The 144,179-nt window shown below is 44.5% G+C and overlaps 3 protein-coding genes and 1 long non-coding RNA gene across 4 annotated transcripts in view; 2 read left to right on the top strand and 2 right to left on the bottom strand.

Moving 5' to 3' along the window:
- Positions 1-14,599, bottom strand: part of LOC117061100 (excitatory amino acid transporter 3-like) — a 32,788-nt gene extending 18,189 nt beyond the window's left edge. Inside the window, exons 1-2 of the mRNA XM_033173787.1 lie at positions 14,487-14,599; positions 162-302 (exon numbers count right to left, since the gene is read on the bottom strand). Coding sequence (XP_033029678.1) covers positions 162-302; positions 14,487-14,583 — 238 coding nt within the window. The 5' untranslated portion in view covers positions 14,584-14,599. The remainder of the gene's footprint in view (positions 1-161; positions 303-14,486) is intronic.
- A 411-nt stretch (positions 14,600-15,010) lies between these two features.
- Positions 15,011-18,365, top strand: LOC117061244. Its single transcript, XR_004428055.1, has 3 exons — positions 15,011-15,032; positions 17,559-17,748; positions 18,329-18,365. It is a non-coding gene; the product is annotated as an uncharacterized LOC117061244 (long non-coding RNA).
- A 41,301-nt stretch (positions 18,366-59,666) lies between these two features.
- ACO1 (aconitase 1) lies at positions 59,667-108,213 on the top strand. Its single transcript, XM_033172937.1, has 21 exons — positions 59,667-59,695; positions 71,662-71,780; positions 73,461-73,629; positions 78,421-78,558; positions 79,299-79,368; positions 80,286-80,469; positions 81,572-81,711; positions 82,878-83,049; positions 85,391-85,491; positions 89,664-89,780; positions 92,688-92,847; positions 94,344-94,479; positions 96,078-96,162; positions 96,880-97,036; positions 98,413-98,537; positions 100,961-101,065; positions 102,194-102,336; positions 103,005-103,152; positions 104,893-105,015; positions 106,220-106,405; positions 107,576-108,213. Exons 2-21 carry the CDS (start codon positions 71,684-71,686, stop codon positions 107,687-107,689), a joined length of 2,670 nt encoding a protein of 889 aa, XP_033028828.1. The 5' UTR covers positions 59,667-59,695; positions 71,662-71,683; the 3' UTR covers positions 107,690-108,213.
- A 2,022-nt stretch (positions 108,214-110,235) lies between these two features.
- On the bottom strand, positions 110,236-141,824 carry DDX58 (DExD/H-box helicase 58). The gene is made up of 18 exons (XM_033173489.1): positions 141,719-141,824; positions 139,614-139,742; positions 136,483-136,661; positions 135,549-135,699; positions 135,200-135,331; positions 134,108-134,215; positions 131,872-132,022; positions 129,658-129,916; positions 128,621-128,783; positions 126,389-126,490; positions 125,463-125,620; positions 124,687-124,822; positions 122,503-122,651; positions 121,471-121,561; positions 121,132-121,302; positions 117,447-117,598; positions 114,107-114,253; positions 110,236-110,712 (listed from the first exon to the last, which is right to left on the bottom strand). The coding sequence occupies exons 1-18, from the start codon at positions 141,822-141,824 to the stop codon at positions 110,413-110,415; spliced, it is 2,784 nt and encodes a 927-aa protein (XP_033029380.1). The 3' UTR covers positions 110,236-110,412.
- Between the last annotated feature and the right edge of the window lie 2,355 nt (positions 141,825-144,179).

Raw genomic sequence — 144,179 nt, 5'->3', positions numbered from 1 at the left:
TAAATTATTATTACATTATATTCTTAAAATATCATCAGTGTAAGACTTTAGAAATGTTACGTTTGAAAGTCATGGGAGTAAGTTTTAAATGCTTAATGCTATTTTTTTAACCAAACAAGATTTTATTTACAGAAATAAGAACATATATATATTGGTCTTACCTGTTATCATACTTGATATAATTAATGGCAATATGATTAGCTTGAGCATCCTCATCAGAATTTCTCCCGGAAAGGCGAAGTAATATTTATCCAGATTGGAGAGATTTCCATATTCCCTAACAGTAACACCCAATCCAATACCTAAGGAGGTAAGAGTGAAATACAAAACTAGATTTAGTATTCGGGGGGAGGGGAAGGAATGAAATCATGTTTTGAATATAATTTTAGTCAGCATAAAGCAAATTATTACAATGCTGGAAAGGTATGTTCTTCACATGTATGTTATTCAAAGATGGCAGAAGGTTCCTTCAGGTGTACGGACAAGTGAGGCAACTCAACTATGGACCCATGCCTAATCTTGGAGCATGCTCACCTAGCCACCAATCCCATGGTTTGAAACCACCAGCATCTCCTCATGCTGCCCCATTGTTCCAACCCTCAAATGTGTTTTCTGCGTGTGTCTATGCAATATAAAAGGGACGCGGGTGGAGCTGTGGTCTAAACCACAGAGCCTAGGGCTTGCCGATCGGAAGGTCAGCAGTTCGAATCCTTGCAATGGGGTGAGCTCCTGTTGTTTGGTCCCAGCTCCTGCACACCTAACAGTTCAGAAGCACGTCAAAGTGCAAGTAGATAAATAGGTACAGCTACGGTGGGAAGGTAAACGGCGTTTCCGTGCGCTGCTTTGTTCCGCCAGGAGTGGCTTAGTCATGCTGGCCACATGACCCAGAAGCTGTACGCCGGCTCCCTTGGGCCAGTAAAGCGAGATGAGCGCCGCAACCCCAGAGTCGTCCGCAAATGGACCTAATGGTCAGGGGTACCTTTACCTTTACCTAATGCAACATAAAGTTTGGAAACGGAGCAGTCTGCTTATATACACAAAAATATAAAGGAAATGGAAATGAGTAGGGCTTCGATTCTCTATGCTTTTGTTCTGGAGACACATTTTCTCAAGAATGTTTCAGCTCAAATGTGAAGCTTCCAGATGAAAACCATCTGTCATCTGTCTTTGATAAAGAAAGACACATTCTTCTTTCTGCGCTCTTTCCTCATTAACATGCTAAATTTATTTTGTTTTAATGAAGTACGTTATGCTATATGATGAAAAGGAGGCAACATAAAGCATCTCAGTTGTTTAAGGAAGTGGTCTAGTGTGCGGTGACATTCTGTGCGATTTATCTTGCTCAGTATCACAGCAGGAAGAAACTGAATCCTCTCCTTACATTCCCAGACTATCATACTTTACTCAGAATGTCTGGTCTGCACATAGTAAATTTCAAATTGTTGTTGTTGTTGTTGTATTTGTACATGTAACTAAAGGAAACAAATGTATATGAATGCATGCTGGATGGTGGTTTCATAATAAACCTTTTGGAATAGTTGGTCATATGTTAACCAGGTTTTCTACGTACAAATTCATTCCTAAAGTTGAGTTCACCCTGTTTTATAAGCGCTCGCAGTCAGCCCAGGAAAAGGAATGCAACATTAAAAACATAATGTTGAAACATGAAAACACTTAATGATATTTTGAGTGAAAATAACATTCACACAAGGAGTTTCTCTTATTCTAGAGTGGATTTTATCTTCTGTTTATTGCTCTTAGCATAGTTATAGGCACATTATCTCTCACATGGCATAGTATGGTAGTTTTCAAACATTCTACCTTGTGAAAACACTTTTAACCAAATTATTTACATTGCTCCGTTTCATTTGTGGTACACAGTTTGTTCTAGTCTTTAGGATTTTTAAAAACTGAAAATCATTGTTTTTTAATGGTTTTTATGTAAACTTCTTAGAACTTTTTATTATATTTGTTGTTGTGGGGTTTAGGCCTGATCTCTTGGAGTATAGGCTTTGTTTAAATGGAGACTGTGATGTGCAGCAGATGCAAAGCTCTCCTGTAGCTGGAGAGTGGATATACAGGTGAAACTTGAAAAATTAGAATATCGTGGAAAGGTTCATTTCTTTCAGTAATTCAACTTAAAAGGTGAAACTAATATAAGAGATAGACTCATGACATGCAAAGCGAGATATGTCAAGCCTTTATTGGTTATAATTGTGATGATTATGGCGTACAGTTGATGAGAACCCCAAACTAACAATTTCAACTTTGGGGTTCTCATCAGCTGTACACCATAATCATCACAATTATAACAAACAAAGGCTTGACATATCTCACTTTGCATGTCATGAGTCTATCTCATATATTAAACTCCAGTAGCTAATGAAAACAATTGCTTACATAAATGGACTTTTCCACGATATTCTAATTTTTCGAGTTTCACCTTTATAAGCTCGTTTAAATCTGTAGTGAAGACACCCCAGGCGGGTTGGAGGAAGGTGGGTTTGGTGGGTGTGTGGCTCCCTGGGTGTCACCACTGAGGGGGGTGACAAAATGCCGGGCGGCACTCACTGCGGGGCCTGCAGCACGCCTGAGCCATGCATCTCTCCTGGGAGAGACGCGGTGGTTTGGGTCCGCCCGCTGCCTCCCCCCCCCCAGCTGTAGGGCAGCTGAGTGGGACGAGGCAGGCAGACTCTGGAGGCCCTGTGGTGCGCCCCACCCCTATGGGCAGCTCACCCCGTCCCTATGGGCGGCTCGCACTGCCCCTGGGCGTGCCACCCCAGGCACCCGAGCGGCTTCCTTCGCTGCTGACCCCGGGGAATACAGCTGTCAGTAAACAACTAACCCATTAGCCCAGTAACAGAAGTGGCAAGAACTTGTAAGAATGCAGACTCTACAAATGAAAAGAGGTGGGTACACTTCTGCTTGATTTAGGATAATTTAGCCCATGGGTTGCATGCGGCCCTCAATGCCTTTTGGGGGGCCCTTGCTAAGTATCAAAGAAGCATCACTAGCTGCAAAAGGAGTCCCAACGTCCAGGATCACTGCTGCAGTTAATGATCGACAGCAGGAGTGGCAGCTGCTGGAGAATGCAGGATTATGATGATTCATGTGGGGTTGTGGCGATCAGCAGGCAGGTGAGGAGGATAAGGCAGCCCTGGGGGAAAAAAGCTCAACAATTTTGAGCCTGATTTTTTCTTTTTCAATATGGCAACCATACATGGCCCAGCTGCACCCTTATCTGGACAGGGATAGCCCACCTTATGTCGCCTGTGCTCTGGTAACCTCTAGGTTGGATTACTGAAACGTGTTATACGTAGGGCTGCCTCTGAAGATGGTTTGGAAACTTCAGCTCGTCTTTTTGGCGTTTTTGGCTCAACAACATTCGGGGTGTCCTGGGTTTTTTTTACTTTTTGAAATATGGCAACCCTAGTGGCCTGTGGATTCTGCGTCAAAGTACTACTGTGGCCCACTTGGTCTGAGAGGTTTGACCGCCCTGGATGTTGGATGAGGATGGAGAAGAAGCAATGTTATACTTCTCTTCTCTCCTACTTGTGGTAGGTTGGAAGGCCCCCCTACATTTTATTATTCAAATTGTTGTTGTTGTTGTTGTTGTTGTTGTTATCATCACCACTGCCTGCAGCATACTATACTCAAAAGTGACTCTCTTTTGATGGTTGATAGTAATGGGTGAGTTTGGCCAAACTGCGAAAGGATAGGTGTGCCTGGCGTGCTCTGGTCCATGGGGTCACGAAGAGTCGGACACGACTGAACGACTGAACAACAACAACAACAAAGTAATGGGTGATGATATTAACCACTATATTTATCAACAACCATTTAAAAGGTTCTGGGCATTGCACAGCATATGAAATTATTAGGACTTTACTATGGAATCCCATGATTTCTGTCCCTATTTGTCTCTAAAGCAAGGCATTGCTTCTGTGCTTTATACTCCAGTCATCTCTGTTTTTCAGCACACTGACACCATGTGCCTGTGATTCTTGAGCTGGAGGCGGCTTCTCTGTGCTGTGTTTTGTCTGTCATAATGGTTCTTATGGCGACCATCAGTTTTATAAATGTATGGAGGGAACCCATCTGGGAATTCTGGCGTTAAGGGCTTCCTGTTCTGGAAAATTACTGCCCTTGGCGAGTAATGAATATATATTACCCATAGATGTACAAATAAAATTAGAGCTCAGTTTGTTTGTGGAATTAAATTCTCACAATTACGGATGGGGATTTGTTTTGTTAAATCTAAAACCTTTCTATAACAGATTCTTTTCAAAAAATAAATAAATCCTGCACCTGCACTGCTCTTGACTGATCCATTTTCAAATGCCATTACAGCCATTTTGGGGGCTTTTTCTATATTAGCAGTTTATAGCAAAACAAATGCACAGCTGTCAAGACATCCTCCAAAGAAGCACTTCAGTTTCAGGGATGTTGCATCTTCCAAGTACCACTGTAGGACTAATGCTATTCAGAATACTCTGTGGAGTGTGGTTGCTCAAACGCTATAGAAACTCACTGGATAATGCCTGTTGAAAGGTTCATACATGCCTCCACAAATGCGTAAGGGCAGTGCCAGATTTACGTATAAGCTAAACAAGCTATAGCTTGGGGCCCCACTTTCTTGGGGGCTCCCAAAAAATGTAAAGAAAAAAAAAACCTGGATGTACATTTCCAAAATATACTGGTAAGATAAAAAAACCAAATAAAATAAAACCTACATACAGCAACAGTGGTTTGTTTGTGTAGGCTCCTATGATGTAAGCAATGAGCCCCACCTGCTAGCCCGCTCCATAAAATATCATTGGTTTGCTCATTTCTATAGATAGGGTGCCTATATTCTGCATGGACAATTACTTTGATAAAATACATATTTTGTTATGTGCAAATGGCTTTAGATAACTATTAGGCCCATAAATTACCATATAGCATATATTCAACACAAAAACCAGCAACAATTTGTTGTTGACAAAGGACAGCTGGACATATAAAGGGTCCCATTACCTTCAGTAGCTTAGGGACTCATCAAACCTAAATCCGGCCCTGTGTAAGGGGGCAGAATAATTATTCCTACTGGCCACATCCCTGTATGCTAGGATGTGTGCTGGACACACACCCTAGCTGTCCGTTAGGATCCTCCAGGCAAGGGGGGAATCCTGGGACAATTAAGATGCTTCCTATGTTTGTACATCTGCTTGAATGCATGGTCAATCACAATGGTGAAGAATGCAGAGACTAGGGAACGAAGGTGGCATGCATGTGGGAGCCTAACCAGTGGGTATAACCTCACCCCTCTATGCATGCAGGGTGTCCTGTGCAGTTTTTATGAAGTTGCTGGGCCTTTCAAAGCCAGAGTGCACCCACACTTTTAAGGGTTAAAAATCAAAACACATTTCCTTCCTTCCCTTCTCTCCCTGCTTCAGCCCTAGTTTAATCAACAGTGTCTCAAAGAGGAGGAAAATGTTATAATGCGCTGGAAGACTAAATGAGATCACATACTGTGCAGAAAAAGAATACTGCAATCTTTAAAAAACGGCATCCTTAATGTATGGGAGGTCAAGAACAAATAGTGTCAATCTAGCAACTTTTGCTTCTGTGGAATGCCCTCCCATCGGATGCCAAAGGAAATAAACAATTAATTGACTTTTAGAAGACACCTGAAGGCAGCCCTGTATAGGGAAGTTTTTAATGTTTGATGTTTTGTTGTGTTTTTAATATTTTGTTGGGAGCTGCCCTAAGCGGCTGGGGTGCCCAGTCAGATGGGCTGCATATTATTATTATTATTATTATTATTATTATTATTATTATTATTATTTACAAGGAATCTGGGAAATCAGATTATGCTAACACCACGTCTTTCAACTTGCAATCCATGTGGAGAGGGCAAGGCCAGCAGCCATTCTTCCACCCTCTTCCTCAGTGTGTGAGAGACCAGGAATGGATGGATCTACCCATTTTGGTTTCTCTCCATTTCCCATTTTTCCAGTCTGATGTTTTCCACATTGCCACACAGAAATTCACGGATATCTTATATATTTATTGGTTAAATTTATATACCATCCTTCATCAAGAGATCCCAGGGTGGTTCACAGAATAAAAGACAAGATAAAACACAAGATTAAAAACATTCTTAGTGTGAATTTCTTCTGATATACACATGCTTGTATGCAATTTCTCCTAATGTACAAATTTTGCAAAGCGATTTCGCCCAATATATTCACCTTATGCACACTTTACCCTAGTTTATGCAATTTTGTTAACATTGCTTGGCTGGAGAGCTGGAATGCAAAATTTGGAGAGGTGCAAGTCTTGTATTTCTGTCCAAATGTTTTTCCCCGAGATCGTGCAAGTTAGGTAGGTTCCCCTTTAAATGCAAACTGAATTGAATTCCTTCCCTACCTCTACTTATGACTCTACCACTCATGAGTGTAGTAGTAGTTCCTATAACACCTGCACCAATTCATGAACATTATGCAATTGCTCAATCTGCAAAGAGAGGGCTCGCATGGAAGTACAGTGGTACCTCGGGTTAAGTACTTAATTCGTTCTGGAGGTCCGTTCTTAACCTGAAACTGTTCTTAATCTGAAGCACCACTTTAGCTAGTGGGGCCTCCTGCTGCCCCACCAGAGCACAAATTCTGTTCTTATCCTGAAGCAAAGTTCTTTACCTGAAACGTTATTTCTGTGTTAGCGGAGTTTGTAACCTGAAGCATATGTAACCTGAAGCATATGTAACCTGAAGCATATGTAACCTGAGGTACCACTGTAGAATTTGCAATGGAGTTGCAATTTCTTGGTTTCAACCAATGTGAAATCTTCACATCAGCACTGTACTTAATGTCAAGACCAGGCATAGGCAAACTCGGCCCTCCAGACTACAGCGCCCATCATCCCTAGCTAACAGACCAGTGGTCAAGGATGATGGGAATTGTAGTCCCAAAACATCTGGAGGGCCGAGTTTGCCTATACCTGGTCAAGACTAATGGATGTTTGGAGCTGCCAGAGCAGATGTTTACTTCCTTTCTTCCATTCCACTGACCAACACTGCTAGCTTGGTGCAGTCATTGTAGACAAAAGTTAAGCTTTGCCCCTGACTCTTAATGGGGAAACATTCCATCAAGACAAAGAAGAAGCTGAATCATAGTTATACAGTTCACAGTATATTATGTCTATTAGTTATATATAGTTCAGCTACTGCAGTACTGCTTACTCAAAGCTTGGTTGCAAAAGTTTTGAAAGGTTCCACAGACGCATTCTTTTCTTTTCTTTTATCTTTAAAATAATTAAATTATTATTTTAAAGATTCTTAAGCAAATTAAGTCCCCAAACATCAAATAGCATTTTCCTCCTATGCCATATTGTTGATTGAACTAAAAAGGATGCAATTGTATTTTATAATTTACCTTGAAAAAAGTGTGATTAGTACACTTTCAGCTATGAAAAGGTTTCCAATTGAAATGTTGTCATATATTCCCCCCCCCCCAAAAAAAATTAACATTGCACAGAAGGGCATGTCCTTGTACCAAAAAAGCAATTAAACTGCTTTCTTTGAAGTATGACACGCTTTATCATCCGAAATACCAAAAATACACTAAGCATAGCAGTTATCCTTAACAATGTTCTGAAGTACTGAAGTATAGCAGTACATATTGATCTTAATATAATGCTATATGGAAAAGCTATTTTCATACCCAGACTATTCTTCATTAACCCATACCCACAATTTTTGCCTTTAATTGCCCAATTCTTTGCTAAATTGAGACAATTTTATGATGTCCATACATTTCAGTTCTAATAGATCTTCATGCTTCCTTCAAAATATCTATTAGAATTCAAATGTATGGACATAAAATTGTTTATATACATTAAAATTTGATGCTATGAGTTTCTGGAAAATTTACCAACATGTTTTTTTTTTTAAAAAGAATGTTATCTTTTCACAACCATTACTTATCTAAAGTAGATTTCTTTAGGAAAATATAAAACTTAAATGACTTCCATGTGAAATATATAGCTGCTTTAGAAACAAAGTATGGTAACTTGCAAACAATCAGTGAAGACACAACAAATTTGCCAGTAGATTATATTTGTATGTATTATTTTAAATGATGGTCAAAAGTATATTTAAAATCTCTAAATTTCTCCCTGCATGAAAGCGGTGGGTGAGATCAACAAATGAGCATTGCATGTGTGAATTTGCCTTCTGGATCAAATCCTGAATGTACAAAACTCAGAAAAGTAACTGAACTGTAGCCAAGATCCAAATAATCATGAAACTCATCCCAACATCCCAAGGTGTACCCTCACACGCAACGAACGGCAACCTCCAAGGTCACCTGAGAAGATTCTGAAGCAGTATGTCCTATGGCACAGGGAAGAGTTGTTCAAATGAAAAATGAATAAGAATTTACAAAAGATGTATTCAAACCCCTTGTGCTCAGATCCTGAGCCACATATGCAGAGTCCAATGGATGACTTGCTTTGTCAAATGATATAAAAATGACTCCAGAGACACTCCTCTCCCCTCAAAAAGATCTAGTCGAATTCTCCCCACAACAGGTGTCCTAAAGTCAGTGCCGGATTACGTATAAGCTAAACAAGCTATAGCTTAGGGCCCCACTCTCTTGAGGGCCCCCACAAAAATTTAAGGAAAAAAACCCTGGATGTACATTTCCAAAATATAAGATAAAAAACAAATAAAATAAAACCTACATACAGCAACAGTGGTTTGTGTTGTGTAGGCTCCCATGATGTAAGTAATGGGCCTCACCTGCTAGTCTGCTCCCTAAAATAAAACTTCTCCTTAATTGTATTTCAATTCAACAATTACTCTGAGAAAATAACTATTTTGTTATGTACGAATGGCTTTAGATACCTATTAGGTCCATAAATTACCATATAGCATATATTCAACACAAAAATCGCAACAATTTGTTGCTGACAAAGGACAGCTGGACATGCCCCATTACCTTCAGTAGCTTAGGGCCTCATCAAACCTAAATCCGGCCCTGCCTGAAGTGTGAGACCTCAACAATCTACTCTGAAAAAGGAGAGGATACACAATAGATCAGGGCCTGAGAACATACACCTGAGCATTTGTCTAAGGAGTTTTTATACCATACCACGGTCCTATACAGGTCCACTTAGAAGTATCACCAAGTTCAATGCAGGAAAGGTAAACGGCGTTTCCGTGTGCTGTTCTGGTTTTCCAGAAGCGGCTTAGTCATGCTGGCCACATGACCCGGAAGCTGTACGCTGGCTCCCTCGGCCAGTAAAGCAAGATGAGCGCCGTGACCCCAGAGTCGTATGCGACTGGACCTAACGGTCAGGGGTCCCTTTACCTTTCCATTGTGTGTGTGTACACATACACAGTGTTGTTGTTGTTTTAAAGCTGCCTGTTCAGAATGGCTTATTCTTTAAAACAAGAACAGCCAATTTAAACATGCTTTTAAAAAAAGAGTATTTCATGCAGGGTGTAGCTTGGTTCCAGCCTAACTGTTAAAGGTACTGCAGCCTTTGCTGCAATTTATGGATTTAACATTATCTATTTATGTTCTTCATTGAAACAAATTCCTCAAAGTGGCTCAACACATTCATAAAATACGAAACAGTATTTAAAACTACCATGCTGTTGTGGGGGAGAGGACAATCCAATGGCACCAGAAGAGGGCATGGGATGTTGCTTTCGCTTGCTGTCATAAATTGTTTAAGAGTGGGAAATGTACGCTATGTGATCATTTTGAAGCATCCAAAGAAATAGAAGGGAGTAAGGGACTTTCCTCATATTTGCATAGTCTAGGGGCACAACCCAGCCAAATAAGTGGGTTTTTGTGTGTCATCTTGATTTTACAGGATATTTAAGCATGTGAAGTCTCTCAAGTTGAAATCAAGGGTGCTTAAAAGATTGCCTGGATTGTGGCTATGGTCCTCCCCCCCCCCGACAAGCCTATAAGCAGAAAATAAAATGAATCCAGCTATTAAATACCATTCATTTAGCACAATATTGCAGCTCAGTATGCACACATGCAATCCTATACACACTTACCCGCTGAACGCAATGGAATGCACGTCCAAATGAAGCTGCACAGCATTATACTAAGGAAACAATCCTATGTACCTCACTTGGGCATAAGCTGCATTAAGTACAATGGGATCTTTGGCCAAATAAATATGTATACGCAGGGCCGGCGCGTCCATTAAGGTGAACTAAGCAATTGCCTAGGGCGCCAAAATGGAGGGGGCGCTGGCCAGGTTTGGGCGGGACGGGCTAGCAGCAGCTTCTCCGCTGTAGCAGAGAGGTGCTGCTTGCCCCCTACACCACCCCCCGGCTCCCGCTAAAGCGGGCTTTGGCGGGGGGTGGGGCGGGTGAGAAGCAGCTTCTCCGCTACAGCGGAGAAACTGCTGCTTGCCTCTCCACCACCCCCACCTCCCGCTAAAGCAGGCTTTGGCGGGGGCGGGCAGCGGGGGGCATCAGAAGGTGGTCTCGCCTAGGGCGCAAGAAACCCTAGCACTGGTCCTGTGCATACGCGGGTGGCGCTGTGGTCTAAACCACTGAGCCTAGGGCTTACCGATCCGAAGGTCGGCGGTTCGAATCCCCGTGGCGAGGTGAGCTCCCACCAACCCAGCAGTTCAAAAGCACGTCAAAGTGCAAGTAGATAAATAGGTACCGCTCCGGCAGGAAGGTAAACAGCGTTTCCGTGCGCTGCTCTGGTTTCGCCAGAAGCTGCTTAGTCACCTGACCCGGGAAAACTGTCTGTGGGCAAACGTCGGCTCCCTCGGCAAGTAAAGCGAAATGAGCGCCGCAACCCCAGAGTCGTTCACGACTGGACTTAACTGTCAGGGGTCCCTTTACCTTCACCTTTTAAATATGTATACGCAGTCCAGATGCATGCTCCTTTGCCTTTCTAGATCAGTTCTGAGAATATGCGAAACTAGAGCCTAGACACATTCAAAAGTAGTTCCATGAAGCCCTTATTTCTAAGCTAGTGTACACTAAACTGTAAGGCTCATCTTTTGCTATTTCTGACGGTTAAAGCAGCAATCCTAACTATGGGAAGCCAGATTACTTACCCTTTCTTAATTTAAGTCAGCCTAAGGTAAGACAGATCCAAACCCCATTTGGGAGCAAGACTACTGCCAAGCGAGACTGCCCAACCCTGTTTTGAGGGAGTTTAAAATAATGGCCTTAAACAAGCTGTAATTAAGAGTGTGACTTACACCCCCCCCTTTTTTTTGCTAGAATAAGTTCTGCTCGGATGCTAGGCCACATGATTGAGATGAACAGAGTTAGGATCCCTATGAAGTCTCTTCCCTGCCTGTTCCTGTCCCCAACATGCTTTCCTAGGGACTTAATACCAGCCTCGATCCAGTCAGCTTTGGGTCGGCTGGCTGAGCGTGGTCTGAGCCAAGACGAGCATTTTGCACTAGTGCATCTCCAGCTAAGCTAGGGTTGGGGACTTAAACCACTGCAGCCTCAGCTGACTGACCCAGAGATCCGCTGCATCCTAACACACTGGAGGATCTTGGGTTAAAGTTGCACCCTAAATCCCCAATCAGACTAGGATGTAGGAGACCAAAGTTCAAATCCTCAGTCAGCCATGAATCTCCCTGAATGACCTTGGGCCAGTTGCCCTCTCTCAGCCTAACCCATGAGTAGGCAAACTAAGGCCCGGGGGCCGGATCAGGCCCAATTGCCTTCTAAATCCGGCCTGCGGACAGTCCAGGAATCAGCATGTTTTTACATGGGTAGAATGTGTCGCTTTATTTAAAATGCATCTCTGGGTTATTTGTGGGGCTTGCCTGGTGTTTTTACATGAGTAGAATGTGTCCTTTTATTTAAAATGCATCTCTGGGTTATTTGTGGGACATAGGAATTCATTCATTCCCCCCCAAAAAAATATAGCCCGGCCCCCCACAAGATCAGAGGGACAGTGGACTGGCCCCCTGCTGAAAAAGTTTGCTGACCCCTGACACACAGTTGCTGTGAGGATGAAATGAGGATGAAGTTGTAAGGATGAAATGTAACCCACTGGACTACTTGGGAGGAAATAACTGTGGGATATAATTGTAACACTAAAGTAAACAAACTGACTTCAAAGGGAATTTATATGCTCACAATATTTATATTGATTTAATTTCTTCAAGAAAAATAGCACTGCTATTTGTCTTTTTATGGCAACATGACTTACTTGCGGAATACTAAGGGCTATAATTTAGGTTGTGGGAAACCAGTATTGAGAGAAATGGAAAGGGAAGAGGCATGTTTGTCTCTAGTATTAATTTGCCCACATCATTATGAAATACACTGAATGGATGGTATTTAACAAATATTAATATTGCATGAGAATGGTGCTGGTTGGATAAGCGTGATTTACACTTCTAACAGCCAGAGTAACACCAATAACTGAATGCAGTCAAGTAAATGAGATTACTGAAATGAATTATTTAACAAATGCTGTCTGGAAACAATCATCAAGGGTGCTTTATATTTTTTGACAGCAAGGTAATTCGTGCTGGAGTGAGAGTGTACTGCTTATATACAAAAATACTTGTCTGTTTCTAGTTTTTTTTAAAAAATACACAGAAATAACTTCACATACTAGAGGTGGCTTAGGAGATTTAAGAAAGAAAATGGGGTTCATTCTTCCTGGAAGGAAGGGAAACTGAGGCTGTAGTGCTTCTCACATTTATTTGGGTGTGAGTTCCATTTAACACTGCTTTGAAGTTTTTTTCTACAATCAAGCAGTATATAACTTTTATCAAACAAACAAACAAACAAACAAACAAACAAACAAACACAGAGCATCTACATTTGAGTACAAGTGGTTAGGCTCTCCCTGCCTGCAATCCTAAACCTACTTGACAAGTAGCAAGTACCTTTGAACTCAGCAGGGTTTATTTGCAAGTAAATATAATGTAAATCAGGTTACACAGCTCCAATGCAGCATTCACAGAATGGTCTTCATCTTTAAGCTTTACTTGGAAGAAACATTTCTGAAATGAGCCTCCTTTCCAAGATTACTAGGATCATGCGGGGCCAGGTACTAGTATAGGACAAGTCAATGATTGCTTAGATGAAGAACGATTTAATGATCTGCAATGGGGCTAGACCTGGGCAAGCTGCTAATCAGCTCTCCTTAAGGTTTCCTTTACTTCTTAAAATACTTGCCAAGTCTGGTTGAACTTAGTGGGACTTACACCTGAGTAAACGTATTTCGACTCAGGAGCCACAGTGTTTTACTTTTATCAGCATTCTACAGATGCTCAATGAATGCCAGATCAACGCTTAAACATTAGTAGGCTACCATTTTCATCACAGTGGCAAAGATTTGCTCACTGCTAGCTCTTTCCTTTATTTGAACAGGGCTGAGGAAACCTCCATTCACCCCACAAAGAACAAATCTGCATCTGTTTCCAGGGAGATATCCATTCTTTTGGAAAGGGATCTCCACGGAGGGAAACTCCTATACACCTTCATCATGTGATATTCGAGGGGTGTGTGTGTGTGTGTGTGTGTGTACACTAGGTATTATTAAGCTCAGCTGGGGGTTTGGCAAAGAGCTTAGAATAGATAGACTGCAATCCTGCCCAAATGATAGCAGGGGTCCTTTATAAGTCCTGGAACCAATCCCAGCTGGGTTACCTTTCTAGGATGCTCTTAATACAATGTTACATTTCACCCATGGTGGCTGAGCATTTGGTGTGTGTGTGTGTGTGTGTGTGTGTGTGTGTGTGTGTAGAGCTGTAGCTATGGGGGTAGCCAGGTTTTTTGACCTGGGCGAAGCCCCCTGGGGCACCATTGAGGCTCCCAACCTGTGTGTTTGTACGCAAATGCGCTTGGGGGGTGCCAAGCTGGGTCTTTGACCAGGGTGAAATAAAGCCTTGTCTGTCTGTCTATCTCAGTGTTTTTCAACCACTGTTCCGCGGCACACTAGTGTGCCGCGAGATGTTGCCTGGTGTGCCGTGGGAAAAATTGAAAAATTACTTTATATATAGTCAATATAGGCACAGAGTTAATTTTTCTAACATTTTCTAATGGTGGTGTGCCTTGTGATTTTTTTCATAAAACAAGTGTGCCTTTGTCCAAAAAAGGTTGAAAAACACTGATCTATCTATCTATCTCTAATCTTCTTTGTTCATATGTGTATACACGTCTCTCTGTGTGTATTCACATACAGTATATATCTTCAATGTTAAGCAGGTGGAACTATTTCTTGTCATGACACCCCCTATTTTCCTGCTTTACAACCCCACCTTAAGGAATACTACTGTACACGGCTGGAAGGAGGCAAACTTGACCCGGAGAAGCCGCCAAGGATTCCCTCCAAAGGGAAGAGTTGCCTTTCCCACCCCCTAATGAAAGAGGTTTCCACGCGCCCCCGCGACGCTCCAGCTTCCTTCGCTTGCCTGCCTCCTTCCTTCCTTCCTTCTTTCCTTCCTTCCTTCCCCCTCTTCTTCCCTGCCCGCCAACTCACCCAGCACCACGGCGACGATGGTGGCCATGAGGAGCAAGTTCTTCTTCATGAAGCGACCGCAGTTGAAGCCCCTTTTCCGGACGATCTGCTTCGCCATGGTGGCTCTTGGTGGTGATGGTGGTGGGAGAGAAAAGATGCTCGGGAAGGAGGAGGAGGAGGAGGAGGAAGAAGAGGCCGGCGGTTTGCGTTGCGGGGCGAGAGACAAGAGAGACACGCGCGCAAGAGACGGAGGCGACAGAGAGAGAGGAGCCGGCGAGTCTTTCCCTCAACGGCAGAACGGCTCTCGCTCGCTCGCTCGCGTTCGGCCGGCTGCTGGTTTCGCTGGAACGCGCGCGCGCGGGCACGTGGGGAGGGAGGGAGAGAGAGAGAGAGGGAGGACGGGGCGCCTTCGTCACGCTGCGGGGTCTCTCGCGTCTCTCTCCTCCTCCTCCTCTCGTCGCCGACGCTGCTGCTGCTGCTGCTGGCGGAGTCTGCCTGGCTCTGCGGCTCCGAGATAGCCAGGCGGAGAGGAGGAGGAAGAGGGGAGGAGGAGGAGGAGGAGGAGAGGTGTGGTGGCGGCAGCGGCGGTGCCTCTGCGCGTGTGTGGCGGGAGGGCAGGGCGCGCGCTGTCTCTGCCAGGCGCATCCAAAACACCTGGCACAAGGCGCGGCGGCGCGCTCTCGCTCCCTCACTCTCAAAGAGTCTCCACACGGCCCTGAGGCGCTTGCGCTTCCTCCTCGGTGCCCACAGGTGCCAACAACTCCCTGCCCACCCCCCGGGGGTGCCCGAACAGCACCCACAAAAATGCTCCATGAAAGGGGCCGCGGGGGGGGGGGCGAAGCTGGCCTCCCCCCGCCCACAGGGCTGTGGCTCAAGAGCCGGGGGCTCGGTGTTCGTGTGTGTGTGTGTGTTCGTGTGTGCGGCTTCGGCGCCCTTTCGTGAGGCGCTCGGGCGACCCGCGTCGGGCGCGAAAAGGCGCGGCTGCTGCTCTGCGCTAAGCGCGCTTCGAAGAAGCCGCGAGTGAGCTGAGGGAGAGGATGATGGCCGGGGCATAGGCGGCCAGGGAGACTTTCCTCGACCGCCGCTGTTGCAGCAGCGCATCTCGTTCTGGGTGCCCATTCCCGGGTTCGAGTCGAGCAAGCGGGTGGGAGAGCAAGCGAGCGAGGGGCTTCCTCAGTTTCTGAGGCGAATCGCCACCCGCGACTCTTGGGCGACCCCGCTCTGAAAAACGAAACGGAAAAGGCGGGAATTTCAGAGTAGAGAAGCGCGCGCGAAAAAAAAAATTTCGGTCACCTCTCTTCGGTGCTCCCTTAGTTTTGTTCACTCTTCATATCTCATTTCATTTCTCACCACCTTTCGATATTGCTATACACAAGGCGGTTTACAAGGCTAAGAAAACGAATTCCCGCCCTACATTTATATGCCACCTTTTTCTCCTAAACAGCTTCAGGTGGAGTACTTGATTCTTCTGCTCGCCATTTCATCCTCACAACAACCCTGTGAGGTAGTATAGACTGAGAGGCAAGGACTGGCCCCAGGTCCCCAAGTGAGCTTCATGGCTGAGCAGGGATTTGAACCCTGGACTCCCAGGTCATAGTCCAACACTAGCCATTATGCCACACACAATGCCACATGTGGTATATTATATGCCTTGCTCCTCTACCTCCCTCAAGATAACTGCTTAAAGAGGTTTAATGTACAATTAAGCAGTATACAATTCTGAATACAAAATAAATAAAGACAGGCTTCTTCCCTGATCCCACTTTTCTCCTCACATCTGTAAGGCAGATAAGGGTCGAACACCATTTGTGAGCAAGCAACACTCTGGTTTCATGCTTTGAGATTGTGGTGGCAATATAGTCAGGGTCAGCATTGAAAGCAATCTTGAGAAATTGCTTTAGGTAGCAGATGCCAGACCCTTTCCAATTTCCTCAATCTCTTCATGTCAGTAAAAACTCTGTTGTTTTTGACATGTTAACACAAATAAATGTTGAAGTCCAGCTTAGTGTAAATAGGTCATTTTGATACTGGTGGTCGTTTCTTGGCAAATCCACATTCACAATCCCTCAGGTTCTTCATCCCCATTCTCCGCAATGTGCCAAGTAAACAAATCTGTATGTCCCCTTAGAATAAAAAAGTTGGCACCCTCTGAGTTAATCATTGCAATGACCATACGGCCAGGGCTTCTTCATTTGTAAATTAACATAAACCCAAGCCACTTTGCGAAAAATCAGTCTCTTGCAGTATGCCCCCTAGCTATTTTCAACTTGTTGGAAATATTTACAAATTTCAGTTTTAAAAAGGCGAATGAGCCAAGCACTTGCAGCAATGTACAAAATGCTTACCTGCTTTGTTTCACATCTCCCTCGCCGCAGAAACAAGGAAGAAAGCAGAAAAACAAATAAAGGAAAACAACAGCGTACACCTTTCCAACTTGTGAAGCAAACAATTTGACAGTGAACAAAGATGCAGATGGATAAACATTATGTTTGTGTAGTTAGAGACTATTTATTTCATTTCATTTCTGATCAACCTTTCAATTGGCAACCAGGTCCACAAGTTGTCATATCAATTCCATCAGGCATGGTTTCTCCCAAAACACCCTGGGAACTGTAGTTTGTTATGGGTGCTGAGAATTGTTAGAAGACCCCCTATTCTCCACACAGACCTACTGTTCCCAGGGAAGAGGGATTGATTCTTAAAACATGCTGGAAATTCTAGTCTTTGACTGTTTTAAGTGATACGATACTATTCTGAATGTATATTGCGGGTGGAACTGAGAAAGGAAATCTTAGAGTGTGTTGCAGGGGGTAGTGGGCTGGGTTCAAGTTAAGGTTTAGCTGTGAAGTCACTTCTCAGTAGTTTATTAGGCTGTTATGATAAAATGGGATAACCTCATGGACACTACCTTGGCCTCTTTGGAAGGAGTAATAACTTTAAAAAATGAAATTAACAAATAGTTATATTAGAAACGGGCAAAACACAAGAAATAAAAACAATGCAATGCAAAATATAAACATTTTTGGTTAGTTATCATCTCCCTCTTATGGTTTAATTTGAATGTCATTAAACAGGGGTTTTTTTGTATTAAAGGTTGACAGATATTGGCTCCCATCCTAGATGAAGATTCAGTTTGGTAGTTTTTGTATGGGTAACCAAACACAAATCTGTAATAAAAATGTCTCAATAAAATGAAAAAGAATTAAAGGTACCCCAGGCTGATGGATCACTCCTAAAACTGCTGAAGTTATTTAAAAGATGAACACAATAATGGAAAATGATGGTAAGAGATTCTATTTTGGAAAACGTTTGCAACTATCTATATCATGTCTGCAATGAACCTACTGTACTTGGTCAGCAAACAAAAAGCAATATTTTATTATTTGGTGTGTTCCCCCCCCCTTTAAATCCCTTTTTGATCTTTGTACCTATTCTGCAAGAGTTCACTTCCAACACAACATTTTCCTCAAGCACAGACCCTTAGGAATTAATCCCCAAAGGAATACACATGGGGGGGGGGACATTACCGGTACATTGGAATTACCACTGTCAGGGGGGGGGGGAATCTGTGAGCTGCAGGGAGAATATTATTCTGCTCTCAAGATTATAAAAATGATAAGATCATCGCTTGATAACCAGAGATGTAGTGCTTGACCTGTGACCTCTCCCCCCCCCAGCCTTGGCACTCCCAGCTGAGCTACACCACAGGTAATGTGACTGAGTGAAGGAGCTCTGGTCTTTCTAATGGGCAGCCGAAGAGTGGGTGCCCATGTACACACTGCAGTCCTGGGTGTGGGGTACTGCCTAACCAAGAGCTAGGCAGTCCTACATAGGTCTGTGTGCCCTTCCCTCTTGCCTTGCAGGAGTTTCTTGGAATCCAGCCTGGCGTTCTGTTCTGCTACTGTCCTTTAGATGCTGTTATAGGCACTCAGCTCCATGCTGTTGACCCTTGGCTCTGCAGGCTGGTTTGAGGGTTTGTCCAAAGCCCTGATGTTGTCACAACCTCTCTCCTGCCTGTTGCCTTGCAACTTCTTGTTCACATCTCAACCCCCAAAACTGTACCCTGCCCATCTGACTGGATTGCCCCAGCTCCTCTGGGCAGCATCCAAAAAATATAAACACACGATAAAACATCAAACTTTAGAAACTTTCCTGTACAGAGCTGCCTTCAGATGTCATCTAAAAGTCAGATAGTTGCTTATTTCCTTGACATCTGACACATGGGCATTCCACAGGGTGGGTGCCGCTGTGGAGAAGGCCCTCTGCCTGGTTCCTTGTAACTTCACTTCTCACAGTGAGGGAACCGTCAGAAGGCCCTCGAAGCTGGATCTCAGTGTCCGGGCTGGACAATAGGGGTAGAGGCACTGCTTCAGGTATACAGGGCCGAGATCTAATTTTTATGAGGGTATAATGTAATAATAAAAAACCACGTCATTGATATACACAAAAAATGTCACGCAGTTACACGTATGACAAAGTAATTTATCTCAGATATTTTCAGATGTATTTATCTCAGATATTTTCAGATGTATTTTCAGACGTAGCATAGCTGTTGAAACTTTTTTTTGCACTGACTGGGCCAGTGACACACCTAGGGTTGCCATATTTTGAAGAGCAAAACAGAGGACACATTGGTTGACTTCTACTTTTAACTATGGATCACTATGATGACTCTCATTTTACATACCCATGAAAAAGAGGATGTGTCCCAGAAAAAGAGGATATATGGCAACAGCAGACAATGTTCTTTACTTTCACTCCTCCTTGCTTTCTAGCAGATCCAGAATCTACCCATGGTTGGTTGTAACCATGTGACAAATGGCAAGCCTGTATAAGTTCTTGTGTAGATTGTTCCTCAGGTAAGCTTGATGCAGGGGTGGGCTTTGGTAATATGGCGCCCTGAGAGAGGACAAAATTTGGCACCCTCCTCTAAATGTTTCTTAATTCCACATAATTCATTTTTGTACTGTTGCTTTTTTATGGATCTTCTCAATAGACTCACTGAAACATCACATTATTGCAGAAACAGTTGTTGTTGTTGTTTGTCCCCTTGGCTCAGTGCCCTGTGCAGGGCAACTGGCTGTGGTGCCCTAAATCTGGCGTTGCTTGATATCTGATGGGTTCCCACACTTCATCTAGGATAAGTTTGAACTTATTGTCCAGGAGGCCTCTGGTGCCATTGCTTTTGTATTATAGAATCTAAGATAAGATATGAAAAATCTGATAGGTCTGCAGGAATTATCCAATAGTAAAGATTGCAAAATAGTAAAGATTGCAAAATATAACATTTTAATTACAAAATTACAACAGAGGATTAGTAATCCTTTGTAGCGGAAGGTAAACAGGGAAAGGTCTGATTCTGGCCATTCTTAATAGAATCATAGAATATAGAATTGTAGAGTTGGAAGGGACCCTGATGATCATCTAGTCCAACTCCCTGCAATGCTGTCCCTTATGGGGATGCAGCCTTGGCATTATAAATTGTCATGCCCTGGCAGCAGAATTTCCAGAACCCATATTTGAAAAATAAAAAAAAATCCATCTGGAACAATCAATAATACATTGCATGCAGAAGGTTCCAGTTTAAGCCTGTGGCATCTAGTGGTTGGATTGAGAAAGATTCCTTTCTGAGACAGCTGCTTCCATTCAGTACAGACAGTAATGAGCTAGAGAAACTGACGGTCTGACTTGGTATAAGAAAACTACCAATGTTCCTAAGGGTCTCTAGCTGCATAATAATTGAAAGAATTTCCAATGGTGATAATTTTGCAGACATTTTTAATTTCTTAGTTCAGTATGACATGGCCAAGACTTGCTGGGTGCAAACATTTAAGGGGAAACGTACTACAAGGTAACCGCATCACAAAATACACCTTGAGTTTTGGAAATGTGCTCTTTATAAGCAGGGGAAAAGGGAAAACAGGTCTGCTATGCATTGTTCTCCGAGTTCTTGTCCTGGAAACATCTTGAAGATGCTATGAACTGGAAGTGAACACTATGTGCTGGCTGTTAACTGCTAGGAATAAGACAGTGATTAGCAATGAGCAAAGAGCAGATGAAATAAATGAGGCAGATACAATAATGTGGATTTCAGTTTCTCTCAGGTTCTCATTTCCTGCATCTTAAGTTCAATTTAGCATTTTGCCACATCTGTTTACTTGTTTAAAACTAATCAAAATTAATCAGCATTTTAGTGCACATTTTTCCTATTATATACAATTTGTATGCAATTTGCCCAATACATGTCTATGCTGTTTCTCCTAATATCTGCATTGTTATGCACACATTCCTAAAATATGCATTTCTGAAAACTCCGCCCCATTTTTGGAGAATTGCATTGCACATATTATTTTCAGAAGCTGGTAGGTTTGCATTATAATGTGTTCTGAACCAAATTTCTCCCTCATCCCTAACTGTGAGTTGCTTTCTATTCCTGATTGCTATCTGTTTTCAGTGCATGCCTTGCATATCAGTCCCTATTCAGTCAGGTGTAGAGCTCACGCAGACCCTATATGTGTCCCTATTTTCCAGTGACGTCCCTGATTTAGAGAAGCCATCCCAGTTTCTGATTTGATCCTAGAATGTCCCACTTTTCCTTAGGATTTCCCTATTTTCATTGGAGAAACGTTGGAGGGTATGGAGTTATCCGACCGCCTGAGCCGTTTGAAGGCAATCTTGTATAGGGAAGTTGTGTTTTAAGAAATGTTTAATGTTTTATTGTGTTTTTATATGTGTTGGAAGCTGCCCAGAGTGGCTGGGGCAACCCAGTAAGATGTGTGGGGTATAAATAGTAACATGGTCATTATGGAATGGGACATCCCTATTTTAATCAAATAAATGTTGGAGGGTATGCATCACATGTAAAAACAGCAGAGCACCATAGGTCTTGAACTCAAGACCATTCCGCCATGTGTAAAATGACCTCAGATGCTGGATTGCAGAACCTTAACCAACTCTCTATCCATTCTGCCTATATTCAGCTATAACCAACCAATCAGAACTAGCCTTATCACAAGGCCACCTAAGACAGATGCCTAAAGCAGCACCATATGGGGGACAGTATGTGCAATTGCCACTGCCTTTCTACTGCTTGCCAGCTACTTAATCTCCAATCCATCTGCTTCAGCATCTGAGGACAGTAAGAGCTTAGCAGAAGGAAAGGTAGGGTAGCAATGGTAAACAGATGAACTCAGAGGATGCATCATCTTATCAAGCAGGATAGGAAGGAGGTTCTACATGGCTGTTGTGAAAATCTGAGTTCTTCAGAAAGACCAATCAGATACCAAGGGTGTGGTATCTGAGAGGCTACATGCCAATAATTCAGAGTGCGAAGGTAAAACTGGCACTCATTGTAAGTGTAACCAGCACCTTCCAATCCGTCTTGAAGTAATTGGAACAAGACACACTTTCTTAATTTGTTCTACGAATATAATTACAGTGTCAGTTGACCTTGCTGTAAGGTCAACCTGGATGGGTATTCTCAGATTCTTGTAAATACATTGCAAAGCTCTTAAAGATCATGGCAGTATTGCTTACATTCACATCAACGTTGATGTATGAGCTTTAGGAACAAGAACATTTGGTTATAATCTCATGGAACCTTTTCCATAAACGTGAGTTAGACCTTCATTGTTTAGTGAGAAGGGAATACATTCAGTAGGTTGTATGAAGTTGTATACCTGTATATCTGAAGAAGCGTCTCCAATCCCATCATCTAGCCCAGACACTGAGGTCCAGCTCCCAGGGTCTTCTGGTGGTTCCCTCATTGCGAGAAGTGAGGTTACAGGGAACCAGGCAGAGGGCCTTCTCAATAGTTGCACCTGCCCTGTGGAACACCCATCTGATATCAATGAAATAAACAACTATCTGACTTTTAGAGGACATCTGAAGGCAGCCTTGTACAGAGAATGTTTGATGTTTTAATTTGCTGGAAGCTGCCCATAGTGGCTGGGGCAACCTAGTAAGATGGGTGGCATACAAAATAATAATAATAATAATAATAATAATAATAATAATAATAATAATAATAATAATAATAATAATAGCAAGTTGGCAAGAGTTTGTCTTTACTTCTTTTAAATTATGCAATGTGTAGTAACATATCATAATAGGACACTAATTGTCTATTGCCTTTCTGCACTTCTGTACTATTATAAATAATAAAATAATATTGGGGGTCCTACGTGAAGTTATGTAAATATTTATACAATTAATGATTCCTGTAGGCAATGGGCTCTTAGCTTCTCTTTGCAAGTAGTACTGTGATGAAGAACTTTGTCCATTCATAAGGTTTAATAAGGGCTGTATAATTGAAGCATTAAACTTTTCCAAAGATAAAGCAATAAATTGAATTTTAAAAGATAACATTTGAATCACCAGGAAACTGACAATGATTTTGATGGACATTTGCACCTTGAGCAAATTTCAGAAAACATTCCCTCATGCACTCAAGATGCTCAGGAGAAAATAGGGAAATACTGGATTGTGAAACAAGCCCTAGAATATTACAGTCACCGGGCCAGATGAGTCATAAGAACTCAGTTAGGGGAAACAGTGATATTCCGTTTCACACTAGAAAGCTGGCTACAGGGGCAGAGGAAGGGTGTGTGTGATGGGTCCGGGCCGCCCCGGGTGTCACTACTGAGGGGGATGACAAAATGCCGGGCGGCACTCACCATGGAGCCTGCAGTGCGCTCGAGCCACACGTCTCTCCTAGGAGAGACACAGTGGCTTGGACGTGCGCAGGCTCTGGGCTGCCCAAATGGTTCGTCCGCTGCCTCCCCCCCCCCAGCTGTAGGGCAGCTGAGTGGGAGGAGGCAGGCAGACTCCGGAGGCCCCATGGTGCACCCCGCCCCATTGGCAGCTCGCCCCGCCCCTGGGCGTGCCATCCCAGGCGCCCAAGCGGCTTCCTCCGCCAATGTTTGGCCAGACATGAAACCTCAAGTGGCAGGCAAAAGTATAGTTGCGTGCCACCCCAATCTCTGAGTGCTGCGAGATTCCAGGGGTTCCTGGCTCTTACCCCGGGGTTCATGTTTCCTTCAGAATGAAGTAGAGTAGAGACTGTGGTGTATCAGTTCAAAGGCTCTCGGCGGCACTTTTGCATTTGCCTACCTGCTCATGTAAGTACAACTGAAGTGAAAGAGATGCAGTGCTGGACTTGATGTGTCAAAAGATTACGACAGCACAAAGTAGTACTAGGGACAGGCTAGCTCAGCACATATGATACCAAGGTATGGTGCTAACTCAGATACAGTACCTTGTTTCCTCCATCCCAATATGTTTTCGTTCCAGATCTTGTAGGTCAGTTACTGGCAATGTTATTTAGGAAATGTGAGTAATAAACTTCTGGATATACTTTTTATTGCTTTGCGATGCCACCCAGAAACACCCCTGCCTGTGAAGTTTCATCTGTTGGCATCATTGCAACTGACTCTGGTTTTTCTGGTAGTTGCTTAACTAGGTGTGTTTCTTATCCATCCTGTTACGTCCTCCCAATTTCTGAGATTGCATCACACCCATGTTTCCTCAGAGTTATTTGCAAGTCACACTGAAAGCTGGGTCTGGTTGTGGAATTTCCACACTGAAGGCCAGCAGAAGAAGAAGAGTTTGGATTTGATATCCCGCTATATCACTACCCGAAGGAGTCTCAAAGCAGCTAACATTCTCCTTTCCCTTCCTCCCCCACAACAAATATTCAGTGAGGTGAGTGGGGCTGAGAGACTTCAGAGAAGTGTGACTAGCCCAAGGTCACCAAGCAGCTGTATGTGGAGGAGCGGAGACGCGAACCCGGTTCACCAGATTACGAGTCTACCACTCTTAACCACTACACCACACTGGCTCTCACAGCACTGTTTCCTTGTCCAGATCTAACCTCATATGTGGCATGGCACCTGCTATCTCTAGGCCTGGCTTGGACTTCAGATGGTACAAATGTTGACCAGCCTATAATGTGGCAAAGGAATCCACAGTGTTTTCCAAAACGTATGGATTTGCCATCCTCTGGGATGTTAACGGCTCAACTCTCCAGGGATGATGAGTGTTAAAATGATTTCTCCTCTGCCCTGACTAAGCCTGAGACCATTTTCACATGCTGATGCCTACATCAGTTTTAGCACATCCTGTCAGAAACAGGAACATGAAGAACCTGCAGTGTATTGAATATACATTTGATTTAATATACATTTTTTAAATTTAATATACATTTTGATTTCCCTTCTGTTTTGTATTATACCTTAATATCTGAAATAAGCAACACATCCCACAGACATTCTTAGAAGTAAAAATAGCTGAGGGGAGTTAGGTTGTATGAAGATCGTACACATGCCCCTATTTTCCAGGACAGTCCGAGATTTACAGGAGCTGTCCTGGTTTCTGATCTGATCCCAGAATGTCTCGGTTTTCCTTAGGACACCCCTATTTTCATCAGAGAAATGTTGGAGGGTATGGAGTTATGGGACCCCCAAACCAAGGAGATAAGTAACTACTTGGTTTATAGTGTTGCCCCATAGCAGAAGAACTCTAGTAAGCCAGTGTGGTGTTGTGGTTAGAGTGTTGGACTAGGATCTGGGAGATCTGCATTCAAATTGCCACTCAGTCATGAAGCTTATAAAGGTAAAGGACCCCTGACAGTTAAGTCCAGTCGTGAACGACTCTGGGGTTGCGGCGCTCATCTCGCTTTACTGGCTGAGGGAGCCAACGTTTGTCCACAGACAGTTTTTCCAGGTCATGTGGCCAACATGACTAAGCTGCTTCTGGCAAACCAGAGCAGCGCACGGAAACGACGATTACCTTCCCGCTGGAGCGGTACCTATTTATCTACTTGCACTTTGATGTGCTTTTGAACTGCTAGGTTGGCAGGAGCTGGGACTGAACAATGGGAGCTCACCCCGTCGCAGGGATTCGAATCGCTGACCTTCCAATTGGCAAGCCCAAGGCTCAGTGGTTTACACCACAGCGCCACCCGCATCCCTGCTCATGAAACTCATAATGAACTGCATTTGCCATTTCAGTGCCTATTCCCCCAGTTTGGAGTGGTGCTTTCGGAGCTCTTCTCTATTCCTTCTTGTTTCATCCACACTAAGAAAATGGGCTGTCCTCAGCAAAGTCAGATCATTTATGAACATGTTTAAAAGCACCAGCCCCAATGCAGATGTGCACAGCCATTGGCAGAAGGAAATGGTTGCACCAACTGGCTGAAATTTCATGGTATGCCTTGCATGCTATTAACTGTAGAGTTGAAAGACCAGGTAACAACTGCTGAGTAATAGTGAAGTGAAAAAGAATGCAAATTCAGAATACGTGGTGATGGAGGGTGTGGAGAGAAATGAAAGGAAGAACCAAATACAGTGACGTGATGTTCATTTGGGGCAGGGCCATGTTTCCTTACAATATATACCAAACTACCTTTTAATTCATGGTGCAGATTTTTCCTGGTGCATATCCAGAAGGACAAATTTTTTAAATGCCTCTCTCGCAACTGCCAAAGCGTTTTGGAAATGAGTGGTCCAGTGGTCATGCAATTAGCTTCAGACAATACCTGCCAAATAGGACTTTGGACAACAGAGGCAGAATGTGCCCGAGAAGATTATGATTCATAGGTAGAGAATGTCAAGACACAACTTGGAAGCGGCGTTTCATCTGAACCATGTAATACCCTCTTCTCAGTCTTGTGCAATGTAATTCTGTACATTTGACAAGGATTACCTCTGCAATGAAGTTAACTTCACACAGCTAGCCAAGTAAGATTAGAAAGAAAGAAAACTTCCGCCTTGAGGAATCTACAGAGACGTTGAAAGACTAAGCTGTGTTCATATCACTTGAGAAAAGGTTAGGAGGAATCTCATGACTGGTTTATTTCCTGGATTATTATTTTTTTGTAACAAGATATAATAGACAAAACTCAAGTTATTATATAAGGTTTGTGTTTAAGAGAGGGAGTATCTTAGAACTCCTATATCACTTTTTATAGATGGTTGTACTGGACATATCATGGGAAATTTATTATCACATCTATCCACAATTTGTTCAAGTAAGAACTGGTAAAATGTGGGCTGGACAAGGCTACCATTCAGTGGATTTGTAACTGGCTGACTGACCGAACACAAAGGGTACTCATTAATGGCTCCTCTTCATCCTGGAGAGAAGTGACTAGTGGGATGCCACAGGGTTCTGTCTTGGGCCCAGTCTTAACATCTTTATCAATGACTTGGATGATGGGCTTGAGAGCATCCTGATCAAGTTTGCAGATGACACCAAATTGGGAGGGGTGGCTAATACCCCTGAGGACAGGATCACAATTCAAAATGACCTTAACAGATTAGAGAACTGGGCCAAAGCAAACAAGATGAATTTTAACAGGGATAAATGTAAAGTACTACACTTGGGCAAAAAAAATGAAAGGCACAAATACAGGATGGGTGACACCTGGCTTGAGAGCAGTACATGTGAAAAGGATCTAGGAATCTTGGTAGACCATAAACTTGACATGAGTCAACAGTGTGATGCAGCAGCTAAAAAAGCCAATGCAATTCTGGGCTGCATCAATAGGAGTATAGCGTCTAGATCAAGGGAAGTAATAGTACCACTATATTCTGCTCTGGTCAGACTTCCCCTGGAATACTGTGTCCAGTTCTGGGCACCACAGTTCAAGAAGGATACTGACAAGCTGGAACGTGTCCAGAGGAGGGCAACCAAAATGGTCAAAGGCCTGGAAACGATGCCCTATGAGGAACGGCTTAGGGAGCTGGGTATGTTTAGCCTGGAGAAGAGAAGGTTAAGGGGTGATATGATAGCCATGTTCAAATATATCAAAGGATGTCATATAGAGGAGGGTGAAAGGTTGATTTCTGCTGCTCCAGAGAAGCGGACACGGGGCAATGGATTCAAACTACAAGAAAGAAGATTCCACCTAAACATTAGGAAGAACTTCCTGACAGTAAGAGCTGTCCGACAGTGGAATTTGCTGCCAAGGAGTGTGGTGGAGTCTCCTTCTTTGGAGGTCTTTAAGCAGAGGCTTGACAGCCATCTGTCAGGAATGCTTTGATGGTGTTTCCTGCTTGGCAGGGGGTTGGACTGGATGGCCCTTGTGGTCTCTTCCAACTCTATGATTCTATGATTCTATGTTCTTTAGTTAAAAGCAGCTGCAGTGTGTTTGTGTGCGAATGCCCTCAAAGGCTCTTCATTGAAAAATGCTGGTTTTCAAGTAAGGACATAGCTCTGGATTGTGTTTGGGATTAAGTGTTTGTCTTAACTCAAGACCAGCCCCTGCTGTTGGTAGATTGCCCTGAATATGTCTGCAAATATGTCTGAACTCTTCAGAGAAAATATGTTAAATTGTGAAGTGAGATGATTGCTCCAAAATGTTCAGACCTTTGTAGATCTCCCAGAAACACCTGTGATTATAGTATTCTCTTGTAATATGTCATGGGTTAGAAGAAAACTGCCTTATATTTAGTCTTCATTTCTATGCAAACACACACATGTACACACAAACATACATTCATTATATTTACACACACACACACACACACACACACACACACTCAGAGCCAGATTTAGGTTTGATGAGGCCCTAAGCTACTGCCCTTTATATCTCCAGCTGTCCTTTGTCAACAACAAATTGTCACTGTTTTTTGTGTTGAATATATGCTATATGGTAATTTATGTACCTGATAGGTATCTAAAGCCATTTGCACATAACAAAATATGTATTTTAAAAACAACAACATTTTATTAGTTGAATATAAGAACAACATATAATCAAATACAAGCAATCAAATACAGTTTCCCCCTAACTCCCCCCCCAAAAAACAGCCCCAACTACATCCAGATAATTACATTAATAACATAGTCAAACAGAAAATTATTTCTGCAGTTGCTGGTTTAAAAAATATCATTTCACATGCTCCCATGTGTCTTAGGTGTTTTAAATGCATGTTCTTTCTTTGATGCATATGTAATAAAGGAGGATGACATTATGTAATAGTTATGTAGTTTCTCACGTTGTTTTCTTTCTTGTACCCTTTCTGTTAACTTTTCCATCAAAATTAATTCCCAAACATAAGCATACTAAACTTCATATAGGTTCATGTTTAATGTCCTCTAATGTCTAGCAACAGCAAGACATGTTGCAGTTATAAGATGCACAATTAAGTCTTTGTCTCTAAGATTTTTGTGCTTCATCTGCAAATATAGAAAGCAGTGCTATTTTGGGATCTAAATTGATCCATTGATATGTAATTTGTTCCATTTCCTGAAATATTTTTAACCAGAAGTTTTTAATCAATGGGCATTTCCACCACATGTGTATAAATGTTCCTTCATTCCCACAATTTCTCCAACTTTGCGGAGAAATATTTTTGTCTATTTTGTTTAGCAATGTGGGATGCAGGTACCATCTGTGGGTTAGCTTTAAGGTGTTTTCTCTTATTTGGGAAGAAATAGCTTGAAAGGGGGCTTTTTGCCACATTCCTTCCCTCAAACCATCATCAATCCCTTCAACCATCATCAATCTCTTCTCCCAAGTCTCTTTCCCATCTAGTCTTCAACATGGAGGGTTTTGAGGTTGAGAAATTTATAATCACTTTATAGATCAAAGCAATTAGACCTTTACCTCTAGGATCTGTGATAGATAAAATATTTTCAAATGCAGTTACTGACATCATCCCTTGTTTGCGGATTTCTGTGCTACTTAAGAAGTGGATGACATGATGGCTTACCATCCAATTGTGGGAAATTTTTTTGAACAATTTCTTGTAGTATTAATCCAGACAAAGGGGTGTTTTTTTTTGTAAAAGTCTTTAAGACAAAACAGGCCCACATTTTCCCATTTTTCAAAGGGGAATGTTCTGTCTCTATTATAGAAAGTAGGGTGAAATGTCAATGGTATTAAAGGAGAAGGCTGAGAGGCCATCCGTGGGAACCATTTCTTCCAAACTTTTAGATTAGATAATAAAAAGGGGTTTTCTATCTCAATAAATGTTTTATTTATTTATTTGCCAAAATGGGTCCCCTCTTATTGAATTCTGTTCATTTGGGTTTTCCATATTTAGCCAAGCTATTTGTTGAGATCCTTGAATTACCAGAAAAAATGCTATGTAGATGGGCCGCTGCATAGTACCACATGATATTAGGTACTGCCGCGCCACCTCCTTTGGCTGGTTGATAAAACGCTTTATATGGTAACCTTGGCTTTTTATTCTGGTCTATAAATTTTAGAAGCATGTTTTGCCAATTTTGTAATTTTTTGTCTTCTATGGCTATTGGTAAGACTCTAAAGAAATAGAGGAGGCACGGCAGCACCATCATTTTTATAGTGGCGATTCGGCCCAACCATGACAGCGAACCCTTGCTCCAGGTTTTCAATTTTTGTCTAATCTCTCGGATCAAGACAAACTGATCTCACGCAGAGCAGAAGCCATCTTGTGGGATTCTCGGTCCATTTTTCTTCTGCATTGGATTTTTCTTTCCTTTAATTTTCTTCGCTGTCTCCCCCCCCCCCCTTGTTGTTGCCATTCAAAGGGGTATTTTTCTGTCTCTTCACTGGCGCTTTCCTCCACTCCTTCTGTTGCCGTGTCTTCAATAATAATAATAATAATAATAATAATAATATTTATTATTTGTACCCCGCCCATCTGGCTGGATTTCCCCAGCCACTCTGGGCGGCTTCCAACAGAAATCAAATACAAAAATATCAAACATTAAAAACTTCCCTAAAATCTGTACATCGAGCTGTTTAAATAATTTTTTTAGCTTTTACATGCGAGGCTGCTACCTTGGTTATTCCATTATGAGTGATGATCAGCTTAAAGGGGAATCCCCATTTGTATTTTATCCCTCCATTGAGAAGTGATGTGGTGTATGCTTTGAATTCATGATGTCGCTGCAAGGTCCCAGGAGAAAGGTCTTGGGAGATAGCTATAACAGAGTCCCCATATTGCATTTTCCCCAGTTTTCTGAAATGTTGCATTAAATCATTTTTCATCAAGAACGTGTTAAAGCGGACAATCACATTTCTGGGGTCCCCCCCTTTTTAGGTTTAGGCCTCAAGGCTGTGTGTATGCATTCTATATTTTCTGCATTGATTTTGCAGTCAGGAAATAATTATTGAATCCATGCGAGGAAGGCCGCTTTTAGATGAGTCTCCAAAATTTTCAGGTAGGTCCCTGGCCCTCAAGTTAAGTCTCTTTTCCTGATCTCAACAGTCTTCCAAATGAATTTTAAGGTCTGTTTGCGCATGTTTCTGAGTCCTAGTAGATGTTTTATTTTTCAAGCTTACCGTATTTTACGCTCCATAAGACGCACTTTTCCCCTCCTAAAAAGGAAGGGAAAATCCCTGTGCGCCTTATGGAGCGAAGGCTTCACTCCCACTGCCTCCCCCCATCCCCCGCCGTGTTCGGCGGGAGGTGGGGGGAGGCAGCGGTGATGTTGCTGGATCATGCCAGCACCTCCGTTCACCGAAAGAAGCTTCTTTCGGCGAGTGGAGCTGCTAGCACAATCCAGCAACATCTCCGCTGCCTCCCCCTACCTCCCGCCGAACGCGGCTGGGAATGGGGGGAGGCAGCGGGAAGCGAAGGGGATGTTGGTGGATTGTGCCAGCAGCTCCGTTCACGGAGCAGCTAGCATGATCCACCAACATCTCCGCTGCCTCCCCCTACCTCCTGCCGAACGCGGCAGGGGATGGGGGGAGGCAGCGGGAAGCGAAGGGATGTTGCACGATCCAGCAACATCCCCTTCGCTTCCCGCTGCCTCCCCCCATCCCCCGCCACATTCGGCGGGAGGGTGAGGCAGCTGCGATGCCTGCTTTTGGGATCGGTGGGCGGCAGGGAGGTTGGTAGAGGATTTCCTCCACCACCCCACGCGCTGCCCGCCAATCCCAAAAGCAGGCTTTTGGGATCGGTGCAAGGCATGGGGTGGTGGAGGAAACAGCGGGGATGCTGCTTCTTTCTCCACCACCCTGCGCCCCGATGCTAAAAGCAGGCTTATCCCCTGTTGCTTTAAAGTGACATGGGGAGGAGGGGAGAAACCTTCTCCCCTCGTCCCCATGTCCCTTTAAGGAAGCGGGGATGAGCTGCTGTGAAGGGAGAAGGGGCTTCCCCTGCAGCGCCCCCCCCCCCCCGTTTTTTAGAGGAGGAAAACCAGGAAAATATTTTTTCCTGGTTTTTCCCCTTTAAAAAACAAGTGCGTCTTGTGGTCCGGAGCACCTTTTGGACCGAAAAATACGGTAATTCCATCGCTGTGTTAGCTGCAGTTTTAACATTATTCACAGTCTCAGTTAATTTAGCAATGTGGGAGGAGTGCTTTTGCCCAGTCTTGGGCTAATTCCTTCCTGATTAGGGCTACTAGGCCTAGTGCATTTTCAAGGCCTATCAGTTTCCCTGCTTCTGCTTTTTCATTTTTGGAAGCTTTGGCAGCCATTTTGGGGCCTGCTAGTGCTTGGCCAGTGCCTGAGGGAGATTCTTTCGAAGGTAGTGAAATCTAAGGTCCCTTTAGCAATCCAGGCTTGCTAAAGTTCATAGCCCAACAGGGAGAATTATTTTTAAAATGCTTACTCGCCATTGTCTCGGTTTGTGCTGGTTGTTGTTCTCAGGAACACCCTCCCATCAGATGTCAAAGAGATAAACAACTACCTGACATTTAGAAGACATCTGAAGGCAGTTTTTAATGTGCGACATTTTAATGTATTTTTAATCTTTGTTGGAAGCCGCCCAGAGTGGCTGGGGAAACCCAGCCAGATGGGCGGGGTACAAATAATAAATTATATAAATTACATAGGAAGGAGCTCAGCGGCGATTTAAGGCACCATCTTGGTTGATGATGTCACCCCCCCAAAATATGTATTTTATCTTCTATTTGGAAATGTACATCCAGTTTTTTCCCTTCCATTTTTTGGGGGCCCCCAAGAGAGTGGGGCCCTAAGCTATAGCTTGTTTAGCTTATATGTAAATCTAGCACTGTATATACTAAATCTCCTATTGACCACTTGTAAACAAATTAATAATGGAGTGAACAGGTTTGTGTTCGTAACATTTTGCTGTAAATAGCATATGCTTTTTAAAAAAATGACATTTCTGTGACCTATATCCTGAGGAAGTGGTACTATGTATATAATATTTAGCACTTAATTAGGATCCAGTCAGGAACAGATGAACTGACAAATCCTATTAGAGAAGACCATTAAAAGAGCTGGCCATGCAGATGGGATTCCTTGCAAACAAGATTTTGCTATAACAAGATTATTTACTCATGACTCCTGGCTCTCATTATATAATCCTCAAGGATGAAAAATAAGGAAAAAACCAGTTGTTTGATGAAGCATATATAATGTATTTACAGCAAAAGAGAAGCAGTTTTGACCCTATATAGCCTTGAAACCTTTAAACTAGAGCACATTAAAAACCAGCAATTAATTCTTCTAAATATTTACTATCCATAAATAAGTTTGATGTGCAGGTTTTAAGAAAGGATTGGAATAAAGAATTGGAAGTTTCAACGTTCTCTAGACAGTGGGAAAGTGTCTAAGCTTCAGTATCAAACATGTCAATGGATCTTAAACTAAGACTTATACAACAGAAAATATTATTTAGAATCTGTTGCACTCTCTTATGTTTGCATAAGAAAGGTCTATTGCGGGGATTCTTTGCTGGAGATTCCCACGTGCAAGTATAGGCCACCTACACGTGGGATTCCAGTTGCCGGGGAAATGCGGCCAGCACCTCACATGCGTCTCCGCACGGGCGCCGGCCAAGCCTGCCAACGGAACGTATCACTGTTCGCCAGGCCAATCTGAAGGTGCGTGAGTCGTTCGGTTCAAAATGCCTCGAGAGAATGGTTAAAGATACTTGCGACCTCCTGAGTTACACTACGTTACACCTAAGCATGAAGGCTAAAGGAACTTAAAATTTTTATACCCCAAGGGTTAAATAAAAGACAGACACAGTACTTCTTTTGAATGGCTTTGGCTGACCCGCATAGGCTTTTCTCTTTCCTAAACCTATCACTGGTCCTAAACTAACAATCCCTGCACCGCCAAGATCTTCCGCAATGCTAGGCTAACTAAAAACTATACACGCCAAATCTTCCGCGATCTAAACCTATAATAAACTAAAACTGTCTAAGCCTTTACCGAGAATCTTCCGCAAACTAAAATCCCTAACTAAAATAACGCGCGCTCCCAAACAATCCAACCCGTCCAACCCAGCAACCCAAAGACCCAACTTAACTTAACTAAGGAAAACCTAAAATAAAGATCTCTAACTGAACTGCCTAAGCGGGGAGCCGCAGCCTTTTATTGATAACCAAGCGTGACATCATAACCAATATATTTACCAATAGGAACGCTGTTGCTGCCCCCAAAAAAGGCGGGAAGCAGAATAAACGACCATTGACAATTGAAAACCTCTGGAACTAGAATTTTAGGCGGAGTGATATCAGCGGCAAAATGCCCACTGAGCCTCACTTTTACTTTCACTTTTGTGAGGAAGTATACATAAAATAGTACCTAAATAACTTAAATTAAAGCAAATAACCCTGGGTTCAAAGGAACCCACGAAGTGTATTCCCACAGTCTATGTAGAGTAGCTCTTTGCTGAAGATGTAATATGGACAATACACTTTTACCGTGTCCCATACTTACTAAGTTTTGGGATTCAGGTAGGTAGCCGTGTTGGTCTGCCGCAGTCAAAATAAATTAAAAAATTAAAAAATTGTCCATTAGCACCTTAGAGACCAACAAAGTTAGTTCTGGGTATAAACTTTTGTGTGCATGCACACTTCTTCAGATACCAAATATTCTTCAGATACCAGATAAGTTTGGGGAGAAAGTGCTGGACTAAATACATAAGATGCTATGGAAGAACATAAGATTTTCAGAGGTGAACTATATACCCATTGTATGGAAACTGACACCGGGACAGTGAAAACGGATTCTACAAGCCCTAATGGTGGCCAAGAGACTGATACTGATGAAATGGAAGAAAAGATACACAATTCCTCTTAATGCTTGACAACATGACAATACTGGCAACATATGAATAGACTGCTTATAGATACAGACTTTCTTTAAATAAATACAATGGTTTTTGGAATGTGTTTCCACATAACATATAAGGTTATTGATAACTTTATGTGTATTAGGAGAATAAGATCATACACATTATATGTATTTCTCTCTTTTTCATTCTCACACACTCCCCCCTTTTTTTCTTTTTGTCACTCTTTTTATAAATGAAATTCTTCTAATAAAATGTTAATATATAAAAAAGTGTGATGTGGAGATTCATTTGTTTGAGTTGAACAGAGGTTTTATTAAATAAGTTTCCAAAGGGTCAAAATTAGAAATAGGACTGGTTCATCGGCCACAACAGTGCTGTGGAATACATTGCCTCAAAATGTTTGGATGGCTGCATCTTTGACAACCCTTGCAAAGTTGTTGTTGTTGTTGTTGTTCCACCAGATTTCTAATTTGTCAGGCTTAAGTCGGTTTTAGTGGAAACCAGTGTTTTATCTGCTGTGTCTGTTACCTTCCCCCTCAGGCCTTTTGATAAGCTGACACAGTGTTGTTAGTGCCAAAAATATCCTGTGGCTGTTATGAGGGTAGCTTTGTTTTAGTGGTACAGTGCATTTATATTTATGCTTTAAATGTATTGCAAATCTCTTGGAGACCTTTGGGTAACAAACAACTAACAAGTCATCATCATCATAATATGGGAAACTGAAAGAAGCTGAATTTCACATCCATCGCTACTCCTTTCTTCCGCTGTGCAATAAAGGGCCTTGCCCTGTATTTCAACCTCCCACATCGGTGTTTGTTCCAATTTTAAAGGAAAACCTGCCATTCTTTGCCTCTGTTGTTTCTTGCAGAACATTTTTTTTCAGGGCACTGTGCCCTACATATTTGATAAGAGAGGAATGATGTATTGAGAGGAGATCTAAGGAAACAGCAATTGCATGTCGATATCCCGACCCCTCCCGTGAATAAATAAGACACAAGACACCGTATATAAGGTTAAATGGAGAATAAAAGGCCACAACTTTATTGGTTCCGGATGTTGAGCGGTATTGGCTTTAGGCATTGGATCTAACTAGACTATATCCGACTCCAGTACGACGTGCTGGCAGTCCAGGAAGGGATAACCACTGTCGGGTGAGCCCCTGCTGCTGCACATCAGCTAAGGACTCACCCTGTGATCACCGATCTGGGGCGTGCCTTAGGCCCTCACCACCCACGGCTCTGGACACGGACACGCCCCCCGGACTCCTTTACGAAGTACCCTTCATCACTTGGGGGGAGGTGTTGGCCCGTCCCCCCCCCCACCTCCTAACCTTCCTGACTTTATCCAATGCCTAACCGCCAAACCAAAGTTGTGACGAGTTGCTACGAGGTAGGCGAAAACCACAAGGCGGAGCCAATTTGCCAGGTGGAAAAATTCCTACCAGGCCCCTCAACGGCGACCAACCGTGGTCCATAGCAAGGTCAAGGAAAACCTAACCTAAAGGGAGGGTGGGAAGGGAAAGCAGGAACGAACGGGAGCCCAGGGAAAGAGGGCGAGCTCTGGCTGCGAGCCCACTTAAGTGCAGTGGGCACGCCATAGCCGGCTGCACCAGTTGGTCAGCCAGCTGGGCACCGCACCCAGAGCTCACCCAATAGCGCCAGGGGATGCAAGCATCCCCGGTGCACGTGGAGGGCTCGTGCTAACTGCAACCCCCCTCCTTTCTAAGGGCGGAAGGGGCTTTCTCCTCACAAGACATAATTCCTCTCTTCAATTTCAGTGTTGCTACAGTAGAGTTCCCAGTGTGGAAAGGCTTCTTGGTACTCCTGTTCAGGCTTCAGTATCTGAGGGAAGGGGGTTAAATAGTGCAAGGTGTTCCTTCTAATCTTTCTTGAAGCAGCTCCTAGGCAGTTCTGGAGGAATTCTCCTTTGTCTGGTTGCATCTCTAGCCCTTAAACGCGGTTTCCTTTTTTTTAAAATAAGAATTTTATTGGTTTTTTACAAAACAAAGAACAACAAAACACATACAACAACACAAACACAACAATCAAAACATAATGAAAAACAAATATGAACCACCACTAAAACACCAATAATTCTTTTTCTTGTTTAGAAAAAATAATAATTCTTGTTTGAATCTGTACTGGGTGACTTCCCCCGTTTTCTCTCCTTTGGTTCCACTTCTAATTTACTTTAATAACTTCTCATCTCTAAAGTTTAAATCATCCAAAAAAATCTAAACATACTTCTTAATATTTATTTTTACTTCAAACTAACCTATTACTTCTTAACTCACATCATACATCTTATTTCACTTAAACGCGGTTTCCAAGCTAATACTCACTTCCTACTTTGTCCTGAGCTCACCCATTTCCCTTTAACCCCCCCCCAACCCTTGAAGCTGTCATATGTTGCAAGACCAGGGAATGCATTTCCACCCCTTAGCACTGAGACCAGTGCCCCTCTGATGCTCCTGAGTGTTGGGTGAAGCTCAAACGCCATTGTCATAGCAGCACTAATGATCAGCTCTACTTTGTCCCATCTCCTTGAATTGCAGCTTTCGTCCAGCCTTGGCTGTGTGGCAAGTCTGGACACTGGCCTCATTCCAGAAAGCAATACCACCAACAAACTTAAAATATTTTGCCTATACTATTTGATACATACATCCAATTTAACCTATTTATCTTAATAATTCACGCTGTTGCTCATATCTCAAGTCCTGCTTGTGTTTTCATCTTGCTATAGTAGTTCTTTAAATACTCAATAAAAGGTCTCCAGTCCTCAAGGAATTTTTCGTCATTTTGGTCTCCAATCTTTGCTGTTAATCTTGCCAGTTCTGCGTACCCCATCATTGGAACATCTCCTTTCTTCCACCTTTGGGCATACAATATTCGCGCTGTTGTTATTACATACATAAATAAGTTAACCAGCTCTTTTAGAACATCATTGTCTATAATTCCTATTAAAAAAAGCTTCAGGTTTCTTGGGAATCATCAACTTAAACTTCTTTTAAATTTCATTATATATTGTTTCCCAATAGCACTTAGCTTTTTTGCAAGTCCACCACATATGAAAACATGTTCCTTCTGTCCTTCTGTCCTTTCAATGCATACTTGACTTAGTTTTATACAATTTGGCTAGCTTGTTGGGTGTTAAATACCATCTATAAATCATCTTCATATAATTTTCTTTTAAAGTATAACAAGCAGTAAATCTTAGATTACCCTTCCACAATTCTTCCCATGAAGACAGTTCTATATTATGTCCCACGTCTCTAGGGCAAACTGTGCATGGCAATGCATATATTGGTTAAAATAGCACACAAAGGGGCATTTTATACAGGAAATTGCTTTGCAAAAATTAGTCAAAATTGCAATACAAAAATATGTACATTAGGATAAATTTTCATTAAAATGTTGGTGAATTTTCATGAGGACCTTTTTTTTAAATAATAAAAATTGCAGACAGATGTAGAAATGTGGAGAATGAACTCAAGCCTGGAAAAACGAGAAACTGAGAGCAATTGAAACTGACATATTCGTTCATCCCTAGCAGAATTTGGGACAGAGTGTCTGTTCTAGGCAGCTCCATGGGCTGAAGTGTTTCCAGGGGTGTCTGCAATCCTGTACAGTGTTACCTCTGGTTACAAACTTAATTCGTTCCGGAGGTCCGTTCTTAAGATGAAACCGTTCTTATCCTGAGGAACGCTTTTGCTAATGGGGGCCTCCTGCTGCACACGTGCCTCTGGCGCACAATTTCCATTTGCATCCTGGGGCAAAGTTTGCAACCAGGAGCAGCTACTTCCGGGTTAGCGGAGTTTGTAACCTGAAACGTTCGTAACCAGAAACATTCGTAACCAGAGGTACCACTGTATGTGCAAAAGTGAGAGTTTGCTTTTTAGTTCCCTTGCCCCTTGACTGCAACTAGAAGAGCATACACTGGTTTCACATGTTTGTGAACTAGCGAGAGAAGCGATTATCTCACAATTTCACACGCTGAAAACCTGGAAGTAAGTATTCCGTTTTTCAGAAGCCTCACATCTGATGCAGCTGTCGGCTATTATTTCTGGGGCGCCTGCACCAATCAGAAGCTGCACCTTGGTTTTCAAACATTTCGGAAGTCAAACAGACTCCCGGAATGGATTAGGTTTGGTGCTTTTGTTTTTGCTATTTATTTTGCGTTTTTGTTTTTGAGGCTTTTTCAGTTAATTTGCTTTTGTGACTGTGTGGAACCCAGTTCAGCTACTGATTGTGATTGTGGAAATGGATAAAAGCCCCCCATCCAAACAATGACCATCATCAGTGCAGCTAAGGGGGGGAAATCATTTTAATTTTTATCATCTACGATACTGTCTTATTTATATTATAGTACAGTACATTGTTTATCGCTTTCATTTTACGGATGAATGGTCTTGTTAGATAATAAAATTCATGTTAAACTGCTGTTTTAGGGGTTGTTTGTTAAAAGTCTGGAACGGATTAATCCATTTTGCATTACTTTCTATGAGAAAGCGCGCCTTGGTTTTGGGGCGCTTTGGTTTTGGAATGGACTTCCGAAACGGCTTAAGTTTGAGAACCAAGGTAGCACTGTACTTACCTAACTAATATAGTCCCAGTAAAGTCACACTGCCCATATGCAGAAGATTCCCCAGAGGCCTGCTTCCCCCACTCCCTGTCCCCCTTATCAATGTGTGGGGTGTGCACTGGCTACATGAGGAGCCATTGCAGTGAATGAGGAATCCTGGCGGATCTCCCAAATTCCCAGTCCATCCACCCCCCCCCCCGCATCCATGGACGTTATTACATGCCAGAGTTGTATGGGGCGGGGTCCTCTGTCAATGCTGAGCTATGCCTGAGCAGCAGCTACCCTAGGGCTTCTGCAATGGCTCATAAAAATAAGATATATTTGTTAGCAGTATTTGACACCGTCACAAAGACCACCTTGAGGACAAGCAAGTTCCAAAGGTATTCAGCAACAGGAGCCCTTTTTCTCTTATAATGCCAACGGCGCCCACCAGAGAGGTGCTGGAACAGAGCTCAGGTGAGTTTCGGCTAAAAAAAAAGCCCTGAGCAACAGCAAAAGGAGATGGACGGAGACATAGGAGGGCACCCTAACCAGGACTAACGCCTTGGGCTAGACTGTGTGAGAGACACAGTGCTGAAGGTCTAATATTTAAGTTTTGATGATAGCAAGCTTGCAGTAGATTTAGATAAGGTGCTCTGTTGGCTAAACCTCCCAGCATTGTTAAAAGAGGAGGACACAATGTTCCCAATATGAGCAGTGTGCTCTAACGAGGTTGTACAACAATGACATCTGTTTATGAAGAGGAGCATCCAGTTCATAGGTAGGAAGGGCAAAAAAAAAAAAAAATGCCTTATGTGGAACTTGTGTTCGGACCAAGATTATTGTACAACTGCTTGAAAGAATGGCATGAAACATTTGCTTCTGACAGAATAACAAATCATTTAGAAAAGCTCTTTGTTCGTGAGTGATAAGGGCGCTGGGAAAATGTCATTTGCTAAGCTTTTAAACTCGATTATTTAAGATCAGAGTCACAAAATGGCCATTGAGAGGAGAGTTTTTCATCTCGGACTGCAGGCTGATGGTTATTATGTACAGTTCATTGCAAACTCCAGCATGGGCACAGCTCATGGGCGCTTCACTGTAAAACTTCCTACATTAGCTACAATGAAGGTGCACCCGGCTGTAATCTGTGCCCATGGTGAGGCTTTCATCCAAATTTAATTGGTTTGTGGATTTCAGCAATGCTTTATCAAAAATTCAATTTATATACCTCTTGGAATAGATGTTAGAAAGATGATATATATAAATTTTCTCAGACAAATAAGAAATGCATAATAGCAAACAAAACATACGTAACAAAAACTTGACTGTGAACTTAAGTCCCGGTACTACTTCCTGATGCATGGGGCTGGGACCAGAAAGTGGAACAACCAGAGGAATAAAAAATAGGTTAGATGTTGATACAGCAATCTGCAAAATCAAAGGAAGCAAGCTATAAATGTTTAAAGCTCCAAAAGTGCTGAAGTATAATTCCAGTCCATAACAGACAATGAAGATTTGGGAGAAGGACCATTCACACACACACACACACACACACACACACACGCAAACGGAAACCAAGTAACTGAGAATGATATTTTGGATTTACGGTAACCTCTCTAAGTTCTCTGTTAGGCTCTATGACTTTTTCTACCACTACCAAGTGTCATCACTTATTCCACCATCCCTTCAGAGTAAAATGATGCCACCAGCGGGGAGCTAACTCTAGACTTGCTTCTGTTGCTATGTGGATTAGTAGGTCTTTGTATAAGTCATTTTGCATATTTTAATTTTTTTTTTTAAAAAGTAAACGTACAGTTCATAAACTACAGTTTATACATTTGTCTAAAAAAATAAAGGAATGAATGCTATTATCTGTAAGTTGTGTTAAAATGAAAACATCAACCGCAAGCAGTTGTGTGAATCGGCTCTGATGGCGCAAGTGAACATCCTTGATGCCATCCACAAAGGCAAATGTCAACTGTGTCAAAGTAACTGTAGACGTGTAAAGACAGTGGCCTATATAGCTGTGATTCCATGGACATTTTTCTCTTGATTTTCACAGGAAGGCAGAATCTCCCTTAGAAAAGAGAAAGCAGTCATGTAGCAATGGATATTGAAATGCCTGCTTGCCACCGCTCAGTGGTATCTACCAGTATATTCTAAACATATATTTTTATCGTTTCAGAAAACAGCAAATCCAAACAAAGCCTGACAATCAGGCTTTTCAATATCTATTCGGTCAGTACAGACTTTCCAGTATTCTCCAGTCTTGAACTGGAAGACATAAAGGTGTCAGGGAGGGATTCAGACCGCGCATCATGGTTGAACTCTGGCCCAAAGAGGGATATGCTCAGAGCTCTCCCCACACATCGCTGGCCATAGAGTGCCTGGCCTGCCTTCAGTTAACAGTAGCAAGGCTTGTCATATGTCCCTGAAATCACCCTATAAAAGGTTGCATATCTCCTTCGGAATAAAACTGCTGAATCTTTCCTTCACAAGGTAAAAGCCACTCCACAAGACTCAGTGGGAGTTAACAGGGCATTGGACTAGATTAGATGATCCACAGGGACCCTTCCAGATCTACAATTCTATGATTATTTATTGTTGATCTTCTTTCTGATGATTCCTTTCCTATACGAATCTGGCAAGGAGCAGCACCCCATTACAGTGGACGCTCAGGTTGCAAATGCGATACGTGCGGGAGGCGCGTTCGCAACCCACAACGTCCGTAACCCACAGTGCCGCGTCTGTGCATGCGCGGGTTGCGATTCGACCCTTCTGCGCATGCACGAGCACCAAAACTCGGAAGTAACCCGTTCCGGTACTTCCGGGTTTGGCGCGGTGTGCAACCCGAAAACGCGCAAACTGAAGCTGCCATAACCCGAGGTATGACTGTATTCTCTTTGGGGAGGAGTGCTCACTTTGCACCAGCAACAAGAGACAACAGCAAGCCAACAGCTATACAAATGCCAATCAGATCAATTTGTTTCCCTGACAGGTTACTAAAAGAAAAATGGAATAGGAAGACATGAATGCTTGGATCGAATGCTGTAGAGAGGCTATATATTTTCATGAGGAATATGGGGTTGCAGATTTGGGAAACAAAACTGAAGAGTTAAAGGAGGCAAAAACACACACATGCCTATGATGTGCTTCACCCTATTACTTGGCAAAGAGAAACAAAGCAGAGCAAAATATATGACAACATTAAAGTGTGGACAATCCACTTAGCAGAAGCACTTCAGAGATATTATTCAGTCTTGGACAAGCAAACCTTTTGTTTCCAGATTTATATTTTTACCCCATTGAAATTTGGGCCATTGTTTTAATTTATGCACATCCATGCCTCGTTTTTATTGTGTGCAGACTGTGAATGAAACCAGTGCCATTAAGAAAGTAGAAATGTTAATTTCACATAATAAATTTCCTCACTTTCCCCCTTTAACAGTCAAGGAAGAACATGGTGCATTGGTGTAAAAGTCTAGGAATGTTATGTGCCAGAATTTTTAACACAAGCATTAGTAGCAGAGTGAATATTAATTGCAGGTGGTATCTTTTTTGTTGCTCAGCTTTGTGATTAAGCTGCCTAATGAAAACCTTCCATTGCTCTGCAATTCCTTTTGTGCGCAAATGTAAATCACTGACGCTCGACAAGTTTCCTTGCTACAATTTTAATGAGAGTATATATAGCAAGGGCTCTTTTTGCTTCAATTCTGCATTAGCAATAATAGAAAATATCAATGCATGCTGGAGAAGAGGAAGTATCTAAGCACTGCTATTAAGGAAAATAAGATAAGGGGGTATTATTTAACAGTTCAAGCCATTGTTTTTCTTGAATCTTCTGATCTAATTAATGTAAGGTAGAGCATATGAAGTAATATAAAATCTATGCAGAAAAGCATCAGGACCAAGGGGCATTATTGTCCGCCCACACCAGGGCCGTCTTTAGCATATGCAGGCACTGGGGTGCAAAAATTTGCCCAGCACTCCCAATTTTTTTTGGGGGGGGGGCAGCTCAGAGTTGTTGAGCTTTTAAGGAGGGGGACAAGCAAAAACTGCTAACATGAAAAAGTAAAAAGCAGCTGCGATACCTCTGTCTTTCCATTTTTGCAAACATGCTGAAATGAAAGACGGTGCCGGATACGTTGATTCTGCAGCTATTCCGCAATAGAGAATGGAAATGACCAATCGAACACAATCACCCGGGGGTTGCGGTTAACAGCTTAGGCAGCTTCAGCAGCGGGCGCCCCACAGAATTCGGTGCCTGGGTGCAACGCACCCCTAGGTACAGATGGCCCTGTCACAAGGGCAGGGGCTACATGGGGAAGGAAGAATAATTGAAAATAATCTTCCCACTTCCTCCATTGCTGTTTGGAGTGAGGGCAACACTATTCATTGCAAGTCTTCGGGACCCATCCCAATGTCTGTTCACACACTTCCCAACCCTGACAACCATTGTCTAAACTGAGAGTGGATCCACACCAGAGCATTCCCCCTCCCCCTCCTCCTCCTCCTCTTCTTCCTATACTGCCCTTCATTCGTAGATCATAGTGCAGTTTACAATATAAAAACACAAAAAATGCATACCAGAGTAGCAGTAACCTCCCCAGCTTAAAAGGCCATTGATTATTTAATGAGCCAAAGGCCTGGGAGAAGAGGAATGTTTTTGCCTGGCACCTAGAGATATGTAATGAAGGCAGATTGGAACCTGCCCATTATGTTTGCTCACTATATGTGTTTCTTGAAGACAAATTACATCTAAATTTTGTTTGAGAATTATATGTTCAACATTATTTGTCAGGGAATCTTGGAAACAAATGAGCATGGTTAATTAGAAAGAATATTTATTGCAAAAAAAAAAAAACCCAACAGAGTTCACGGAGCAGTGAATGCTGCCATCCGTCCATCATTGAAGATGTTCCTACTGAGGAGGCTTCTTCCAGCGAAACCAAAAGCAGCACAGCCTCCTCTTGTAATGTGATTTGTCCTGAAGGCCGCCTGTTTGATGAAAGCAGGGGCTAAAGGAGTCAGCCCCCTCCCCTTCCTCATTCCCAGACACGGAGCTTCCATATTTGTTCCTGCTGTCCGATCTGTGTCTGCTACGTGTCTCTGTAATTTGAACTCCACTGGTCGGCTTGCAAATGGCTGTCTAACTGCCATCAGGGCTGTTTCCAGTCAACATTCCTGAGGATTGAGGAGAGGACTCCTGATTGTACTCATCTAGTCTTGCGTTTAATCCCCTCTCTTCCTGTCTGCCTTCTCCCTCTGCCTGTACTTTCCTGGTATTCATGACATTATTCCTTTTTAGTTTACTGTTTAGACCATTTACGTTCCAACTCAGTACCTTTTAGTCTGCCATTATGTTTGCTTGTGTCTTTTCCCCAAAGTCTTGTCTTAAGTCTTGTGTTGTCTTGATTATCTAAATTATCTACCCCCCTGTTGCTCCTTCCCCTGCCCCTCCTACTGCTCCCAAAGGGTCCTGTGGAGTGCATAGGTTGTCAAAATCTCTGCCATGTCTTAGCCAGAATTCCTGTGCCTGCTCTTCATTTACCAATCTATATCTTTTTTTTCTTGTATGTAAAGGAAATTCCTTCTGGGAATTGCCATCTAAATTTAATATTGACTCTGGTGTTTTTGAAGCAAACAGGGAGGTATCTCTCTAAACATAGCCACAGGGTTTTTGTCAACCTGCAGTCTGTTTTCATAATTATTCTGCACTATAGTGTCCTTCAATTTCTTAGAGTTAAAAGTTACCAGTCTCCAGGCTGTTTCTTAGCCTTAGCTGATTTACACCAGACTCTGTAGCAACTGTGAATAGATCCTTCAACACACTCCTGTTCCTCTCCCAACCAATCCGCAATTGTCTTGGCTATGTATGTTTTAAGAATTTGTTTTTCCCTCTGCCTCTGGAAGGCCTCTTATTTGCAGAACATTAGATTTTTGTCTCATCTCTAAGACTGCGAGACAATCCTCAAATTGATCCTGTCTGCCAGCTAAACCTCTCATATACCCCCTTATAATCTCTTGTTCCCCACTAATTTCTTCGTTCTCTTTTTCAATTTTTTGGGATTTAGCCTCCAAATTTTTCACAGAAATGTCCAAAGCTTCTAATTTCCTAGACATTTCTGTGACCATTTTTGTGTTCTTCCCCAGTTCTGCCTCAACTTTTTCATTCTGCTTTTGCATATGTGTCAGCATCTCATTTTTAAAATCTGTCAGAATATACTCTATATTTGACTTTCTTCAGATTGTTTTATTGATGTTTTAATTTTCTGTAAGCTGCTTTGAGATTTTTCTTAAATATCTAAAGTGGTATAGAAATTAAATACCTACTGTACCTACCTACCTACCTACCTACCTACCTACCTGGGATGCTAGGATAGGAAGCAACCACATGATCCAGCCTATCTAGACACACACCAGTGATGCATCAGGGAAGCATCGTTAGAGCAGCAGGCACAGTGCAAAGGTTGCTTGAATTGTCCTTAGATGCCATGGCAGAGCTCAGAACCAAGCTTATTCACTGAAATCACTAGCCATGCTAATATTTTGGGAAGTGAGGGAAAAATAGAGGGGAATGATGGTAGCACTGGAAGTAGCAAGGGTACCACAGGGACTTGAAACCCATCCTGGGAACCAGGAGTGTTAACTACCAGTGCCTTTGCCTTTTTTTTTTATAGCAATGCAACAAGGTGAAAAGCAAAACCTGAGAGAACATTTGACAAATGTTCTCTCAGGGGGGGGGGGAAACCACCCTAAATTGTTATGAAGAGCTCTGTGCAGAGACAGCTTTTCTTACCACCATGCCTTCTGGGATTCTGCTGGAAGAGCTGGCTTCATTTGAGGGTTGGGAGCTCTTAGCACAATGAGTTGCAGACAGAACACAGTATAGATTTTCTTCCTAGGCAAGCAAGGGATAATCATCTAAATGTCCGTCAATCATGGAATACCATTTTGACCGCCATTTAATGTTTGAAGCTGGATGAGCCATTGATCTACAGGGGCACAACAGAGAGATGAGATTCAGATTTAAACTTCTGCCATTAAACTTGGTGTGGAAAGAAGGGAGATTTTTCACCCTTTTGTTTGTCCATCTGAGGGTGACAATGTGTCTTGCAGTTCCGTTTTTTGGTCTGTGATCTAGAGTCACTAGTTTGTCCCCAGCCACCTTCCACCAATCGTACAGAAAATGAGTTATTTTTTAAAAACAAAACAGCTTTTCTTACCACCATGACTTCTGGGACTCTGCTGGAAGAGCTGGCTTCATTTGAGGGTTGGGAGCTCTTTGGAGAGACCTGTGAAGAGACCAGAAGAAAAGAAAATGGGGGAAAGGAGAGACCAATACAAAAAACATTGCCGGGGGGGGGGACACTGAGTGGTGGAATGTCAACTTACCTAAAGCAGCAAAATCCAAATGCAGGTGACTCTCACTTCAGGTACAGTGAACTCTGAGAAACCTGAAGTAAAGAGAAGCTGGAACAAAAGAAGAAGTATTCTCCTGCCTGCAAGTGAGCCTCATTGTGGTGACGCAGGATAAGGCCTCTTCTGACAACTCAGTCACTGCAAACTGAAATAGTCTTAGCACAAATAATTGCAGACGGAACACAACATAAATGTTCTTCCCAGCCAAGCAAGGGATACTCACCTAGATGTCCTTCAGGCATAATGTATACAACTACATTGCAGCTATCATTGTGATGTAGCATTTGGGGTTTACTTATGAGGTATCTGAGCCTGTCATCGCCTCTGAAAATACAAGAGTACTTGATAAGTTACCTTCCTTCAGCTGTGATGGTCACTTCAAAGTGAGAAGTCTGTATATTTTTGCTTGTATAAAGTCAAGACTTCGGTTGCCTGAGCTATGTGCTAAATAGCTGTTCCTAGAAGATGCTTAGCAAAAATAAAATCCAAAAACCTTGGTTATTACCGCTACCCCAACGTGAGGCATGGAGGAGGGACGGATGGGAGCCATGGCTCCCACCTGTCCCTCCTCCACGCAGCATTCGCTCCATAAGATGCACAGACATTTTCCCCTCATCCTCATCACTCCAGACATCCTTTTCTTCATTCTGATCTGAATAAATTAGTCTCCTCTTAGCCAATCTGGGATATTGGGAGGTATCATCAGGCTGGGTGGGTATTTGGGGCTGTGCAGGCCGGACAACCAAAGTTGCCACAGGCCTCTTGGATGAAACTTGGCAAGATGTTGGGGCGTTCCTGGACTTGCCCTGTCCCTGAGCAGTCAGTCTCCAGTCACCACCAGCAGTTTCATCCTCAAAATGCGTTATTCACCTTTTCAGAAAGTTTTTATCTTACCTGCCTTTCTCTCCTTCTAAGGCAACCTGAGACAATATGAAATAAGAAGGAACGGTTTTGTCTTCTCCTTGTCTTCTTTCTCCCCCCCCCACATGCACATTTCTAGCTTCAGCAACAAAAAACCCCAACTTTCTCTTCATGAAATGACTTCACTAGTTGCCTTTTAAAAGAAATGCCTTCTATTTTCCCTACTCATTTTCTCTCTGCTTTAAGCAAACTTCATATCCATGTGCTTCTTCTTTTCATCCAAAGACTAATTAGTTTGAAAGGTAAATAAAACCTGATCCCCCCCTTTCACATTTCTTCATTTAGCTTCATTTCCTCTTGGCTTTTCCAGTTAAATATTTTTAGTTTTCTTGCTTCTCTTTAACATCTCCATCTTGGTATTTTTCTGAGTTTTCAGTTGAAATTTTGCTTGACGAAACTCTTTTTGGGGGGACTTTCTCAAGATCCACCATCTGCGTACAATTTACTGTCCCTGTGTTATTAGGATTAAGTCTTCTTTGATCTTCTATTTTCCTTCAGTTTCAATTTAAAATTTAATGCCTCTCGTAACACTTTTTAGGGACAAATACCTGATTAAGATATATGTGCGCAGTATTTGAAATCAACCACAGCAGAGATTTCACAACAGGTGAAAATTATCTGTGTCCCTTTTTAAAGTTGTAAATGATGAATTTCAGCAGAGTGAAATCCCTTCATTTACTGTAATAAAAAAATCCCAATAGTTTTGAAAAGCAATCTAACCTAAGCTGGTTTGTTGCCTTTTCAAACCTGTTTCATCTCCCCCAGCCTCCCTCTCCTAATCCCTCTGCCCATTAGTTCCTTCAGCTCTGACCAGTGAGAGGGCTAAAACCAGTATTATAAACAGGGACAGACTCACTCATTGGAATGTGGCTCGCTCCTTCCACCACCTGTTGGTCATAAGAACACATAAAAAAGTCCCTTGCAGCATTAATACAGCGGGTGCAAATATCTTTCTTTTTCTTTTTTTTTTTTTAAAATAATTTTTATTACCGTAAGTTTTGCAATTTCATGTTCATTATAATAACATTGTCTCAAACAGAAAAAGGAATACAGTTCCCCGACCCCCCCCCCCGGCGACTTCCCTCAACTTAACTCTTCTGCTGGTGGACTCACTAGCAGGGTTTGAGTAAACACTTACAATCAACAAAACAAAGATAGAGAGTAAGATGTAATAATTGGAAAATAGTAAAGCATTAGAAGTAATTTAAAAATAAGTATGGGGGAAAAGAAAAACGATAAGAATATAAAATATCCAATTGGAAGAAGGTAAGGCATGAAAATAAGCAGGAGATGTTATTGCGTAACAAACCAGAAGAGGAAGTTGAAGGAAGTCACGGGGGGACAGACGGACTGCATTTCTTTCTCTGTTTGAGACAATGTTATTGTGATGAACATAAAATTGCAAAACTTAATAAAGATTTTGCCAACGGCAGTTGGAAACAAGGAAGCTCCACTAGGTAAGGGCCATTTCGCCATGTTATTCACACGGGATGTAAGCCAGAGCTGTTGAGCCTTACTATTACTTTCATTGAACTAGGCCCAAGAGGCGTAGTATGGGTTGCCGGTGCACGGGGTGGGGCAAATGTTGTGTCCCCTTGGTGGACTGGGCATCTGAGATGGAGGTGTGTGCTGAGAGGGTCACCTGTGTGGAGGGTGAATGGAGCCCACCCTCCAACAGACGTTTCGCCAGTGTGGTGTAGTGGTTAAGAGCGGTAAACCCGTAATCTGGTGAACCAGGTTCACGTCTCCGCTCCTCCACATGCAGCTGCTGGGTGACCTTGGGCTAGTCACACTTCTCTGAAGTCTCTCAGCCCCACTCATCTCACAGAGTATTTGTTGTGGGGGAGGAAGGGAAAGGAGAATGTTAGCCGCTTTGAGACTCCCTCGGGTAGTGATAAAGTGGGGTATCAAATCCAAACTCTTATTCTTCCTTGGCCTCCATCCCCCTGCCCACTGGACCAACCCACCTGCCGCTACTCTGTGCTGGAGCCACAGCCCCGGAGACCGCAGCTGCCCTTCTCTGGCCTGCTTCTCCCCCTCCCTGTCTGGATGGAGCCTCTCACCTCTTCTTGGTGGGCGGCAGCAGTAGCGCCCTGCCCTCCCCCTCTCAGCCAGCTCAGGAGTGGGGTGTTCATGCGGGTGTCCCTTTGCAAGCCATGAGGAGAAGTGGGCATCATGCCAGCCCTAAAGGCCAAGCCTGGGCATGGCTTGTCTTGCCTCCCCTCAGCTGAGGGACCCTGTCATGGGGCGCCTAGTTGCGACCCCTCAGAAATATGCTCCCGGGGCCACGTTCCCCCCACAATATGACTCTGCTGAGTCCATCTCTTAGAAAATCACCCAATACCTCTTCCCTTTCATAAGTAATGCTTTTAAGGAACAGTAGGTATGGCGTCCTGGAGCAATAGACCATTAAAGCATCAGAAAATTGAGACAATGAGGGGTCTTTAGGTGCTATTCATATATATAATCTCCTAAATATTCTTTTAGGGACGCGGGTGGTGCTGTGGGTTAAACCACAGAGCCTAGGGCTTGCCGATCAGAAGGTCGGCGGTTTGAATCCCCGCAATGGGGTGAGCTCCCGTTGCTCAGTCCCTGCTCCTGCCCACCTAGCAGTTCGAAAGCACATCAAAGTGCAAGTAGATAAATAGGTACCGCTCTGGCGGGAAGGTAAACGGTGTTTCCATGCACTGCTCTGGTTCGCCAGAAGTGGCTTAGTCATGCTGGCCACATGACCCGGAAGCTGTACTCCGGCGCCCTCAGCCTATAGAGCGAGATGAGCGCCGCAACCCCAGAGTCGGACACGACTGGACCTAATGGTCAGGGGTCCCTTTATCTTTTAAATATTCTTTGTGGTGTACTGTTTGCATGTTTTGGGTGTTTCATACATGATTAACCAGTTTGTTATTATCCAGTGTCCATGATATGATAAGTTGTTGTTGTCTTCTTTATTTTTTTATTCAGATAATATACTGCTTGCAGGGGTTTGGACTAACCGACACTCCCAATTCCATGATACTGTGTATAATTCTTTATTATTATAAAATTTTCTGTTTTACGATTTGGAATACTCATTTAAGTATCCATGGTTCATTTTGCATATCATAAATCCCTGCATATTTTACAAAAACTAAACTAGTCCATTACTACATCCATCAAAACTTATTTACACCGTTGAGTTTATCTTAATGCTGCCAACATTTTCAAGTGTACACAATTCCCCCCATATATTCAATAAACATTTTCCAATCTTCTCTAAACGTATGCTCTTCTTGTTCTCTCATTCTATATGTTAAGTCTGCAAGCTGAGCATATTCCATGATTCTGTACTTGGTTCTTGTGATGTTTCTTTCTTTCTTATTCATATCAAGAACCTCTCCTTGGTTTTCACTTTTCCCTGGAACACCCTTTCAAAACCGTTGGTCTTGGAAAGCTACCAGCTACTGTCACTCCTAAATCTGTCTTCAAGTGTTGGAAAATTCCATAATCACCCGAAGTGTGTTATTAACTAAGAGCCAGAAGTTGAACCTTAAGAGTAAAGTTTAATCCCATGCAAGGAAGGCAGGAGGTGGGGTGGCGGAGGGGAAGCCTGCAGTTGTTTATTTGCCGTATGGTCAGGGCCGGTGCGTCCATTAAGGCAAACTAGGCAATTGCCTAGGGCGCCAAAATGGAGGGGGCGCTGGCCAGGCTTGGGCAGGGCGGGGGGCAGGATGGGCTAGCAGCAGCTTCTCCACTGTAGCGGAGAGGTGCTGCTTGCCCCCTACACCACCCCCCGGCTCCTGCTAAAGCAGGCTTTGGCGGGGGGCAGGACGGGCGAGCAGCAGCTTCCCCCACTATAGCGGAGAAACTGTTGCTTGCCTCTCCACCACCCCCACCTCTCGCTAAAGCAGGCTTTGGTGGGGGGCAGGCGGCAGGGGGCGCCAGAAGGTGGTCTCGCCTAGGGCGCAAGAAACCCTAGCACCGGTCCTGCGTATGGTAATCCACTCTTTGGAAATGCAGAAATGAAATAACACTTGCCATTGGTGAGCCTTTAAAGTGCTTCTGTTGATTAAACTTGTGCCCGTGCCAATGACTCCATGCATATCTGCTATGGCTCAGTTCAAATTGTTCCTTCACACAGCTTCTTTCCCCTTTTTTATTATGCCCAAGTGGATCAGATTTGATGGATTAGTGCAGGGAACTCAGAAATCAGGTGCACAGCCATCAAATCCTCCTACATCTTGACTGTGACCTGTTCAAAAGCATGACAAATGATTTCAGTTATTTCCCCCCCTTATACAAGAACTGGAAAACTGGGGAGGGACTGGTGAATATTTTCTGAGGTGGTGTGGTTACTGTGTACAAAAGCTCACCATGAGGTTTGTGCTAGAACCCATTAAGAAATGTGATCTCTTTTCAGTAGCCATTTGTACCCAGGCTCTGAAATGCCAAAGGATTCCTTTACAACTTTCCACCTGATGGCTAAAACCTTGCATCATCATACTGTACCTCTAGTAGGCCTACTGATCAATTTTTTAGCTTGCTGTGTTGAATTGTCTCTGTTGCTGGAAGATGCTCTGCTGTTTTTACAGAACCTTTGTCTTTTCTGTGTTCTGCTGCCATTGGTCACTTTGCTTAGTTACAGGTGAAACTAGAAAAATTAGAATCTCGTGGAAAGGTTCATTTCTTTCAGTAATTCAGCTTAAAAGGTGAAACTAATATATGAGATAGACTCATCACATGCAAAGCGAGATATGTCAAGCCTTTCTTTGTTATAATTGTGATGATTATGGCATACAGCTGATGAGAACCCCAAATTAACAATTTCAACTTTGGGGTTTTCATCAGCTGTACGCCATAATCATCACAATTATAACAAACAAAGGCTTGACATATCTCGCTTTGCATGTCATGAGTCTACAGTATCTCGTATATTAAACTCCAGTAGCTAATGAAAACAATTGGTTACATAAATGGACTTTTCCACGATATTCTAATTGTTCGAGTTTCACTTGTATGTTTGCTTTGAGAAATATTTTAAACTTGGGGCCAGGATTTTTCTTTTCTGCATTCCCTTAGGGGCTACGTGTCCTTTCCCCAATTTCTGCCACACCTGCTCTCCCTTTCCCTCTCCCCACCTGCCAGTCTGCCAGCAGGGCCATCTCGTCATAGGGGCTGGGTGGTGCGGCGCGCCAAGGCGCCGGGCCCCCCAGGGGCGCCCCCGCGAGCCCGCCGACATACCGGGCGCCCCCTCCCCAACCCACCCCCGCCCCCCGTAGCCCCAGCTGCAGCGCTGGGAAGTGCGCGCAAAGCCCCGCGCCGCTCCAGCGCCACGCCCCTCACCCCCCGCTCGCCCACCCCCCCTCCCGAGGGGCGGCCAGCGCGGGAGGGAGGTGGGCGGAGAGGCAGCACGCTGGGGGCGCCGAGCGATCGCCGCGCCATGGCGGCCGATCCCTTTAAGACGGCCCTGTCTGCCAGCAAAGGGGGTAGACTGTTCTTGTCTGGCTCCTGGGCCCATTGCATTATGGGAACCTTTCCCTTCTCCTCCCATTGTTCCATGCTTTCCCCCAGGTTCTTCCCTGTCTGTCCCTCACTGTTTTCCCCATACCCTCCAACATTTCTCTGATGAAAATAGGGACGTCCTATTCCATCATCATCATATCTTGCCCATCTGACTGGGTTGCCCCAGCCACTCTGGTCAGCTTCCAACATATATGGTGGTTGTTTTTCCTGCTCACGTAGATTAAAATGGCTTACTTATCAGTGTATAGGGTAACACTGTAAATAACCAAATTAGAAGTTAGATCTTGGGTAGCACCAGTGCTTTCCCCCCCTCTGGGGGTATGCGGGGATATGCATACCCCTAAACATCTTTGTACTTTTGTCCATTTACTGTATTTATTTTCCCCGATTTGAACTATAAAATGGTGATTTTCTTGAGTCAAAATGAGAGTACCCTTGAACTTTTTTAAAAAGAAAAAAGAAAAAAAGCACTGGGTAGCACACATTCAGCAGTGTGGTTCTGTCCATTTTTGAAGGCTGCTCAGGGATGTGCCCCTTTGCCCCGAAAAGAGATGAGAAATCTTTTGAATTTCGCTGGTGGATTATGTTCCACCTCCATTTCCTCTAATTTAAAAGCATCTCTCCTGCTCAAATTGGGGACGTTCAGGGTAGACTCCTAATTGCCACGGCTTTCTCGATCTCTCCCCTGCGCCTACATTCGAAACCAACAAGCATCACCATAAGATGTTTTGCTAATGCCCGTCTTGAAAGCTGCTGGGAATCCCTCTCACCTGGCAATGCGCAGCCGCATTGTCGCTGTTCCCTGCTGCCACAGAGACCATCGATAAGTGGCCTTTCATTAGAGCGCAGCATGATGAAGAGCTAACAGGAGGCGCTGTGTGATCCCCCGCTGTGATTGCGGCTAATTTCAAGAGATAAGTGGACTTTGGACCCCTGAGGTCATGTCAGGTTGACCTTTGAAAGCATGATTGACACAACACACCGCCCTTCATCCTCTGGCAAAATTGGATGAAAGCAGCAACATCTCGAAAACAACACATCTCCCCATGTTCTCTGCAACAGGCAATGAGGAACCAGCTCGGAAAAGTGCAGTGAAATATCACTTTGTGGCTACATGGGAAGCATACCTTTAAAACACCCCTCCCTCCCCACAATAATTCTGGGGACTGTAGTTACCCTCTTCCCAGAGCTACAGTAATGCTGTAATCTAACGGAAGTTAGGCTATCCCTGTCCAGATTGGGCCACCAGCCGAATTTGATGGGAGGCACTCCACGCCACTGAGGCCACCTGAGCCTCAAGTGTCAGCAAAGGGCCCAAGAGAACCCCCAACCTAGTACCCTCTCCTTTAAGGGGAGTATGACCCCACTGAGAGCAGGTAATCTCCCAGCCAGATATGTGGAGCCCAGGCTATGAGGGGCTTCATTCATTCATTCATTCATTCATTCAATTTATACACCGTCCTATACCCGGAGTCTCAGGGCGGTTCACAGAATAAAATCAAGATATAAAACCACATAATAAAAATAAAAACAACAGGTCAATAGCTCCCCCCCCCCCAAATACACATTTTAAAAGGGCACAGGATGTCAATCAGATCAACCAAAGGCCTGGTTAAAAAGGAACATTTTTGCCTGGCACCTAAAGGTGTATAATGAAGGCGCCAGGTGAACTTCCCTAAGGAGAGCATCCCACAGGCTAGGAGCCAATGCAGAGAAGGCCCTGTTCTCGTGTTGCCACCCTCCGGACGTTTCGAGGAGACAGCATACAAAGGAGGGCCTCGGAAGATGATCTCAGGCTTCAAAGCACTTTGAACCACCCAAAAAGAATTACCCTCAGTCAGATAATAATAATAATAATAATAATAATAATAATAATAATAATAATAATAATAATAATAATAATAAAAATTTATATAGCCCTTCACCCGAAGATCTCAGGGCAGTTCACAACATAAAAATGCAGGATATAATTATTGGCTGTACATGTTGTTGGTTTCCATTGTCTAACAGAAAACATGCAATAGCATTTGGCACCAGCTGAACTTTTAGCTTTTCCTCAGGGGCAGCCCCATCCAGAGTAGTCAAGCTGGGAAGTTTTAAAAGCATGGCTCAGTGGAACAATGCAGGGAGGTGGGGGAGAATTGGGACAGGAGGGCACTGGAAAATGCTAGAATAGATGAACTGGGAGGTTAGGGGGGGAAATGATGGCACATTTGTTAATTAGAAACCTTGGAGATTTATGTTCAAAGCGTGCTGAACGTTCCTACTTGATAACTGGATTTCCACGGTTTCCTAAAATGTGTGACTTTTACAACCTGTGTCAAAACAAACAGTTTTCACAGTTGGGTACCTTTCTTGCTGTCACCGCGACACATTAACAAGGTTCATTTATAATTGCCCAGAAGGTGCTGCTTCTCCTTCTGTGTTTAAATTGTAACATTTACAATTTACTCAACTTTTGATGAGTTAAGTACTTTGGAGATTGCCCCATAGCTAATCCTTAAGGGAAATATAGCTGATTAGATTGAAGTGCCTGAAAAAGCACATTGTACTCTGGGGGTGAGGGGGGGGGCTATGATGATTGAATATTTTTGTAATTTCCCCCTTGGTGTTTTTTTAAGCTGAACCCAGACGGCACTTCTAGAAATGACATTTCACTGAAGTAGTGAACAGCCCTGATCTAATGAAGAGTTAAATAATGGACTTTTGTTGTTGTTTAGTTGACTCCGACTCTTTGTGACCCAATGGACCAGAGCACGCCAGGCACTCCTGTCTTCCACTGCCTCCCGCAATATGGTCAGACTCATGTTGGTAGCTTTGAGAACACTGTCCAACCATCTCGTCCTCTGACGTCCCCTTCTCCTTGTGCCCTCCATCTTTCCCAACATCAGGTTCTTTTCCAGGGAGTCTTCTCTTCTCTGAGGTGGGAAAGATGGAGGGCACAAAAAGAAGGGGACGACAGAGGACGAGATGGTTGGACAGTGTTCTCGAAGCTACTAACATGAGTCTGACCAAACTGTGGGAGGCAGTGGAGGATAGGGGTGCCTGGCGTGCTCTGGTCCATGGGGTCACGAAGAGTCGGACACGACTGAACGACTGAACAACAACGACAATTCTGTGCTGGAATGGATCTAGAGATGAGATAAGAGGCTCTTTTATTTCTTTACATGTTTCATATCCATGCAGTTTCACCAACAAGCAAAAGGAGATACAGACCTATAATCCCCCAAGCCATTTAATTATCTGTGTGAAACCACAGAGTGGGGTCAATTGAAGTTTCGGAGTATACATTGTCTGATGACACAGAGCTCTACTTCTCTATACCTGCAGTTATGGGGTGTGCTAAATTGATGTCTTGTCTCAGTCGTGGGTTGGATGTGAGAACCAATGCACTTCGGCTTAATCCAGAAACGACTGAGGTACTGCTTGTGGGTGACTCTCTAGACTGCATGGATGGGTTGTGGCTTGCTTTAGATGGGGTTACACTTTCTCTGAAGGAGCAGGTTTGTAGCTTGGAGATCATTACTGTGACTTGAGGCTCAAGTGGCCTTGGTGACATGGGCTGCCTCCCATCAGCTTTGATGGGTGGACCAGCTGGATGGCTTAACTTCTAGGCTGGATAAATGCAATGAGTTGAGGCTGCCTTTGTAGATGGAGCATCTGCACCCCCATCGTTCTGCCCGGACACTGAGGTCCAGCTCCGAGGACCTTCTGGCGGTTCCCTCATGGTGAGAAGTGAGGTTACAGGGAACTAGGCAGAGGGCCTTCTCGGTAGTGGTGCCTGCCCTGTGGAACACCCTCCCATCAGATGTCAAGGAAATAAACAACTACCTGACTTATAGAAGACACCTGAAGGCAACTCTGTTTAGGGAAGTTTTTAAGGTTTGATGTTTTATTGTGTTTTTAATATTCTGTTGGGAGCCGCCCAGATGGGTGGGGAATAATAATAATAATAATAATAATAATAATAATAATAATAATTTGGACACTACATCTAGTGCAGAACTCGGCAGCCAGATTGTTGACTAGGACAGGATGGTCCAATTGTGTAACACCAATTCTGGCACAACTGCACTAGTGGCCAATTGGTTTTCCAGGCTCAGTTCGAAGTGCTAGTTTTGATCTACACAAATTTATGTGGCACAGGACCCCAATATCTCCAGAGCCACTTCTTCCCACACGAACCAACCCAGACTCGGCAGCCACCATGCCAGGCCCTTCTCCATGTGCGGTCTCCACAGGAGGTCCAGAGGGTGGGAAAATGAGAATGGGCCTTTTCAGTGGTGACTCCTCCGAGGGAGGTTCACCTGGCACCGTTTTAATCTATTTTTAGGCACCAAGCTCAACCTCTCCACTTTTGGCCCTTAATTGGAAGGGTTTCAAAATATTTAAGTATTAGAGGATAAGCAAAAAGTTGCTTGCCTGGCTTTAAAAAGACAAGATAGTTGGCGACTGGTAGTTGGTGAGGTGGCAGTATTTCAATAAATAAAATAGTTACTTGATGATTTAAATGGTTTTCCAGATTAATCACTGAAGCTTTTACATTTGTAGGATTTTTTTTTAAAAAAACCAACAACAATCAAACAGAAAGCAAAACTATCAATTTACAACTAAGACTGTGTAAATGTTTGCCCTTGACTTGCATGGTGGAAAAGCTCAGTAGTAGAGGACAATATCGGGGGCAGCACAACCTGTGTCCGACTATAATTTGCTTTTAAGGAATTGCTTCTAGCATCTTCAATTCCCTTTTATTTGTGGCTGGTGACACCTCGTGGCAGGTTAGCCTAACTGCTCTGAGAAGCTAGATCTGAATTACTGGTTAGAGCATGGTTCTGATAACGCCAAGGTCGCAGGTTCGAATCCCATTTGGGACAGCAGCATATTCCTGCATTGCAGGGGGTCAGCCTAGATGACCCTCAGGGTCCTTTCCAACTCCACAGCTCTATTATTTATAGATTTATGTCGTAGTTCCATCAGTGGTATTGTGTGGGTGAGGAGAGGGAGAGCTGTGGCCCTGGACTCAGCTTCTCGTGTGGCGGATTTTGCTCCCCATGCCGCCCTGACAGCTGCTGGTCTCACTGTCCTCGGCTTGCTGCCTTGGTTTCTGTCCTCCTCGCTCCAAGGGTCCCCTTTTCCTCATCTCCTCAGACAGGTGGACAGACCCGTGTGAGAAGTGGCTGTGTAGAGTCTAAGCCCCTTAAAGCCCACTGTAACCCTCTCCTCCTTCTGGATGTTGGAGTTTTGGGGGTGGCATATCCCAGTAGTGATGTATGGAAGTGAGAGCTGGACCATAAAGAAGGCTGATCGCCAAAGAAACGGTGCTTTTGAATTATGGTGCTGGAGGAGACTCTTGAGAGTCCCATGGACTGCAAGAAGATCAAACCTATCCATTCTGAAGGAACAGGTAGGTACCCTGTTGGTCTGCCATAGTAAAAAAATAAAAATAAAAAATCCTTCCAGTAGCACCTTAGAGACCAACTAAGTTTGTTCTTGGTGTGAGCTTTCGTGTGCATGCACACTTCTTCAGATACACTGGTGACTTCTATTTCAGTGTATCTGAAGGAGTGTGCATGCACAGGAAAGCTCATACCAAGAACAAACTTACCGGTAGTTGGTCTCTAAGGTGCTACTGGAAGGATTTTTTGATTTTATATTTTGTTTTCTTTCCGAAGGAAATCAGCCCTGAGTGCTCACTGGAAGGGCAGATCCTGAAGTTGAGGCTCCAGTACTTTGGCCACCTCATGAGAAGAGAAGAGTCCCTGGAAAAGACCCTGATGCTGGGAAAGATGGAGGGCACAAGGAGAAGGGGACGACAGAGGACGAGATGGTTGGACAGTGTTCTCGAAGCTACTAACATGAGTCTGACCAAACTGCAGGAGGCAGTGGAAGACAGGAGTGCCTGGCGTGCTCTGGTGCATGGGGTCAAGTCGGACACGACTAAAGGACTAAACAACAACAAATATCAAAAATGCTCGAGAGTTAAGCACTTTCATTTATTCCAAAATGGTGCAGAGTGTATGAAAAACTAAAGCTATTAATTTTGTTTTTGTTGTTGTTCAGTCGTTCAGTCGTGTCCGACTCTTCGTGACCCCATGGACCAGAGCACGCCAGGCACGCCTATCCTTCACTGCCTCCCGCAGTTTGGCCAAACTCATGTTAGTAGCTTCGAGAACACTGTCCAACCATCTTGTCCTCTGTCGTCCCCTTCTCCTTGTGCCCTCCATCTTTCCCAACACCAGGGTCTTTTCCAGGGAGTCTTCTCTTCTCATGAGGTGGCCAAAGTACTGGAGCCTCAACTTCAGGATCTGTCCTTCTAGTGAGCACTCAGGGCCGATTTCCTTGAGAATGGATAGGTTTGATCTCCTTGCAGTCCATGGGACTCTCAAGAGTCTCCTCCAGCACCATAATTCAGAGGCATCCAAGCTATTAATTACAACTATGCAAATGTAAAAAAGCATTTTTATTATTGATCAATATAATCAGTATTGGACTACCCATGCTTGGTCTCTGCTTCCACCGCGCCTCTCTCCTCCTTCCCCCCGCTTCTCCGACTCGTCCTGCGGCCCTCGCAGCAGCCCAGGAGAGGGCGCGGGAGAAGCCGAGCCGCGGAGGCGGAGGGAAGTCTTCCCCGAGGCGGCGGGAGGAAAGGACGCGGCCGCCTCCGCTGCGACCCAAGGGGGTGGGCCGTGGGAACTGTCAGCTGGGGGGTGGGCGGAGCCAGACTGGCGCGGCCCCCGCTGCTCCTTCTGCTGCTTCCCAGGCGCCGGTCTCGGGGCGCCTCACCTGCGCGCGCCCTTCGCCGCCGCCGCCCTTAGCGACCCTCCTCCCGCGCAGGTAAGCGTCGTGTCCACCTGCAGCCCGGCCTCTCCGCTCCCTCCCTCCCTCTCCGCCTTCCCCGCCGGGCGCCTTTCCTGCAGCTCCTCGCGGCTTCCTTACTCGAGAGGAAGCCCGGCGAGGAGGCCGCGCTTGCTCGGGAGGAAGCAGGGAGGGCGGAACGGGCCGAAGGTCGAGCCGCCCGAGCGAGGCTGCCTGTGCGCGCAGCCCGATCCTGAGAGCGTTTGGCCAGAAGCCCCGGGCGGCGGGCCTAACCTTGCTTTCATGGGAGTATAAGCCCCCCGCTGCAGCAAATACGGCGAGGGTCGCCCTGCTGTTACTCCCCGGGGCCTTTGCTGCGCGCGATCCTAAGCGACGTCTCTCCCCCGTTTCTTGCCACGCGCTACGGACTTGCTCCAAAGCTGGCTTGCAGGTGCCTGCCAGGTCACTTTGGGAGCTCGTTAAAGGGACAGGTTTGGGGAAAGGATTCCCGCCCAACTTTAAATTTCTTTCTCTTTTTTTAATAATATGGAAAGGGCGCTGGGATGTGTCCCTCGTAAAAAGGGCCTGGCCGCGTTTCAAAAGAAGTAAACCGCATGGACTTCAGCGTGACTTCTGGTGAATTTTGCTTAGGATTGCATGTTTACTCATCCAAGGATGTGGCAACACTTCAGTTTGAGATTGCAAGTTTGCTGGTGATTAAAAAAATAAAAAATAAAAAAGACCAGCAACATTAAGCTTAATGGCGCTTGATTTGATTAAAGATTTATTTAAAAGGCTGCAGTCCTTACCTAGCAAGTAGTCACTGGACTCCGTGGAACTGGCTTCTGAGTAGACAGTGTGTTGGATTGCACCATCCATTTATTCTTGGCGGTCTTAAAAAAACACGTTTCTCTGCCTGTTGTCTTCTCCTGTTTTCTCTGTTCAGATGGCCTTCTCTCCATTCTTTCCCTCCCCTCCTCTGCTTGGCCTGTTTGTCAGCAGGAGCAAAGTTCAGGGTTGGTTTTCAAAAGACACAGGCTTATTTCTCAACTGCAGGGGACCATTTTTGGTTTGGAGGTCCTCTCTCTGGTAGGCTTCTGCGTGCATTGAAAGTCAGATCAAGGTGCTTACAGATTCAGCCTCGCTGAGCATTTTAAGTTTCTAGGACCTTGCAGATGATTTTCTACTAACAACACAGTATGGGGCAAGAAGTGTGTGTCCCGGGAGGGCCAGTATCCTTTGGCTTGGTGAGGAGGAGACAGCAGGTGGCATCGCAGGTAACCGTTGAACTGATTCCATCCTGTGTTGTGCTTGAGTGTCCTTTGACCCTCCAGATATTGCCGAACTAGAACTCACAGTGTCAGAAACTCAGATGCGTAAGCTAATCGCCAAATGGCTACGTTATCGTTGCCACAATAGAATGTCTAGGTGCCTTCCCCCCCCTCCAATAGAATTTATTGTGATTATGATTATTACCATAATTTCATTTTTGTACCGCTTTGGATTTTTAAAGAACGATTCTCAAAGCGATTTACAACATGAAACAAATTCAGATTTCAAGGGAAGTGTTTCAGATCCTTTCCCAAAGGGCATTTTGCTGTCCCCAGTCGCCCACCTGGCATCCAGAGATCTCCACGTGGCCGCAGTTGGACCCGCGTCAGTCTGGACCCTGGCGCCTGGCTGATTTCGGACACAGAACTCCCATCACCCCTGGCCATTGGCCATACTGGTCTGGGCTGATGGGAGTTGTAGTTCAGCATCTGAAGGGCCAATTGTTCCTCACCCCTGTCATATATGCAGTAGCATTGGGAATTTTCCCCCCAGCTGCAACTCACCAGAGCTTAGGTCCAGCAACTCTCAGGTGGGCGCTGTTGCCATTTTGTTCAAAAGTGAAGCAGATTGCCTCAGGAGGTGGTGGGCTGTACCCAACTGGAAGCGTTTAAGGAGAGGTTGTCTGGCTATCAGTCAGGGATGTACCTGTACAGTAGATACTGCAGTAGCTATTATTCATTTATTGCATTAAAAAAAAACCACACAAGAGAAGTTAACAGCAATGCAAAGAATACACAGTCCTGGCAGTGACAGGAGAGCACTTCAACCCTTATTCTACAGAATTTTGCTAGAAATACTAGGTTTCTTGTAATCTAACAGCAGATACAGTGCTTTCCCAGATTACACATAATTTTAGGTGAGGAGTGCTGTCGCCCAGCTATATAAATAAAAATGTAAATGTTCGTTTGTTCAATACCTCAAATCTCAGAAAGTCCTTGACCGATTGCTTTGAAATTTTGACACAACGTTGCGTTCCAATCCAGGAGTGCCTTTATGTAAAAAATATTACATAAAGAGGAAGGCGGCAGTTCAACGGGAGAAGCTGTGGGCAGGCAGGCGAAAACGGGGGGGAAAGACGGACAGGAGGCAGGTGGCAGTTCAACGGGAGAAGCTGTGGGGAGGCAGGCAAAAACGGGGAGACGGAGAGGAGGCAGGCAGGAGTTCAATGATAGAAGCTGTGGGGAGGCAGGCGAAAACGGGAAGGACGGAAGGAGGCAGGTGGCAGTTCAACGGGAGAAGCTGTGGGGAGGCAGGCAAAAACGGGGAGACGGAGAGGAGGCAGGCAGGAGTTCAATGGGAGAAGCTGTGGGGAGGCAGGCGAAAACGGGAAAGACGGAAGGAGGCAGGCGGGAGTTCAACAGGAGAAGCTATGGGGAGGCAGGCGATAATGGAAAGACGGAGAGGAGGCTGGCAGGAGTTCAATGGGAGAAGCTGTGGGAAGGCAGGTGAAAACGGGGTCTCCTTCCAGTACCAAATGAGCCACAGCAATGCGTCGCTGGGTACAGCTGGTTGTCAATAAACTGGAATAATGTTTGCAGCGTTTGAGGAGTGCAACATAATTCAAGCTTTTGCAACGCGCTGATACAATCCATCAAACTCTGTACAATGTGGTGCCAGGGTGTTGCAGCCAGCTTGTTGTTGCAACCTGGCTTATCTGCAAGATTTGATAATAAAAGATTAAGAATGTCCTCATGTGAGTGCAAGGCTACCCTCGTATTTTCCCAGTGTGCCAGATCATGCTGGTGTCGTGTCCTGAGTTATAAAATGACTCCCGTGAGGCCAGGGTGTCCATCCACAGAGGAGTCTGCCTTCTGTGTCTCTGTGTGATTCACTGCTCTGGCTGCGCCTTTTTCCAAGAAGCCTCTTCTGAGGGCAGGTAATTCTACCATGTGTTTGCTGTGGTTGTGTTAAAGCCCATTCGCTCTCTTGTGATGCAAGTATCATTACCTGCCTTGAAGAGGCTGCCCTGTTTGTCTGTACGAGCCACTGCTCTGGACTGTCATTCCTTCATTCAAGATGTATGCCCAGAACAGTGATGCATGCAGATGCATGAGGATTTGGCAAGAATGAGCATAGGTAACCCCTCAAGCCGGGTGCATGCAGGGTTTGAAATGAGCAGGGTGCTAGATCATGCATCTTGCGCCGAAAGATTCTCCATTTGCGAGCACTTCAAGGAGCCTGGGTGCTGACACTCAAGGATTACGGAAATGTATGTGGTTTGAAGCCTGAATCTAACAATAAAGAGTACAGTAGAGTGTTTTGAAAACTGAAGTATGTATGGTACCAATATTTTTATTGTCAACACCAAATTAAACATGTACTAACAATTTCTGCTAAAAATGTGATATTAACAATGTGTCGCTTATGTGAATTGTGTATTAATTCATGCTTATCAAAATAATAAACAACAAGTGTTGCCGCCCCCCCCGCCATGGCGACTAGATATTCTGTTTTGCCACCCACAACTCCGGTCTCAGGAGCCATTTGGCTCCTAGCTTTTCTAACACTGTGTGTGTGTGTGTGTGTGTGTGTGTGTGTTCAAAGCACGTCCAGTTTTTATTAAGAAAAGGAAGTGTGCCTAAACTCTCGGAATATTGGGATATGCTGATCTAGCAAAAAACAAAGCTGCAGTTTCGAATTCAGTATTTAAACACTGCTATTTTCATGCAAACAAGTTCAGCTATTCACCCTAAGCTCCGACCACAGGCCCCTTCCATAAATACCATATTTAGTGGTATCCCTGGAGACGTTGCTTAAACCAGCATTATATTTCTGGAATGTTAAAATGTGCGCCCTTCCACCTTTCACATGCCCCCCCAATCAATTTTTTTCAGAGGTGTGATGCTGGACACCTTCCCTTTTAGTTAATGTGCACAATCCTGGAAACCGGCAAAGAGAGCATGTGATCCTTTGAAACTTAAAAGTGGGGTTGGAGAGGACAATTGCTATGAAAACCAAGGTATTTTTTTGGGGGGGTGGGTGGGAGTTCCCTTTGTCCATAAACAAACACTATTATGGCTTACCTAGAAAGAAGCTACCCCATGTCCTAAAACAGCCACCCCTAACTTGGCGACAGCCAAATACTTAGGACTCCAACGCCCATCGTTCCTGACTTTGGGCTAGCTGAGGCTGATGGAAGCTGTAGTCAAACACATCTGTTGAGTACCAAGTTGCAGCTGGGAAAACAATCTAACAAATCTGTTCCTCAGGTGTTCCCAGAACGAAGGTCTGGTAGGCAAATAAAATGACACCTGGAACGATGACCACCTTTTGTGAATGTTAGCTCCCATTCACCAACCGTTGCTTGGTATTTCTCAGGTGTTGTTGCCAAAGAGAAGTGTGAGCACTACGCTTTTGCCCTGTGGTCTTCAACAACAAAGCCTTGGAAGAACCTTGTCCGGAACCTCTGCACCATACATTTAAAGCTTCCCCCACCCCCGCAAAGAATCCCGGGAACTGCAGTTTGCTATAGGTTGAGGGAACTGTAGCTCTGTGAGAGGCAAACTGCAGCTCCCACGATTCTTTGGGGGAACTGTTGTGCTTTAAACCAGTGTTTTTCAACCACTGTTCCGCGGCACACTAGTGTGCCGCGAGATGTTGCCTGGTGTGCCGTGGGAAAAATTGAAAAATTACTTTATATATAGTCAATATAGGCACAGAGTTAATTTTTCTAACATTTTCTAATGGTGGTGTGCCTTGTGATTTTTTTCATAAAACAAGTGTGCCTTTGCCCAAAAAAGGTTGAAAAACACTGTTTTAAACACATGGTTCGGATGTGACAAATTCAGGGGGTGATGTGAAGGCAGAAAAAGAACACACGGGTACCTCGGTTTTTCACTCGGAAAGCAACACATCTGTGCCATGTGACATCAGTAAAGGCTGTATTTAGGGCAATGCTCAGAGCTACTGTGATCTGGATTAAATGCATAAATTGGCTGCTATAAGATCTCTAATCTCTTTGTGAATGATTTCTCCTGGAAACTGAGAAACATTTACATGCTGAAATTTACAAAGTTACACAAGGGTGGTTTTTTTTTAAATAAAAATAATAGCAAGGAAATACTTTTCTGTTTCTGCCTGGTTGCCAAGGTTTTGGAGGAAACCTACAGGCAGTACAATCTAGAAGTTCAATCATGTGGTTCATCTGGTATCCCATCATAGCCATGTACAGTAGGAAGTGACTTCCTTTTATTTCAGGGGATCATATTTCTGACGAGTGATACTTGTAAAAAACGTTGTGGTGTGGAGTGCTTCTGTTTTCTGCTTCTCCAGAGAAGCGGACACGGGGCAATGGATTCAAACTACAAGAAAGAAGATTCCACCTAAACATTAGGAAGAACTTCCTGACAGTGAGAGCTGTTCGGCAGTGGAATTTGCTGCCAAGGAGTGTGGTGGAGTCTCCTTCTTTGGAGGTCTTTAAGCAGAGGCTTGACAGCCACCTGTCAGGAATGCTTTGATGGTGTTTCCTGCTTGGCAGGGGGTTGAACTGGATGGCCCTTGTGGTCTCTTCCAACTCTAGGATTCTATGATTCTGTTCACTGTGCCTGCCTGCCGGCCGGCCAGCCATATCCTCTTCATGATACTCCATTCCATTCTCCCTCGCACCAGCATCCCATTGCCTCTAAGCACACTCAATCCTCGTTGGGCTGTTTTGAGGGTTCCCCACTCCTCTTTGGGATTTCCCACCCCCTACATATTTTTTTCTATTTCTGCAAACCTACCCCCCCCCCCCCGCCCAGGTCTGCTGGTGCCTTTCTTGTGCCTGCGTGGTGCCATTGTGGCTCCATAAGTAATGGCACTCTGTCCTGAACGTTGGAAATAGAATGAAGAAAATGGGGGAGGAACTGCAAAGTGTATCCCTGATTTCGCTGCAAGTAGAGAGTGGGGAGGGGGGGCAGGACAGGAGGTGGAGGAGTACAAAGTGAATAAACAGACGGGCATGGAATTAAGGTTTAAACCTTACTTTATTAAGATCTCATTTTCAAATGTTAGGTTCCCATTATCATGAAGCAACTGCAGATATATACGTGCGCCAATTAAGGGTAGTGTCTCTAATGGAGATAAAGTGATTTAAATACAGTAGTAATCAAGATTAAAGACTTTGCTGTGTAGATTAAATCAGTTTGCGAATTACTTCAGCTCCTCTTGGCTGTTGAAATTTCTTGAATTAGTAGGCTTGCAAAATCTCACCCAATGTTGCCCCAACCCCTTGTACTACTACTACTACTACTACTAATAATAATAATAATAATTTATTATTTATACCCCGCCCATCTGGTTGGGTTTCCCCAGCCACTCTGGGCAGCTTCCAACAGAATATTAAAATACAATAGTCCATCAAACATTAAAAAGCTTCCCTAAACAGGGCTGTCTTCAGATGTTTTCTAAAAGTCTGGTAGTTGTTGTTCTCTTTGACATCTGGTGGGAGGGCGTTCCACAGGGCGGGTGCCACCACCGAGAAGTCCCTCTGCCGGGTTCCCTGTAACTTGGCTTCTCGCAGTGAGGGAACCACCAAAAGGCCCTCGGAGCTGGACCTCAGTGTCCGGGCAGAACGATGGGGGTGGAGACGCTCCTTCAGGTATACTGGACCGAGGCCATTTAGGGCTTTAAAGGTAGGTATTGCCCTCCTTGCCAAATATCCCTAAGGGAATGGTCAGGTAGCAGGATGCAACCTTTGGAAATCATATGCTTATTACACTTGCTCTTTGCTAAATGCCAAGAAGTGATTTGTGCATTGTGCCATATGTAGAGCCATCTTGCCCCAAAAATGGCAACTAGACATTCTGTTTAGGCGACCGCAACCTTGCTTTAAGCAGCCATTTGGCACCTAGCTTATATATCTGAGTTTCTAATGTTATCTGGAGGGCATCAGTTTGGGGAAGACTTGGCTAGATCCTCTTGTTGCGTTTCAAGACCCCAAGGCCTCCCTCCTATGTAGAATAATAACATAGGTTAAATGGGCAACTTTAGGCCACAACTTTATTGGTTACAGAACGTGAGCGGTATTGGCTTAGGCATTATCTGACTCCTGCCCACCATGTAGGAAGTCTCACAAGTGTTAACCACCAGTAGGGGGAGCATAGCTGTCAAGTTTCGGATTTGAAAATAAGGGATCAGCAGTCTCACCTATCCCGGGGACAGTCACATGTCAGTGGTGGGTGGAGCCAGAAGCAAAAGTGGGCGGAGCAGCATTGAACGTGTCGGCAGCTGGGAAAAGCAAGCGGGCTTGGGCTTGGAGTGGAGCAAAGAGGAGGGCAGCCATGTGCTCCGCGTGATGGAGCCCCATCGTCTTCTTCAGTGTTTTTCAACCACTGTTCCGTGGCACACTAGTGTGCCGCGAGATGTTGCCTGGTGTGCCGTGGGAAAAATTGAAAAATTCAAAAGATTTTTTAAAAACAGCCAAACAGACCCAGGTTGCGCACTGAATAAAGTATTTTATAATTTTTCATATTTCTGTTTACTTACTATTTCATAATAAAGTAATTATAAAATACTTTCTTTGTGTTTATTTGATTCCTATTCAAGAGAATTACTTTACATATAGTCAATATAGGCACAGAGTTAAATTTTTTAACATTTTCTAATGGTGGTGTGCCTCGTGATTTTTTTCATGAAACAAGTGTGCCTTTGCCCAAAAAAGGTTGAAAAACACTGGTCTTCTTGTCTGATCCCATCAAAACAGGACAGGAAGCAGCAGCTACTCAAGGCAGCAGCTGCTCAAAGGCAGCCAGGCTCCGCCCGCCAGCTAACCCTATTGGCCGGCTGAGGGGCCCGGCGGCAACGGATAGGGGCTGATGCAGGGGGAGGAATACACCCCCCTGTAAGCGCGGGAAACAACTCCCACTTGCTTTGAGGGCTGAGGCTTTTCTCTCCAAGTAGGCGAGGTTTTCCCACCCCGTCCCTGGCCAGCAGGGGAGGAGCTGTTTCCATTAAAAACGGGAAATTTAAGGGAAATAAAAAATAAGGGAGAGCAGCGGGAAACTGCTTGAAATAAGGGAGAATCCCGGGGAAAACAGGATACTTGACAGCACTGAGGGGGAGCCCTGTTGATGCACATCAACTTGGAGCTTCCCCCAGATTCACTGGAAGGTCGTGCCATGGCCCTAGTCTCCACCCAGGCTTCGGACAGGAACCGTGGAAGCGGGAACCAAAAAGGAGGACTCCCTGGCCACGCGGCTGCTTTAAATGGGGCAAGCCACGCCAACCCCCGCTGTTGGTGGAGACCATGAGGTCTGACCGCAACATCGCCGCACACGGAAGTGGAGCGGTTTTCTCCTGAACCAAGAAATTCTAACTACTGATTCAGGCCAGCAAAGCAAGTGTTCTTTTATCCAGAATCCCATTAGAGGGAATTGGTGCGAACTGATGAGCAACGGGGTTTGCCTTTTTGAAAGATTTCTTTATTTTTACTAGGTGAGAGGTTTAACCATTTGCCCAAATAGCCAAGACGCTTCCTCCTGTTTCTTCATCAGATCATAAACGTCCTTAAAGCTTCTATTTCTCTGGCTGTTGGCTTGGCTTTGGAATAAGCCTGTGCGCTGAATGGCATCCATTCACTGCAGAGCAAGTTTGTACGTAGCATGGTGTCTGCTGTGTAAATGGTCTGTCTGTTTCAGCACTGGGGCTGTATAGTCAGAAGAACGAGTAATCAAAGGCATCATTCTGCCTGGGCTATAATGGTGCCGTTGCTCCTCTGCGGTTGAAAATTGGGAAATGTATAGAATTCATTTCTGTACAGTGCGTTTAAGATCCAGATGTTAAGACAAACTGCGTAGGTTTTGTGCTGCTTTTTGAGGCTGGTGGCAGAATCCCAACTTGTCTCTCTAGAGCTGGATTTGCAGCCACTGTAAAATACAAGGGAACTTGTGAAACAGTTTTTGCAGCAAATGAACTTTGCTCCACATACCTTTATCCTGGTGCCCTGATGTTTATACTTTGTGGAATATAACTTGTCTCTCGTTATGCAAATAATACCTTGGGGGTAGGGACGTAACTTAAATCTCACGCTCACAGCATAACCACGTTATAATGTTATTTTAGGAAGTTATTATTGAAGTGGCAATTAATATCCACGTGTAAAGCCAAGCAAAAAAAATCAACAATTTACCAGCATAGTTCAGGTTTATCCTGGGTTCCACTTTCCAAGGGATATTTAGCAATCTATAACCTGGTTGTAAATAGACGTCCTCCCCACCCCACCCCTACCCCGCCTGGCTGCTGGCTTAAATCGGGGGTGCAAAAGTGACCCTCCAAATGTTGCTAGACTCCAACTCCTATCAGCCCCAGCCAGCATATCCAATGGCCAGGGCATGATGGGAGTTGTAGTTCAGCGGCAGTATAAATGATCTGACATGAAGTGACATGTCTGCTGTGTTTAATTCTCTCTCTCTTTCTACCCCCCCCCCCCCCAATTTTGCAAGTGTATGAAGGTTTCTGTGGCTGGCTGCTGGCAGCCTCAAGTCAGCACAGATTTGTGGGAGTTTGCACAAAGCGTGTTCTCCCATTGAAGAGAGCACGGGTTGCAGAAGGGTTAAAGGAGCAGCTCCAAGTTATTGGGAGGGGTTTTTGGGCTGGCCACAGCTAGGATTGGTCAAGGCAAGTTGCTGGGGAGTTTAGCATGTTGCGAGTTGTTTGATTGACAGTCCTTGCCTTTAAAACCTAAGTTTGTGAAACTTTGGTTTCACTTTTGCGGTGTGCAAACTAAGCACAACTGCTTAGTTTCTCTCTTCTTTCTGGATGGATGGCTTGGTTTCCGCGTGCTCTTGCTTGGAGAATCAGCGACATGAATAACAGCAGATAACCACTAAGTTAAATGAGCTAGTGGATTCTGTGCATTCATGGGCACCATGCCCTTCTCCACTCTTTCAGTGAAAACCAGGAATATCATAAAGGTAAAGGTAAAGGAACCCCTGACCATTAGGTCCAGTCATGGACAACTCTGGGGTTGCGGCGTTCATCTTGGTTTACTGGCCAAGGGAGCTGGCATACAGCTTCCGGGTCATGTGGCCAGCATGACCAAGCCACTTCTGGCGAACCAGAGCAGCGCACGGAAACACTGTTTACCTTCCCGCTGGAGCGTTACCTATTTATTTACTTGCACTTTGACATGCTTTCGAACTGCTAGGTGGGCAGGAGCTGGGACAGAGCAACGGGAGCTCACCCCGTCGCAGGGATTCGAACCACCAACCTGATCGGCAAGCCCTAGACTCTGTGGTTTAGACCCCAGCGCCACCTGCGTCCAACAATTCTCCAATGAAAATAGGGATGTCCCATTTCATAACGATAATATTACTATTTATACCCCACACATCTTACTGGGTTGCCCCAGCCACTCTGGGCAGCGTCCAACATTGATACAAAAGCATAATAAAACATTAAACATTAAAAAACCCTTCCCTATACAGGATTGCTTCAGGAGTTGAATAACTCCATACCCTCCAACATTTCTCCAATGAAAATAGTGACGTCTTAAGTAAAAATAGGGACGCGGGTGGCGCTGTGGGTTAAACCACAGAGCCTAGGGCTTGCTGATCAGAAGGTCGGCGGTTCAAATCCCTGCGATGGGGTGAGCGCCCAGTTCGAAAGCACGTCAAAGTGCAAGTAGATAATTAGGTACCACTCCGGCGGGAATGTAAATGACGTTTCCGTGCGCTGCTCTGGTTCGCCAGAAGCGGCTTAGTCATGCTGGCCACATGGCCTGGAAGCTGTATGCCGGCTCCCTCGGCCAGCAACGCGAGATGAGCGCCGCAACCCCAGAGTCGGACACGAGTGGACCTAATGGTCAGGGGTCCCTTTACCTTTACCTTTAAGTAAAAACAGGACATTCTTGTAGGGTCTGGGATGTTTCCTCTGTTAGTTTGCAGTGGTCTGGAACCCTGAGAAAAACTCATGCTTAACCAGCCCCCCCCCCCACTCTGTGAGGGCTTCCTTTCCAAAATATGCCCCCCACCAAGATGTGCCAAACTGCTAATTCTCTTGCTATGCTTCTGTAGTTGTTTTTTTTTTATGATAGCTTCCTTGCATTCCTAATGCTCATGGAACCTTTTCATTTGGAGATTTAAGTAAATATATAATTGCGCTTGGCAGAGGTGTTCAGGCTGACACCGAAACAATTTTGATGATTGTGTTACGAAGAGACTGCAGAGGCACTTTGCAAGTTAAGGAGCACCAAAACAAGTGGTGAGCCCAGTGATGCGAGAGATGGACCAAAGGTAGGCAAGGAACAAGGCAGGGAACAAAGAGAGGGAACACCTTCTCAGGTGTACTGGAAATATTTGGAGGTGTGTGCGTGTGGAAGGATGCCCTGCCGTTTTTATACTTCCGTTTTTATATTTCCAAAGGGATTTTTGAGAGAACTGTCTATTAAAACTGATGAACTGGTTTACAATTTATGTAAGAACTGTAATTTTTAGAAAACATAGTGAACATGTAATCTGACAATATGCAGGTTATTCCAGATTTGTACAAAATCTGGAAGATTTGTACAAAACCTTTGGCAACTGAGATGTATGTTTTTAGGACCCGTCCTATTCCTGAGACTGTAATTTGTTTTAAAACGTTTTTAATATTGAATTTTAAACCTACCCGGGACCTGATGGTGAAGGGACCAATACATTGAATGAATAAGAATCAAAGTTAAACTTGCTCCAATTTTTAACTTCTTGTATTTGCAGTGACTTCCAAGATACTTCAGCCATGAGCAACCCTTTTGCGCATCTTGAGGAACCGCTGGACCCAAGCCAAGCGACAAAAAAATTCTTCAATTTGAAGCGTCTGGGAGACCCAAGATATGGTACTTTTGTTAAATTCAGAGGGAGTTGCTCCCTGTAAGAAAGTTGGTTGGCAGCTGCAACTTTTGAGGCAGTTCACATATGCATGCACATCACTTGATTGCTTGTGCTTGTGCTTTGGACGAGTCATAGCATGTGCTTTGCAAACAGAAGGTTTCTTGTTCCAGTCCCTGGTATCTCTGGTTAGGAGACTGTCTGGTAGTGGGACTGGCAGGGCCGTCTTTAGCAGATGCGGCTCCGGGGTGCAAATATCCGCCCAGCGCTCTCAAATTACCACGGATAGTGTTGGGGTAGCCATAGCTGCGCACTGCCAGCCATCGGGGAGGGGGGGGAGTGCAACTCTCCCCCATGCCACTGCAGGAGAGCAATCCCTGCAGAGGCTTGGGAGGGAGAGCCAGTGTGGTGTAGTGGTTAAGAGTGGTAGACTCGTAATCTGGGGAACCGGGTTCGTGTCTCCGCTCCTCCACATGCAGCTGCTGGGTGACCTTGGGCTAGTCACACTTCTCTGAAGTCTCTCAGCCACACTCACCTCACAGAGTGTTTGTTTTGGGGGAGGAAGGAAAAGGAGAATGTTAGCCGCTTTGAGACTCCTTCGGGTAGTGATAAAGCGGGATATCAAATCCAAACTCTTCTTCTTCGTCTTCTTCTGCACGCCCGCCAGCCTTATGATTGGCGGGGCACAGCTGGCGGGTGTGCAGGGAAAGGGGAGGCCGCCAGCATAGCCGCGCAGCTCCCCCACTTGCTGGGACGCCCCTGAGAGGCCGGCGCCGTGGCGCGACGCACCACTAAGCCCTATGGGAAAGACGGCTCTGGGGACTGGACTTGGAGAGCTGCCACTCTCTAGCTCGTTGTGGAGCACCTGCTTTGCATGGAGAAGGTTCCAGGTTCAATCCCAGGCATCTCCACATAGGACTGGGAGAGACCCCTGTCTGTAATCCTGGAGCACTGCTAATCTGATTGGGTTAGATGGACCCAGTGGTCTAACTTACTGCAAAGTAGCTTCCTGTGTTCTTCATATGTGTGCAGAAGTTGCATACGATGTGGCTGCACGGGTATTTTTTTTAAAGTACAGTCGTACCTTAGCTGTCGAATGGAATCCGTTCCGGAAGTCCGTTCGACTACCGGAAATGTTCGACAACGAAGGCGCGGCTTCCGATTGGCTGCAGGAGCTTCCTGCATATAATCGGAAGCCGCGGAAACCACGTTGGACGTTCGGCTTCCAAAGAACATTCACAAACCGAAACACTTTGCGGTGTTCGGGAGCCAAAATGTTCGACTCCCAAGGCGTTCGGCTTCCAAGGTACGACTGTAAATGTGTATTTGTTTATATTTATAGTTAAAAATAGTTCTACATAGCTTTTCATCCAGAATTTCAAAAGTGGCTTGCAATTAAGAAAGAAAGAAAGAAAGAAAGAAAGAAAGAAAGAAAGAAAGAAAGAAAGAAAGAAAGCAGTACTATAAAATATCTCCACAATGGTGGTCTGTGTAGCGTGAAAGGGAGGAATGGTTCTCCGAATGTGTAGCTGCCATGCAGCAAGGAACTGTGGATGGTTGTGACTTGGACGTTTTGAGCTACAACTTCTCCCCACCAACGGAATGGAACCTCCTTTTCGCTATATTATAGTTTAATCTCTGTACATATGTACCGTATAGCTTTAGTCTCCACATGCTTTCCTTCCCAGAACGTTTGCCGTTCTCTATCAGAGTGTTGCTGGAGGCCTCAGTCCGGAACTGTGACGAGTTCCTGGTAAAGAAGGGAGATGTTGAAAACATCCTAAACTGGAATGTGATGCAACACAAGAACATCGAAGTGCCATTTAAGCCCGCCCGAGTTATTCTACAAGACTTTACGTGAGTTGTATTGTGGTTCCCCCCCCCCCCCACATTTTTGTTTTAATCTAAGGTGTCACAGTTTAGGAGCAGAGTCATTTTCTAGAGAGACAAGGGTCTTTTTGGAGAAGAACGTCTGAAAGAATTTTAGTTAGAGTGAGTTTTGCAATCCTCTTAGCATTGGGGGGGGGGGTAATATCCAATGAAATTGTCCCATTAGCACAAGGAGGTATACCTGTGCAACAGGAATTCTTCATACATATATAAAGTCTATGGCAGCATTTGATTGACCCCGGATTAATGAAATATAAATGAAATAAGTCAAAGGTTACGTACTGTTCTAAGAGTGTATTAGAAAGGAAACAAAGGATAAGCTAATAATGTTAGGTATATTCACCATCAGAAGGAAAATACACATTGGGAAATGATAAGAAGTCCAATTATGTGTTTTTGGTTTTTTAATCTATGTTAATAAATAGAGAAGAAAACAAAAGATAGTAGAAATATAAATTAAGTTTATTGTTTGTTAACAAATGGAGTATTACTTACAATTCCCATCATCCCTGACCACTGGTCCCATTAGCCAGGGATGATGGGAGTTGTGGTCCAAAAACAGCTGGAGACCCAAGTTTGGGAAACCCTATCCTAGAGGAAGCAGTAAAGCATAATAATGAGCCCCAGTTGTTGTTTTTCTAGAGAACAGTGGTCCTGAGATTATATGTATTACTAATTTTCCTTCAATACCTGTTCTTGACCCCCTTTCTTAATTTTAATGAGATTTATGCTTGTGAGCTGTTTTTGTTTAAAGACACTTCTTTGCATCCAGCAAACACTCCTGTCCTTTTTGAACCTGCACCTTCAAACATAGTAACTAGGAAGGTTCGCAGTAAGTGACATTGGGATTGTGATGCAAGCATTTAAAATGCAAGCCTGCAACAATTGTGGGCCCTGTGTTTAGTTAGCCGAAAAATGGAAAGTGAGCAAGGTCCCAACCAAAGAGGACTGGCAACTTAAATAGGCAGGATATGCCCAACTTGCAGATTTAACATATAGAGCAAGAAGAACATACATTTAGAGAAGATTGGGAAAAAATTATTGAATGTATGGAAAATAACGGTATACAGCTGAAAGTGCTGGCAGCATTAAGATAAATTCAACAGAATAATTTTTTTTTGATGGATGTAAAAGTGGGAAATGATTTGAATGGTTACACTAAAATATGATATTTAAAACGAACCATGGAAAGAGAGGAAGGGAAGTCATTGGATATTTTAAAGTTTGTAAAATGTTTATTTGAAATTGTAAAATTGAAAATTTAATAAAAATATTACCTATCTATCTATCTATCTATCTACACGCGCAAATCTGAAGTTAGCCAATCCATTCCTTGGTATGGCAATCTATTTCTCTCCCAAACTGAGTTTGCAACAGACTGCATTGAGTTAGAAAGATAAACAGACGCACAGATACGTCATTTGAATTGAGAGTGTGTTTGTTCTTGGAACCAGAGGTTCAAAGATTGCAGGGATGGTTGCCAGTGTCACTATGGTCAAGGCGTCCATTTCAGATTCAACCCATATTTCCAAAGTGATGCTTAAATCAGGGCTGGAGGTTTCTTTGTTTTGCATTAATATATATATATATATACGTGTGTGTGTGTGTGTGTGTGTGTGTATTTGCAATTCGCATGTGTGTGTGTGCGTGTGTATATATATGTATGTATGTATGTATGTATGTATGTATGTGTATATATATATGTGTGTGTGTGTGTGTGTGTGTGTATATATATATATATATATTTGCAATTCACATGTATAAGGGTGAGATTGTCTTATTTTAGAATGTGTGTTATTTCCATATGGAGTTCCAGAATACGTGTGACCCAGTATGCATGGAAATTCCTTCCTTTCAGATGTTTGTGCTACACATGCAGACTTCCAAGGAGAGGCGCTGCTCAGCACAGCCCATATCCTGCTCACATGATCTTAACCATGTAAAAATGGCTCGAATATGGCTGCAGCCTACTGAGCCCCCTGGAACCACACACATTCCCAAGCATGGTTCGCCATGATGAAGGCTTCCCATAATAGTGGTGCCTGTTTGTTTTCCACCAAAGACCTTCTGAGTAGGTCTGTCCTGGGTAAAAAAAAAAGGGGTGGGGTGGGGTGGGGAATGCACTGCATTGCTAGAATATAGGTAGAGTAGTAGAACTACTGGCTTGTGTTCCAAGTCTGACTTAGCTTGTTGTGTGGTCTTAAGGAAACTCATAATGAGCTTTTTGAAATGATTCCAGGGCTGCTTTATCTAATCCGAAATAGATGTTTGGTAGACATGCCGAACTTCCCGTGCAAAGGTTTCGTTTAATTGTTGCTTGTACCCCTCTAACAACGAATGTAGGACTAACTCATCAAACAGCGGAATTGTTAGCAGCTTCTTTTAGAAGCGGTAATAATGGCACAGTGATATTCTAAAATAAATGCCGGAACCTGTTTGGTGGGGTTTGAGTGAGTATATAATACTCTCTCCTAACTTTACTCAAGGAAAGAATGCATCTGCATAATTGGCCGTGGTAGTACTCGGAACCTGTGATCTGTTGGAGTGACTTTCTGATACGCTGTCATAAAACAGCTTCCTGAGGAAGTAGATCTCTGGTACTATCTGGTTTATTTTCCATACCAGACTAGAACTTTTCTTCACCCTAGTTTGACCTTTTTACCATGAACTCATTTTGTGATCCGTGTCTCCAGAATTTTACCACCACAAGCCTGCCGAGAGATGCAGAATCCAAAATGAGGTATCCTTCAGGAGAATCACAAAAAAGGCTTAGATCTTTTTGTGCTACTGCCTGGTCGATTGGAATGAAGACTCGGTCTGGCAGGAGGGAGAGCGTGGGAATGAGGAAGGTGGCCAAGCAACTTGCGTTGAGCCAGCTTGGGAATCAGTGGCAGCTATAGAGATGGATTTTGAGGCTATCTGGTCGCCTCTTTTGACCACCTTCCTCATTCCTGTTCTCCTCCTCCTGTCAGACTGCACTCTTCAACCTAATTGGCAGAGGATTTGGGGGCATAAGCAATCGATTCCCAAGCTGGTTGGGTAGGAGGAAGATGATTGGTGGTGTTGCCAGCCAACCTGGAGATCTAGATTACAGAGATGGGGCTGGCAGGTTGCAGGGGCAGCTGAAACATGTTCTTTCTGTTCTCCAGTGCTCGACTGGGCTGCCTATTCATCACCTCTCGTTGCTCAGTAGTTTGAAGTTCCACCTCTCTGTGGGTGAGCACAGCTGTCAGGGGCTGGACTGAGGAGGAATGGTGGCAACCGCCTCTCCTCTCTCTGCACCTTCCCAAGAAGAGGAGGACAGTATAGATTTAGAACAGTGGTTTGCAGAAAGGCATAGTTCAGAGGCAAGAAGCTGGGGGAAAATAGGGGGAAGCAGCAGGAAGAAGCAGGGGAGAGACAGCTATCAGACCCAGTGTCTCTTGAAAGCATCCCTGACCCCGCTCTCCCAGATCCAGGCGTGCCTTGAGAGTAGCAGAACAGAAAACTCAGAGGCAGAAAGCACAGATCAGCCGGCGCAGGGGTGACATAGAATAAGAGGGACTGAGAGGGTGAGACTAGGAGCAACACCATTATCTAAGAGAGACTGCATTCCTTTGTCTCTCTCTGTGTGTGGATATTGAATGAACTACTTGGTAAGAACTCGTCTTGGTTTTCTGCTTCTTGGCATCCCACCGTGGGAGGGATAGGATTCCCTGAAGCCCTCCCAACAGCGTGATGGCGCACTTGCATTTTTATGTAACATGGAAAATACATTGATAAAGCCACATGGTCAAATTTCGGGTTCACAGTTTTTAAGATATGTCCTTAAGCTGGCCAGATTTGAAGAAAAAAACAGCAACATCGGGGAGCTGATCCGGAACCTCCTCCCAGTCGAGATCAGGGTGCTGTACCAGTTTCTTGCTTCCAATTGCCCCAGAAAGTGATGTTTACTGCAACCACCACCTGTAATTTGAGGTGGTGGTTACAGTGCTACCATGTCGAGTGCTGGCAATGGATCTGCTGAACAGTGTCGTCCCCCCTGCCCAAGTTATACAATTAAACCTGCATTCTTGAGCAGATAAGTTGCCTTGCCCCAGCCATTAGGAAACCACATATAATCAGTATGTGCATTTTAGAGCAGAGTTCAGAGGTCTGGTTTGCCAATTTAGTTTGCCAATTTAGATATTGCAGTAAATTTTGCTTAGCGGTAACCTTCAAACTGAAAGTGAAACTTCAAGAGAGGGGGAAGGAGGGAGAATGTGAGCACATAGCTTGTTTGTTTGGAAAATTATCCATATTGAGTCAGGCTGAATCCACACATATATAAAAAGCACTGTGAAAATGCTTTTTACAACAACAACAACAACAACAACACATTTTAAAATATATATAGAATTTACTATTAGCTCACCAACACCATGTAATGTCACATTTGTATAATGCACTTAAAATATTATATTTGCAGCTTTATAGCTGATTCCCTAGTTTAATTCAAGTGTCCTTTTCATAGAATCATAGAACTGTAGGATTGGAAGGGACCCCTGAGGGTCATTGAGGAATCTCTGCTCAAAAATCCCAGTTGTTGTTGTTGTTGTTGTTGTTGTTGTTGTTGTTGTTGTTCTTTTCCAGCTCTGGACCGCTGTATGTTGTTGCCTTTCAAGATTGTTTCTTTCTTTGTGTGTGCTTGGCTATAAGGTCTCATTTGCAAATTAGCACAGCACCTGGGCTGCTAATTTATATACACTTTCTTCCTTTCCCTTCATTCTTCCATTGCAGCGGTGTCCCAGCAGTGGTGGATTTTGCTGCTATGCGTGATGCTGTGAAGGCCCTGGACGGAGACCCGGAAAAAATCAACCCCATCTGCCCTGCTGATTTAGTAATTGATCATTCCATCCAGGTTGACTTTAATAAAAGGTAAGGTGTGGCAACAGAGTTTATGTCCAGCAGCATTTTTTTTTTTAATAAGGGGGTGGGAGTGGGGAAACAAGAACAAGTGTAGCTAGAACTCATCAGGTTTCTTGCATTAAATGCAGTGAAGCATTCTTTACCAGCTTGGTGTCTTCCAGGTGTTTGGACTACAGTTCCCACAAGCCTTTGCTAGCACAGCCAGGGCCGGTGCATCCATTTAGGCGAACTAGGCAGTTGCCTAGAGCGCCAAAATGGAGGGGGCGCTGGCCGGGCCGTCCTTCTCACATCTTTTTCCAGGCTTCTGCCACATCTTTTTCCAGCCTTCCTTTTTCTCTTCCCCACTTTCCCCACTTACCAATGAACCAATTTTGACAGCTCAACATAAGAAGAAGATATGTTATTCCCCCCCTCCCCTGCTGCTGATATAATTAATGTTTTAGAACATTTTCCATCCCTCTTACATTCAGGCTAGACCCTGCCAAATATGCCTACATTCAGCATGGAATTAGCACTTGAGCCAGACAGTAGGAATTACTGCAAAAGCTACTTAAGCCCTCTCCACCGCTTGTTTCTAGCTCCTTGGTGCAAGGTAATTAAAGAGCATAAAACAGCTGAGCTCAATAAACAACAAACCTTCCTTTGTTTCTTGCTCTCCCTCATATATTTTTTTGCCCACACACGTTGGACCTTGCGAAGCATCCTCTTAAAGGTCTACCGCTCCGATAACCGACATGTTTTGTTTGCAGGCCAGACAGTTTGCAGAAGAATCAAGACCTGGAGTTTGAGAGGAACAAAGAAAGATTTGAGTTCTTGAAGGTACAGCAAAAAAACAAAACAAAAACCCATTTGTGCATGAATGGGGCAAAGCAGAGCTTTGCTCCACATGCTGCTCCAACTCGCATTAGCCTCAGCCAGCCTGGCCAGTGGTCAGGGTGATGGGAGTTGAAGTCCAGCAACTTCTTGAGAGTCACAGGTTCCTTTTCCCTTCTCTAGTGGTCACCAGCAAAAAGAGCACGTCACAGGGTGGGCTGACTGCTGACATTCCGTGTGGTTTTTAGGAAGTGAAAATGGCTACACTTATGTCTTGGAAGATGAGAGTCACAGGTTCCTTTTCCCTTCTCTAGTGGTCACCAGCAAAAAGAGCATATCACAGGGTGGGCTGACTGCTGACAGTCCGTGTGGTTTTTAGGAAGTGAAAATGGCTACACTTCTGTCTTGGAAGATTCAACTGGGCAGCGAAGGAGCCTAAGTTCCATAAAGACCTTGACCCCGATGGAAGAAGGAACCAGACAACTGGGGTTGGGGGAAGAGACCAGCAAGGGTTCCCTGACCACGAATTTAGAGTAGTTGTTGTTTTTGCCTTGACCAATGTTGCCAAGTTTTATCTTCTAAACATGTGTGGGGAGTACAAGGGATCCGATTTTTGACTTTGCAGTTTCTGGGGCTTTTGCTTTTGAGCCCAGCATCCACCCACCACAAAGCTGACTTGGATGGCTTTAATTTTGCTGCCTCGATTTTACAGTTTTCACATGCTGCTTTCAAAAATGGTGGTGCCCTAGCCGCTTGTGAGGTGGGGCCTGGGACAGAATCTTCTGCTTAGTGATCTTCCAAACCCCCCACCCCCAGTACCAGATAACAGTTGTTTTTAATGCTCAGACACATATTATAATGCTGCCAAGATCTTTCTTTGACTGTGTCTAAGAGAGAGCGCCTCTACCGTTTTATGTTTCCAGTGGGGCTCCCAAGCCTTCCAGAACATGAGGATTATTCCCCCAGGCTCTGGGATTGTCCATCAAGTGAATCTGGAGTATTTGGCAAGAGTTGTCTTCGATCAGAGTGGATGCTATTATCCAGACAGCGTGGTGGGCACCGATTCACATACCACGATGATTAATGGCTTAGGCGTCCTTGGCTGGGGTAAGTGCCCTTGAACTTGATTGTCCTATTCGGTGGTTTGGGTTTAAGTTGAGTTGCAGGTAAACAAAGTTCTGCTTCTCTCTCCCCTCCCCGCCCCAAATAAATAATCGTTAGAACTAGTTGAAAATTGTGGTGCTTCTGTTTTCAAAACGTTTGAAAAGGACTGCTGCAAAAGTGCCCAGGCGAAGATGGCGGGGGACATTTGGACCAACCTTTGCATTTATAAACACCGAACCACATTTCTCTTAACAACATTTAAAGCAATTACATGTTCCCTCTGTACAAATACATGTGCAACATTAGCGGCAGAGACCTCCCCAATGATTAAATCCATGGAAGATTAAAATCCAATTGAAAACCCACCTAATACTAGTCTAATCCCTACCATTTAAGGAGAAACCAAACAGCAAAGTTAATGTTTCTGAGGAATGTTCAGACTTGGTGCTGGCCAAAGGTTTGACTCTCTTTCCAGTTCCAGATGGGGGTTTGCGGTGCTTGTGTTTCGCCTGAAGGTGCAAAAGGATTGTCTGATCAGCTAATAAAATGTCTACATGCAAACAATGCAATGGGATAAACCTTTTTAAGACTTTGCAGTTTTGCTTTAGGTAAATTCAGCCCAAAGCAGGAGCTGTTTGCTGTGGAATATAATAAGTCTATCCACGAGCACTTCATCCATCCTGCTCGCATGGCGATGTTGGCAGCAATCCTAGACAGCTCTATCTGCTTCATTGCATTGGAATTCTTTCTTTCTGCCGTGTTGTTTCCCTTGAAGAAGAGAAGAAGCAGAAGAAGAGTTTGGATTTGATATCCCGCTTTATCACTACCCAAAGGAGTCTCAAAGCGGCTAACATTCTCCTTTCCCTTCCTCCCTGACAACAAACACTCTGTGAGGTCAGTGGGGCTGAGAGACTTCAAAGAAGTGTGACTAGCCCAAGGTCACAGCAGCTGCATGTGGAGGAGAGGAGAGGAGACGCGAACCCAGTTCACCAGATTACGAGTCTACCACTCTTAAACACTACACCACACTGGCTTTATATACTTCTTGTTTGTCGCCGGGCAGCGAAACAGTTGCATTTAATGCTGTTCTTGTCCTTGTTGGCAGGTGTGGGGGGAATTGAAGCAGAAGCGGTGATGCTGGGCCAGCCAATCAGCATGGTGCTTCCTGAGGTGATCGGCTACAAATTGATAGGTAGCCCTCAACCACTTGTCACATCCACTGACATTGTGCTCACCGTTACCAAGGTAATCACATGGTGCGACACCATGACGGCCAAAATCACTGTTGTCCATTTTCTAGGGATTTGATCTTCCCTTAATTCCAGAAACATTTCTATCATAGATGGGGTGTGTGTGTGTGTGTGCAGGGGTGCAGAGAGGGTGCCATTACTTCCGTAGTGGGCAGAAAATAGATCTGGATCTCCCATTAGATCTCTGGCTGATTTGCAGTAGATCGGCAAGGATTTCTGACCCCCGTTTGTGTTTTAACAATGGCAGCATGAAAATTACGCTTCCCTCAATTATACTGAGATAACCAGGAGTAAATATTTGTGTGGAAGGATTATGAGCTATATTAAGTTCTGATGTTCAGAGCTAATTTCTGGGCTCAGAATGATTTGATTTTAAGTCTTTCGCATCAGGGTCTGGTTGGTAGATCTCATGTTTCCTACTAAAAACAAAATAGATCCTGCAAGCCTGATGTCTATGTACCACTGTCCTTCATCGGGTGGAGCAAACTGGCCTAAGAGCATGAGCTATGAGCCTAGAAACTCGCCCCTCGTATCTCACCTTATTCATAAATTAACTTGGTGACTCAGCCTCTCCCAACCCTCAGTCTGCAGTACTGAGTTGATGATAATTGATCTACCTTATGGAGCCATTGTAGGGATTATTGAGATAAACTTAACACAACGATCGCCTGAAAATTTTAAAGCAGTAGTCAGTGGAAAGCTGGCTAGGATTGGGATGCTGGCAGCTTTTGAGTTTGTCCTCTTTTATTAGAATACGATTTATATCAGACGGTTCTAAGTGCAAAACAAACAACAAACAAAATTCTTTCCAGTAGCACCTTAGAGACCAACTAAGTTTGTTCTTGGTGTGAGCTTTCGTGTGCATGCACACTTCTTCAGATACCTTTTTCCAGTAGCACCTTAGAGACCAACTAAGTTTGTTCTTGCTATGAGCTTTCGTGTGCATGCACACTTCTTCAGATACACACACTGAAATAGAAGTCACCAGTGTATCTGAAGAAGTGTGCATGCACACGAAAGCTCATACCAAGAACAAACTTAGTTGGTCTATAAGGTGCTACTGGAAAGAATTTTTTATTTTATTTTGTTTTGACTATGGCAGGCCAACACGGCTACCCACCTGTAACTGGTTCTAAGTGCAGTTTTTTTTATCTGTTCCAGCACCTCCGCCAGGTTGGGGTCGTGGGTAAATTTGTTGAGTTCTTTGGGCCTGGGGTGACTCAGCTGTCCATCGCTGATCGAGCCACCATTGCCAACATGTGCCCAGAATATGGAGCAACTGCTGCCTTCTTCCCAGTTGATGAAGTTAGCATCAAGTACCTGCTTCAAACAGGTGAGTGCCAAGCAGGTGAAAAAATTCAAGGGGACACTTGGGACGCTTGAAATAGAGAAAATGGATCTGCTGGGTTTACGATAAGTTGGACTTAGTGCTTTTGACTCCAGCATACGCAAACTATATCTGTGTGGCCCATTCTGCATATAATGACAAGCCATGGTTTGCCATTTTGAGAAGGAGCAGGTAGCGTTGCTCCTCTCCACCCTGCTTTGCATATTACACATGGAAATGAGATGAAAAGCTTCCAGGTGAGGTTTGCAGTAAAACTGCAGCTTCCTGTTGGCACCTGTATAAGGCAAACTGTGGCCATAGTTTGTTGGTTATCCTGATTTGTGAACAAACTGTAGATTGCACAAGCTACAGTTTGCCGTATTCAGAAAAGGTTTGTTAGAAAAGCTAATTGAAAAATATATATCTTGTTTCCCCTTCATGCACAAAGAAGGGGAGCAGACAGTGTATGATACCTGCTTCTTCCAGTAACAGAAAAACTATGGCTTGTTGATACATCTGAACTGGGTCAATATTGACTGCTTTTTGTGCCTTAGCAGAAAATGAAATATTGGAGGAGTTTGTGCTTTAGTATTGCTTATGATCTGATAAGGTAATTGAAAGTGGGTTGATTCATCACTTTGAAACCTCAAATTTACACACATTCAGAGAAATACAAAATGCACATACAGTCGTACCTTGGAAGTAGAACAGAATCCGTTCCAGAAGCCCGTTCGGCTTCCAAAATGTTCGGAAACCAAGGTGTGGCTTCTGATTGGCTGCAGGAAGCGCCTGCAGCCAATCGGAAGCTGCGGAAGCCCCGTCGGACATTCAGGTTCCAAAGAACATTCACAAACCGGAACACTCACTTTTGGGTTTGCGGCGTTCAGGAGCCAAAACATCAGAGTACCAAGGTGTTCGGGATCCAAGGTACGAATGTATCATCATCATCATCATCATAATTATAATTATAATTATAATTTGTACACTGCCTTTTATCTGTAGATCTCAGGGTGGTTCACAACATAAAATTTTGTCATCAAAAACAAAACAAAATAGGGCTGTGTATTCAGATCATACAGTTTCCACTATTTTTTTAAAAAGGGATTTCTTCTTTTGATGAGGCAAATAATATAACCAGTCTTGTAACCCTGATTGATCTATTTTGCAGTCACCTTTAAAAAATGAATATGTGTGTTATTAAAATAAGAGCCTCCAAAGAATCCATAGCCCTAATATGTGGCACTAATAATAATAATAATAATAATAATAATAATAATAATAATTATTATTATTATTATTATTATTATTTATTTTTTGTACCCTGCCCATCTGGCTGGGTTTTCCCAGCCACTCTGGGCGGCTTCCAACAAAGATTAAAATGTCACACATTAAAAACTTCCCTAAACAGGGCTACCTTCAGATGTTTTCTAAATGTCAGGTAGTTGTTTATCTCTTTGACATAAGAAGGGAGGGCGTTCCACAGGGCGGGTGCCACTACCGAGAAGGCCCTCTGCCTGGTTCCCTGTAGCTTTACTTCTCGCAGTGAGGGAACCGCCAGAAGGCCCTTGGCGCTGGACCTCAGTGTCCAGGCTGAACGATGGGGGTGGAGACCAGAGCTGTCAACTTTCCCTTTTTTTTGCAATGGGAAACGGCGCTGGAATAAGGGAATTTCCTGAAAAAAAGGGAAAGTAGACAGCTATGGTGGAGACGCTCCTTCAGGTATACTGGGCCGAGGCCGTTTAGGGCTTTAAAGGCATCAATACTCCTATTAATTCATAGATTTGGGAATATTAAGGACATTTCTGCATACAAAGAGCAGAGTAAACAACAGGCAAGATCCTCCGTCACATTTGACCCCAGAAAGACCTTTAGTTATATAATTCATCACCGTACTTAGAAAACTCTCCAAAATATCTAACCCTGTTAAATGAAAACTTTGCTCTGTAAACGTGCTTCTGAAGGGGCAGTGTGATTCAGAAGTACAGCTCTGCGACCATCTGTGGCCACACCATCCACTTCCATTTTTCGTCATGGCAAGAATTTTGCATATAAAATCAAACGTTGATATACACAATGAAATGTTTTTGTTTATAATTCCCAATATTGTGTATTCCCTGGAATTCTGAACGCAGCTCGGAAGCGGAGATCTTTTTGTGTTCTTGCATTGTAAACCACCCTGCGATGCTCAGACGAAGGGCGACATACAGATTTAATAAGTAACAATATTAATCATCTTCTGTTCAAATCCTACGTGGCAGCCTAAACATTCGATTGTGGAATTCTAAGTTGATGTCTTTGTGCTTGTTTGAAATGTTGCAACTTGATTGCCTCTTTCTGTCTGCTTTAGGCCGTGATGAAGATAAGATTAGGCACATAAGAAAGTACCTTGAGGCTGCAGGAATGTTTAGAGATTTCAGTAACTCGTCGCAGGATCCTGATTTTACACAGGTGGGTTTCCTTAACTTGACACCTTCCTCAAATGAGCAGTCAGGCCTCTTGCCTCTCAGTCTTAATAAGGTCCTACCTACCACTTGAGGGACGCGGGTGGTGCTGTGGTCTAAACCACAGAGCCTAGGGCTTGCTGATCAGAAGGTTGGCGGTTCGAATCCCCGCGACCCCGCGACGGGGTGAGCTCCCATTGTTCGGTCCCAGCTCCTGCCCACCTAGCAGTTCGAAAGCACATCAAAGTGCAAGTAGATATATAGGGACCGCTCCGGCGGGAAGGGAAACAGTGTTTCCATGCGCTGCTCTGGTTCGCCAGCTCTTAGTCATGCTGGCCACATGACCCGGAAGCTGTCTGTGGACAAACACTGGCTCCCTCGGCCTTTACCTTTTACCTACCGCTTTTGAGACCTGACAAAGGCACTTTGAATTTGGCCCAGAAACTATTAGGCAGGCAGTGAAGTTGAGCCAGGATTGGCGTTATTCTTGCCCCAAGGAGCAACCTGTCCTCTGAATTCTGCACCAGCTGAAGTTTCCAAACTGTCTTCAGAGGCAGCCCCACATACAATGTGTTGCAGTAATCTAACCTAGAGTTTACCAGAGCACAGAGAACAGAAGTTAGGCTCTCCCTGTCCAGATAGGGGCGTAGCTGGGACTCCAGCCAAAGCTGATGGAAGGCACTCTGTGCTAGGGCTGCGCGATGATATTTCAATATATCATCCAAAACCAGTTTGAAGTCCATATCGTGATACCGGTTTCATAATTTTTGACCTGGCAATATATCATGAATCATGAATCATGATGTGTACGTGTTTGCGTGTTATGCAAAAATCACGATGCGGGGAACACATTGAAGCCAGCCGATGCCTCTACATAGCTCCATCCTTATTTCAGTCATCATGATCAAACGGTATATCGTGATTTTTTTTAATTGTTTGTTTATTTACTTATTTTAAATTTTTTATTAACACTTTATTATTTTTAAAACAAACATTCACACAATTCACACATCCAACACACCCAACAAATATTACTACAATATTACAAAATTACAAAAAGCTTAATAACAAAAAAACACAAAAAAACAGAACAAAACAAGACAACACAAAAAGTCAGCAGAGTTACCAAAATTTAAAACCTACTTGTTGCCAAACAAAAGGACTTCCAATTAACATCGCTGTATTTGTTAATTTTTACCCAAATTTCTCGCACAGTTATAAATTTTTTATTCCCTTCTTTTATTCTTAACTTACTCTGGTTTAATATCTTATTTGGTTCAGTCTAATTCTGCTAATAAAAACTTTCCTATACCATTATTCCCCATATACTTCTTAAACAGTTCCCATTCTTTATGGACTTTTTGTTTTGATTGTTCTCTTACCCTTCCAGTGGCTTTTGCTAACTGAAGATATTCCATAATTAAATTTTGCCATTCTGTAATATTGGGCAGTATCTTATTTTTCCAATTCCTGGCTATTAAAATTCTGGCAGCCAGAGTTTTTGTTTATTTGTTTATTTATTGAATTTATATGCAGTCGTACCTCGGAAGTCAAACAGAATCTGTTCCGGAAGTCCGTTCAACTTTTGAAGTGCGGCTTTTGATTGGCTGCAGGAAGTTCCTGCAGCCAATCGGAAGCCCTGTTGGGTGTTCGGCTTACGAAAGAACATTCGAAAACCGGAATGCTGACTTCCGGTTTTCAATCATTTGGGAGCTGGAGCGTTCGACTCGCAAGGCATTTGGGAGCCGAGGTACGACTGTACCAAGCCTATACCCGGGGTCTCAGGGCAGTCCACAGAATAAAATCAAGATATAAAACCACAATACAGCGGTACCTCAGGTTACAGACGCTTTAGGTTACAGACTCTGCTAACCCAGAAATAGTACTTTGCTTCAGGATGAGAACAGAAATTGTGCGCCGGCGGCTGGAGGCCCCATTAGCTAAAGTGGTACCTCAGGTTAAGAACAGTTTTAGGTTAAGAACGGACCTGCAAAACGAATTAAGTTATTAACCCAAGCTCCCACTGTATACATACAAACAACCCAATAGCCCCCCACCCCGGTGATGCATCATGATTTTGAAAACCAGATATTGCCCAGCACTACTCCGTGCCGCCAAAGTGTCAAGTGACAGCAGAAGATCCAGGATTACCCCCAAGCTTCATACCTGCTCCTTCAGAGGAGGTGTAACCCCATCAAGAGCTGGCAGCCTCCCAGCCATCTGGACTAGGGAACCACCCACTCAATAATCCCTGACCATTGGTCATGCTAGCTGGTACTGGTGGAAGCTGGAGTCCAGTTAACATCTCAAGGACCACAGACTCTCCATTCCTGGTATGAGTGGAGTTTCTTTTCTAGAGCAGGATTGGGGAACTTTTAAGCCCCCAGATGTTGCTGAACTACAACCCACATCAGACCTGGCTATTGGCCATACTTTTTGGAGCGGATGAGAGTTGTAGTTCAGCCACATCTGGAGGGGGTTCCCCACCCCTTTTCTAGGAGAAACATCTCTTTCAAGAGTTCTAAACTCTTGATAATATGTAGAGGAACTTCTGTGTTTTAATTCCTTTCATTCCCTCTGAAGACTTCGGAGCATGTTGGCACAGCCTAGCTGAATTGGGGGGGGGGGGTCCTCCAAGCCAGCTGTAGCCCACCGGGCATGCATGGCAGACCACCAAGGGTTAGATTAAACCTCCTGTTTGTGTTGCCTACTGAGGACCTCAAACAGAGGGAGGGTTGTTGAGCACCTGACAAACCCCAAAGCGAGGCTGGTGGGCCGAGTTCAGGTTGGGGCAGGCCTGCGCCGGAATTAATCCTTAGCATTGTGCTGTTAAGCCTGCGGGGTTTGTCCTGTTTGTTACAAATAGTCAATTCCTATGAAATGCAGCCCGGCTTCCTTTTGCTTCATAGGTGTATCGTGACTTGCTGTCTAAAGCAGGGATTGAGAAGCTGTGGCACACTCCAGTTCCCATCAGCCACAGCTAGCATGACCAATGATCACGGATGATGGGAGTTGTAGTCTAGGAATGTCTAGAGGGCCACCGGCTTCCCCAAACCTTGTCTAAAGCCTCCAGGGGATTTTGAATCGCAGATCCTGTCTCTGTAAGAACTATCCTTTGCTGTATGGAGATACCCATGGAGCCAGCCTGGTGCCTCTAGAAGCCATTCCTTCATGCTTGTCTGCAGCATCTGAAAAAAAATCTGCATTGCCCCCAACCATAAATAGATCTCTCCTCTCCTCCCACCCCAAATTGCTGTACAGTGGTACCTCGACTTATGAATTTAATCCGTTCTGAATGCACATTCGTAGGTTGAAAAATTCGTAAGTCGAAAAAAGCGATTTCCCCATAGGAATGAATTGGAAACGAAAAATTAGGAAAAATTAATAAGTCGAGTAAACCACATCTAAAATTCGTAAGTCGAGTAAACCCCATCTAAAACCGCCAACGGATATCCTTTGGATGTCGAAAAATTCGTAGGCAGCCTTGATCTCCCCTGCCAGAAAAAATGAATAAATCCAGAGGAAGACAAAGCAAAGATATTCTTGAATATTCCTCAGCCTCTGCACAGACCACCTGAATGGAACTCTTAGATCATGGGTAGGCAACCTAAGGCCCGGGGGCCAGATCCGGCCCAATCGCCTTCTAAATCCAGCCCGTGAATGGTCCAGGAATCAGTGTGTTTTTACATGAGTAGGATGTGTGCTTTTATTTAAAATGCATCTCTAGGTTATTTGTGGGGCATAGGAATTCGTTCATTATTTTTTTTCAAAATATAGTCCACCCCCCTACAAGGTGTGAGGGACAGTGGACCGGCCCCCTTGCTGAAAAAGTTTGCTGATCCCTGTCTTAGACCATGTTTGAGAACCGTTGCTTTAAAGTATTTATCATTTTAAGAACTGATATTGATATGGCTAGCTATATATCTGTATATGAGATTGCAAATTTACGATTTTAGTATGACCAGGAACTAGGCCCCTGGCTTGTTTCTGAATGACTGGGGTAATCCAGAGCAGAGAATAATGCCAGCAATGTTGCAGCATTCCCTGGGAGTTCACTACTTTACTCTTCCCCATACAAGTGAATGGCTGCAATTCAGTGCTATGTGGGGGGGGGGGACTCAAGGGCAGTTTGGAACATTGCATCTTGTTTACCCAATCTCTCTCTCTTTTCTTAAATAGATTGTGGAGTTGGATCTGCAAACAGTTGTTCCATGTTGCAGTGGCCCTAAAAGACCACAGGACAAGGTCGTGGTCTCTGAAATGAAGAAGGATTTTGAGAACTGCCTGGGAGCTAAAGTAATGGCTTTTTTCTCTTTCTTTCTCCAGCTGAGATTCATTTTCTTTCTTCTTCTTTCATTCATTCAGAAACTTTAATTGCTTCAGACTTGCTTTTAGAGCTCAGAATGTCTGTACTCTTTGGGCCTAGCAGCCCCTAACCAATTCCACTTGCAGAATTTGCCCACTGAATCCCCTAGTTCAGGCTTCCTCAAACTCGGCCTTCCAGAGGTTTTTGGCCTACAACTCCCATGATCCCTAGCTAGCAGGACTAGTGGTCAGGGATGATGGGAATTGTAGTCTCAAAACATCTGGAGGGCCGAGTTTGAGGAAGCCTGCCCTGGTTGTTGTTTGTTTTTGGACAATGTGCCCATTTTGTCCATTGTATTTTAGGTTGCCTGCTTTTTTATGAATATGAAAATAAGTAAAGAGTTTGGCCCCTCTCATGCCAGTGAAACAGATTTCATTCAAGTGCTGCTTCTGCTGTTCATATGTGTTTTACAAAGACCTTCCTAATTGCCTAGTCTAGACCTTTTCCAATTTTTCTTTGATGCACAAACTTTTTGGAATTGCCTGCTGATAGCGAGAAGCTCGTTCCCTTCTCTCTCCGACCCCCGTAAGGAATTTTGGTTTGAGTTGTTCTGCTTCTGATTATGTAGGAGATAGATAGAAATCTCAGAGAGACGATTAATCAGCATTTGCACAAAATACAGTGGACCCGCCGGATACGAACTTAATTTGTCCCGGGGGTCCATACTTACCCCAAAAAGTCTGTATCCGGAGGCGCCGCTTCTGCACACACACACGGCACCAGAGAGTGCTTCTGTGCATGTGCGTGCGGCAAAACCCGGAAGTATACATAACTCAAAATTACGTTACCTGAAGGTAACGTAACCTGAGGTACCACTGTACTAGACTTTTATTTCCGGCCAAGACAATACACCTGGCTTTAGCAGCTGATTAATTGCAGCATCTTTTCATCTGCCAAAGCCTGAACCATTCTGAAGTCACCAGAGTGCTTCAATATAGTCAGGATGCAAAGAAACTTTCTTGAATGTTTGGTGAAACATTGCTTTGCAGCACCCTAATAGAGTAACCCTACTGTACAGCTGGGCAAATGGATTTCTACAGTGCAGTTCCCAGAACTGGCTTTACTAAACATCTTCCTTTTTTTTTTTTTTTAAAAAAAAGATTTTTATTATTTTCAACATAAGGAACAAAAACAATACACATATACGAATACACATAAAAATAAAAGCACATAATAAACAATTCAAACAAAAATCACAATAAACAAAAGAAAACACATACCTACCTAAATAAGCAAAAACATACATTTATCCTTATTAATTCTAGTTTCAGTCTTCTTTAACCAGGGACCTCCCCCGCAAACTCGGCTGCATTCAATATCAATATACTTTGGTAACTTTGTATCTTTTCCCCATAAACATTAACAATACTTCTTAAAATCCTTAGGGCAGTTAATCAAATATAGTTCATCACTTAAACTACACGTCCTAAAATTCTTTAAAAAATTAAATCGTTCATAACAATACTTCTTATGCACAATTTTATCTAACATCAACTAGCTAAAGCCAATTCATCTAGCTAATTCTGCTCAAATATTCAGTTTTACACACTTATTTAAATAGTCCTTAAAGTTCTTCCACTCCTGATACACCCTCTCCTCCCTCTGGTCTCGGATTCTCGCGGTCAGTTCGGCGAGTTCCATAAAGTCCATTAACTTCATCTGCCATTCTTCCACTGTCTTACTAAACATCTTCCAAGACAATAATGCCCACTCACAACACAAGGAACTCATAACCCATCTACTCTCAGCAGCCAGAAACATCCTAACCAGACACTGGAAAGACCTGTCAGGAGTAAGCATGGACCAATGGTACCAAGTAGTATGGGAAACAGCCCTACTAGAAAAATTAACCAGCAACCTAAAACTAGCACGGGGACAAACAGAAGAAGACACCTTCACCCCCGTATGGTTCCCCTTCATCACACACACAGCCCAACAAGATAATGACAAAATTCTACCGACAGCATACAAATCAATATGGCTAACCTGATCCAAAACACCCACCCACCCCACTCACACAGGAAACCAAAGATCACCACAGCCAACCACAAATGAACAATCACACCCTACGCCAATCCCGACCTCTCACTGCCAAAGAAACACAAGCAAACAACAGAGAACCAACACAAATGACGCTGACACCAAACCCTACATATATTAAGGAAAATAGAAACATCGTCTCCCCACCCCACCCTCCCCCCATCCCACCCACCTCTTCCCCCCTTCTCTCCCTAATGTCTCAACAACCAAAATTGATCTGTAAAAATGTTACATGGAAAAATACGAGAGACATTGCACACACTTTTGTAAACCAAGAAAATCTTTAATAAAAAAACCCAAAACAAATCCAGTGCAGTTCCCTTTTCAAGTTAACGTGCAGAGTGTTTTGATACATGTGCTGCAGTAAATGTATGTACCGGTAGGTTTTTTCTGCCAGTTCAAAACATCATATGTTCCAATAATGAGTTGCCCCTCCTTCCGTACACAAAACAGCATCACCAACCATCAACAAACAAGAAGGAAGGATCAATGGGCTTGGGGGAATCTTGAGGTTTGTAGAACTTAAATGGGCACAGGATGCAGACTAGTCTCTTGGCTGTTTGATGGAAAACCGACAGGGAATAGAATGGAATACTCTGGAAGAAGGCATGGATGTTTGATGGAATGCTAATGACCAGCATTCCACCTTGCAGTATGCTTTGTGGCACGTCTCACTTGTTCTCTTTCTAAACTTTGAAAAGGCAAATCTGCCTTGGGCATCTTTCTCTCTCCTTGGGCCTTCCCTCTGTTACCGTGATTCAAAATAGTTCTCTTTCCTTGTCCTCTCTTCCTTGTAGCAAGGGTTTAAAGGCTTCCAAATCGCCCCTGGCCAGCATAACAACCAAGTGAAATTTGTTTACAACGATAAGGAGTTCGAACTTACACATGGCTCAGTGGTGATTGCCGCCATTACTAGCTGCACAAACACAAGTAATCCTTCGGTTATGCTGGGAGCTGGTAAGTGTGTCTCGTCCTTTTGTGTGTGATTAAATTACATGTGCCTTTATGTGCTTTTCAAGAGGGAAGGGACCCTCGGAGCCTTCTTACATAAGCTGGCATAACTGATTGGCAACGCTGTCCTGTCTCTTGTTTTCGTTTAGGCCTCTGGAGCTAGAGGGAGGGTAGTGGTGGAATTCGTCAATTATTTGGCTACCTTGGTGTAAATAGCAATTGGCTCTAAGCAGATAGGCACAGCCCCACTTCCATTGTGTATGAGCACCCTACCAAAATAGCTCAGTCGGTAGAGCATAAGACTCTTAACATCAGGGCCGTGGGTTCGAGCCCCACATTGGGCAAAAAATAATAATCCTGCATTGCAGGGGGTTGGACTAGATAACCCTCATGGTCCCTTCCAGAACTACAGTTTTATGATTCTATGAAACTAGGTATGGGAAAGTGCAATTATAAAAGCAAGCTTAAATATGGTTGAAATCCAGTGTGATGACTCCAGGGGAGCTTGTTCCCAGACTTTACTAGGCAGATGCAAATCTTTACCAAGGCCTTTGACACCTGAGATGTGTGTTTTCAGAGCCCACCTTATTCCCGCAACTGTAAATGTTCTGAATTCTGAATTTCAAGTTGTTGCAACCTGCCCTGTGGCTTGGGCCAGGCTGGTAGCAAATTTAATCAACACCATCCTCTTCTAGTGATAGCTTTAAATATTATTGAAAGTAAAGGTAAAGGGACCCCTGACTGTTTAGTCCAGTCATGGACGACTCTGGGGTTGTGGCGCTCATCTCGCTTTACTGGCTGAGGAAGCTGACGTTTGTCCACAGACAGTTTTTCCTGGTCATGTGGCCAGCATGACTAAGCCGCTACTGGCGAACCAGAGCAGTACCTATTTATCTACTTGCACTTTGACGTGCTTTCAAACTGCTAGGTTGGCAGGAGCAGGGATCGAGCAACAGGAGCTCACCCCGTTGCTGGGATTCGAACCACCAACCTTCTGATCGGCAAGCCCTAGGCTCTTTGGTTTATATGCAGCACTGAGCCTGCGCCTATATGATTTTGTAAGACGACATACAGTCGTACCTTTGCTTTTCGAACAGCTTAGTTCTCGAATGTTTTGGCTCCCGAACGTCGCAAACCCAGAAGTGACTGTTCTGGTTTGCGAACTATTTTTGGAAGCCGATCATCCAACGGGGCTTCCGATTGGCTGCATGAGCTTCCTGCAGCCAATCAGAATCAGGACTTTTGACTTCCAAACATTTTGGAAGTCGAATGGACTTCCAGAACGGATTCCATTTGACTTCCAAGGTACAGCTGTATTACATAGATGGTATGACGTGTATAAATAATTGTCCACCACTCTCATCGTTCCCGGCCATTGGCCACGCAAGCTAGCGCTGATGGGAGTTGGAGCCCATCGGTGTCTAGAGGGGATTCCCCACCCCATAATACTCGGCTGGAACAAATGGTCTGAGGCATCCATTGACTTTGGGTATTTTTTTCAGGATTGCTTGCAAAGAAAGCTGTAGAAGCCGGACTGACCGTGAAGCCATACATTAAAACTAGCCTGTCTCCAGGAAGTGGGGTTGTTACCTACTATCTGAGAGAGAGTGGGGTTTTGCCATACCTTGTTCAACTAGGGTAAGAGGTTAGGTTATATTCACTTTTTTTGTTGGGGAGCTCAGTCGAGACTCTCGTAATTTAATGTTTGATACTTGCTCCTCAGGTGAAAAACCACGTGTTAAGTATTCGTTTTAATTTATGGCTTGCAACTAGGAAATAAACAAAACCACAGCTAAAAACACCGGGCTGAGAAAAGCAAAGCAGCTTGGAATATATGGGGGGAACCTCATGTTGTTGTTGCACTCCAAATCCCATCAGCCCCAGCCAGAATTGGACAGTGGTCGCGGATGATGGGAGATGTAGTTCAATAACCTGGAAAAGCCACAGGTTCTCCTTTCCTGCTTATAAAGGTTGTTGGAATGTTTGAGGGTTGCCAACATTCAGGTTGCAGTCTGCATGCAAGCTGAAAGTACAGTGGTACCTCGGTTTAAGAACAGTCCGGTTTAAGAACGATTCGGTTTACAAACTCTGCAAAACCGGAAATAGCGTCCTGGTTTGAAAACTTTACCTAAGTCTAAGAATGGAATCTGAACGGCGGAAGGGCACCGGCAGTGGGAGGCCTCATTAGGGAAAGCGCGCCTCGGTTTAAGAACGGTTTCGGTTTAAGAACGGACTTCCGGAACGGATTAAGTTTGTCAACCGAGGTACCACTGTAATATTAGTATTCTTAATTATTAAATTTATATACTTCCCTTCATCTGAAGCTCACAGGGTGGTTTACAATATAAAAACACAGAAACAGAAAAACACACAACAACAACAACAAAAAATACCCCCCACAGTAAAGGCTTCTATTGCCACCCTCCGGACCTTTTGCAGAAGAGGCACATGAAGTAGGTCTTCAGAGGATGAATGCAGGGTCTGGGTCAGTCCTTGAAGTATTGCAGTCCCGGGCAAGTTAAGCCTTTAAAGGTCAAAACCAGCACTTTGAATCGGGCCCGGAAACTAATTAGCTGCCAGTGCAGTCGGGCCAGGAGTGGATTCGTATGCACAAACCGTCTTGCAATCTGGCCGCCGAATTCTGCACCAGCTGAAGATTTGTTATTGTTTCGGTTCCTTAGTAATTAATTTTAAAAAGGGGAAGAAAGACGAGGCAGCTCATTTTCCAATATATATACCATCTTCACTGCAGTTGAGATGTGTTCATAATTAAGCCCTACCGTATAAAAATGGCAGGTGAGGTGGCGAATGCCGTGACATGTCTCATGATTAATACTCATTAAACAAACAAGCAACACAAAACCTTCCTTCTCTTTCCTGTGCTTAACTAAAGCAGCATATCAGAGAGGAGAGCAGGCTAGAAAACTCCTTGAATGTTCGACTCCCACCTGTAATGTGAAGGGAGTCTAAGCGAGATTTTTTTTTTTTTTAACTGTGACCCATCTGATTTTCCATTCATGCAGACTAGGCCTGAGATGGACACATAGAGTGGTTATGATTTTTCCAGCAGAAACATTGACCACAGAGGGTGGAATTCAACATTGCACTATTGCAGATGTTCTTCCTGCACAAACATATCCTACTGTGCTCTTTATTATTATTTTTGGCAAACAGTATGCAATATGTAAATGTGCATGTATTCATCAAATAGAGAACCTGTTTCATGCTGTCTGCAGGTTTGATGTGGTAGGTTATGGATGTATGACATGCATTGGCAACAGCGGACCTCTGCCAGAACCAGTTGTTGAAGCCATTACTCAGGTAAGTCAAGTCCTGTGCCCCATATTCTGCTGTTGTTGTCGTTTAGTTGTGTCTGACTCTTCGTGGCCCCATGCACCAGAGCACGCCAGGCACTCCTTTCTTCCACTGCCTCTTGCAGTTTGGTCAGACTCATGTTGGTAGCTTCGAGAACACTGTCCAACCATCTCATCCTCTGTTGTCCCCTTCTCCTTGTGCCCTCCATCTTTCCCAACATCAGGGTCTTTTCCAGGGAGTCTTCTCTTCTCATGAGGTGGCCAAAGTATTGGAGCCTCAGCTTCAGGATCTGTCCTTCCAGTGAGCACTCAGGTCTGATTTCCTTCAGAATGGATAGGTTTGATCTTCTTGCAGTCTATGGGACTCTCAAGAGTCTCCTCCAGCACCATAATTCAAAAGCATCAATTCTTCGGCGACCAGCCTTCTTTATGGTCCAGCTCTCACTTCTGCTGTTAGAGATGTCAAATATAGACTTCCAATTTGGTTACAAATGGCTACAAGCCAACAAATCTGATGGAAGTTGAGTATTTGTGACCCTGATACTTGGCTTCAGACCCAGAGCTCATGAAAGCCCTTGTTGGGCATTTCTTGGACCTGTGAGCACAGCTCAGTGATATGCTCTCTCTCTGTCTCCGTTCCCAGGTCTTCTAGTTGTGAGGAAGGAGAAGCTGTTGCATTTGTAAATGTATGTGTTATCCTGTACCCTTCTTCCCCTCTGCACAGGGAGACCTTGTAGCTGTGGGCGTCCTCTCTGGAAACAGAAACTTTGAGGGCCGTGTCCACCCCAATACTCGTGCCAATTACCTGGCCTCCCCACCATTGGTAATAGCATATGCCATTGCGGGAACCGTAAGGATTGACTTTGAGAAGGAACCTCTAGGTAAGGCATCGCTTGGGAATAATGAACCCTTTTAATTTTGTGCATCTACCAGCTTTGATTAGTTGCTCCGTGGCTGTTGTCCTCCGGGTGCTATGCAAAGAAATAGCAAAAGGTGAAATTACAAAATCAACAAATACAAGACAAAAGGTGAAATTACAAAATCAACAAATACAAGACAAAAACAGCACTCAAAACAATTACTTTTTTAAAAAAAGAAAAAACAGGCAGCAAAATAATATTATCCGAGAGCAAAACCCAGGTACCAAGTGAGCCTTTCTTCATCGCTACCTGTGGTTTCTCAGCTGGTGGGGCTCTCTGAGAAAGGTCTCTGTTTATTATCTCAGGTCACAGGCAAGTACATACAGGAAGAGATGATATGTCAAGCCCTCTGGCTCCAGTCTGCGAAGCACTTTTTATGTAATTTACTTTAAAGGTCAAGATCCAGAAGAGGGTCTGTGTTTTAATGGGTCTTGTTTACCTTCCATATGCCAAATCCATTATCAAGCTTCCATGAAATGTAGGTGTTTATTGAAGGGGCTGTGTGCAGTGTACACACAGCATTTTTTGAATGCTTTCTCCCTAGTTCAGTGGTGGCGAACCTTTTGGAGACCGAGTGCCCAAACTGCAACCCAAAACCTACTAATTTATCGTAAAGTGCTAACACGGCAATTTAATATGGGATAATAATGATTGTCTGCATGTCTGTACACCGTATTTTCCCTAAAACTGTTGAGCTTTTTTGGGGGGGCAGTATTGCCCAGAGCTGATGAGCTTTTTTGGGGAGGGGAAGAAAATTGCCAACAGTTGACGAGCTTTTTGGGGAGGGTTGCCCAAAGTTGTTGAGCGTCTTGGCGGGGGGGGGGTAGTGAGGGGTTGGCGAAAAACAACACTCACACGCATGAAGAACGCTTCATTCCGCACGCGGCGGCGAAGACAACTATCGTCTCAACCAGGGCCGTCTTAAAGGGATCGGCCGCCCTGGTGCGACGATCCCTCGGCGCCCCCGGTAGGCCGCCTCTCCGCCCACCTCCCTCCCGCGCTGGCCGCCCCTCGGGAGGGGGGGGCGAGCGGGGGGTGAGGGGCGTGGCGCTGCAAGCCAGCCGCCCTCCGGAGCCCCAGCTGGCAAAGCCCCAACGCCGCTCCAGCGCCACGCCCCTCATCCCCCGAGGGGCGGCCAGACCTCTAGGGAGCATTTCCCGCCAGCATCGCCATGGGGGCGGGGAACGCTGCCCACTTTAACAACCACCAGCAATGGCACTGGTTGGCGATGGCGTGCGTGCCAACGGAGAAGGCTCCGGGTGCCCACTCTGGCACGCGTGCCATAGGTTCGCCACCACTGCCCTAGTTTATAGCCTGCGTACTTTACTTTCTTACAGGTGTGAACTCACAAGGGAAGAAGATCTTTTTAAGAGACATTTGGCCCATGAGGGACGAGATCCAAGCTGTCGAGCGCCAGTATGTCATTCCAGGGATGTTTAAAGAGGTCTACGAGAAAATAGAGGTAACATGTGGTGTTAATATATAGAGCATTTGCATAATTTACTGCTTTCGATCTCAGCAGATGTTCTAAATACGTTATAAATACATGTTTTGCCTAAATGTCTTGTATAGATGTTTAATGTAATTCCCATTTTTAATTGGCACTCTGTTAGGAAGATTGGTTCCTCGGGTTAATGTCTGGATCCTACCCTGCCCAGGACTGCAATAAAGTGTCGTTAACAAATATTAGACAGGTGCAGAATGCAATATTGGGTTCCGGCTTCAAATTCCTTTGTCTTTCATTAATACTGTAGTATTACAGGGCTTCCTTCTTCCTCCCTATCATTAGCAACCCCAGAATAAATGTTCCCAAATAGTTAAAATGGCAGAATTGTGTAAAAGTGTGTGATTTCCTCGAGCCGTAGGAATAAATTGCCCATGCAAGAATATTGGAGGAAGAGGAATTTAAATAAGTTATAAAGTTACTATAGTATATTTGAAATGAACGCAGAAGAGAGGACGTGAGGAAGTCCCTAAGTAAGATTATAAATAAGATAAGATTAGGTAAATAAATGTTTTTTTCTTTTGTTAGGTTTGTTTTTGTATTTTAGTTTTGTAGTGTGTTGTAGTAGTGTTTTGTTTCATATTTTGTATTGTATTTTGTATGTTCATTCTTTTTGTATTTTTTAGAAAATCAATAAATTCTTATTAAAAAAATAAAAAATAAAAAAGGAATAAATTGCTCATGCCGAGGAATTTGGATTTCCCCGTTCCTTTTATTTTACTTTATTAGTAGGGAGTATCCCCAGCCCTAATTTACTCCAAGGCTGCCTCAAGGAACGTAAACAAAAAACATGGAGCAACATTGAGCTATTGTTCTCCTGCTGAGTAGGGCATTTTTTGCTGGTCCTTGCAAACTGTTAACACCATCCATGCCCTCTGGAAGCCCAACACAGCCAGATGGTGCTTTTTATTGCTAATTACTTGGGCGAGGGCATCTCTGGGGAGAAACGGCTGGGCTGATTCTGAATAGGAGAAAGGATTTAAGGCTTCTCCAGACAATCTGTTCATTGAGCATCGCACAAAGCTTATGCAAAGATTAGACTTATGTCCAATCTTTATTAAGCATCCGTTTTGATTTGCTTACAGGACAGTTTTACAACAATGAACATTCATCCTGATTTGCTTGAGGGTTGTGCATATACCTCCCTATTAATCATTTGTTCACCCCACACTTTTCAATGGATTTCCCCATCACTTTCCTACCTGCAAAAAGGCTGGTAGTATTTTGCCTTTCATAAAATGGATTTGTTGCACTGGGGCAACAGATTGCTTTGCACTCCTTCAATTGTGCAAAGCTCAGTTTTGAGTATGCACTCCAGTCCCTGCAGAAAAAAAATAGTGACAGTCTGTGGTGTTTATGCTTAAAACCACGATGCGTGAGTTCAAAGAAAAGAAAGACAAAGGAAGTTGACCAGCAACAACCTGTATGAGAGGATGGGGGAAAGAAAAGAGACCCCCTTGCTCTCATCCAGGAACTTTTATTGAACACAAAAACCCGCCTTCCAAATTCAAATCATCCAATGAAAACAACGTCCAGTTTCACCTCCCCAAGGCCATGTGGCCATGTGGAGAACAAAGACTCTTTGAACTTTGCAGAACTGGTTTGATCTAACCCTACTTCCTAGGCTACTATCCTAATCAGCATTCCAAAGATGAGGTAGATAGAAAGAAACAGGATATCAGATAGGAGAGAAATCTTCTTGGCAGATCCCTGCCATTATGACATTTGCTCAGGCCTCCAGGAACTAACATCAAAGGAACATATGTTCCGGGGTTCTCAGGGGTTATCAAAGAACACATCCTTTGCCATGTAGGTGTAAATTAAACAGCAAACTTAAATGAAAGAGAGACGTGACTCTGTGCTTCCCAATGATGGAAGCTTAAGACACAGCCAAATAACATAGCCAATTTCAGGTCATGTAGGATTTATCATAGGAAATCATATTTTGTGCATAGACCAGCAGGAAGCATCACACTCAATCAACCGCATAAAGGGCACCGGGATGAATTTAGCTCATCCGCACAATGTCTAGACAATGTATCACTTCTTATTTAGTCCTACATGAACACCACAACAGTCTGTTTGTGAATCCGAGGAACTTAGTTTGTACTGCTGCAATTCACATGAAAAATGAGAGAGTTGCTCCTCAGAGGTAGAGCTCATAGCAAAATGGGGCTTTGGTGATCCTAAGATTCTAGCTCTCTGCTTTATTTGCTGAAGGTTATAAAACAGATTTCCAGGCAACTCTGTGGTTCAGGTTTTCCCAACCTGTATTAGAGAGCCTGCCTCGTCCACTTTTTACATGCGGGAAGGTATATATTTAAAATGTTGCACTCTATAAAGGTTGTTTTCTATCCTTTTTTCTCTCTCCTCTCCTCCAGACAGTAAACAAAGCTTGGAATGCATTAGATGTTCCAGCAGACAAGCTATATGCTTGGGACCCCAAATCCACATATATTAAATCACCTCCATTTTTTGAAAATCTGGTAAGTGTGTCTCACTTCCCCTTGTTTATTTGGGTAGATTTTACTGGCCAGATTGAGGAGGACTTTTTCCTCCCTGTTGGCTAGTTTTAACAATGATAGAAGCCTTCCAGACTGTCTTTCTCCAAGAATGCTCTGAAATGCACCTCGAAATGAACTTTTAAGTACAAATCTCATGCCTCAAGAGAGCCCTGTTCTGAAGTTATGCTCATGCTTAGGAACAGCACGTGAGTCAGGCTGTGTTGAGTAGCCCCATTCTGAGGCTGCACATTTCATCTTACTTCTTCCCTACCCTTCGCCATAAGCTCCCAGGGCAGGTTACAGCAATATAAAAATGCGGTCTTTCCGGTGAGTGCTGCAACAAAATGTTGTCATGTGGGGTCCTACTGCTCTAGATTTCAGACACTATGTTCTGTTGTCAACCCCCAACAGACAAGTCAGCATTTTCAACATGCTCAGTCCGCACTGAGCCACCCATAGCATTCCCCCCCATAAAGATAATTTTTGTTTTTTTTAATTTTAAAAACAAGTTTTATTGAAATTTCTTTAAGATAATACAAATGATAATACAAACACAGTCTACACAATTACAAAAGACAATTACACAACCACATCATTACATACAATTACACAATCAAGTAAAAATAGAACTCAAAAAAAGACAGAGAAAAAAAGGGGGGGAAAGTTAAAATAAAATGACTTCCTAAAGTTCTTCTTCGTGTCTCCTACTAAAGTTCTTGTCTATGTTTTATTTGATAATTCAAGTTTATTACAAAATATTTTGTAATAAACTTGATCTTTTGTAATAAAGATGTTTGTTTTTCTGCAAACCTTGAGGTTCCTGCCATAAAGGCTACATAAACAACGGCACTTGCACCCTAACCATCCGAAACAGAGGCAGTGCATCTGTCCACTTTTTGCACAAATATATTCCTAAAAAATATATTGAGCAGGAAAGCGAGCTGTCACACCTAGTTTGGTTTTCCAGATTTGTTCGAGACCATCTAGGGTTGTTTTTTTGTGATTTGGATGAAGGTAGCAGTTGCAAATTTGTACGGCTGATGCTTAAAAAAACCACACCCACGTGTTTGTTTGTTTTTAAATAACTATTTTTGTGTGGCGTTCTCTCAGGCTTTGGAGCTCCCGCCACTTAAACCCATAGTTGACGCCTACGTCCTGCTCAATCTTGGTGACTCTGTGACCACGGATCATATCTCTCCTGCTGGGAACATAGCAAGAAACAGCCCAGCTGCTCGTTATTTAACCAGTAGAGGGTGAGTCAAGTATAAAAATTTCTCTGTGTGTGTGTGTCCTTAGATCAGATGTGGGCGACTACAACATCCATCTGCCCCAGCAAGAATGGCCAGTGGGCAAGGATGATAGGAGAGGTATTTCAGCATCAGGAGGTCCAAAGGTTCCCCCCCCACCTGCTTTGTGTTATTAGTTCCCTAGCTTAGTCTGTAGAGCATGAGACTCTTAATCTCAGGGTTGTGGGTTCAAGTCCCACTTTGGGCAAAAGATTCCTGCATTGTAGGGGGTTGGAGTAGATGGACCCCCCCCCCCGGTGGCCTTTACAACTCGACAGTTCTATGATTCCCCCCTCACCTCTCTCCCATTGCGCTTAACTGACTTCTCTGCTCCATAATAACCTGCGGCACTACAGATTCTTTTTGGACTTCAGCTCCCATCCTCCCTTCCCACTGGCCATCGCCTGATCCGGGTTCAAATCGGGGTTCAGAAATCCAGGGTCCCACCCTGTTCTACATGTTGGGTTAAACTGTCTGCACAGGCTGCTGGGGGAGGTGTTTTTGAAAGCCAGAAATTGAAAAACGGAGTCACCCTGGCCACAAGTTGCAGAAGGGAACATTTCGGGTTCCTTTTAGTTAACTGAGCAGCCTTCCAGCTCATGCAGCTGAGCATTGCCTTCTTTTTGTCTTGCTAGCCTAACTCCCAGAGAGTTCAACTCGTACGGTTCGCGCCGGGGCAACGACGCCATCATGGCTAGGGGAACGTTTGCAAACATACGCCTGCTGAACAAGTTTCTCAACAAGCAGGCCCCGCAAACTATCCACTTCCCGTCTGATGAAACTGTGAGTATTCTTGTCTGCATCTGCCATGGGGCTGTTTGAAACAGGACGATCCCTCATTTTAAATACAGGGGTTGTTGTTGTTCAGTCATGTCTGACTCTTCGTGACCCCATGGACCAGAGCACGCCAGGCACCCCTATCCTTCACTGCCTCCCGCAGTTTGGCCAAACTCATGTTAGTAGCTTTGAGAACACTGTCCAACCATCTCATCCTGTCGTCCCCTTCTCCTTTTGCCCTCCATCTTCCCCAACATCAGGGTCTTTTCTAGGGAGTCTTCTCTTCTCATGAGGTGGCCAAAGTACTGGAGCCTCAACTTCAGGATCTGTCCTTCTAGTGAGCATTCAGGGCTGATTTCTTTGAGAATGGATAGGTTTGATCTTCTTGCAGTCCATGGGACTCTCAAGAGTCTCCTCCAGCACCATAATTCAAAAGCATCAATTCTTCGGCGATCAGCCTTCTTTATGGTCCAGCTCTCACTTCCATACATTACTACTGGGAAAACCATAGCTTTAACTATACGGACCTTTGTCGGCAAGGTGATGTCTCTGCTTTTTAAGATGCTGTCTAGGTTTGCTCCCTCCCAAGAAGCAGGCATCTTTTAATTTCGTGACTGCTGTCACCATCTGCAGTGATCATGGAGCCCAAGAAAGTAAAATCTCTCACTGCCTCCATTTCTTCCCCTTCTATTTGCCAGGAGGTGATGGGACCAGTGGCCGTGATCTTAGTTTTTTTGATGTTGAGCTTCAGACCATATTTTGCGCTCTCCTCTTTCACCCTCATTAAAAGGGGTAGGCAGTGCTATTTTTCTAAAAAAAAAAAAGGGGGTGCTGGAACTCACTATGAATTTGTCTTGTTCTCTTAAAATGGCAAGCACAGCCACCTGAAAGGTGCCAGAACTAAGTTCTGGCTGAAAAAAAGCCCTGGGGGTAGGCAACCGTTTTATCTCTTGTGGGCCACTTCCCCTGGGGAGTAATCCGTTGTGGGGAGGACATGCCAGGAGTTGGTGGAGCCAGATGCAAATGTGTTCTGGATTAACCAGTGTGGAATAAAGACCACTGTGCTTTAATTTTCACTTTTGCCACATCACATTAATGTTCCCAATCATGCATGGGCTAACTCAGAAATAATCCCCACTGGGTTTGATGGAGTTACATTCAAATAAGTAAACAGGTGTGGGGTTTTTTTTGGGGGGGGGTAGTACAGCTGATCAGTCTAGCTAATGTTCTGGAAAGCAAGTGAGAGCAATTCCTTTCTGGCTTTAGTGTGTTGCTATTCTAAACGCACAATTGAGAGGGTCAAGGAAGGGGAAGGAATGTACAGGAACTGATGCGATCGAAGAACGCAGCAGCTTCGAAAGGTGTGGGTGGGTGGGTGGGGGCTTCATGGTCGCTCACATGTGCTTTAAAGCTTCCTCACCGTTAGCCCTCCCTGTACAAGAATGTTGCGTGGAGGGAGACTCGAATTGTGCCTCCTCTTTGAAGGGAAAGCCTATGTGTTCAGGGTTCCACGCAGCCAGCTGAGCACCTCAAATAACTTTTGCTTTCTTGGCTTTTTGTGATGCGCGACTTAACCCTGCTATTTGTTTTTAACTTAATTCTGTAATGAACATTATTTTTATGTTGCATTATTTCCCCTTCAAATCATTGGGTGATTTATGAGGCTCACTTTGCTTCGGGCGTGAAAGTGTTGGGAAGTGTTTCATTGCTCTTTCCGTGGACATCAGTTGCCCTGTGTGCTTACAGCTTGACGTGTTTGATGCTTCCGAGAGGTACCAGCAAGCAGGCCTCCCACTTATCGTGCTGGCTGGCAAGGAGTACGGCTCCGGGAGCTCCCGAGACTGGGCTGCGAAAGGGCCTTTTCTGTTGGTGAGTGAAGGGGGGTGTCCTGTGTCCAGCTGTCTGCTGCAAGCAATGCCCCACAGCTAAATATTACACCAAAGTTTGGCCGTATCCGATCTCGGCGTTTTGAAAAACAGCCTTGAAACCTTCGCATAACTTAACAGTACAGTCTTACCTCATGTTACGGCCGCTGTGGGTTACGTCTTTTTGGGTTGTGCTCTGTGCCGAACCCGGAAGTACCGGAACAGGTTAGTTCCAGGTTTAGGTGTCCGCGCATGCGCAGAAGCGCCAAATCGCGCTTTGCGCATGCACAAAAGCACCGAATTGCGTCATGCGCGCGTGCAGACGCAGCAACGCAGGTTGCGAACGCCGCGGGTTGCGAACGCGCCTCCCGCATGGATCGCATTCGCAACCCGAGTGTCCACTTTACCTCATTGCTATCCGTGGTTCTGAAATGCCTGCTGCCAAAGTGAAGATATGAAGTAAAAATGTTGTTTGAACTGCAGTATCCAAAGAGAGTTGCATTTTTCCACACATTTACAAACTTTGTGAGCTCTGCAAATGCAAGGTTGGATTTAAATTTGATCTTAAATTCGGTGTATGTGTGTGTGTTAAATGAATGAACAATGGCAGTTAGTGGCGTTTTGGAAACTGGTTCTAAATGCCCATTGAGAACTTTACCCAAGAGAACTTTGCAGTCGGCCACAATGCACAAACTGGAAATAAAAGATATATTTGCAAATGCTTTAGGCATGCTTTAGGACACCCCGCCTCTGGGTGAAGCTGAACAACTTTGGTAAAGCCTCCCCTCCCAAAAGCTCAACAACGTTGGTCAATCCAACGGGTAGATCACGGCCAGGTTTTTTAATAGTGGGAGTAGATTGCAGTCTCTTGGGAGTTGGACATGCCTGCTTTAGGTTAACCAAGCAAGACAAAGAGGAAAACGCTTATGCCAGCTTGTGGGGGGTGGCACTGAGCAAGCCTCCTGCCAGCTGCGTGCGACCAATCTCTCTTCTTCCCCCAAACATGCAGGAGACCTCAAAATGGGGTGTTTCAAGGGCAGGGAGAGGACAGGGCTGAATCAGCCTGGGATCTGATGGATTTGGGGCCAGACCCCAACTGGTGTCTCAGCCATCAGAGGCCACCGTCAGACCCAGCGGCTACATCCGCCAGTCATCTAACGCATAAGTGGTTGTTACCTATGTGCTTTCTCTCTCTGTGTGTTTTTCAGGGCATCAAAGCTGTCCTCGCAGAGAGCTATGAACGGATCCACCGCAGTAATCTCGTGGGAATGGGAGTGATTCCTCTGCAGTATTTGCCTGGCGAGGATGCGGATAGTCTTGGGCTGACGGGGCGGGAACGCTACACGATCATAATTCCCGAGTCGATAGTGCCCAGAATGAACGTCCAGATCAAAGTAAGAGATTCCATGGGCGACCATGTGGTGTAGGCAATAAGCGATAAGCCCAATGATACCGTGTCGCCTTAAAGTATACCAAGTGGGGTCCCAAGTCCCACAAGTTTGATTGCCACTTCTGCATCACGCATGAACAGCGCTGTGTTTATTTGATCAAGGCATGCAGGTGGCACTGTGGTCTAAACCACTGAACCTCTTGGGCTTGCCAATCGGAAGGTTGGCGGTTTGAATCCAAGCGATGCGGTGAGCTCCCGTTGCTCTGTCCCAGCTCCTGCCAACCTAACAGTTCAAAAACACACCAGTGCAAGTAGATAAGCAGGTACTGCTGCGGTGAGAATGTAAACAGCATTTCCATGCGCGCTGTTTTCCGTCACGGTGTCCCGTTCCGCCAGAAGCGGTTTAGTCCTGCTGGCCACATGACCCAGAAAGCTGTCTGTGGACAAATACCGTCTCCCTCCGCCTGAAAGCGAGTTGAGCGCCGCAACCCCATAGTCGCCTTTGACTGGACTTAACCGTCCAGGGATCCTTTACCTTTAACCTTATTTGATCAGAAAAGGCACAGCTTCCTCATACTATGGAGGCTAGAGCAGAAGATGGAATCGGAGCCTTAAAATTGTTACTATTTATTATGGGGAGGTGTAGTATGAATGGGTCGAATCATGGAATTGTAGAGTTGGAAGGGACCCTGGGGGTCATCTTGCCCAACCCCCTGCAAAGCAGGAATCTTTTTGCCCAACGTGGGACTCAAACCCATGACCCTGGAATTAAGAGTCTCCTGCTCTACCGACTGAGCTAGATCACATGTCGGGCAGTTGCTTCATTTTTGGGTACCATCGTTGAGCCTGGAGAAACTGGGTTGGGGAGAGCTTTCAAGCCAGTTTCTTCAATCAGCTGGAACATGGGAATTGGGTCAAGGAAAAAGGAATGCTTTGCCTTCAACCAAGGCATGTAAGGGGTGGGCCAAGGGGTGTGTGTGGAGGACACATAGCTTGTTCCCAGTATGGTAAACCAGACTGAACTAGGATTGCTACATCTGACCTGGGCTGCAGGAGGCAAGGGTTTGAAATCATGGTGTGGCCCACGTGCCTTTTTTTCTTTTGAGAGGGAGATATTGAGCACTGCTTGCTGATGCTTTATATATATATCTCTCTCTCTCTCTCCTTTCAACAGCTGGATACAGGGAAAACCTTCCAAGCCACCATGAGGTTTGACACAGACGTGGAACTGACCTATTTCCGTAATGGCGGCATCTTGAACTATATGATTCGCAAAATGGCTGTCTAGTCTCAAAAGGCCACTGTGCCACTGTCCAGTTATCAAGAAATCTGCCTTTTCGTGATGAGAAATTCACAGTAATTGTGGGGAAGCTACACAAATATTGTCTAAAACCTGTGTTGGTTGTATTTCAAGGTGGTATTTTTTGCAACCATTAGAATGGGAGCCTAGATGCCTTGACCACCCGACCACCATTGACCTCATCCTGCCTCCAGTACCTTATTTTGTGTGGGTGAGTAGAATGAGAAATTCAGATTAACGCAGGGCTTACCCTTAGCTTCTTCAATATTTCGTATAGTAAGAGACAGTTGTTTTTTGTTCCATGTGCCCGAGAGATGAAATAATCAAGTATGGTGGTCTCGTATCTGTTGAAAGAGTTAATCATTTCCCTTGAAAATCTAATCCTGCTAAAATTATTAAATGGCTTAGCTCTTATATCCGAGAGGGTGAGTGCTCTCTCCTTCTGTGATCATGTGTGAGGTGCAAGGAGAATGAAAGACCATTTATAATAAAATTTAATCTATTTTCAAAAACACTGATTTCACCTCTCTCTCTTTTCTAAAGCTTGTTTTTATATATTGTGGATTTTGGTTTCTGAGCTTAAGTTTACTAAGCAGTGTGTATAGGCTGCTTCAGAATACAAACAAGAGTTTTTCAGTGGCATGATATTGAACGAGCAATGTTTCCACACATACACAAAAAAACCTTCCAATTTTGTGCCAACGAAAATTGGGCTTATATCCATGTTGCAGCTGCAGTAGTTATTAAATATCTATCCCACAACTTCCTCCAAAGCAGTCTAGCGCAGGAACCATGTTGATACTGAAGAAATGCAATTAAACCTTCCAAAAACAATCACCTCCTCTTGAAACTAGTAATTTCAGGGTGGCCAAGGACAGGACTTTAAACCATCAAATGCCTGGGTAGACTGGAATGTTTTTAAATTTCTCCTAAAACTTACTGATGGTACTTCACTAGGAAGGGCATTCCAAAAACTGGGTGGGGAAACCACCCAAAAGGCCCTGGCAGCAACACAAACAGGGCCTGTGCTAATCATGGAGCCCAAGATGGTTGATACAGCGGAAATTACTCTTTTAAGTACTTTGGTCCCAAGCTTGGTACCGTAGTACTGATACCTTAAGTTGGACTCAGTAGCTCAATGGCAACCAGTGCAGTTCTGTAAAAATCAGTGTAGTCATAGAATTATAGAATTGTAGAGTTGGGAGGTATCTCAAGAGTCATCTAGTCCAACCCTCTGCAGCCTTCTTGGTCCTGCCCCACTTACCAACCCATTAGCCAAATTCTGCACTAGCCACAGCCTCCAGACCATTTTTAAGGGCGGCCTCACAGCAGCACAGACAGGTCGTCACCAGAGCATGGACAACTTCATTAGACAAAACTCTTGATACGATGAGCTATACACATCCATGTTGGATGCTGATACAGTCAAGATCAGCTGAAACACGTCAAAGGTGAATAAAAGTTGGAGACGAGGGAGCCATTAATAAAAGCTAAAATCTGTTGCAAAATGCAACTCAAATCTGTATTCATTTCTTGCCAGAAAATAGTTTTACAGTGGTACCTTGGTTTAAGAACAGCCCTGTTTACGAACTCATCAGTATACCAACTCCGCAAAATCGGAAGTAGTGCGGTTTGAGAACTTTACGTCGGTCTAAGAACGGAATCCGAGCGGTGGAAGGGCACCGGCGGCGGAAGGCCTCATTAGGAAAAGCGCGCCTTGGTTTAAGAATGGCTTTGGTTTAAGAACAGACTTCTGGAACGGATTAAGTTCGTAAACCGAGGTACCGCTGTACTTCGGATTTGAGACTTCCTGTCAAAACATGTATTTTTTATTTGGTTGAAATAGAAGACCCTAAGGTACAGTGAATCATGTTTTTGGTTAGGAGCAGCGTTCTGAATGACCCATTAAGTCAAAATGGTCAAATACTAAGTCTGATCTGATCCCTCCTAGATAGCACATTTACCTACAAAGAGCTTAACATTCCTAGAGCAATAATCATGCCGCAGACAGAATGGGTTTAAAGTGGCTTTAATTAATTAATTAATTAATTATAAAGAATTTCCTTCATTTGAAAGACTTGACAGTAGCTTGAGGACGGCATTTGGAACAAGGAGTGTAGAGAACTCGAAACCTTTTTGCATGCATGAGTTAATGTTTTTTTGCCCAAGGTTGTTTCGCTGCCTTGGAATCCAACCTACTTTATAGTTACAAACAAAGGCTGTACAAATCATCTACGCCACCTTGCCCTTATTGGAAGAAGAAAATAATGCAGATATAATTACGACATTATCTTCCTTCAGGTTTCCAGTACATGCACAAAGTTGTCAACCCATCACAAAGAGTGCCACACATGACAGATGTGATTGGGAGAGAGGTTTGATCTATTTAAGAACTTCAACGTGCATGTGGCAAATACTGTTAAGGTTCCAATCAACCTACCAAGCTTTCGTTCTTTCTTTAATAATAATAATAATAATAATAATAATAATAATAGGTTTTGCAGAATGGCATTTGATCAAGCAATGCTGACTACAAAATACACCAAAGGAAGCTTCTACAGTAATTGCAATGATAAAACGCAGAGTTTAATACAATTAACAGCAGATGCACTCAATGTTAGCCTTCCCCTTTAATAGTTGTAAAAATGGAAGGTGGCCTGCTTGTTCGTTCAGAACAAAGGTTCCACAAGTAGCTTGGCCCGTTCTGCATTTTAATCGGACATTTCTTCAAAGTCAAATTCTTTCAGCGCAAAATTAACTTCTTTCCATTTCCGGAAATAATCCTGCTTCCCCTTGACGACGTCGTATACCGAAAAGCTCTCGATTTTTATGATGGGTATGTCCTCAAATGCCTTGTACTTCACTGCGATGCCCCAGTCATGGTGGCATTTGGCATTGCTGCAGTATATCTTGCTTTTCTTCTCAAAGTGACCCCAGTGGATCGGTTTGCTATGAGCCTTTGTTATATACCGGTTCCTGAAGTTCTTATCTATGACAGTGTGGTGAGCTACCTAAGAAGAAAAATGTACAAGTTACATCAACATTCATCCCAGACTTAGGACTAGTCCTACACAGGCATAGTCTGCACCTTGAGTGAAAAGCAGCAAAAACATTTTCATAATGTCCCCCCCCCAAAAAAGCTCAACAACTGAATTTTACTTCTTGAAACATGGCAGCCCTATTCTTTTATGGGGTTTGCCATTGCACAAAGGTGGGGAAATGTTTTCACCCAAAGAGCCACGTTCCCTTCTGGGCAACATCCTGAGTTCCACAGGCCAGGCTGGGTAGATTGGGAAGGCTAGAGACAAAAGTGGGCACAGCAACCAACAGTACCTTTGCACAATAGGCGTGTGTGTGTGTGTGTACACACATGCATTACAAGGGCAAGTTCCTTTTTTTAATTTATTGGGTTTTAGCAATAAAGACACACATAATACAACACACACTACAAAAAACAAAACTACGAAACAATACAAAAAAAAGAAAACTTACACACACTTATTTAGCTATCCTTATCCTCTTTCTGAACAATATTTTGGGACTTCCTCTCGTCCTCTCTTCTGCGTTCATTTCTAATCTTCTTTAGTAACTTTGTGACATTGTAAAATCTTCCTTCTCACAACTAATCTAATCTTACACATCCTAATCCTTTTATACCTAAAATCTTATTCCTAATAAAATAAACATTATACAACTCCAACTTCTTATATCCTCTCTTAACTTAACTTCTGATTGCTATAGCCTAAATATCTTCTGATTCCAATTTCATATATTTATTCATCACATCCTTTCAAATAATTATGCAAGTTCCAATAGGGCAAAAAACTCTCTGGATGGAGCCCAAAGAGAACTCCAACATTCATTTAAACACACACACACACACACACACACACCATGAAAATATCTGACTTTGCTCTAAACATATTGAATACAGGTTTTGTTCCCAGTATTCCCACCCTGCGCAAACTGCCACAAAGTTTCAGTGCAACCAACCCATGGTGTAGTGTCCTGGGTGGGCCCTGGGTGCAGAATCCTGAGGGGACGCTGTGGCGATCACCCAAACTTAGGAATGGCATGGAAGGAGTTAAAAGGAATAACCAGTAAGAACCTTTAGGGGGCGGAGTTATGTGGGCTATATAAACCCCTCCCGGGGAAGTAAGAGGGTTCGTTGGTTCTTTGGTTCTTTAGTCTTTAGGCTTGTCTTTTGTCTTTGACTTGGGGGCTTGTCCGTGGGTATTGAGAGGTTGGAAGAAGGGTGGCAAGGGAAGGAGTAGGAACAGGGGTGGGAGAAATCGTTGGGCACTGTTGTTAACAAGAACACAACCAAGAAAGTACTGTTTATTCAGAGACCACATGCTTATGTACTAAACGTCAAATAAAACAGTTTTGTTCCAATATTCTCCTTGACTGAACTGAGTGAAATAAATACCAGACAAACTGGTTGGTGGCAGCGGTTAATTAATAAAGTGGTGAGTGCAGGTATCAACGGACCGTTAAACGTCTGGGGGACCTGTGCAGGTTGAGCGAACCGCCACAGACGCAACCCGGTGCTCCCGCTTTCCGCAGCCTCGGGGAGGCGAGCCGCACCCAGCCTGGGCCTTCAGGACTGTGGTGCGGCCTCCTCATGGCTGGACAATGGACACCCCACCCCTGGGTGGAACTCCCACCAGCCAAAGCATGGACTTTTCCTGGCCTGTTCTGGTCCTTCCCTGAGGCCTCCCTCCTAGTGTGTGTCCTTGGGCAATGGGCATGTCCTGCAGCATGAGCACATAGAGGAGAGTCTCTCGATCGCCCAGGACCCGCGAGTTCCCGTCCTTGCACTGCACGGCCAAGGAGAGGCAGTTGGCGAAGGGCTGTGCTTTGTGCCTCGGCCAGCTCGCTGCAGCTGCAACTCCGGTGCTGCTGGGAGGTACGACACCAAGCTTGCAAAGGATCGCCAGCCACTACTCCTGCTGGGAGCTCGCTGAGCTGAGAGGATGAACATGGCGACCGGTGGGTGACCCCATGAGGAGCAGCCGCTGCAGGGGCACAGTGAAGTCTGCCTGTTGACGTCTGCGAGGAGATTAGGGGTCCCAATCCTTGCCTCGCCCCGGGGAGCTGGCAATGCAAGCTACGCCACTGCAACCAGCCATTGACCAAGTGGCAAGCGCTAAGTGACGGTGTGAGCTCCCGTTGCTCGGTCCCTGCTCCTGCCCACCTAGCAGTTCGAAAGCACGTCAAAGTGCAAGTAGATAAATAGGTACCGCTCCGGCGGGAAGGTAAATGGCATTTCCGTGCGCTGCTCTAGTTCGCCAGAAGCGGCTTAGTCATGCTGGCCGCATGACCTGGAAGCTGTACGCCGGCTCTCTTGGGCAGTAATGCGAGATGAGCGCCGCAACCCCAGAGTCGGAGACGACTGGACCGAATGGTCAGGGATCCTAAGCGCTACGTGAGCTTGTAGCACCTTGGTAAGCTATTCACCGCATTTGCCCTGCTTGAGAATCTTACCGCATGTCTCCATCTGATCACAAATACGCAGAAGCAGCAGTGTGGCAAGACCTCACTCGCCACAGCAATATAGGTGAGCTATTGGCTACAGAGCCACTGTGGTTACATTTGTCGTTTGACTAAAATGGTCATCCATTTTTATAGAGGCATAGGATCCTTTTTGTTTCCCCCTCAAAGCATTTGGGCACATGAGATATGGCCTGCTTCTCACAGCAAGGGACCCGGGCAAAAACACACACAGATTATATCATTTATTTGGTGCACAAAATTTCACTTGCATCCCATTACAACCGGAAGCCAATACGGGTGCTACCCAACCAAGGCTGGGCTACAACTCCCAACATCCCTGCCTATTGGCCAAGGCTGATGGGGATCTGGGAGTCCAAAACATAGGAGGGCAACAGGTCACTGAAGGTGCTTCTAATATTGGATAGCTTTAGCACAGGGATAGGCAACCTAAGGCCTGTGGGCTGGATGCGGCCCAATCGCCTTCTCAATCTGGCCTGCGGATGGTCTGGGAATCAGCGTGTTTTTACATGAGTAGAATGTGTCCTTTTATGTAAAATGCTTCTCTGGGTTATTTGTGGGGCACAGGAATTCGTTCATTCCCCCGCCCCCCGCCCCAAATATAGTCTGGCCCACCACATGGTCTGAGGGACGGTGGACCGGCCCGTGGCTGAAAAAGGTTGCTGACCCCTGCTTTAGCATATTCAGGAATCAAACGTTTTCTGTCTCTTTTGTAGGAAATGTGTGCTTTTTTGTGCATTCTGCGTAGTCTGAGCAGAAAAAAACACACAAGTGAAGCAAAATTCACCACCCATGCCCTCATCTATAAATGACAAAATTGGTTAAAAACAACAACAACACAAAACCCACACCGTGAGACATAATCCGCAAGAATTCCCACTGTAAGTTTACCTCAAGCACCCGGATGTCTTCCACGTCACAAGCGTGTGCTTTGCACTTCCCGCACAACAATTTCCGCTTGCCCGTCTGCAGCTTGGGCTGAGGCTCCTTCTTCTTGGAATCTTGAATTTTCTTTTGTATCTTCTGCAACTCGCTTATCTAAGGGGAATGGAGCGGTCAGAACAGAGGGCGAGAGATAACCACTTCTCTGGGGAGCCAGAATACTCCTGGAGGCTGCTGATTATTGCGGAGGGCAGAATACTTCAACGTAGGGAATAACGCAACGAAGGGTCATGGGGGAGAGCACAATTTACCGTATTTTTCTGTGTAGAACACGCCCCAGTGTATAAGACGCCCCCTATTTTTGGGGACTCGGAATTAAGAAAATTGTTGTTGAGCTTTTTGGGGGGAGGACTGCCCAGAGTTGTTATTAATAATAATAATAATAATAATAATAATAATAATAATAACCCTCACTGTTTCCTAGCTCAGTTTCAGGAGCACAGGAGGTCGCAACTGCTGCTCAACGCAGAGATGAGGCAGCAAGAGGGATGTTTGCCCAGAGTGTTGATGCAGCCTAATGCCACCACATAGATGTTTTGGCCAGCGCTTGTGAGACCTGGAAGACCCTAGCCCAGTTTCCTGGGGCTGAGGGACTGGCTGAAGAGGCTTTGGAGAGCCTGCCCCCAGCTCAGCTTAATTTCCTGTCAGGTTGTACACCTGCACCTGGTCATGTGCTGAGGCCAAGAGATAAGGCCAAGGTCATCTGGCTGGGTTTCCAACAAAGATTAAAAATACATTAAAATGTCACAAATTAAAAACTTCCCTAAAGAAGTTGTTGAGCTTTTTTTTTGGGGGGGGGGGTTGCCGAAAATCACTCATGTGACTTAACAACGCTTCCTATCACATGTGACGCAGAAGCCACCAATCATATGACCGCTCATCACCAGCAGCAGCAGCAGCAGCCAATCGACAAAAGCCATTGACACAGCCACCAATCACCCACCCTACCATCGCTGACAGTCTCCTGCTCATGGCAGCAACCGCTCCCCCGTCCCTCCCATGCAGTATCCGTGTATAAGACGACCCTGATTTTTATAGTTCCAGTTACAGGTGGGTAGCCGTGTTGGTCTGCCATAGTCGAAAGAGAAGTGGCTGAATTGCAACTAATCACCAAACTTAAAACCATGGAGAAACCTGGTCTGAACAAAGACATTGGATTCTTATCTCATTATACATAACAAAGCTATCTTTAGCCATCTCACCCCTTGCCTTTCCCTGCAAGACTAATTGCAGCCGTTAAGAGTCGTCTACAGGTTTTCCACACCTATCAGCTGATCACCCATTCCCACCACCCTCTGAGTAATACCCCTCCCCACTCCCTCACTATATTTAAGGATCTGGTGACTTCTGTTTCAGTGTATCTGAAGAAGTGTGCATGCACACGAAAGCTCATACTAAGAACAAACTCAGTTGGTCTCTAAGATGCTACTGGAAAGAATTTTCTATTTTGTTCTGATTTTTATACATTCTTTTAACGTACAAAAACCTCGTATTACACACAGAAAAGTACGGTATATCCTGAAGCTCCCAGGTGGATCTCCAGGCAAGGTTGGAAATGTCTCCTGCCTAAAACCCTGGAGAGTAGGGCTGGGTATTATATCAATATTGTCTCCCAAACCGGTTTGAAGTCCGTATCGTGATATTGGTTTCATATCAAATCAAATATCTTTAATACGGTCGAAGACCAGAGAACAATTTGTAAAAGCATAATATCGTAAATTGTATTGTGCTACAAATGGAAATAAAAATGCGGGCCAATTCACGGAATTGGTGCTAACATTTAAAACTAAGTTTCAGCCTTTTAAAGTTTTAAAATTTAAATTCACAAGCCTCTACTGTCTATTATCGTTCCATCGGGGGTTAAAATTCGATCTCCTATGCTGACATCACTGCCTGATAATTTCGGGATCTTTATCAGCTAGGAGGTGTCTGATATAGTTATCATCTGTGCTACCGGGTAATTTCCTCAGAATCGGTTCGATCAGCTCTTTTTCTTGAGTCTCAATATAATGGGCAGTGTAGAATAACATGCCCGATGTATTGGTTTCATAATTTTTCACTTGGCTATATATTGCAAATCATGATGTGTGTTAGAGATGGGCGATACATCTCCCAAAACTGATTTGAAGTCCCTAGCATGATATTGGTTTCAGAATTTTTGACCTGGCAACATATTGTGAATCACAATTGTGTGTGTGTGCTATGCAAAAATCACAATGTGGGGAGGACGGTGAAGCCAGCCAACCCTTACTTCAATCCTGATATACGTCAACGTTTAGCTGGTGTGATATATTGGGATGTTGAAAACCAGATTATCGCCTAGGCCTACTGGAGAGAAAATGCCCGTCAGTGTGGCCAATGGTCAGATGGGCCAATGGTTCTGAGTCCGCATATGGAAGCTTTTTAAAGACATTCAAAATTTAGGCAGGTCTTTGCAGTGGCGGAGGAAGGGGGGTGCAGTGGGGGCAGATTCGCCCCGGGTGTCACCACTGAGGGGGGTGACAAAATGCCAGGCAGCATTCACAGTGAGGCCTGCAGTGCGCTCGAGCCACTGGGGGGGAACACAGCTTGAGTACACGCAGGTTCTGCGCTGCGCAAACAGTCCGCCCACCGCCTCCCCCCAGCTGTAGGGTGGCTAAGTGGGAGGAGGCAGGCAGACTCCTCAGAGGCCCCGCGGAGCGTCCTGCCCCGCCTCATGCCACCCCCACAGGTGGCTGGCAGTGCTGTCAAGTATCCCGTTTCCCCCGGGAATCTCCCTTATTTCAAGCAGTTTCCCGCTGCTATCCCTTATTTTTTATATCCCTTTAATTTCCCGTTTTTTCCAAAGGAAGCAGCTCCTCTCCCTCCCCCTGCTGGCCAGGGACTGGGAAGACTTCGCCTCCTTGCAGCCTCAAAGCAAGCGGGAGCCATTTCCCGCGCTTACAGGCGTCGTAGCCCACGGGCAGCGTTTCCAAAATACAGTAAGCCTACTGCGCCCGTTCACACCAGTGCCGCCCACTTTTGCTTCTGGCTCCGCCCACTACTGCCATGTGACTGTCCCGGGGATAGGTGAGGCTGCTGATCCCTTATTTTCAAATCCGAAACTTGACAGCTATGGACTGGCTGGCGCTGCCCCTGGGCTCAGGGCATGTGCGCCGCCCCAGGCGCCGGATCGGATTGCTCCGCCGCTGGGCCTCTGTGCTTGCCTTCTCCCAGGAACTCTGCTTCTGAGCTCCAGAAATCCCTCAAGGGGCCAACGGGAGGAGAGTTTTTTGTTCCTGTTTGAAAGCAAAGTATAAAATGGAGTCACCTTCTGTGCAAATGTCTCCTCGTCCCACTTCTGCACTCTCTCGATGGCTTGGTTCATCATCTCTTCCTTTAAGATGTTATATTTCTCGTTCTCCTCCTGTTCTTTTTTGCTCGTCACAAGGATGCACTTACTGTCTTTGGCTCTTCCGCGTCCTGAAGGCGGCACAGAACAAACAGGTTTAGAAACCACAGAGCGAGGGAAGGCGGCGGGACACCCACCACCACTCTCACTTTGAGGGGGAAGGAGGCCAGAAAAAAACCCAGGCATGAAAGTGAACATGACATGTCCTGGGATAGCTCAGTTGGCGGAGCAGGAAACTCTTGAATCTCAGGGTCGTGGGTTCGAAACCCAAGCTGGGCAACAAGATTCCTCCATTAAAAGTGGGTTGGACTAGATGACCCTCATGGTCCCTTCCCAACTTTACAATTCTACAATCTGTTTAAAAAAAAATACGGCTGCGCATTTGTGTATATAAATGGATAATCAGTGCCATCTCAAAATTGAGCATGACGACATTTGAGAAAATCCATAAGATTGTGGCTTTGTCAAAGCTTGCGATTCTGTTCCTTATTCCCATTTCTCAATGAATGACGAAAGTCAGTGTGGTGCAGTGGTTATCGTGGGCTAACCACCTGGGAGACGCGAGTTCAGATCACCATTCAACCAGGAAGTTCCCTGGGGCAGTTGCTTCACAGGGAATAAAACGGGAAAAGGAAGAACCGTGTGTGCCACTTAAGAGTTACTTACAGGAAAAGGGGCATTTAAGTATAGTAATAAATGAAAATCAAACTAGTCGTAGGTACGTAACAGCGAATAATATATATGACTGAAAAAAGATACAGCTTAGTTACATTGGCTTGGTGCCAGCTTCCTTCAAGGCTCACCTTGCCCCCAACTTGCCCTACTCAATCACTTAGATCTCTGGAACGTCCACTTCCAGAAGCGTCATATAAATGTTCATTTTGTATATATCAGGAGCTGATATTTCAGTGTAGCAGCTCCTAGGCTTTGGATCTCCCTGCCTATTAACCTTCTTTTAATTTCACCCAGTCTACCCAGGCACGCAATTTAGTTATGTACCTTGGTTCTTGAACGCCTTGTGACTCAGATGTTTTGGCTCCCGAACACCGCAAACCCAGAAGTTAAGTGTCCTGGTTTGCGAACTTTTTTTTGGAAGCCGGACATCGGACACAGCTTCCGCTTGAGTGCAGGAAGATCCTGCAGCCAATCAGAAGCCACACCTTGTTTTTCGAATGGTTCTGGGAGTCGAACGGACTCCCAGAACGAATTAAGTTTGACAACCAAGGTACGACTGTGCAGTTGTTTCAAACATTTGCTGATTTTATCTCTGTGTTATTGATAATGGTTACTGAATGCTTCTATTCAATGGTAAATTACACTATAAATAATCAAATCTAATACGCAAACACATATTTAAATTTAAAGCATCATAAGGCGGAACATTATATGGGTATTTTTCATTCCAAAACGTGTGGATTTTGGAATATATGTTTCATGCACACACTACTCAGAGGGTTTTTTATTATTACCATTGAGACGTTTACAAATTTTTCCTAAATAAATTCGAAAATTGAAAGTTTATTGTTGCAATTAGGAGTTGTGCAATGCAGCATTGCCCTAGAAGCCCCTTGGATGTGTAGAGGACTGCACAACACCAGGCAGAAACCCACACATATAATCAGGTGAATATGTACAGATGAAACTCGAAAAATTAGAATATTGTGGAAAAGTCCATTTAGGGAAGCAATTGTTTTCATTAGCTACTGGAGTTTAATATATGAGATAGACGCATGACATGCAAAGCGAGATATGTCAAGCCTTTGCTTGTTATAATTGTGATGATTATGGCGTACAGCCGATGAGAACCCCAAAGTTGAAATTGTTAATTTGGGGTTCTCATCAGCTGTATGCCATAATCATCACAATTATAACAAATAAAGGCTTGCCATATCTCGCTTTGCATGTCATGAGTTTATCTCGTATATTAGTTTCACCTTTTAGTTGAATTACTGAAAGAAATGAACCTTTCCACAATATTCTAATTTTTTGAGTTTCACCTGTATGTTTACAATTTACACACTCTCATGACACATTCACACACAGGCCCCTTTAAATAACTTCAAAGACAGAAATGGTAAGCTCTGGTCTCTCCAATTCCCCCCACTATCCCCTGCCTCCAACAAACATTCCCAAACATTTCATGGGGCCAGTGGAGGTTTAACCCAGAATGTTTAACTTGCTAGATTACCAGATGCCAGCATCAACAAAGTGATCACATTGTACTTTGAACTTGCTTTTCTTTCTTTCCACCTCTTCCTTTTGCATCATGCCTATTAAGACTGTAAGCTATTCCGGCAGAGACTAGGGCTGGGTGATATATCGCCCACAACTAGTTTGATGTCCATATTGTGATATCTGTTTCGTTATTTTTGACCTGGCAATATATCACGAATCATGGTGTGTGTGTGTGTTATGCAAAAGAAGAAGAAGAAGAAGAAGAAGAGTTTGGATTTGATATCCCGCTTTTCACTACCCGAAGGAGTCTCAAAGTGGCTCACATTCTCCTTTCCCTTCCTCCCCCACAACAAACACTCTGTGAGGTGAGTGGGGCTGAGAAACTTCAGAGAAGTGTGACTAGCCCAAGGTCACCCAGCAGCTGCATGTGGAGGAGAGGAGACACGAACCCGGTTCCCCAGATTACGAGTCTACCGCTCTTAACCACTACACCACACTGGCTCTCACAATGTGGAGCCAGCCAATGCTTCTCTCGATTCCTGCAGCCCCTGATGACTCGGGTGGCTCAGCTGTTCCCTGCCACTTGCAAGAGAGCAGGCGCTGGCAAAAATCTCAATGACCCGTGAAGCCAGCAAATACCTGTTGTTTAGCTCCATCCTTATTGCAGACATCATGATATATTGGTATATTGTGATGTTTAGTTGGTGCTATATCACAATGCTGATATCCAGCCCAAGCATAGACTTAATTTTGCTGGCTTCTGTAGTACCAGATGTTGGTGAATGCTGAGAGTTGGGGTCCAGCACTTTCCAGACGGGACCGGGGTGACTACCTCTGCTCTGAAGACTTTAAGCACGTAATAACTACCATGGTACCTCGGTTTAAGAACAGTCCTGTTTATGAATTGTTCAGTTTACAAACTCCGCAAAACCAGAAGTAGTGTCCCGGTTTGCGAACTTTACGTCAGTCTAAGAATGGAATCCAAATGGTGGAAGGTCACCGGCGGTGGGAGGCCTCATTACGGAAAGCGCGCCTCGGTTTAAGAACGGTTTTGGTTTAAGAATGGACTTCCGGAACGGATTAAGTTCGTAAACCGAGGTACCACTGTATTAAGCAAAACAGAAATAAAACCATGGCCGGGATCAATAAACCCATTTTTTTTTGTTCAGTGAGCGAGGGAATGTCTGCAAACAGACTCCCGAAACACCTGCTTTCCAGGCTCGTATAACCTGCTATGAATTGTCCAGCCGCACAATTGCATAGCTGTCAACTTTTCCCTTTTCTTCCGAGGAATCCTATTCGGAATAAGGGAATTTCCCTTAAAAAAAGGGAAAAGTTGACAGCTATGCAATTGGCAGTATAAGCTCACTCTCGGTTGGAACACCATCCCGGCTTATGGGCATTCCCATGGAATAATTACGCCACCTACCTCGGACTTGTATCATTTTGATGACGTTGCCCGTATATTCGTACAGAAGAACGAGGTTGCACTGAGCAATATCTATCCCTTCATCGGCAACAGATGTCGCTATGAGCATCTTGCTGTCCCCATCAGTTTTGAAGGAGTCCAAGACACCTTTTTGATTCGGGAGTGTCATACCTTAAAATGAAAGGTTGACCAAGAAAAATAAAAATTATCCACAGAATGAAAGCTATCAACACAGGCATTTGCCCTTAACAAAGGCATTGCTATTTACTGTTCTAAATAGTGTGGTCTTCTGAATCAGTATTGCCTCAACAAAGTTAGTAAAAGACGAAGTTCCCTTACCTGTTTGCTGATTTCTTTTCCCACGGCCCATCAATACGTCTGGCTTTAGGTGTTGAAGTTGGGGGTTCTCTTCTATCCAGTTCTTCAATGCCTGTAAAATTTACTGGTCTCAGAATTTCTTTCCACCCAATCTTTGATTCAACTGAGCTTTAGGCCACACTCCCACATATATCTACACAGACAGAGGTTCAACATTTTTGTAAGGAATCCACAGCGTTCTTTTCAACTCACTAAACAGTCACCATCTTAAAAAAAATTCAGAGCACTGAATACGCATGACAGGAAACCTGTTGTCCTAGGATTGAACCCTTCTGGGTGGTTTGAGGAGATGTCACTCTTTCCAATAGGTCCTCTTTTGGTGACACTGCATGAAAGCCCAGTGTCATTGATACACTCGAGTCACATCATGCTGAAGCACAATTTAGTGTGATGCTCACAAGCAGGAAAGAGCCTGGTTAAGTTCATATTCTTCCATCTCCCCTCCTGTAGCATAGGTAGGAGTCCAGAAGCTTCAGTTTCAACTTTTGGCTAACCATGGTTTGCTAACCATGGTTTGCTATGTCATTCAAACAAACATGTCAACTGTTGTTTGTTTCAAATAACCCACCTACAAACCATATTTTCTTAAGATGAGTTGTTTAACCAGTCCTACAGACACCATAGAAAGCTATGCTTAATCAAAACTTCCAAGTTTCCAAACTGCACCTAGTCCTGATCACTCCTGTCACATTGAATTGGCACTCATCCATCCTTTCAAACAGAGAGAAGTCAATACTTCACTCCTAGCCTCGCCATTTTACTCTTGATGAAATGAGACGGCAGAACAAAATTATTTTTGGATTGTGTGTTTTATGTTGAAATGTCACAATTATTTTACTGCGTAGCTAATTTATTTTTGTAAGCTGCATAAAAACAACTTACTGGTTAGGAAGCCAATGTTATTGATTCACATTTCAGTCCCCAAAACAACAGAATAAATAGACAAGATATTTTCAATTCCCCGATTTGGGCTATTAAGACAGGTTCTCTTACAGCTACTAGTGCCCTCGTCTTCACAAAGAGAATAGTCCGTGTCTGTGGGTTGAGGCGGTATTCTTCTTCCAGAATAAAAGTGACCCTTTCCAATTTGGGATTTTCATTGGATTCATCCTGAGCATCTTTACACAGCTCTGGCAATTTAGCTGCAGAGAAAAAAAGTTTTTATCTCAATGTGTGTGTGATGTATGAGAGATCATACCCCCCCTGCCCCCGAAGAACAAGGCAGAATCTAGTACACAAGACCATTGCTAGTTTCTCTTACTTCTCTATAATACTTGCTTAGTTACTTAAAAAAAAAAAAACAGACTAGCTGAAGCAGTGCCGGATTTACGTATAAGCTAAACAAGCTATAGCTTAGGGCCCCACTCTCTTGGGGGTCCCAAAAAAATTTAAAGGAAAAAAACTGGATATACTTCGATAAAATACATATTTTGTTATGTGCAAATGGCTTTAGATACCTATTAGGTCCATAAATTAGCATACAGCATATATTCAACACAAAAAACAGTGACAATTGGACATATAAAGGGCCCTATTATCTTCAGTGACTTAGGGCCTCATCAAACCTAAATCACCAAACCCTGAGTTGAAGCAACTTACAAATATTTTTTTCTGTATTTCACCCAAAAACATCAGGCAGGACCCATGAGATGATCTTGTTTTATCATCTCAGCAACCTTTTAAGAGTTCCATCTGCAAAGGATCGAGGCAGCTTGGCCACTTCCTGCTTCCTTTTCACTTCTTGTGGTGCTGTGGTCTAAACCACTGAGCCTCTTGGGCTTGCTGATCAGAAGGTCAGCGGTTTGAATCCGCTCTGTGGTGGTGAGCTTTCATTGCTCTGTCCCAGCTCCTGCCAACCTAGCAGTTCAAAAGCGCACCAGTGCAAGTAGATAAATAGGTACCGCTGCGCCGGGAAGGTAAATAGTGTTTCCGTGCGGTCTGGTTTCCATCATGGTGTTCCGTTGCACCAGAAGCAGTTTAGTCCTGCTGGCCACATGGCCCGGAATGCTGTCTGGGGACAAACGCCAGCTCCCTTGGCCTGAAGCGAGATGAGCGCTGCACCCCATAGTCGCCTTTGACTGGACTTAACCGTCCAGGGGTCCTTTACCTTTACCTTACCTTACCTTTCTTTGCTTATATAAAACTAGCTGGCCGGCCACACCTTGCTGTGGCTCTCCCTCTCTCCCCCCCTTTCTCACCTGGTTTCCCACAGCTTATCCCCACGAACTTCCGTGTGCCCCATTTCAGTTTTCCCTCCCCCCCTTTTCACCTGGTTTCCCACAAGTTATCCCGATGAACTTAAGCCTGCCTCCTCTCAGTCTTTCTCTCCTGTTTTCGCCTGGATTCCCACAGCTTATCCTGATGAACTTCTGCGTGCCTCCTCTCAGTTCCCCCGTTTTTGTCTTCCTCCCACTTACGCGGTGTGGTCAGTCCGAAACTCTGTTGATCTCCTACCTCCCTTCTCTCCGCCCCCCCCCCCCCGGTTTCGCCTGGCTCTCCACAGCTTGTTCTGTTGAACTCCTGTGCTGTGATTTGTTCCGTCACCTCTGCACTCCCATGTCTGTTGCTCACTGTTTTAAAATGGGAACTGGCCGAGCCTGAGGCAAGGAGTTGTTATGGCGGTGGTAGCTAAAGGTTGATTCGGCCCCTCCCCCGTCAACAGCCTATTGGCTGAGGCGACCTCAAGTTCCGCTCCCCCTCCCACCCTCTTCTGAAGTCTGTTGTTGTAAAGCGTGTGTTCCTTTGATGTCCACTGGAGGGCACTGGCGTTATTTTTGCACAAATTCACAGATTTACCTGGGAAAGGTGTGGTATTTTTGCAATCTAGGTATCCAAGAACCTTCCCATATGGCCAAGGAATGTTGTGTCCAAATTTGAAGGCAACCAGTCAAGCGGTTACGGAGCAAGGCCTTCGCATCCGCGCACCCATCTCGAACATTTATATATATAGATTGGTGAGAACTTGCTCCTTGTTTCCAACTTATACTTCAAATGCACTTGCTTGGCTACTACACCTCCACCAGGAAACGAGGTTTTACCACCATCATTTTCCTAGAAAAAGAGGTGCCGAAACTCACCTCACAAATGCCTCCCTCATTCTCTTAGAGTGGCATTGGCGCCCAACTGAGAGATGCTGGATTAAAAAAAAAAAAAGCCCTGGGTATTCCTTTGAAATACCTTCAAAATCCAATGTCAGCTTCTCCTCTATTTCATCAAAGCCTCCACTTCGGATATTCTCAAAGAACTCCTTCAGGTAAGCGAGTGCATCTTGAGTTCGTGCATCTTCGTTGATAATGAGGGCGTCATTGTATTTCTGGATGCAAAGGAAATTTCAAACACTTTTGAAATCAATAATTCAACTTAGGGGCTAAAACAGAGGTGGTGGTGGTGGGAGGAGCTTTTTCAGATTGAGGGCGGCAAGCTCCCTTCTGGACAATCTTCAACGACACACCTTCCAGTGGTGTGGGGGGGCAATGAAAGTAAACGTAGGCTTCGCGCGCTAGGCTGGTTGTGGTGCTAGACCCGCAGGAGTGGTAAGATGGACTCACGCAAACAACGATCTGGGTTGAAAATGGCCACAACTTTATTGATTACAGATGTACCGTATTTTTCGCTCCATAGGACGCACCGGAACATAGGGTGCACCTCGTTTATAGAGGAGGAAACAAGGGGGGGGAAAATATTTTTCTGGTTTTCCTCCTCTAAAAGCCCTGGTTTTTTTTTAGGATCAGCTAAAAGTTTTGCAGCTTTTTTTGCAAAGGGAAAAGCCCTGTTTTCTTCAGGATCAGCTAAAAGTTTTGCAGCTTTTTTTGCAAAGGGGGAAAAGCAAAGAGGAAAAGCCCCGTTTTTATGGGGTTTAACTCACATTTCTGCAGCTGCTAAAGCTCTGTTCGTTCCTGGATGCAGAGCGGAGGGGAAATGGCTGGCTTTCTGAGGAAAGAGTGGCTACTCACCCGAAGGTGCTCTGTGTAAATAAAGAGAGCCTTGCAAACGCGACTTTCTTCCTCCTTGTCTGGCAGCTGCAACACTCGGCATTTCTTCTGCACATCGACGATCCATTGCTCATATTTCTGGGTTCCAAAACACCGACTTTTAATGTGAGACAAAGCATCTGATGGGGTGAAGGGAGGGAAAAACAGGTATGCCGTTGCCAAACTCAATAAAAAGATACACATGTAAATGAGGCATGGGGAGCTTACACAGCGAACCTTTAAAGCATGACTTCCCCAAAGAATCCTGGGAACTGTAGTTTGTTAAGGGTGATTGAAATTGTGGCTCTGTGGGTGGTAAACTACAGTTCCCAGGATTCTTTGGGTGAACGCATTTGCTTTTAAAGGCATGTTGTGCGTTTGTAACCCTAGGTATGGAATTCACTTTCTAAAGAGGAACTATATATAGTTTATAAAGTGAAGTTAATCCATTAAGTTTATAAAGTGAAGTTGATCCATTAAGTCTCAGTGCTCTTGTGGTATGTAAATCTTTAGATAAGATATACAGATATAGATATAGATATAGATATAGATATAGATTGAAGGGCTGGGCACTCTGGTGTTGCTAACACTGTGGTTTGATTTCACCCCAGAGGCACAAATAGATAGCTGTGTATGCATGTATTTAACTGTTTTAAGAGTTTAACTTTTTCTATGTTATTTGTACGATTCCTTGGTTCCCGGTCTTGGGAAAAGGCAGGATATATAATCATCATTATCATCATCATCTGTGTAAATTGATGGTAACACGACAACAACAAGTGACATAATCATTATAATTAAGCTGGGGAAACAGTGACTTCCTCAAAGACATTACTTACCGTAAGTGTCCCAAAGACATATGGATGTAGCAGAGGAATGGCACCCCTAAGCCTGCCCCTGGCCCTTACCTATAGCATAGAGTTTTCTTGCTAGGCTCTCAGTTGCAGACATCATGTCTGCAATAATGGTGACAAAGCGGTTTTGGGGACGTTTCTTCACGAGCCAAGTCGCTGCAGTAAAGAAGAATCAACAACAGCAATATGTTATAACATGTTTATAACATGAGATCATCCATTCATGATTACTTGAGTCCTCACTCCAACAGAAAATGTGTTCTTTCAAAAACGGGGAGGACCTCCTCTTACACCAACAGGCAATCTCAATTTGCCTTTGCGGCTAGAAAAGCAATGCATGTAGGGAAGCCATAATTGACAGGTACTTTCCCATGTCCAATTAGCAGACTGGAGAAAGTACAATACAAGTGCATCAATGATGACATGGTAGATTAGACCACAATCCTGTTATCACAAGTAAACATGGCCTTAGCTTAAAAGGTAAAGGTAAAGGTGCCCCTGACCATTAGGTCCAGTTGTGTCCGACTCTGGGGTTGCAGTGCTCATCTCGCTCTATAGGCCAAGGGAGCCGGTGTTTGTCCACAGATTGCTTCCGGGTCATGTGGCCAGCATGACTAAGAGCTGGCGAACCAGAGCAGCGCACGGAAACACCGTTTCCCTTCCCACCGGAGCGGTACCTATTTATCTACTTGCACTTTGATGTGCTTTCGAACTGCTAGGTGGGCAGGAGCTGGGACCGAGCAACAGGAGCTCACCCCGTCACAGGGATTCGAACCGCCGACCTTCTGATCGGCAAGCCCTAGACTCTGTGGTTTAACCCACAGCGCCACCTGGGTCCCTTTTAGCCTTAGCTTAGGGTTGCCATATTTCAAAAAGTTTCCACTGAGCTTCTTTTTCTGGGGGGGGGGCAAAGTTGTGTCCCCTCCCCCACAAAATGTTTCCTCCTTTTTTAGGGAAATCGCCAAAAAATCAACATAGGAGTACAATGGCACTACAGGGAACCAGGCAGAGGGCCTTTTCAGCAGTGGCGCCCACCCTGTGGAACACCTTCCCATCAGATGTCAAGGAGATAAAGAACTACACAACTTTCAGAATACACCTGAAAGCAGACCTGTATCAGGAAGCTTTTAATGTTTGATGTTTTATTATGTTTTCATGCATGTTCGAAGCTCACCACAGCGGCTGGAGCAACCCAAACAAATGGGTTGGGTAATAATAATAGTGCAATCCTAACCAGGGCTGGATCTAGACACATTAAAAAAAAAGTTTCAGGAAAGCTCATATGGGAAATCATGTTGCCGAAAGATCGAACTCTGCTGCGGCATCTGGTGCCACAGTGTTATAACGCATTTTAAACGCTTAAAAAAAACCTAATGTAGCTGAGTCCCAGGTCTACTCCAAAGTAGGTCCTATTGAATTCAGTGGGGGTCCCAGGTAAGTGGGGTTAGGATTGCAACCTTGGCTGAAGGTATGAAGAGAGCAGAGCCATTGAGGAAGGCACCACGCCATGATGTCTGCAGGCTGTGATCTATAATCCCACTGTTCCTTGTGGGTTAATCTCCACAGTGTTGCCCACAACATTGGGAATCTGCCAATGCCATTAATGTAAAAGAGCAGTGGGATGGCAAGGGTCTATACCACAACTTGAAACACCCCTCCAGACTTGCTCAGGTCTAATCTCCTTTACCGTGTAAGTAGATCTCCCTGGGCATCTTCTTCTAATGGGCATGGGTAGAAGCTACATAGTCTTTATCCATAGAAACATCACCTTGCCCACAAAGGTCCATATAGTTAAAGCTATGATTTTCCCAGTAGTGATGTATGGAAGTGAAAGCTGGACCATAAAGAAGGCTGATCGCCAAAGAATTGATGCTTTTGAATTATGGTGCTGGAGGAGACTGTTGAGAGTCCCATGGACTGCAAGAAGATCAAACCTAACCATTCTTAGGGAAATCAGGCCTGAGTGCTCACTGGAAGGACAGATCCTGAAGCTGAGGCTCCAATACTTTGGCCACCTCATGAGAAGAGAAGACTCCCTGGAAAAGACCCTGGTGTTGGGAAAGATGGAGGGCACAAGGAGAAGGGGATGACAGAGGGCGAGGTGGTTGGACAGTGTTCTCGAAGCTACCAACATGAGTTTGACCAAACTGCAGGAGGCAGTGGAAGACAGGAGTGCCTGGCGTGCTCTGGTCCTTGGGGTCATGAAGAGTCTGACATGACTAAATGACTAAACAACAACAGAAGCTACATTCCTTCAAAAAGACAACTGCTAAGATGTATACCAACATTTTTGGGGCTTGTAGACAACTTCCTCCAGGTCCTTTATGTTTTCTCTGACTGTCGATATAACTTCGGCATTCAGCATAGCACAGATCTTGCAAATGTATTCCACCGTCTCACCCAGGCTCTTGGCACTGCCAACTCCAAGAGAGGCTGTCAGTCCTACAATCTGAGCACATGTTGCAATTGATTTATTTGCACACCTGCAACTGTGGCAGTTTAGCCCCTATAAACTGCACACCTTGCTTTATGCATACGTGCAACCTTGGTTTAAGGAGCCATTTGGCGCCTAGCTTATGTATCTGAGACAAAACTGGTTAATGCGAATTTTACCTTTGCACACTAGGCTAGATTCTACACACACACACACACACACACACACACACACCCTTTCATCTAGGCAAGCAAGAGGAATTATCAAAGCTGAAGGTGACATTTCAAGGAAGCAGAAACACTCAAGGAAGGTGTGAGGTAATTCTATGGAAAGGTATGGTCTGAGGAGAGTCTCTGTGACCAGACAGAGAAGCTGAAGTGCAGAGTTTGACCCCGGGGCCTGACCTATAAAAGCTGTTGTGACTCGGAGTGGGTGATATATTGTCCAAAACCGGTTTGAAATCCATAGCATGATATCAGTTTCATGAATTTCGACCTGGCAATATATTGCAAATCATGATGTGAGTGTGTGCTACGCAAAAATCATCACAATGTGGGGGAAACTGTGAAACCAGCTAATGCCTCAACTTATTTCAGACATCAGTCTATCACAATGTTTAGCTGGTGACAGGTATTGGCCCACCCTGCTGTTCACCTCGACATAGTTCCATCCTGATTTCAGACCTCGTGATATAGCGGTATATCGCGATGTTGAAAACCGGGTATCGTCCAGCCCTAGTTTTGACTTCACCCATCCTGACTTTCCCTGGCAGACGGATGCAATACTTCTGAGCTTCTAATAGTTGACCCATGAAAAAGCTCCGAGTTTGTTGGTTTTGTTTTTTTGGCCTGCATTCCCAAACCTTCTCCGCGACCGAACCACGTCTCACCTGAGGCAGCGGTGTTGCGGCTTGCTCAAATTTAAGGTCCAAGTACTTGGACATCAACACGCTGTAAGGGTGATTCCCGGTCGTGTTGTGGCACTCGTCGAAAACCATCAGCGTGAACGACGAGAGGGAAGCTTGCTTTCCGTAGTTGAGGCAATTCACGAGAATCTGAGGCGTCATGATGGTGATATCGTTCGCCTCGATAATCATATCCGAAGGGGCATCCACTGCACTTTCCCCACACAGGCCTGCAACACTGAATCTGGAAGCGAGAGGGGGAGACAGATGCTGTTCATAACACCAGGAGTTCACCTTGGGTCTGAAGACACGTGAGGAGAAAAATACCACCGTATGAAAGATCTACGTGCCCAAGTCCCCACTCCACCTTCTGCTTTATCGTTTAGTAATTTGGCACCCCCAGGAGAAATTTGCGAGGGGAAAGATGAATGGAAAATCGAAAGGTGGGAGGTATTTAATTAAATATACTGTCTGCACCTGCTCATCCAACACAAGGAGACTCTTTCTGGTCAAAGAACAGCTGAACCAGGCCACAATTCACCATCGGCAAATACTAGAAAGCTTTAGCAGGAGCAGCTGGTGGGGAGGGCTGGCAGCACACATTTGGCCTCTTCACAGTGGCACTACTGCTGCTCACCAGGAGTGGGGCGGGTAGGAGGCATCGGGGACTGTCGCCCCGGGCACAAATTCTGAAGGGCGCAACTGGGCCGCCAGACTGGAGGTGGCTCCCTTTTCCGGCCCGGCAACCTGTGGCAACACACATCTCCTGAGCACCCGGGTGGGCTCGAGTGGAGAGCGAGCAGTTGGCCAGGCCCTTCCCTGCTGGGGCAGAGCCCCCTCTTGCTGCCCGCCCCCTTTGTCATCACACGCTTCTCGCACCACGGCTGGCACCAGAGCGGTGTACTGGGTCGCTACTGCCCTGAGGCTGCCACAGAGCCCATGGCATGGGAACAGGCAGCTGCAGGCATGGTGGCATGCCGTCAAACGAGGAAGTGGGCAAATGAGCCTTGTCGGCCTGTCCCTTTTGTGCCTTGCCCCGGGCACTGGCAACAGAGGCTATGCCACTGGTGAGAGCGCCAGGAAGTGGTGGCAATGACACTGCCAAGAGGCAAAGCACATGCCACTCCCTCTTCCAAGCCATTCCTGGGTTTGAGCATTTGACTGCTCTGAAGGGCTTTGGTTGAAGATATTTTTTTTAAAGCATTCAATCCACCTGAACAACAACAGGTTTAGGTTTGGCCCGATACCTGCTGGATTTTCTCTCGCGTGTTTTATCGGAACCAGTGCATTCCGTCCTTTCGACACCTACCATTTAAATGGACCTGATCCTTCAGAGGAGCTTTACAGAGCAGACAGGCAGGCCACATGGAACGGCCAGCAAGGAAGCTGGGAATCATAGGCAGTTCCATGTGGTGTCTTCCGCCACTGGTGACTGCCTGCGCTCCTTCTCGGTCATCTGCAGTGATAGCAGATGGTCCGAACAAGAAGCTCTGTGCCCCTCTCTCAGCTGCAGGGCTTGGGGACCAGTAGTTTGGATTTGGCTTTGGAATCCTGCTTTATCACTACCCTAAGGAGTCTCAAAGCGGCTAACATTCTCCTTTCCCTTCCTCCCCCACAACAAACACTCTGTGAGGTGAGTGGGGCTGAGAGACTTCAAAGAAGTGTGACTAGCCCAAGGTCACCCAGCAGCTGCATGTGGAGGAGCGGGGACGTGAACCCGGTTCACCAGATTACAAGTCCACCGCTCTTAACCACTACACCACACTGGCTCTCAGCCCTTGCTATACAGGAGGATTCCTGGCTACACAGGGTGTTTTGACGGACGCTAGACCAAGCAGCTGAATGACGATGTCAACCCTAGGTAGCAGAGCTCAGTTAAACTGTGGACTGGTTCCCCCAGGCATGACCAGGCATTGCAGATCTGACCATAGGTGTCAACTTTTCCCTTTTCTTGCGAGGAATCCTATTCGGAATAAGGGAATTTCCTTTTAAAAAAGGGAAAAGTTGACAGCTATGGATCTGACACAGAGATAAAACTCTTCCTTGCAATGAAGGTAGGAAGACAGGGCACCCACTTCTCTGGAACGAAAATTAGGAATCATCTTTCTTGTATAGGATCTATATAGAAAAGCCTTCTCTTTCCCAATTGTTTGGGTTCAAGAAGGCCCAACGACTACATAGGTGGACTTAAGGACGTACTTTCCCTTGAAATATTCCTCGAAGACTTTCTTCTGCTGTTCATAGACTGGGACTTTAGTAGTGAGGAAGACCACTTTCCCCTTCCGTCCAGGAGGCATGTTGCGGAGGTGATGGTCACATATCATAATAGACACAAAAGTCTTCCCAGAACCTATGAAGGCAGAATGCAGAAGACAGGGCCGGTTGGATAGATTTGCAAAGCAAAAGCATCTCACTGCTCCTGGAACGAACCAAAATGGCCTTATACCTTCCTGCAACTTCCATACCACCTTCCATACCACCTGCACAATTCAAAGTGTTGGTGCTGACCTTTAAAGCCCTAAACGGCCTCGGTCCTGTATACCTGAAGGAGCGTCTCCACCCCCATCATTCAGCCCAGACACTGAGATCCAGTGCCGAGGGCCTTCTGGCGGTTCCCTCACTGCGAGAAGCAAAACTACAGGGAACCAGGCAGAGGGCCTTCTCGGTAGTGGCGCCCGCCCTGTGGAACGCCCTCCCATCACAGGTCAAGGAGATAAACAACTACCTGACATTCAGAAAATACCTGAAGGCAGCCCTTTTTAGGGAAGTTTTTAATGTGTGATATTTTTGTATCTGATTTTTGTTGGAAGCTGCCCAGAGTGGCTGGGGAAATCCAGCCAGATGGGTGGGGTACAAATAATAAATATTATTATTATTATTATCATTATTGTTATTATTATTAGGAGATGACTGTATTGCATGTACCAACAGAGGACCTGATCCCCTGGCTCAGAATTTGGACTATGAGAGGGTAAGCCTCTAATTTCAGCTCCTACCCCTGAAATATCCAGATATGTACATTTCCAATACATTTCCGAGCACAATTCATAGTGTTGGCGCTGACCTTTAAAGCCCTAAATGGGTTTGGCCCCAAGGTGCACTCATCCATTGTCAGCCAACCAATATTTTTTTGTAAGCTGCTTAAACATTTTAATGACTGTATACTGCTCAAATTCCCTCCATTAGATAAATAAATAGCAAAACAGTCATGAACTTATAACTTGAGTTTCCCAGCTGGAACAAGGGGGTAATTTGAGCCTTTTAAGGCTATTGTAATAATGCCATTCCCACCATTTTGGGGTGGGTGGGTGGGATGAATTTGCCACACCCCTCCTCCCCTGGAAGAAGAGGAGAGGTGGTATCTCCCCAGGGGAAAATGTTATGGCCCAATGGGCGATTTCGCTCAATGGGGAGAGGTGGTGGCTGTTGGGTTTCCTACACCTCTCACTGTGTAGGATTGGTATATCACATGTCTGTGTTATGCATTCCTTAACAGATTGTTGGAATCACGGAGCGGATGTTTACTGTACTCTGATTCTGTTTGTTGTTCACTACTTCTTCAGACTTCTCTCCGGCGAGAGGAGACATGTTTTCTTTTGTTCTGCCTTATGCTTAATAAAGTAGCTTTTTAGTGCACAACCTCTGCCTAGCTCAGTCTGCGTTTAACTCTGCTGGATTCTGAATAGGTGCCCAGTGTCTCCAAGACGTGGGTCATAATAAATCGTCTGGGAAGGCTGTCAGAACTCCCTAGAGCTGCACTCTCATCGCTGATGGGGGAGACAGGCTGGAAACGTTCCTGTCGTATGCCTAGGGGGGTCGTCCTTGCCCCCGGCCAACCCAACAGCGACAAGCTATTTAAGTTTGCTCTGCCCCACACTCTCCCCTCTTTTTTATTCGGCACCTCCCTCCGCCCTTTTGCAGTGTGGGCCTGCAGGCTGGTCATCTGTTTTCCAAGGGCAGAAGAGGAATTTTTTTTGGGGGGGAGACCCTAATCGACCAGTCTTCTTTCCCCCCGCCTATTCCATCCTGTAAGGTGATGTTTATTGGAATGCTGCTCCCTCAATTTGGCTAGTTGCCATGTGGCCCAGGCAGGTGAGGAAGATTTCAGAAATAATGAAACACTTACCTGAGGCGGTGTTGGGTTGTGGGCACCACTTAGTCACACAGTTTTTTCTATGCCCCCAGGTGAAATTACCCCCATCTATTAATGAACACCTGCCCGGACTTTAGTTGATCTGGTTACACAGATTGAATCTGACTTAGTTTATCGGTTCAAGTTATTATATTTAATAAATATAACCTACTCGTCCGCATTTGGTTGTCTTGACTCTTCTTCCTGGTGTGCTGGCAACGACTGTGACGTTTGTGAAGCGATCTGAACATGTGAGATTTGTTGCAATCCAAATGCTGGCTATTACCATTTAATAAAACTTACCAGTAGGGGCACAGATGATGGTATGCTTGCCACTGAGAGCAGGCTGGGCAAGTTCAGTCTGGTAACTCCTGGCCTCCTTTGGAACATAAACGGATCGGGGGCAAGGACCTAGGAACACAAGCAAGGGAAAAGCACTTTGGGAAAAGGCACTTCTTAAAACTTACATGTTATCTATTTAAGTAACGATACAAACCTTGTACTTACAAGTGCTAATGAAACACTCAGCCATGGCCCGCCATGGCCCTCCATCCCAATATTATTTTCAGGCTAGTGCCTCTACTTTTTTAGTCTATATGACATTTATATACAATTGTTTATGTACAGCTGTTTAAAGTCTGTAATAATAGGGGTGATTATACAATGGGCTAAAGAGTTTGGATATAATATTCAGTTAGAATCTCGGGAAAGGTTGAGGAAGGAAGATATTAACTTTACTGCACGCAGTGCGCTTAAAGAAAATTTGATGGAAATGATGTATAGATGGTATTTAACACCATCAAAACTTGCTAAAATGTATAGGACAAGATCTAGCGAGTGTTGGAAATGTAAAGAAAAGGAAGGTATCTTTTACCATATGTGGTGGACTTGTAAAGAGGTAAAAGCTTACAGGGAAATGATATATAATGAGTTAAAGAAAATGTTTAAAAACACTTTTGTTAAAAAACCAGAAGCCTTTTCACTGTGTATAGTAGGTGAAGAGATACCCCCCCCAAAAGATAAAAGACTGTTCATGTATGCAATAACAGCAGCAAGAACCCTTCTAGCCCAAAAATGGAATCAAAAGAAGTACCAACGAAAGAAGAGTAGCAGATGAAAATGATGGACTTTGCAGAACTGGTGAAGCTGACAGGAAAAATCCCGAAACCAAGTGTTCCAAAAAGACTGTAGTAAATTTACACAATATTTTAAAAAAAAATTTGCAAGAAATTAACAACACTAGTAGGGTTATCCGAAGACTTTTAATGAGAATTTTTTTAGCTTTCTATATTAAATATAGGATGACTGACGGTCGAATAAAAGAATGGATGGATGGATGGATGGATGGATGCAGATTCTTATACGGATGCTAACACAGTTTTCATATGGTCTTACCCAACGACGAGGAACCCGGGCTCGCGCTAAAATTGTCCGATTCCGCTTCTTCAGAAAATTGTATATTGATATCAACAGCACAGGCTCCCTCGTCCTCGTCTCTCATTTCCACACAGGTGTTATCGACACTACCTGAACATGACGTAAAAGAAAAGGCGTCGAACATTCGCACAATGGTTGTTTTGGTGGCGACAGTGCCAGGCTTTCAAAATGTGTAGATAAATTTTGAACTGGGGCGGGGTGAGCTGGCATACACACCCTCACCCCACCATGCATGTGGGTAAACTCCCCATTTTGAGAAGGCCTGGAAAAGGGCTAAAGATGGCCCAATGACCACTGTCCCAGTTACCTTCGTTCAAATTCCACAGCTCACTTTGGTCGTAATATCCATTCCGGTCCAACGCCAGTTGGAAAGTTTTGGGCCAGTTTTCCTTATCCGACCTACAGAGGCATTCTACAAGCTTCCCTATACCCGCTGCATTTCCTTCATTCCTTTTAACCTGCAAGACAAGTCCAAATTATTAGCATGAGAGAGAACAAATATACATCCTCTATAGCAATTCCCTGGTTCATTTGATTTAAAAAAAACAAATCAGTTCAAGGCTGAAGACGTGTTCCTTAAAGGTAAAGGCAAAGGGACCCCTGGCCATTAGGTCCAGTCGTGGACGACTCTGGGGTTGCGGCCCTCATCTTGCTCTATGGGCCGAGGGAGCTGGCGTACAGCTTCTGCGTCATGTGGCCAGCATGACTAAGCCGCTCCTGGCAAACCAGAGCAGCGCACGGAAACGCTGTTTACCTTCCCGCCGGAGCGGTACCTATTTATCTACTTGCACTTTGACATGATTTCGAACTGCTAGGTTGGCAGGACTTGGGACTGAGCAACGGGAGCTCACCCCGTCACGGAGATTCGAACCGCCGACCTTCTGATCAGCAAGTCCTAGGCTCTGTGGTTTAACCCACAGCGCCACCCGCATCCCGTGGAGGGACACAATTCTGCTATACATAAAGGCATGCTTATTGCGTTTCATAATCTCTGCTTACCAAGTATTTTTCGTTCTGAAATACAGTGGTACCTCTGGTTGCGGATGCAATCTATTACAGAGCTCCGGCTGGATCCTGAGGTTTCCGCAACCAGAGGTGCCTGTTCTGTGCATGCAAGCAGCGCAGTAGAGCGCTTCTGCGCATGCGGCAAAACCCGGAAAAATACTTCCGGGTTTGCCGCATGCATATCCCGAAGGACACATAACTAGAGGAGCACGTAAGTAGAGGTACCACTGTAATACCTGTCGAATTTCTTCAACCTCCTCGTGTATGAGGCATTCATCCATGTGGAGTAGTATCTGAGCCGCATCAATTTCCCTCAAAGAGGGCAGAATTCGATTCAGCAACTTCCTGTGAACTTGCAGCTTCCCAATCTTCTTAAAATCCCAATTTTCAATGGCTTCACGGAGGCCGGTATAACCTTTAGAAACAAGCGAGAGGGGAAATGTATAGCTTCCGATAAAACTTCCAAGAAAAGGCGTGGCTCGACCAAGCATCAACTTATTTCCTTTGTCAGGAACAGTTCATCCTAGACACTTGGGACTGAGCTGCAAATATAACATTTTAAGTGTGTTTTAAGTGCATTATACACATGTGACACTAGATGGCGATGGTGAGCTATGGGCAAATTCAATGTATATTTTAAAACTTTTTTGTTTTTGTTTTTTTTATTTTTAAAAAACATTTTCAGTGTTTTTTTTAAATTTTATTTACTTTATTACATCTATACAAAAGAAAAAAGAACATTGAATAAAAAAACAAACAAACAATAACCAAAGAATAACAATGTTAAAAAAATTACATGTTGAATTCTTCCTAAAAAACCACAAAAGTGAAACAATAACCAAAGAATAACAATGTTAAAAAAATTACATATTGAATTCTTCCTAAAAAAACCCACAAAATGCATTCAATTTATGCCTTCCTATATTCCCAATAATTCAGTTGTAAATAATACAAAGCAAAACATAACATCCAATTCTATATTTCATATAAATCAATTCTATTAACCTTTAGTAATACTTCTTTCTTCCTTACTTCTGTCCATATTTGTCTATTTCTACTATCTGTAGAAGCCGTAAGGGAAGGGGAAGTAACAGATAGTGTTTTTTTTATTTATATATGAATTTATATGAATTTATTAAAGAATCATCAGTTCCCAGGACTCTGTATAGCACAGTTAAAACCAAACAAGTGCTTAAAAAGTGCTACCCTTTACCCTTGTAAGCATATGTTACGGAGAAAGCACTACAATTAAATGCTATTGCAATTAATGCGAACCATCTGATTTCCAATGTGATAAAACAAATTCATATGGGAATTTGGAAATTCTGTTCAATGAAGGCTAGGATCCAAATAAATCAATATTACTAGTTCCCCTTACCTATGGGAGCTTTGGAGTTCTGTTTCTCCAGCATTCACCCACAAAACCACCACCTTCGAAAGCAGGTAGTATTTCAAAAGCAGTGTGTATGCCAGGCATGTGTGTGTGCCTGTTACTCTAAGAAAGAAATAAAGGAGTATGTCCAAGCCCCAGGGCCTACCTAAAATAGTTCTCTGGATCCTAGCCAAAGTAATAAAGTATTTCTTTGAGCTGCTATGGAAGTATTCTTAAGATACAAATGAAATTGTTTAATATTTTTTTTGCCAAACAGGTACCGGGTAATATTCTCTATCACTCTTCCTACTTTTTAAACTTCACAAGAATTTATGGGAGGCTGTTCCCTTGATTTAGTTTTTTTAAAAAGGTTTTAAGTGAGATAAAATCAGGGCTTGTTATAGATCATGCTGGTGTTAACCATTATAAACAGTCTACTAATATTTTATTCACTTCCTGCAGCCAATTAGAAGCTGTGCTTTGGTTTCCGAACGTTTTGGAAGTCGAACAGACTTCTGGAACGGATTCCGTTTGACTTCCAAGGTGCAACCATAATTTGAATCCATTGGTTCAGGTCCTACCCTCTGGAGCAGCAGAAAACAAGCTTGCTCCATATTCCCAAGTGACAGCCCTTCAGATATTTGATGACATAATACAGATATTTTGTAGTACAGTGGCTTTTAATTCACTATTAAAAAAAATTCTTCCAGTAGCACCTTAGAGACCAACTAAGTTTGTTATTGGTATGAGCTTTCGTGTGCATGCACACTTCTTCAGATACACACGAAAGCTCATACCAATAACAAACTTAGTTGGTCTCTAAGGTGCTACAGCGGGTGGCGCTGTGGGTTAAACCACAGAGCCGAGGGCTTGCTTATCAAAAGGTCGGCAGTTTGAATCCCCGCGACGGGGTGAGCTCCCGTTGCTCGGTCCCAGCTCCTGCCAACCTAGCAGTTTGAAAGCACGTCAAAGTGCAAGTAGATAAATAGGTACCACTCTGACGGGAAGGGAAACGGCGTTTCCGTGCGCTGCTCTGGTTCGCCAGAAGCGGCTTAGTCATGCTGGCCACATGACCCGGAAGCTGTACGCCGGCTCCCTTGGCCAGTAAGGCGAGATGAGCGCCGCAACCCCAGAGTCGGACACGACTGGACCTAATGGTCAGGGGTCCCTTTACCTTTAAGGTGCTACTGGAAGAATTTCTTTTATTTTGTTTCGACTATGGCAGACCAACACGGCTACCTACCTGTAACTTTTAATTCACTAGTAAGCTACAGACATTAACTTTGTACATGAACAACTGATCTCAAAAAAGCATTCCCAGCCTTTGAAGCCTCTTTTCCCCACATATATTTCCGCCAGCCCTACAGTCTTCAGGACAAAGAACCTTACTCTTTTCCACAGTTGTTGCTTCACACTCCTGCAAAGGAGATTTTCCAAGGCACCACAACCATCAGAACAGTTTTTCGTATAAATCAGGGATTGGGAACTTGCTGTTAGACTCCAACACCCATTAATCTCAGCCAGCCTTTTTAAATAAAAACTTCCTGTAGTCCAAAATGTTTGGTCTTGCTGCAGAATTCAAATTCTGCATCCATTCCTAACTTTCTATTTTCAGTTGGCAGGATGCTGCCATCCTCATGCTGTACTCAACACTGGTTCAAGTAAAGTGAGCAAAATTCAAAAGCAATGATAAGATTTTGGAACGCAGAAACAAGTAAATCATCAATCCATTAATTCCAGCACGCGGGGGGGGGCACCTAAATTGTTTAATTTGGCATCTTAATGATTGGTATTATTAATTGTATTAAAATTTGGCATTGTTATAATGAGGCTATTATTGGATTGTTGTAATTGAAAACTAATAAGAATTATTATATAAAAAAAGAAATAAACCACCACTTTGCTGAACCAATGTTGGGTACAGGAAGGCTACTAATTTTAACAGATGCATCTCATGCAATTAAGCAACTTGAAATTTTTACAGCACACTCAAACCTGCTGTATTCAACGCGTCCAAGAATCCACGGAACCATCCTTCTTCCGTGAGATGTACAATCGAGTCAAGAAATAACCCCGCAGCAATGGTGGGCTTCTCCTTATGACTTTGGATTTCCTCCACAGTCTCTGGAATGAAGTCAGAAGACAGCCGTCAGTCACTCTTTAAGTAAACATCTTATCTCAAGTAGAAGAAGAAAAAAAAGGGGGGAAGGCAGTGTTATTTCATTTCAGAAGCTTCTCAAGGATTGAAGAAGAGTTACCACATCTCTAAAAGCAAGGGGAAGAATGAAATCAGGGATAGGTGAGGGACAGAGGATAAGGCTCAAGGTCTCAGGGTCGTGGGCTGAGATCCAGCTCTGAGGGCCTTCTGGTGGTTCCCTCACTATGAGAAGTGAAGCTACAGGGAACCAGGCAGAGGGCCTTCTTGGTGGTCGTGCCCGCCCTGTGGAACGCCCTCCCATCAGATGCCAAGGAAATAAACAACTATCTGACTTTTAGAAGACATCTGAAAGCAGCCCTGTATAGGCAAGTTTTTTAATGTGTAATATTTTATTATGTTTTTTAAATATGTTGGAAGCTGCCCAGAGTGGCTGGGACAACCCAGTCAGGTGCCTGGGGTACAAATAAAATCATCATCATCATCATCATCATCATCTTTTTTTCTCTTTTTCTCTTTTAATTCTTTTTTTATTCCTTCTTTATCTCCACCCCCCTTCTCTTTTATTTCCCTTTTCTGCCTCTGGATTAATGCTTCAGTTTGGATCAAAAAAGAAAAAAAACGCTATGTGACAATAATTTTTGTATTTATCTTTATAAACTCTAATAAGATGTATTTAAAAATAAATAAAATAAAGCTAGTTAGCAACCAATTAGTATGCCCCCTTGATACTTTCTGAAACCTTCTTTGAGGTTTTAAAATCAGGAGAAAATAATAATAATAACAACAACAACAACACTGATCACCGAAGAATTGATGCTTTTGATTTATGGTGCTGGAGGAGACTCTTGAGAGTCCCATGGACTGCAAGAAGATCAAACCTATCTATTCTGAAGGAAATCAGCCCTGAGTGCTCACTGGAAGGGCAGATCCTGAAGCTGAGGCTCCAATACTTTGGCCACCTCATGAGAAGAGAAGACTCCCTGGAAAAGACCCTGATGTTGGGGAAAATGGAGGGCACAAGGAGAAGGGGACGACAGAGGACGCGATGGTTGGACAGTGTTCTCGAAGCTACCAACCTGAGTCTGACCAAACTGCGGGAGGCAGTGGAAGACAGGAGTGCCTGGCGTGCTCAGGTCCATGGGGTCATGAAGAGTCGGACACGACTCAACAACAACAAGACTTAATTTGAACTGCTGCCTTTTCTTCCTGGCCCAAGTCCAACAGATCAGCATCCATGCACTACAATGGCATCTGGGCTCGAAGCGACTTGCAAGGATGCTGGGCTATGAAAAACTATTTAAAGCTAAAGGGACCCCTGACCATTAGGTCCAGTCAGCCCCGTCTTACCCATTGGGGCTACTGGTGTGGGGCGCCGGGGCGCTGGCACCCCCCCCCCCCCCCGGGGCACCCCCGCGAGCACAGCAAGCGGGGGAGTCGTGCGGCCCCACCGGCGGCCGGCCGCTTGTGCACCGGCCGTGCTGCTCCCCGGGGCACAGGGGTGCCGGAGGGATCGCTGCGCCACGGCGGCCGATGTACTTAAGATGGCCCTGGGTCCAGTCATGTCCGACTCTGGGGTTGCGGCGCTCATCTCGCGTTACTGGCCAAGGGAGCCTGCGTTTGTCTGCATACAGCTTCCTGGTCATGTGGCCAGCATGACAAAGCCACTTCTGGCGAACCAGAGCAGCGCACGGAAACGCCGTTTACCTTCTCGCCGGAGTGGTACCTATTTATCTACTTGCACTTTGACGTGCTTTTGAACTGCTAGGTGGGCAGGAGCTGGGACGGAGCAATGGGAGCTCACCTATGAGCCACTATTTAGAAGCTCTTTAAAGACACCACCCCCAACAGCCAGATTTCCTCGCTGTCAGATACCATCGCCGTTTCCTGCTCTCCAGTAAGTGCATCGTGAAAGGCAGGCAAAGAAAGACATGTTGCAGCTCACCATCGCTGAGCCAATCCTTCATGTAGCTCACGACATACGCAGGCTTCAGCGTCTCCACGATATAATCCCGATAGCAGAGCAGGCTCCGCTTCTCCTCTTCGCTCATGCCGGTCTCCCTCCAGCCCTTCTTGCAAGCGCCTTTCTTTCCTCCTCCACCAACGCGACTCGTGCAAATAAAATAAAAAAGGAATGCTGTGTAATGCAAGTTCCCGGAGGCAGCAGGCAGAAAGCGAGCCCTCCTTCCCCGGCTGGCCCGGGCACAATCCTGCGCCCTCCGCTTTATAGAGGGGTGTGTGTGTGTGTGTGTGTTCCTGCGTTTCCCCGAAGTCAGCTGACGGGCCGAGGGAGGACAGGGAAACACCCCCGGCAAGAAGCAGGAAACGAAAGTGACGAATTGGAAAGCGAAAGTTGGCATGTGTTTGGTCCGTGGGGGCGGGGGCAGGGGCAGGGAAGGAGGCAGCCAAGAACGGGGCGCGCGCATCCTGCGTTTCCAAAAGGGGTTCGGTCCAGAGATTCATCCTTCCACAAATTACAATCACACCTGGCAAATGTCCTTTTAAGAGCAGTTTCATCCGCAGCAATTTTTTTGGGGGGTGGGGGGTGGGAGGCAGGACACGTGCGTATCCAGGGTTTTTGTTGGGGGGGGGGATTCCCAAAGGTTTTTGAGCAACTTTTGGGAAAATCGGCCCGAAAGGTTGTTGAGCTTTTTTTGGGGTGATTATGTGGGGGAATCCCCTCCCCAAAAGAGGACCTGGGAGGGGAGACAGGCTTCTGCTGCTGGGAGTGGGGGGGGGCAGACCCTCAGTTAATTGAATCTTTAAAATGCTTTTCAATAATTTTTGAGCATTTGGGGGAGACGGCTGCACTGTTGAACAACAACTGCTGTCAGGAGGGTTTTCCCCCCCTGATGTTTAGTCGGAATCACCTTTCTTGTCACTTGAAGAAATTGGTTTGAGCCCTAGCCTCCGGAGCAGGAGAAAACAAGTTTGTTCCCTTCATAGCCATGTGCTGGAAGTATTCAGCCCGTTGCGAACATACAGGTAGGACTGTACACACACCTGCAGTAGAAATAAAAGTGAGCTTGATGGATCAATAATCATGTATTGTACCTCCAGTGCTAGAGGCGATCTACGTCTGAATACCAGCTGCTGGAAATCACAAGTGAGAAGAAAATCGTCATTGCCCTCAGGTCCTGCTTGCAGACTTCCCATGATGATGATGATATTATTATTATTATTTATACCCCACCAATATAGCTGGGTTTCCCCAGAGGCGGAGCAAGCCCAGGTGGTACCCAGTGTGGAATTTTTTTTGTCACCCCCCCCCCCCATGCCGGGGCGCTGGCCAGGGGCGTAGGGAGCTGCTTTGCCGCCTGGAGTGCCAAATGTGTGCGGACATGAGCAGTCCACCCAAGCACGTCAAAGTGCAAGTAGATAAATAGGTACAGCTCCGGCGGGAAGGCAAACGGCGTTTCCGTGCGCTGCTCTGGCTCGCCAGAAGCAGCTTAGTCATGCTGGCCACATGACCCAGAAGCTGTTTGTGGACAGCCGGCTCCCTCGGCCAATAAAGCGAGATGAGAGCCGCAACCCCAGAGTCGTTCACGACTTAACTGTCAGGGGTCCCTTTACCTTTACCTTTACAAGCAAAGGGAGCTTACAGAATAAGGCTAGTGGATTTAACTAGGGCCTCAACTAGGGCCAGGGCCTTCTCAATATTGGCCCCGACTTGGTGGAACAGCCTATCACAAGAGACCAGGGCCCTGCGGGATTTGGCATCCTTCCGCAGGGCCTGCAAGACGGAGCTGTTCCACCTGGCCTTTGGGTTGGTTTCTGTTTAATATTTATGCTTCATCTTTTATTGGTGGGATATTTTGAAATTGAGACCTGCAGTTTTAATTGAATTTTAAATTTGTATTTTAATCTGTTATTTTAAATTGATCGTTTTTATGTTTCTTGCTGTGATTTTAATTGATGTTAGCCGCCCTGAGCCCGGTTTTCTGGCTGGGAAGGGCGGGGTATAAATAAAATTATTATTATTATTATTATTATTAATTGATGACAGCACTGATCAAACTGAAATGTTGGCACAGTCGATAGTAAACATTTCCTTCTTCAACCCCCCCCCCCCCCGTGAAACTATGTTGGCTTTCTCTCAATTACCACTTTAATAAAAAGTAGTACCACAACCGTGATGTCTCAAATTTCCAAGCTATGCCGAAGACCCATTTCCACCAAAGGGGGCTTCAGGTTTGCGTTTCTCACAGCAGCAGCCCTGTTACAAAAGTTAAGCAGCAGGCAGGTTCCCACTTCAGTAATTCACCCTCTTCCCTGCATCTTAAGCTTGAGAAATGGAAACAGAAACTTCATACATTTCCAGTTTTCCGAGCCAAGTGTAGTTATAATAGCTGATGCAGAAACTGCAAGAGCAGCAAACACACCAGCTGCACCACACTGAATTCACT

The sequence above is a fragment of the Lacerta agilis genome, chromosome 16, assembly GCF_009819535.1.
Source record: "Lacerta agilis isolate rLacAgi1 chromosome 16, rLacAgi1.pri, whole genome shotgun sequence".
In the NCBI taxonomy this organism is placed as follows: Eukaryota; Metazoa; Chordata; class Lepidosauria; order Squamata; family Lacertidae; genus Lacerta; species Lacerta agilis.
Note: the sequence above shows the minus strand (reverse complement) of the source record. Positions and strands in the feature narration are given on the sequence as shown.

Bases quoted from the DNA above. Each gene is read 5' to 3' on its own strand.
- ACO1 (XM_033172937.1), top strand. From the start codon at position 71,684: ATGAGCAACCCTTTTGCGCATCTTGAGGAACCGCTGGACCCAAGCCAA. The intron at 101,066-102,193 runs GTAAGTGTGTCT...GCGTTCTCTCAG, and splicing joins CTCCATTTTTTGAAAATCTG to GCTTTGGAGCTCCCGCCACT. The intron at 103,153-104,892 runs GTGAGTATTCTT...GTGTGCTTACAG, and splicing joins ACTTCCCGTCTGATGAAACT to CTTGACGTGTTTGATGCTTC.
- DDX58 (XM_033173489.1), bottom strand. From the start codon at position 141,824: ATGAGCGAAGAGGAGAAGCGGAGCCTGCTCTGCTATCGGGATTATATC. The intron at 135,700-136,482 runs GTATTACAGTGG...CTTGTCTTGCAG, and splicing joins AGGTTGAAGAAATTCGACAG to GTTAAAAGGAATGAAGGAAA. The intron at 128,784-129,657 runs GTGAGACGTGGT...ACATGTGCTCAG, and splicing joins CCGCAACACCGCTGCCTCAG to ATTGTAGGACTGACAGCCTC.